At 45.8% G+C, this 127,865-nt stretch overlaps 1 protein-coding gene and 1 pseudogene across 4 annotated transcripts; one reads left to right on the top strand and one right to left on the bottom strand.

Annotated features, from left to right (window-relative positions):
- Positions 1-17,369: 17,369 nt before the first annotated feature.
- On the bottom strand, positions 17,370-105,688 carry LOC149858420 (H(+)/Cl(-) exchange transporter 5). 4 transcript variants are annotated; one of them, XM_090059912.1, is made up of 13 exons: positions 104,755-105,687; positions 61,720-61,869; positions 43,592-43,743; positions 41,643-41,742; positions 39,970-40,154; positions 39,218-39,340; positions 35,234-35,440; positions 34,138-34,218; positions 32,463-33,005; positions 25,674-25,860; positions 23,264-23,662; positions 20,744-20,960; positions 17,370-19,677 (listed from the first exon to the last, which is right to left on the bottom strand). In XM_090059912.1, exons 2-13 carry the CDS (start codon positions 61,850-61,852, stop codon positions 19,587-19,589), a joined length of 2,418 nt encoding a protein of 805 aa, XP_089916038.1. In that variant the 5' UTR covers positions 61,853-61,869; positions 104,755-105,687; the 3' UTR covers positions 17,370-19,586. The 4 variants fall into 4 exon arrangements, with proteins under 4 accessions (XP_089916038.1, XP_089916039.1, XP_089916041.1 ...); XM_090059913.1 differs by having other exon boundaries at positions 104,759-105,687; XM_090059915.1 differs by lacking the exon at positions 61,720-61,869 and having other exon boundaries at positions 104,755-105,688.
- Positions 105,689-124,499: 18,811 nt separating this feature from the next.
- Positions 124,500-127,865, top strand: part of LOC149858419 (uncharacterized) — a 7,502-nt pseudogene continuing 4,136 nt past the window's right edge.

Here is a 127,865-nt window from a genome sequence, read left to right as displayed (position 1 = left end):
TGAGGCTGCAGACATAGAGTAGGAACGCTGCATTGTGAAGGGTCGTGAGGGTCATGACTAAGTAAACACAGCTATGTATGACCAATAGGCCAGCTCTAGTTACACATATACTGATTCTTGGACTCGTTTGTGATGGTTTCCACAGCAAAAGACACAGGGAGCACCTCTAAAGGACTCTCAGACTTTTGAAGCAATGCTACCTTATTCCAAGCTACACTGATAGTTAAAGTTAAGTAATGTAATGCTCTTAGAAACGTTACCAAAATCCCTTGGGGCTAATATTCTTCTTAACAAATGCACTATCCTTTTAGGGTGCTGGGGCACTCAGCAGCCATGGACTGTGATCCTGGCAAGTTGCACGAGCTCAGGGCTGGTGCAGACCTCCAGCCACCTGAGTGCTGCAGGAAATTAAGTCGGTGATCCAGCGGGTGATGCTTTTCCCTTCTATACTTAGCAAAGCTTTCCCCGAACAGGGTGGGACTTTCTGACACAATTATTTGCAGTCTTCCTCCTTACAGCTCAGAGCAGAGCCTGGGGGATCCCCGGTTCATGACCATGCAGTCGGCTACCCGACTCAAGTCCAGTCTGGGTAGCAGGTAGCTAAAATTAACTGGCAACAAAATGATTTCTGTGCCTACTTAATGGCTCCTGTAGTATACATGGAAATGGAAGGCAAATTATCAAAATTGCAATAACAGCACTACAACTACGGCCTTGTGCAAGGCAACCCGTGCTGCACAGAGCGTAAACAGCACACTGTTTGCCAAGGAAAGAGCCAGACACATGCAGAATGAGGTCAAGGCCTCCTCAAGGGGCCGAGCCGCACCCCTACTCATTCCTCCTCCCTGAGCCTGTTAATGAATCGAGTCACATCAACATCAATGATCAGTCACTAGTTTTTAAACAGCCAAGTTTCCTGGTGTTCTGGGACTATGCTGCTTGGTGACGTATCTCAACAATGTCAGCTTGCAGTGTGCCAAGAGGACTGAGGACAGGGTTCTCTTAAGTAAATTAAAGCACCAGTACTTCAAAGAGGCATTTCCAGGCTCTTTATTCTCAGGTGCTGACATCCAGCTACAGCAGAGAGTCCTAACATCTTGGAAAGGAGAAATACTAGGTCAGCACAAGGCTGACTGAATGTTATTAGCTGCAGAAACAAAATGAACCCCAGATGAGAACCAGCTGGCGCTGTCAGAAATACAGGCAACTTGCTTGTCTCCAACCAAAACTCCACGGGGGGAGAAAAGAAAAACAAAAAGCTTGTAAGCACCAGCAGAAGAGAAGCCAGCAGGGGAAGAAGCACAGGAATGCAGCAGCCTCTGGGTGGAAGGAGGCAGCTGTTTAACCATGACTGCAACACTAAGCAATGCTCAAGGAGCAGAAAAAAGGCATGCTGTATCCAGTTAAGGCTGCAAAGGGCTTGGGAAAGCAGGACAACGTTACCCAGGCTGCTGAGACCCTCTACCCAGTCCTATCAAACATAGCAGGGGAGTCTCTTCATGACCATAAATAACACCTCTGGTTTATGTTTCTGTCAGTGGATGGCACCTTCGCAACACAACACTTCCCCTAGCACTGCACTTGGGGTATTTGTTGCATACAAACCCCAAGAACCCAGCTGCTCCTTACCTCTCAATAACACCTCCTGTGCCCTCCCCCCAAGGCCTCCTGTACCCATTCTGAGGAGACTTCATCTAAACAGGACATATAGGCTAAGGAGAAAAGTTATCATTTAAACCAATTTGTGCGTCGGAAACTCTTTTAAACCTGTAACAGAACAGAAGTTCAGTGCACATAAACCAGTTGCAAAATAGCTGAAACTGGTTTAAAATAAACATGGTAGAATGTTGTATCAGATTTAACTGATTTAGGTCAAACTGGTTTATGAAACTTCTCTCCTAGACCCCTTCCTGGTTCAAGTTACATTAGAGTCTCCCAGCATCCCAGAATTTTATAGCCCTGAGCTAGGCTGTCTCCAAGTGAGCAGAGCTGGCCCCACCCCTCTGGCTCACTACCCCTCCCCTCCCCCCCGGCAGACCTCAGCTGGGGTTTGGGACCAGGGAGGGGTTAAAAACCCCCCTTCCCCCAAGTACGGAGATGCCCTGTCCTGCTTGTTTAGTGCTGGACTGTGGACTACAAATCCCAGAGGCACCTAGAAGCAGGAAGAAGTAGTGATGAACAACCCTGCAGAGTCTTGCTATTGTCATTGTGGACTGCAAATCCTAGAGACCTCAGGAGCAACAGGAAAAGGAAACAAATACACAACCCATGCTCTAGTGCCCCCCCCCCAGCTACTGGTTTGAGCCGCTGCAGGCATGTGGCTGCATTTTCTGAATCAAAAGTGAATGTCTGTTTGTTTGCTTACTGGTTCAAGCTTTGCAGCTTAGACTAACCTGCAAAGACTGAATCAATTCAGGCTTGAGCTTTTTGACTGTCTTTACTTAGCCACAAACTACATTGCTATGGGAAGCCAGTCCTTATCCCTTGCTCTGGCTAAGTACAGACACTAGGAAAGGGGTCAATAGCATAAACATTCCTGATTGCCTTCCTCGGGCTGAATTGGGAGTAATAGGATGAAGACTCCTAATGATGTTTTAGGCCAGGGCTTGCCAACTGACAGGCCATAGGCCACAAGTAGCCCCCGAGGAGTTGAGCTTCAGCACTGGGCTCCCAGTGCTGATTCAAATTCCCCCACTTCTCCAGCTGCTCAGTGTCTGCATGTGGCATGAGCACAGTAGGAGAGAGGCACGCAGGAGGTGCCATGTGGTGGAATGTGAACGGGGCAGGCATGCTAGTGTGAGGTAGTAGAAGAGGATACATCACGCTACAGCAGGTGACCCATGCAGCGTGCTTCCTGTGCTAGTGGGAGGCCTGTCATCCTCAGCCACCCAGAAGTTGGCCAGGCACGTTCTCAGCTTTGCAGAGATGGCCATGTTACATGACTGGAAAGTAGATGGGTGTGTAAAAAGACAAAGTGACTGTGTTGAAGAGATGCTGGGAGCTCTGTCATGGGCACAGGAACACAGAACTGAAGGACCTTCCTGGGCCTTGAAGCCCGGGCCTATGCATAAATGATCTTCAAATGTAGCAAACCCCCTACTTTTTCTTTCTTTTTTTTATTTAAAAAACAATTCCCTCCCCTTCCCCAACCATTTCTGACTCTTTCTCTGCCCTCCCTATTCCTTATAAGTAGTTATAAGTAGTCATAGTTAAGCTAAGTTCTTGTAGTCCATTATTGTGACAAGCCCCTCTTTAACTGTAAATAGTATTCTGATATTTTTGTATTGATTGTTACTGTTTTACATTGATATTAGTTAACTTACAGGAAAAGGCCTAAATCATACAAAGTAATGTCAAACCTCCATTTTGTAATGTCAAGTTTCCATCTTGTAATGTCAAGTCTCCATTTCATGTCCCCTGCCCAGGCATACCCTTTTGTAATTGTGTTGTAACTGTGACTCATACCTAGCCCTCCTATGTAAATTGGTTCCTGAATGAATGAGAGTGAGTGAAGGTGCTTGAGAAAGAATGGTAGCAGGCCTGAAAATAGCTCTTGCTGAATGGCTGGACCATCCACTTAACAACCAGACTATCAACTTAACAACCAGACCACTGCCTTGCATGGACTCTCCCTGAAACCACAGACAAAACCCAGTATTTCATAGATAAAGATCCTCCAAGAAACCAGCAACACGGAAACAAAAAACAGAATAGACACCAGCAACTCCACCATTGTACTCCACCAGACAACGAAGACACCTGGAACTGCCTGACCTCATTGGACCAGGACTGGCCCTTGCCTGGGCATGCTCTTCCCATTGGAGTCACAGATAGCCCACTCCTATAAAAGGGATGGTAGACTGTGACCTCCTTGGGACGCCCTCTACATCTGGACCAGCACTACGCCACGCTGCCTGTCCACCCAGAGGCACTGCCAGCAACCCCTCTGGCCAACACCTTGCTGGAGAAGATCCCGTCTGGCCGTTGAGGATCCTCCAAGCAAGAGACCCGAGTTCCGTCTCTGCGCACCTTGACCTCAGTCCCTCTACTAAGCCTTTTTCCTCCTGCTAACATTATGAGAGACAGAGAACCAATAACTCTGTGGGCTGTATAGTGTGTTGCCTGTCTAATAAAGCTGTTATTTGGAGCCCCGAGTTCGGTTTAGTCTTACTGCGGTCCTGGCCCTACTCCAATCTCTCTCTCACCCCCACTGCCTCCAGGCTTCATATCCAGTTCTGCCCTTTACTTCCCAGCTCTCTCTCTAACCCTGACCTGCCTCCTGGCTCCAGCCCTGGTTCTGCCCTCTGCAACCCCGGCCTGCCTCCCAGCTTCAGCCCCAGTTCTGCACTCTGCCTCCCAGCTCTCTGCAACCGTGACCTGCCTCCGGGCTTCTCTCTCTGCCTCCCAGCTCCAACCCTCACCACCTCCCAGCTTCTCTCTCTCTCTGCCCCCTGCAGCCCCCAGCTTCTCCATCTCCTGGCTCACCAGCTGCTCCATCACCTCCACCTCTCCTGATCTCCTGGCTCTGCTCCATCACCTCAAACTCTCACGACCTCCCAGCTTCTCTGCCGGCTTCCTGCTCCCGCAGCTCACCACTGGTCCACCACCTCCACCTCCCACACTTCAGTTTTCTTTCCCCAGCTTTTATCTGCCTCCATCTCCTGGCTCTCTACCTTGGCTTTCCCCACCACCTCTCCAGCTTCTCTGCCAGCTCTGCCCCGCCCCCCTTCCCCATCTTCCTACCTCCACCTCTGCTCTCTCGACTCCACAGCTGGCTCTCCTGGTCCTGTCTCCACCGCCTCCTCTGCCCAGGGTCCCACGTGCCCTCTAGTCACCAAGCACCCCAATTACCCCCAGGTGCCCCCTAGTGTTAACACACACAGCCACTGAATTGCGTGTGTGTATATGTGGACCCATAGTGTCGTACGTGCAGTTTGTGTGTGTATAATTTTGTGACACGCCCTCCTGCCTGATAGCATGATACTGAGATCCCAAGCGTTGACCTGTCAACACTTGTGTTGTCAAGTCAACACAAGTAGTGACATTCAGGATTCTAGCATCAAACTTTGTAGTGCAAAGGCAAGCGTTGAAGCAGGAGAGGCCTCATTGCAGGGGGAGGCGGTTGGTTCTTGCTTCTGCTTTGTCCTTGAAATAGGTCCCCTTATAGTTTCATAGTTTCTAGGGTCGGAAGGGACCTGAGCAGATCATTTAGTCTGACCCCCTGCCATGGCAGGAAAGAGTACTGGGGTCAAACGACCCCAGCAAGATGTACATCTAGCCTCCTCTTAAAGACCCCCAGGGTGGGAGCCTGCACCACTTCTCTTGGAAGTTGGTTTCAGATCCTAGCCGCCCTGACTGTGAAGTAGTGCCTCCTGATATCTAACCTAAACCTACCCTCTGCCAGCTTGTGACCATTATTCCTGGTCACTCCTGGCGGTGTTGAGGGGAACAGTGACTCCCCCAATGCCTGCTGGTCCCCCCTGACTAGTTTATAACAGGCCACAAGATCCCCCCTCAGCCTTCTCTTTTGGAGGCTGAACAGGTTCAGGTCCCGCAGCCTCTCCTCATAGGGCCTGCCCTGTTGTCCCCTGATCATATGAGTGGCCCTCCTCTGGACCCTCTCCATGTTGTCCACATCCCTCTTGAAGTGTGGCGCCCAGAACTGGACGCAATACTCCAGCTGCGGCCTGACCAGTGCCGCATAGAGGGGGAGGATCACCTCCTTGCACCTGCTTGAGATGCATCTGTGGATGCATGACAAGGTACGGTTGGCCTTCCTGACTGCATCCCCACACTGCCGGCCCATGTTCATCTTGGAGTCAATGATGACCCCAAGATCCTTTTCCGCCTCCGTGCTGACAAGAGGGGAGTTCCCTAACCTGTAGGTATGGTGCCGGTTGTTCCTCCTGAGGTGCATCACCTTGCACTTGTCTGTGTTGAAACCCATCCTATTCTTGTCCGCCCACCCTTGTAACCTGTCGAGGTCTGATTGTAGCTTGTTGCATTCTTCCAGTGTGCCCACATCCCCCCACATCTTAGTGTCATCAGCAAATTTGAACAGGGTGCTTTTTACCCCCTCATCCAAATCGCTGATGAAGATGTTGAACAGTGCGGGCCCGAGGACCGAGCCCTGGGGGACCCCACTGCCCACATCCCTCCAGGCTGAGAAGGACCCATCCACCACCACCCTCTGGGTGCGGCCCTCCAGCCAGTTGGTGACCCATTTGACTGTGTGGGTGTCTACACCACAGCCCCCCAGTTTCTTAATGAGAACGGGGTGAGAGACGGTGTCAAAAGCCTTCCAGAAGTCCAGGAAGACTACGTCCACTGCTACCCCTGCATCTAATGATCTGGTGATCTGATTGTAAAAGGCCACCTGGTTGGTCTGACAGGACCTGCCACTGATGAACCCATGTTGGTTGCCCCTAAGCATACAGTCCCCTGCTGGCCCCTCCTGGATGTGTGCCAGCATAATTTTCTCAAACAGCTTGCCTAGGATTGAGGTGAGACTAACCGGCCTATAGTTTCCCGGGTCCTCCTTCCTGCCTTTTTTGAAGATGGGGACCACGTTGGCCCTCTTCCAGTCCTCCGGCATCTCACCAGAGCACCACGAGTGCTCGTAAAGCCGTGCCAGGGGACTTGCAATGACCTCGGCCAGTTCCTTTAGAACCCTAGGGTGGAGAGCAGAGCAGAGCAGAGCACTTGGGCTGCCATGGTAGCAGGGCTGGGTTGGCAGCGCGTGACTGGATTCAGCAGATCTATTAATATTTGTACTAGGCCAGTGTCTAAAGGCTCCAGTCCAGATCAGGACACCCCTGTGCGTGGGCATAACACAGTGAGAGACTGCCCTAGCCCCAGATAGGTCACAAGCCACGCAGCTATGCTTGTTAGATTCAAACCTAGATTTCTCTCTTCTGTGAACTGTTTGTCCCCCTCCACAATGCACCCCCCCCCTTGCTCCTGCATCACCGTGTTACAGCTTTGTCCTTCAGTTTGAAATACCTTCACAAGCAGACATGGCCTCAGCATGAGCTGGCTTGTTTCAACTCTCTGCTTCTGCCCTCCCTCATTTTCTTTCCCTCACCCCCACCCCGCGGTATCAAGGTCCCATCATGTGTACTGCACTCGCTGCCAAACTGCCTCCACTCCAGGCACAGAGTGCCCGCTCTGCATTTGTTTATCCTGGATTCTGGCTGCTTTGCTAGCCTTGGAGTATTACCACATTAAGCCCTTTTTCTTTGCTAGTGGCTGCCTCAGCTGAGTCATCCTTTCCTGAGAATCAGGCAGCTAGACTCCCTCCAGTATAAAAACGTCCCTTACCAGAGCACATAGATAATGCCTTGCTGGAGAGACGGGCCTTACAGATGCACAGAAGGAGGTAGCCTAAGTTGCTAAGGGGATTTGCACATAGAGCTGCAATTCAGCTTAATGAGAAGAGTTCTGGATTCCTTACAATGCTTTGAGAATCTTAACTATAACTTCCAAGTAAAAAATATATATATATTTCTCTAAGACAGTGGTTCTCAACCTTTTTAGACTCAAGGCCCCACTCATTCAACTCACTCAGAGCACCCCTCAAAAAATGCCAGATCTTAACTTATACCCATTTTTGGGGCATATAAAACATGACAGAGCCATTCTTCTGTTGCAAAGAACTCAGAAAGCCTAACAGGTCAGAACCATTCCCTATGGATTCCCATGTGAAGTCTCTGGGTTTATGTTGAGACTCATGTGGGTGGTGGCACACCTAACTAACACTGCTAATATTGTGCAGGACCCTTACAAGGATCTCACATACCCTAGGTGAGAATCTCTGCTCCAAAGCAAACTCCTGAAGTGACTGAAAATCCTCACACTTCAACATATGTTTAGCACTGGGTTGCACTTTGCTTTTGCATCCCTTTCCCTGTCAACACTGGAAAAGACTTAGCTTCACTGACTTTAGTTGCTTTCCCCATACTGAGGCTCTGGTGTCTGGCTGGAGACGCAGCATAGGAATGCTTCATTGTGAAAACATTTGTTTTATACAAAACTTGTTTTTACAAAACCTTAAGCATAGGTCAAATGTTACCCAGTAGTGTCACAGGGAATATTCCCAGTGGCTGAACTTTGTGTTTCTATAACATGTAACCTGAGGCAGGGGAAAAACATGACCATGCACGCATGTACACATACAGGTGCGCACACACACACTCGTACTCTCACACCCTTTGCAATTAGAACCTGGAGTCTTCCCTCCCACCATCTTGAAACGGGGGCAGGGAATTATTTTGGGTGGAGGGCCGCTAGCCGAGTTCTGGCAGGCTGTTGAGCGCTGCATGGGTAGCCACGGCCCGACAGGTTCCTTGCCCCCTGGTTGCCATCTTGTGACTGGAAGTCTTGCTCCCTAGCCTCTGACCTTTGCCACCAGACATCCCTCTGCTTGCTCCCAGGAATACTCTGCCATATATTTGCCATCTCAGAAAAATATCAAATTATATCCTAAAAATTGAACATTTACAACATCCATTAATTTGATTTCAAAAAATATTTGTGCCCCGATTTACATGCGTTTGTGTAGTGTACACAGAGATGATCACACAATAGCTTAAAATGAAGTCTTACTCTTGTATATTGTGGAGGGGTAGGAGGCTGTGGGGGAAGGTGTGGATGTCTGAGGAGGATTGTGGGGGGTGGATAGGTGCGGAGGATATGTGGGGTGTGGGGTTTGTGGGGGATTGTGTGGGTTGGAAGGTGGCTGGGGTGTGTGAAGGGGTGTAGGTACGGTGGTCTGTATGTATGGCAGTGCAAGGGGGGGTATGGGTGCATGTGTATGGTGGGGGGGTGGGACTCACCCTACGAACACACACACACCCTAGGATACCAGCTTGGGCCCCATGCTCATGCGGTCCAGCGAGGGGCAGGAAAGCGGCAGCTACAGGTAGGGGGAGTGGCAGTGAGTGGGCGTGCGGAGCCAGTGCTGGCAAGCCCCAGAGCAGGGCAGCAGGAGCATAGGGCTGTGCTGGAGGTGGGACAGGGGCCCCATGTTCCTGACGCCCCACCAGCTGTCACTGCACTCCCGCATGCCCACTCGCAGCCTCTCCCCCCCCCCGCCCCGTCTATAGCTGCCATTTCCCTGCTATCCTGCCCGCTGCTGGATGCTCTAGCACCACACAGCTCCCAGCTGCATGGCTGTGACTGCAGGACTCAGCAGAAGCCGGCCTGGCCCGGCCCCGAAGACTGGGGCGATCACCCACTCAGTCCTACCCTGTCTCCCCCCACCTGCTTTTACCTGAGTTTTCCTCTTGGGCAGAGAGAGGCCGGAACAGCCCCAGGGGCCCAGGCCAGAAGCCTCTGCTAAGCAGCATCTCTCTCTCCCTCATTTTTGCCATTTGTAAAATGGGAACAATGCTAATAACCTATTTGGCAATGTGCTTTGAGATCTATGGATGAAACTTGTTAAGAGCTGCAATTTACTTACAGATGTTTAGTGCTATAGTTTATAGATCACACTCATCCTGTGGGAAGTGTCCAAGCAGATTTGCATCAGAGCACCTGAAGGTGAGAATTACAGGCAATATTGATATTTTGGCTCCACTTTCAATGTGGAGATATCTTAGCTATTTGGTCTTCTCTGGATTGTCTTAGCAATGACCGAACTGTAGAATTATGGAACTGAGCTGGGAATTGTAGCAGAAGAGTCTCATCAGTGTGCGTGTTAGGACACTACATAGGAACCAGTCACGGACAGGACCCCACTGGGCTTGACACTGGTTATCTATACCCCAGAGAACAGAGCGACAAAAGTAGATGGCATGAGAGAAAAGACTGACAGGACAGAGCAGCACAGGGAAACAGTGGTGATCTGCACTTCCTCAGGCTGCATCAAGACTAAGAAAATTGGTTGCGTTTAAATATATGCAATGTGTGGGTTTTATTTAACATGACCTACTTTCTTTGTCTAGACAGGCATATTGAGCCGCTGGGCTAGAAACACTGCATCACAACCCTCTCTTGAGAGTTGCTTATACTGCTCCTAATCAGTGCTTCCCCTGAGCGTGCTGCTGCTGGCTTGATCACAGCTATTGTGCCTTGTTTCCGCATGTACTGCTTCTTGACAAGACACAGATGGCCTCAGCTTTAAGCAAAAAAGTTTCAGTCTTAAACTGCTTATTTTCTCTCACATAAGAAATTCCTGCCTCGCCCTTTGCTGGAGGAGTCAGCTAAATCTGGAAAGGAAAGGCCTATGCAGGTATAGCAGCCCAAATAGCAGCTCATCTTCAGGTCACATAGAAATGAAAGGCAGAAGCCATCACAAAGTGTTTCGTTGAATTCAAGGAAGCTCAGCCACATTAAATAGATTTCCAGTGTTTCCCATGTTATTTATTGCTGTCCTGGTCACAAGAACATGAATAGATTGGGTTAGGCAACTTCAAAAGGGTCTTCTTGCCTACAGCAGCGGGGGTGGGGGGTGTGTGAGGAGAGAGACCCAATTATCTGTGAGGTCCCTTCCAGCCCTAACAATCTTTGAAATAAGTGTTCATGAGATCCCTCTATTAAGAGATGATCCAGCCTATGGAAACTCTTGGAAACCCATTTCAGATTGCATAAAACTCAACATCCTTTCTTCAGTGTCCATTCACATATTACAAAGAGCAAGATAAATTCCTCCAGCAAAGAGGAAGAAGCAGGTGATATTTTTAATATTTAAACTTTTAAAAGCTATAAAAGTGAAATATTTGAGACTCCATCATGCTTGGCAGGTCTCCTTTAAGCTTTTTATTTCCTTTTATAGCATGGATTTTTCTTTTCTTTTTTAATTACCAGAAAAGCACAATTTCCTGGAAAGGCTACATGGACACTGTTCAAACAAAGCCTTGATTAAGTGTAATATACCCCATTAGACATGGTTCTGTAGCACAAACCTTTCTATATTCTGGTGTTTCACTAGCCTTACCCATTCTAAAAGAAAACTAAAGTAATCAACAGCATAGGTGATGCCACAAGTTGGACTGAAGGTTTTTATTTTAATTTGTCTCAGTCCTTTCACTAATGCAAGGCAAGAAAGTACTTCATAAACATTTTACAAGCCCAGCAGTATTCCCTAAAAATAAAAAAAATGAGACAAAGGTCTTGGGTGCACTGACTGGAACTTAATGTGTGCAAAACCAGGCATACTAGAGTGCAGCTGGAGTCCCAAGGGGCTATTATAGCATGCGTTAGTTAGCAATTGCAAAAAGTATATCCTCATGGGTCCTTTAATTCTAGAAGAGATTATAGTTCCATCTGAGACTGTTACAAAGAACCCTTCTTAACACTTTTCTAGACATTCAGTATTGATAAACCCATGTTAAAAACCATGAACAGAGTAGTTGGCTGTATTAACTTGAAGTCTAGCAGAAGCCAAGGTAGATGTGCATATACTCTTAAGCCAGAGATGTACGGCATATGCTTTTCTAAGCGGAGGGCTTTCATAAGCAAACAACTCAGCTACTCTTCAAATCACATAGAAGGGTTGACAGGATACCCTGTGCAATCTTGGTGCCTGAATATGCCTGTCATCTCTCTCAGTGTATCATCTCTGATACACTGATAGGATTAGGCTGCCCAGCCCGTCATGTAATGTCCTATACTTTATACTAAAAAATTCTAGCACCAGAACCTCTGGGTGTCTACTTGGATAGGTTAACTGCCTCTGGAAGTGGAGCATGTACACTTGGGTCAGTGTGCAAGAGCTAGTTGCACAATTACTCCAGACCACAAGGGCCATGAGTAACCCATGAATTTAAGAAGACAGGCCAGTGATAGATCTCAACCCTGCTGTTTCACTTACTGTCTTAGTTCTCTCAGACACAGGAAAGAGCTAGACATTTACTTTCCTGAGGTTGGCACAGACATCCAAAGAGTCTAACACAAAGCATTTTTGATCTCCGCCAGATCTAGAAAAAAAATGCTGCAGGCTTAGAATTTCATATTAGCCTAAATTCAACCCCTTCCTTGTCCTTCAAGTTACTCACAAGTGCAAAGAGCTCCCCGAGAACAACTGGACCACACACACCTGGAACGTCCGAGATGGGCAAGTCCAAACCTGTCGCCCCACCACTCTCAAAGGTTTCCAGAGGCACCTTTGCCCAAGCTCCTACCCTGCAGCAGCCAGACAGCAACCAAGTGAGACTTTTTTTTTTTTTTTTTTTAATTAAGTGGGTGAGGTTCAACTACTGTTTATGATGAAAAGTTCAGATTGATGACATTTTGGTGGCTCCACGATGTTTATTTGATCCACTCAGCAGCCTTTCCTTTTGATACTGGCAATACAGTATCTTCATTATTTTGGAACTCTGCTGACTTTAACTTTCCTGTATGTAGCGCAGATGCAGCTTAGACAAAATGTCATCTGGCAAGTTTCCAATGTGAACCTTATTGCCCTTTGCCTAGAAACAAATACTCCAACTAAAACCTTCCCCTTTTGTTATTCCTAACCAATTTATCTCAACATCCAGGTCCGTTGTTATGTTCTGTTCCATTTTAAGCTGATGTTTTATTTCAAGTCCCAAACACAGACCAGATAAGGAGGCAATCCACAAGGAAAGCATGTCAACACCTCAGGAAATTATTTCTTGGAAGCTGACTTTGTGGGAAGTCCTGCTTTAGGTAGTTGGGGTTGTGAATTTACAGAAGAAATCCCAGTTGAAAAAAATTGCACCAGAAGTAAACTCTCGTACAAGTCAAGTGCAATTCTACCCCTTGGAAAATGCATTTGATCCCAAATGGTCCGTTTCTTAGATGCATTCAATATCAGACTGTTTTCAATCCGTGACCTCTCACTGAAGATTATCAGATTTCCTTACAACTATGGAAGCTGACAGATGAGGAACTCCCCGCTGCAACTCATGACACTTCACATAAAGCACCATGAGTTAAAGTGACCCCCCCCCACCAAACACATTTGCTGTTTGGAGGGGGAGAAGGGAAAGGGGGTGGTAGGGAGGGGGGGGAAAAATAAAAATAATTGAGCTCCAGTTTGGAGCCGATCCAACGGAGGAAGGCTGCAGCCTCTCTCCCCTAGCCCCTACTTCCCTCTCCTAGCTCCGGTACTGTCGCTGGGCAAGTCCCAGAACAAAGTGACCTCCCCTGCCTCCCCCCCACCTCCTATCCTGATGACAGCACCAGGGGCATACTAATTAATGAAGTTAATGAAGGTGCTTCACTTTGGAGCACCTTCATCTGAACCCTCATTAAATGAGGATTAATTTGTCCCATGATTGGTCATTTTTAAAGCACTCTGCAGCCATGCGCTTTTGTCAGGGCAATTGTGGGACAAACTATCACTTCTGTCAGTGCCTTATGTTGCATCTCTCTCAATTTCTGCATCTGAAATTAAACCCAGTATTTCTTTGGCCAAGGAATCAATCATTAATGGCTGCCAGCAGCAGAAATGTAGCTATTATGCCATTTTCATCTCCAAGACTATTAACGTTTTGGCAATCCAAAGGCACCCAAGAGATGTGCGAGATCTTTTAGCATTACTGAATCCTGCCTGGGAAGTTTTGATTGTGATACTTTACTAAACTGTTGCTCTCAGGCAAACTTGTCTGAGAAGGTAGAGCTGGTTATAAACCCCTGCCATCAGTTGCTTATAACCACTTTCCTGTTGGGCATTACTTTTTATACATCTGCAGAGGACTCGGAACAATATATTTTGTGGGGGAGTTGTTCAGTAGTGAGTACATGTCTTATGGACAAGATTTTCAATACAGTGGCTCAGGATTTTGGATGCCAAGTCTATTTAGAGAGGCCCTGTGTTCAGAAAGTGCTGGACACCTGCCATCTGGAGAAAACAGCCCTTTCAAAAACATTCTCAAGTTGCACACCCCAAATTTGAGGCATCCATTATTGATATTTTTGGACCATACACACACACACACACATTTTGGCCAACGAATACATAATAAAATGCACTTCATCATGCACTTTGTGCAATCCCAGACATGCTTAGCATCCACCTTTTCTGAAGCTTATTTTAATATTTCAAAACTTTGAGCAGCTTCAAACAGGTGGTCTACACTACAACAGGCCCTCCAGAACTGTATAAAACAAGGTGTACGCTGTGACCCTCCAACCTTCCCTCCTCCATTGGTTGAGACTACAGAAAGGGGACGAACCTCTCTGCAAGTTTGGCAACGCTCAGCTTCAGGACACAACCCATAAAGCATCTGACGGTATGACCTCAAGTGGTCAATCTCTTCAATGGAAATGGAAAATAAGGATTGTATAATACCACATGTATTGGATTGGTAAAGGGTCAATGTGGTCTATGAATGACTAGTGCCTCCCAAGACTAGGGGGCACCATGGTGGCGAGCAGGGACTGCCCGCAGATGCCAGCAGTGTCAGCAAGTGGGGACTGCCCGCAGGTGATGGCGGCTGCATCAGCAGCAAAGGGAGAGGGGTGCATGTGGCGACCAGCAACCACCTTCAGAGGCCAGTGGCAGCCAATCTCGGGGGGGGGGCACATGCCCCCCCCCATACCCTCCCTACACGTCACCTGTGATGTGGTCCCTATTTTCAAGGAGGGGAGGAAGGAGGATCCAGGTAACTATAGACCAGTTAGCCTCCCCTCTATCTTTGGAAAAAACCTTTGAAAAAATTAAGGATCACATTTGTGGGAGTCCAGCAGGAAAAATAATGCTGAAGGGCAACCAGCATGGGTTCATACCAGGTAGATCCTGCCTGACTAACCTTGTTTCTTTTTATGATCAGGTCACAAAATGCTTAGATGCAGGGGACGAGGTAGATGTCATCTACCTGGATTTTAAGAAGGCCTTTGACATGGTATCTCATCCTGTTCTCAATAAACTGAGTAGCTGTGATATAGATGATTGCACAGTTAGGTGGGTCGCAAATTAGCTAATGGGATGCACCCAGAGAGTGGTAGTGGATGGGTCGTCATTGACCTGGAAAGATGGGGGCAGTGGAGTTCCCCAAGGCTCGATCCTTGGACCAGTACTGTTCAATGTCTTCATCAGTGACTTGAATGAGGGTATGGAGAGCACTGTGTCCAAATTTGCAGATTACACCTAATTATGAGGTAAAGTAAACACACTAGGGGGCAGGGAATGGATCCAGGTGGATCTGGACAGGTTAGAGAAGTGGGCAGAGCAGAATAGGATGCAATTCAACAGAGCCAAATGCAAAGTGCTGCACCTAGAGAGAGGAAATCACCAACACACTTACAGGCTACAGAATGACCCTCTCAGCAATACTGTAGCAGAAAGGCATCTCGGAGTCATTGTTGACACCAAGATGAACATGAGTTGTCAGTGTGATGAAGTGATCAGTAAAGCTAACCGAACTTTATCATGTATTAGCAGGTGCACTGCAAACAGGTCCAGGGAGGTGATACTTCCCCTCTATGTGGCACTGGTAAGGCCACAGCTGGAGTACTGCATCCGGTTTTGGGTGCTGCACTTCAAGAAGGATGTGGACAACCTTGAAAGGATCCAGAGAAAGGACACTCATATGGTTATGGGCCTGTAGGGTAAGGCTCTACAAGGAGAGATTGAGGGACCTGATTCTCTTCAGCCTCTGGAAGAGAAGGCTGAGAGGGGTTCTTGTGGCCGTCTACAAATTCATTGTGGTGGGGGGACAGCAGGGGATAGGAGAGGCTCTGTTTACAAGGGCACCCCTCAGAGTAACTAGAAATAACGGCCACAAACTAACAGAGACCAAATTCAGGTTAGACATCAGGAAGAACTTCTTTACGGTAAGGGTTGCCAAAATCTGGAATGGGCATCCAAGGGAGGTGGTGCGCTTCCCTACCTTGGGGGTCTTTAAAGAGGAGACTGAACAAGCACCTGGCTGGGGTCATCTGACCCTAGTGCTCTTTCTTGCCTGGGGCAGGGGGTCAGACTCGATGACCTACTGAGGTCTCTTCTAACCCTAATAGCTATAAATCTATATATACTCTAGGAAATTGCAAGTCACCACCTGGTTAGAGGTAGCAGTCCCTTTGCCCTTGTACCATAGGCAATCATTGGCATTCAGGACACTTGGCCTAAGAAAGACAATTTCAGACCTCTACTGATTTCTGACCTCTACTGAATCGTGAGACTTGGACCTGAAATTGCCCTTCTTATTTGCACCGGCTATCTACAAGCTTGTATCAGCCTCACAATCTCCCCAGTAAAGAGTTTCCTATGCCTATGGTTTACACATTTAAGAAGCAGCATTGCCACCTGGTGGCCATTGTTATATTTCATGTGGGCTCCTTTTTTGCTTTTCAAAACACTTTTTTCCCCAAGGCAACGACTCAAAGGTGTGTAGGCAGGAGAACCTAAGAGACCAGATGAAATCCTGCCTAATGCCATGCCCCAGAAAGGTGACAGAAACTGACATAGACAAGGTGCCTTCCTCTTCAGTTTCCAGAAAAGACAGGGTAAAAAGGGGCTGAGATGAACAAATGTATTCCACTTACCTGCTCATTGCACCACAGGTTCTGAGTTCTCTCTCCCCAGTATGAACAGGCTGGATAGCAATCTACAACACTGAAGATTCAATGTACCCTGGTGGCCCCTTTTTTCCTCTAGTTTTTTTCTCTTTCTGATCTGCAAGAAATCCCTTATCAGACAACACTCCTACCCTTTCCTAGAACTTGGTTCCACCCAGATGCATGCTGGTGCCATGCCTGCTACGTTATCCCACTTCAAACTGGAGTGTGCAACTGCTTCTACTTCTTCCAATGTTCAGTGATTCAAGGAGCCTATCATCTGGCCTACCATGTAACAGCTTCTTAGGAACAACCTGCTTCTGAGAGCTGGAGTCAACTATGCGTGGGTAAAAATTAGGAATTCCCAACTCACCTATTTGGTACTTCATCTGCGGCTCCAGCTGCAGGGGAGGGAAGGTGTCACATGATTATATGGGAGTTTTAACTGTCCTGTCTTAAAAATACTTCTATCATGATTAGCAAGAACAAGCTGTAAAGTGGGAGCTCTCAACCCTGGGACTAACTTCAACTAAATCTAAATCTCATGCATTTAAACTAGTCTCATGATTATCCAGCTCTTGGGGTTAGTTAGCAATGCTGATTCAGCAGTTAGGTTTTCTAGTGCAGTTGGCACTTATCCTATGACTGCCTTGACAAGGGACAGACTTTCAAGACATTTTAACCATTTCTAAACAGGGTGCACCATATAACATCAGCCAAAGAAATAACATTGGGACCACAGGGTGGGCGAGTGGGCTGTGCAACAGGCGTGTGCACATGCTTCCAAGGGAGGCAAGAGCTTGAATTGAGAACTTACAGCCATTTGTCCCTTCTTGGGCCCGCAGTACCAGAAGGGAAGAGACGCACTGCATGGGTTACACACAACACATTTGTTCTCTATATGATTATAATTTAACCAAAAATAGTGTTTTTAATAGCAGTTTTTGAAATCAGGCTTGCACAGCATTCATTTGTCATGAGACTGGGAACAGTTCTCTGAAAATGAGACAGAGCAAACACTCAATGATTAGCTTCGTGACAAACCCTGAATACAGCTCACTGAAGCATTCAAGGCTACAGATGGGACTAAAGAGCATTCTTTCTGTAATAAAAAAGGGAACGTAACTGTCTCCTGCTGAACAAGCAACATTAGAGACATTCAAGGCATTTATTTCCAAACACAAGATAATTATTCGTTGATAACATTTTGGTCGGCTGACTCAGCTTTACTAAACAATATGATCAGAGTAGCAGACATCATCATCTTGTTAGGATGCTAAAGCAATGGCAACTGCAAGTGGTTTTGAAGCTGATATAAGTGTTTTTTAACAGAAACCAGCTTATTTATGTTGAAGAAAAGTTCTAGCACTTGTGGAAGGTACCTGCCAGCTCTGAAGACATGAGTCCTATTTACCTACAGACCAGGTTTATCATGGGCAGCAATACTTTGTTGGATGGCAGGCACATCACCTCCTGTCAATACATCCGAGCCCCGGTCTAAAGGAACCATCTCTAAGGATAAAGGAAGTTTACTTCCTATGGCCCTTTCAGGAGAAGGTGCCAAGAGGGGCAAACTTGTCTCAAGGTAGTGGTTGTTTCAATGGTTCAAGGTTTGTTCATTGAAGAAACAGATTAAAAGTTCCCACTAAGTTTTTAGTGCCAGCCCAATTTTTGCCCATAGCTTCTGACAGTTCAGCTTTTGACTCACTTTACATGGACAATCACCTTTTGACCATTTCACTGAATTCCACTGTCAATGCCAACCTCACCTGACCTGGTCTGAAGTGGCTGCTAAAGTGAAGCAGACTGGTTACTGACTAAAACCTCAGTGAACGGTCAAGTGATCTCATCAGTAGCACTCTGACAGAGTTTGGGATGCAATGATTTTAGAAGGACATTTTGGGAAGGGATGTGAATTGTACTGCTGGAGTGGTCATTAAAGGGGTTTTTATTGCATAGTTGCTGGTAATAAGACCAAGACAGGAAGTGGTGACTGTACATAAAGTGGCAGTGTACTCAATCCTACAGACAGGATTCCATCCTGAGTTAGACTGCGACAGAGAGAAAGGAAGCTGGTAATATGGCGCAGGCATTCATGTAAACATTGTGGATACAGGGACTTCCCGTAGCCATATCCTCACAACATAAGATGCTGCTGATTAAGTAAGAGGTCAGTTGTTCAATAATCAAATGTGATTAAGGATTACTTGGAAGTGCAGTAAAAACTAGGGCAATAATTTAGGACTGTCAATCATTTCAATTAATCATTTTTATAGAAGTCATGGAGGAGAGATCCTTCAGTTTAAGAGAAAAGGGGAGTTACAAGAAAGCAACTGATAACACCTTCTGTTCTCTTTTGCATACTTTTAGGGAGTGAGCCACAGAGGGAAGTTAAATACATTCAGAGAAGACCAACCAAAATGAAGCAACATTCTGATTAGAAACAGAGTACAGCTTCAGCAGAAAACCTTTTTTTTTTTTTTTTTTGCTTGAAGCAGCAAAGTCAGTCCTCATTTAGCTAAACAGTGCATAAAGGAACTAGTAGATTTCCCCCGAATTCAAATGCAGAGGGGAGAAAGTCACCCTAACAATCAGCTCTCACTTTTTTTTTTTTTTTTAAAGCTTTTAAAAGCAAGCATCAGATTTGTTTTTATCAAGCAGCTATCTGGAAGCAATGGCCCTTATGACTACATCTTTCTCAGGCAGCCTCTGAGTGCTATGCGCAGTCATCCTCCTCCTCCAAGGCTTCTGTAGACTTAAGACTAATACTTTCTTTCCCTCCCCACATTAGCTATGAAAGCATTCAAATAAAATAAAAAAAGGAACAGATTTAATTCTGTAGCATTTTGCTTTTACTCCTTCATGGAATCTTTCCAATGCAACTTCACAAAAGCAATATAATAAAAGTCTTTTCTTCTAAAGAGAAGATTAAGTTTCCACAAATTATGTAGTGCAATTAGTTATCTTGTAAAAAAAAAAAACAAACATGATTATCTTCAGCTCCATATACGGAAACTCTGAAGATAGCTCCAGGTTCACAATAAAAATAGAAGAGAAAAATCCAGAGTCTTTTACAAAGTTCCTTTTGTTGCATCAAACACACAATTCCTATGGGTCTGTTTTTAATTGAAGAGTATAGAATCTGGGTCTTGGTTAGCCATTTGTGCAATGTGCTTTAATACATCCTTTTTGGTAATGATCCCAAGTAGTTTCCTGGAAAGTTAACAACAGATCGTTAGCATAGCAATTCCTTTCCCCAAATTCATCCTAGTCCAATGACAATTTTAAACCATGATAATCATAAAAAAGTTGCCATGGCTTGGAATGCTACAAGGCTACTCTAATGCCAAGTCTTTTCAGATGAAATGTTGAAACACCCCATTGTAGTATTTCTGAAATATTCAAAAGATTTTCTTTAAGAAACTGAAGCAAACACATTTTCCTCCGAAAAGTTTTTACGAGTCATCTTTTTTCCTCATAAAAGTCAAAGGATTCATGGACAACATTATTAATAGTATTCCTGGTTATGAGGGACAAGCAGTTTGAGTGATGCATCTTAACAAAGGTTATAGGTTGTAGCTGTGTTGGTCTAAGGACATTGGTAGACAAGGATCTTTGGGTAAATCCATATCTTGTATTAAACCAACTAAAATAGAAAAATTCTTCTTTGCAAGCTTTTGGGTAAACACCCTTTGTCGGGCTGAGGAAGTGTCTGCAGTTGGTCAGTGCTCTTCCTGGATGGAATAGAAAAAAGAGTTTTCCATTCAGGAAGAGCACAAACCAACTGCAGATCTTTCCTCAGCTGTGCAAAGGATGTTTGTAACCAAAAAGCTTGCAAAGAAGAATTTTACCAACTATTTCAGTTGGTCTAATAAAAGATATTGCATCTTAACAAACAGATCTATAAACTCATTATTAAATAAATTTCCCCAAACCCCTTCTTGGCAACTTTTAAAAAAATATTCTACTTTGTATTGGCTAAAAGCACCCTAACAGGAACTAGTATTAACATTATGCACATTGCTGGAGCTGAAGTAGAAAATATTATTTGAACTTGTCCCCCTGCTTTTCTTCAACACAGTGATATTTGATATTTTTACCACATGGTGCCATGCTTCATGGCTTCAATATCCCCACTCTTCGTTTATATTACTCCCTTTCCCAGAAAGATTTACTGTTTCAGAACAGCTTTCTGCCAAGCTGTGACTGCTCTTTAAATCATTCTGTGTTTTGCTGTTCCTAGTCAGCATCCCACTACTCACCCCTGCAGTGCTCTTACCCATTGTGCGTGACAAGGCACTGGCGTAGTCCTAGCTTGCGAAATATATCCACAACAATCTCCATGGGTGTTTGGTCTGTCACTGTGAAAGGACTCAGGTCCAGGATACTCCTGAGTTTGAGCATGGACGGAGAGCTTGGAGGCAGTGGTGGAGAGTGGTCAGTAAAATAAATAACTGAAGTGCTCACAATCCCATCCTGCTTCTTCCTGGCATTTTCTGGATGAAAGAAGTTGTCAATTATAAAAGATATCTGAAGCACAACCTTTAATCCCTCTGCCCTTGCTCACGTGGCAATCACCTCATTCAGTTACCCAAATAAGTAGTAGGTGCTCGTCTCAGGCCATACAGCCAACAACTTGCATAGGAAGACAGACTGACAGTAATTCTATATCATCAAATGATTATCACAGCCCTCATGGGAACCAGGGTTGATTGTGTAGTTTAAGAATAGGTCAGACAAGGACTTGTATGGGATGGCTTGGATAGGGATGATCCTGCTTTGAGCAGGGGGTAGACTGACTTGATTGACCACCTGAGGTCCCTTCCAGCTCCTCTCTCCTATGACTCTATGAACTCCCTTCTGCTGATAAGCTCTGCTTAACCACTGCACATTGTTTTAAGTTCTGTGGCAAACTTAAGAATTCTGCTTAAGTTTTTGGTGCTGCAAGACACAGTGTATCACTTTACTGCTGCTGTAGACACCAGGGGTAACTAGGGAGGAAATGAAAAGTACTTCTGGAGACAGAGATGCTAGTGCTAGGCTAATTACTTTTCAGGAGCAGTTACATGGGATAAGAGCTTACATTTCAAAAGCAATTTTAAAAGGATCTTTAATATGCCCATCTTAGAAGTTTTATGTAACAGGATAAAATGAAATCCAAGAATACCCACCCAGACTCTGTATTCCTATCCACTAATTACATATGATCCTTTCCATATTTATGGGGAAGGGAGGTTTAAATACACCTTACTTTATGGACCAATCAGAGTATGGGCACTTGATGAGAAAAACATTTTCTTTGCACAAAGAGTCCATGCATCCTGGTCAAGATTCTCTCCTTTATGAAGAGTTTATTTTAATGAGTATCAGATTTGTCTGCCAACAAAAACAGATCAATCTGACAGTAGCCATATCAGAGTCCTAATTCTTTTCCATTATTACCTACATAGTCCCTAGGCTAGAAGCTAACTTGACTTCCAAAAATCTGAATTTGTAACATTGTTTTAAATGTTTAGCATTTAGAGAAGGTTGACAACTGGGACTGAATCCTGTTCTCTGACACGCACAAAAGTGGACTATTGTGAATTTTTAGGGAAAACTAAACTGTTCATTTTGAGTTTCTAGACATTCATGATGAAATGAAAACAAGAAGTATCATGTTAAATCACAACCCAGCCCAAGGAAGGAAACAAAATCTTAGTAGTAGACCCTTCCTGTGTTTCTTCCCCTCTCATTGTCAATGGCTAAAGTACTTGGCAAGTCACAAAAGAAGAAGAAATCAAGAGCAGTAGTTCCCATACCGTGAAACAACAAGTCTATCACAGAGAGATGACCACTGAAATCAGCAGAGATTTGTACAAAACAGTCATACTATTCATGCTGAAAGCAGGACTGTGGACAAAACTGGTTAATGCTTAAGAGTTAGTGTGCCCCTCCTTGCCCCATGTGCTCAACTGTTCAGCTGAAAAGATCTCATCCCACAGAGTTCAGCAACCTATAGGTTGGAGCCCTGGGATCTGTCTGGCCTGTGGATGTAGTCCCTGGGCTGCAGGAAGGGCTGGTGCTTGCCTCTGTGGCAGCAGCGGCCCACCCCAGGTGACACCTACCCACTGACATCCAGCTTGGATGGTCTTGGGGGGGGGGGGGGGGGAATCACAGCCATGGAGGGAAGCACCAGGCCCCCACGTAGCTCAGGCAAGCAGGTTCATGGGGGGGGGGGGGGGGGAAATGATCAGGTTCACCAATTTTTTTTTTCCCCTTTGGGCAGAGCCTGCCTTCCTAGGCTGTTGCCAGGCCGCCTGCACAGGCTTCCTGCAGAGCCCCTGAGCTGCACGCAGCTTGGTGCTTCACTCTACAGCTGTAGGGCAGCAAACAAACTCCTCAGAGGACTTTTAGTTTGCTGTGCCCCAAGTCATCTAAGGCGCATTACACAGCCAAAGTTGCTACAGCGTCTGGAATTACTGCGCAATATGCCAACAATGTGTGCAAACACCATTAAAGTGGTGCAAAAGCATTTAACCTGCTTTAAAGTGTTGTGCACGCATGCCCCTTGTTTCGTCTACACACGGCCTAAGACTAGTTGCAGTGATTTAACTACACATGTCAAATGGTACCTTGCATACTAAGATTCAGAAAGCTATAAGGTACATGACCCTAGCACAGATGGTCTATAGTGGGACTGCTCACTGAATCTTAAAACCATGGTACTGTTAATTTAGAAAGTACATATGGAGGTGGCAGTCATAGGCTTCCAGATGCAACACTTAATCCATGTAGAACTTTGTCTTTCTGCTCTTACCTATTGAAATGATGAGGTCTCTTCTGAGGACAAAACCAACAAGCCTTTGTGACTCCCGTGACACAACAACTGGATAGCCACTGTATGTGGTTTCATTGATTATGACCTCCACATCCTCTACAGTCATGCTGTCCTGAGTGATGACAGTCAGAGGAGGGTCATTCCGTCGCGGCCTCATGACATCCATTGCAAGAGTCTTGTGTGAGAACTCCTCCTTGGCCTCCAGGAAGGGATAACCATTGAGGCGAATATGGGCATCATAGATTCCTTCCCGTCCAATTGCATCTGCCACCCACTTGCTGGTCATGGCTGCTGCCATTAGAGGAACAATATACTCCAGTCCACCAGTAAGTTCAAACATAATGACCACCAGTGACACAGTCATACGGGTTACTCCACCTGTAAAAACAGAACGAGGTTGAAAGCTTCTAGCACTTCAAAAAACTTGGAAAAAAGTATTAATATAAAATGCTGATTTATTAGGAAATGTCCATACTTTCAGGCCCAACTTATGTTTCTGTCTGGATTGTAGGTGACCTTCTCATTAAGCTGGTTTTAGAAAAAAAATGGTTCCCGTGTCACCATCTCTTAAAGCACTATTCTCAGCTGTTTTTTTCAACATTCAGAAGTAGCCAAAAGACACACATTTACTTGATAACAGAGCGTACTTTTGACGACAAGTGTGATCAGATTCTGTCTTACGTAGGATGGCAGATCCACTGACTTGCAAGATTCTCTCCAAAGAGCTGTCAGAACCTCTATAACACGCTTGATATTTATATCTGTTACAACTGTTTTGATAACATACAATTATTTTGACAGCATACTGCTGTTCCTCAGATTTGGTTTACTGGACAGCTGATAACTTTCACTGAATAATGGAAAAGTTTATTTCATCACAAAACTACTTAATTGCACAATAAATGTGTCAAGCCTTTCAAGCACTAAAACAAGTACATAACACTTTACTTTCAGAGGTCATTGTATCTCCACAACAGATGACATTCTGACCTGGTCAAAGGGGCCACTTTCACTTGCTTTGATTACAAGAGGAAATACAGGTAGCTCCACCTGTTTTTGTTTGGTATTGGTCAGCCATTTTTACCACTGTGAAATGCAAGTTTATGCATCTTAATAGTAAAATGTTTTCAATGGAGACAAGTAACAAGTAATCACATCATTTTCTGAACTAGCAATTTGAGTGCTGATTGAGTCCCCAAGGTTTTATTCTATGGCGCCCAAATTGAAATGATGGGTTTTAAATTGAAACCACACTTCCAAATTTTCCTTCCCATTACGGCTAGAAGCCCAATCCTTTTTCATTATTTATTGTCAGAACTGAAGCCTGCCTGCAGGCAGGGGCAAGCTGCCAGGGGCTGAGTGGCCCCTGAGCTGCAGGGGGCCCTGGTTCTTCCCTCCACAGTGGCGGCATCCCCAGCGCTGCCTGGATAGGCTGCTAGCAGGCTAAGGGTTCCCCAGCTCAGAAGCAGCACCTGGATGGATCCAAGCATTCTCCAAGTCCACCCAAGGAGCAGCCAGGCACCTGGCTGAAAGTAGAAGTAGCAAGGAGCCCAATACTTTTGTTTATTTATTTGCAGAGCCTGCCTCACCCAGAGATGCAGCAGGAAGGTGGTTGGGTGTGTTGATGGCTGGAGAACGTAGCGGGGATGGTGCGCAAGGCACTAGAAGCCTAGGCAGGCTCAGGGAAACATGGGCTTGGTGGGTTTCCAGGATCCCGTGCACCATGCCTGCCACTTTCTCCTGCTGCCACAACAACTACCCACCCTTCTGCTGCTTCCCCAAGCTGCCCCAGGGCGAACGAGCCCATTCCCACACTGTCCCAAGCAACAGGGACAGTACAGTGAGCACTGGAAGCCCTGGCGAGCTCGGGGAAGAGTTGGATCCGACCAGGTGCTTCCTCCAAGCTGGGGAAGTCCCTGGCCCACTAGCAGCCTGCCCAGGGAGCCCCAGGGGGTGCCACAGCCCTGGAAGGAAGGACCAGGGCCTCCCACAGCTCAGGAGCCGCTTGGCTCACTGGCAGCTTGCCCCCCAGGTGTGGGAGATGCAGGCAGGCTCTTCCGAATAAAAAAAAAAAAAAAGGATCAGGTGCCTGCTGAAGGCAAGTGGCAAGAGGCCCAATCCTTTTTGTAGTGGAGCCTGCCTGCCTCTCCCGCAGACAGAGGGCTAGCTGACAGCTGCATCATTACAAAACTGCATCCAGATGTAGTTTCATTTGCAACAGTGCAAAGTCATTTAAAACTCCCAAAACTGGCGCACATGTAACATGTGATACCATTAAGCCACACAAATTACGCTTTCATCACATGTACATCGTGATGACCATCACATGTACAAGCACCCTCAATGACTAACAGTACTACATCAGCTTAAGCAAACACATATTGCTTACCTAGACATGCAGCAGCCCCAACCATTGCATAAAGTCCAGGAGTAATGCAGTCAGCCCCTTGACTGCACCAACCACTGAAGATAGTCCAGTCATGATGATAATAAGCCAGCTGCTCCATTCCTACTCCTAGTAGTCTACCTACTATGGCACCAACAGCCATACTGGGGATGAACAGACCTGAAGGAACCTATCAATAAAAACACATCAGTGCATGGTAAAGGAGACACTGCTCAATAGAATAGAGTATATATTGAGGAGTAACAGAATTAGAAGATGAATACAGAATCACATTAGCAACAAGTTATGGCTATTACACAAGAATATCCCTTCGCCGCACCAAAAGGTTAGCGGTTGGTATGCATGCTTTTCCTGCCACTGTCCCCTATGTGAACTAGTGGGTATATTCACATTTTTCCCTAGCGGCTCCCTGGACAATACTTCCCCACTGCAGCCACATTCATTTTGAAGTTCTTACATACATTGGATTGACCTGCTGCTCACTCCCAGGAACAACGGAAGACTCGACAGAACCAAGGACTGACCATATAAGAAAATGTGACAAGCTAATTGGAGAGATACTGTGCCTTTCTCCCCAAATAAAGGAAAGGTAAGGCTCCACATCCCAGAGGAATATTTAGCTACCACACAATGTCATCTCTTACACTGGCACTTTTAATATTCATAACCCTAAAATTAAAACTCTAGTTTCTAGCACGCATAACAACTCTAGCTGTTGCTTTTAACATATTTTTTACACGTTGAAAGAGACATTTTGCTGGTGAGCTATGTAGACAAGATATTCTAGAGTCCAGCTTGATCCTTTTGTTCACTTCCTATTTGGTTTGTGTATGAAGTCATAATCAAGTACCTCTACATTCAGGATTTACTGATCTCAGGTTACTACCACTCTGCTGTCAGGAGTTTCTAATAAACCATTTTCCTACGACAATTAATGAAATAACTACACACACACACACACACACACACACACTACTGCTCCCCACTGCCTCACTAGCTTGACAAGAACTGTTTTGCTGCTTGTGAAATGACCCATTTGAAATTAAGTGACCTCAGAAAAGGTTCTTGCCAGAACTGGGCTTTGGTTTAGCTGGCGTTCTCATAGCTATATTCATAACTCCTATGTCATCCACTGCAATGTTTAGAATCATGTTTATTTGAAACATGAATACGAGTCACCAATGTGACGAAGTAATAAGTAAAGCTAACCGCACTCTGTCTTGCATTAGCAGGTGCATCATGAGCAGGTCTAGGAAGATGATTCTTCCCCTCCATGTGGCACTGGTGAGGCTGCAACTGGAGTACTGCGTCCGGTTTTGGGCGCTGCACTTCAAGAGAGATGTGGATAACCTGGAAAGGGTTCAGAGGGCTACTCATATGGTTGAGGGTCTGTAGGTAAGATCCTATGAAGACAGACTGAGGGACCTGAATCTCTTCAGCTTCCACAAGAGAAAGCTGAGGGGTGATCTTGTGGCTGTCTACAAACTCCTCAGGAGGGGTCAGCAGGAAATAGGGGATGCTCCGTTTACTAGGGCACCCCTCAGGATTACCAGAAACAATGGCCATAAACCGAAGGAGAGAAGATTTAGATCGGACGTCAGGAAATATGGAATGAATTTCCAAGGGAGGTGGTACTTTCCCCTACCTTGGAGATGTTCAAGAGGAGGTTAGACAAGCACCTGGCTGGAGTTGCTTGACCCCAGCACTCTTTCCTGCCCAGAGCAGGGGGTCAGACTCAATGATCTAACAGGTCCCTTCCAACCCTAGAAATCTATGAAGCCAATTCAGCATAATCCACAAGAACATTTATCTTATGAAACAGTAAGTGATTATAGTCAACCTGTCTACCTGGCTGCATAGCTCTAATACTTCAAACTCTGAATAAGCATTTTACCTTATACCTAGGGCATCAACTCATCTTGCACCCCAGGCTAAATCCAGACCATGTGGCTCCCCTTCAAGCTGGATCCAGCCTGAGGCACGGGGTGGTTCCAGAATGGGGCAGTTCCAGCAAGAGCTCCATGAGACACATGGCAGCAATAGCTCCAACTAGGGGCATGCAGCAGCAGCTGTGGCTCCAACACAGGGCATGAAGTGCAGCTTCAGCTCCTGCCATGTGCCCTGCACTGGACTCAGAGCTGGAACTGCTGCCAACACCACAACCTGTACAGCAATGGCAGCTATCTCTGGCAAGGGTCATGAAGTAGTGGTGGGGCTGGCAGTCAAAAAGATAGCACTGCAGCAGTGGAAATGGGTGAAGCAGCTGGAGGACAACAAGAGCTGCACTAGCCAATCACCATGTCCATCAAAGCCCAAAGGCCCTAGATTCTGCAGCAAATCAGTCCACCTGGCCACATCTGCCAATTTCCAGCAGTCCATCAACAGCCTAGCTGAATAGAAAAGGCACTGCAGGCCGTATGCTCAGCACCTCTGCTTTATCCATAAAGGTTGTCCACTATAATAATGAAATGGCCCATTATAACACAGTTAGTTAGTCTCACCTCAATCCTGGGCAAACTTTTTGAGAGAATTATTCTGGCACATGTCCACGAGGGGCCAGCAGGGGAGGTTATGTTTAGGGGCAACCAACACGGGTTCATTAGAGGCAGGTCCTGTCAGACCAACCTGGTGGCCTTCTAAGACCATGTCACCAAATCCTTAGATGCAGGGATCGCAGTAGAGTCTTCTTGTACTTTCAGAAGGCCTTCGACACTGTCTCTCACCCCGTTCTCATTAAGAAACTGGGGGACTGTGGTGTTGACACCTACACAGTCAAATGGGTCACCAACTGGCTGGAGGGCCACACCCAGAGAGTGGTAGTGGATGGGTCATTTTTAACCTGGAGGGATGTGGGTAGTGGGGTCCCCTAGGGCTCAGTCCTTGGGCCTGCACTGTTCAACTGATCTTCATCAGCAACTTGGATGAGAGGGTAAAAAGCACCCTTTTCAAATTTACTGATGACACTAAGATGTGGGGGGATGTGGGCACACTACAAGGGAGGAACAGGCTCCAATCAGACCTAGACAGGTTACAGAGGTGGGAGAACGAGAATAGGATGGGATTCAACACTGACAAGTGCAAGGTGCTGCTCCTGGGGAGGAACAACCAGCACCATACCTACAGGCTGGGGAACTCCCTTCCCGTCAGCGCAGAGGCAGAAAAGGATCTTGGAGTCATCACTGATGCCACAATGAACATGAGCCGGCAGTGTGCGGATGCAGTCAGGAAGGCCAACCGCACCTTGGCATGCATCCACAGACGCATCTCGAGCAGGTCCAAGGAGGTGATCCTCCCCCCTCTATGTGAAACTGGTCAGGCTGCAGTGGAAGTACTGCATCCAGTTCTGGGCGCTGCACTTCAAGAGGAATGTGGACAACATGGAGAGGGTCCAGAGGAGGGCCACTTGCATGATCAGGGGGCAGCAGGGCAGGCCCTAAGAGGAGAGGCTACAGGACCTGAACCTGTTCAGCCTCCACAAGAGAAGGCAGAGGGGGGACTTAGTGGCCCGTTACAAACTAGTCAGAGGGGACCAGCAGGCATTGGGGGGAGTCCCTGTTCCCCCGAGCACTGTCAGGAGTGACCAGGAATAATGGTCACAAGCTGGCAGAGGGTAGACTTAGGCTAGATATCAGGAGGCGCTACTTCATGGTCAGGGCAGCTAGGGTCTGGAACCAACTTCCAAGAGAAGTGGTGCTGGCTCCTACCCTGGAGGTCTTTAAGCGGAGGCTAGATGAACACCTTGCTGGGGTCATGTGACCCCAGTACTCTTTCCTGTCATGGCACGGGGTCCGAGTTGATGATCTGCTCAGGTCCCTTCTGACCCTAGAAACTACAAAGCTATGAAACACTAAGGGAGACACTCGTTTGCATAAATCTAAGGATTCTTCACTTACCCTACATTGGAAATATGGCAATACCCCAACTGCATTTCAGATACAGGGAAATTGATATTTAGCTTTAGTCACTGCCTCATTTCAACCTTAGTCTTTAGCTGGAAGAAACCTGAATCAGTTATGGGGGAGGGAGGGGTGTTGTAGCCATGTTGGTCTAAGGACAAATTTTTCCAACTATTTAAGTTGGTCTAATAAAAGATATCAGATTCACCCAAGGAACCTTGTCTGCCTGAAACAGTTACAACATTTATGGCTCAGTGGTAATTTTCTGAATAGGTATGGTATGAAATTGTGTCAGGGTATTTTAATTAATCTTAAGGAATGCCAATTCAAAAGAAAGCAAAGTGACCAGATTCCTGGAGACTGTTTTCAGAAATACACATATTTGCTGTATATGCAAAAAATGCAGCCTCATGGGAGGGTGGGGGCTACAAATTCATTCTTACCCTACCAGAAATTAAATTGCAATTGTTCATGCAATAAAAAGTTGCAATTGTAATTCTGTGGTTTGTACATGCTACTTCACTCTCAAGCTCTAGCTTGGCTTCAGGAGGATTACACAATTCACAGTTGCAGCCCTTGCTGCATTAAGAAGTTTCAAGAACAATTGTGAGGAATGTTGGTATAATTATCTAAGGATACTGCACTGTAGTTTCATGAACACTGTCACCTGGTTAAGGAAATCAAGTTATTGTATTATATGTTAAGACTTTCCTGCATGAATGCATAGATCTAACTTAATAGGGTGCTGCTGGGAAAAAAAACAAGCAGGAAAGCAACACAATGGATCTAGATAAGTAACCTCCCAGTAAACACTTCCAGGCTGCATGCTGAAAAGACAGCTCTTTTGCAAGAGATCAAACGCATTGAATCTGTGCTTTTGTTCTTTTAAAGGCTTCCCAAGAAGGGAAGGGGAGCCCTTAGGGGCTGAGAAGGGAAGATGTTGATGCAGGGAATGTGCCAAAAGGAGTCTGAAGGATTTGGGCCTTTCCCCAGATCCAGGCAATAAGCTAGGAAACCTGAACAGAAACCAGTTTACTGCTTTAGATCTTTTTCTTTTAAATGTTCTTTTACTCTCAAACCCTACAAGGAGGCTCTACAGCTGCTGGTTACAGCCATCATTGCTCCTCCTGAAGGGTGCAACAAAACCCCAGGGAACCAAAGATAAATCCAGGTCTGCTGAGATTCACAGCCATTTACACCTGGAAGGGACCTCATGAGACCATCGGGTCCAGCCCGCAATGATCCTAGGTGAATGAAACCCAGGTGCAGTTCAAGAGGGTGAAATTCTCCCACTAGACAAGGTGACAAAGGCTTGCTACCTAAAAGGGAGGTGGGCTCAAAAGGAAATGAAAAACAAAAAAAACCTACAGTAGAGGTCAAAAGTGCAATTAGTCCAGAAACTGTGGTAGTGGTAGTAAGAAAAACCAAACAAACTGCTAGCCACCACTTCCTAAGCATAATCAGATGTAGTAAGACCAGAGTAAAACCAAAAACCAGCTCAGTGAGATGTAGTTAACAATATTAGTTTGTAGTTAGGCAGAAGGCAGGCCAGGGTGGCAGCTTTGATTGGAAAAATGTACAAGGGTGCAGGCACATAACAAATGTACATCTCTGTAAAGGTAGACTGCACCAGGGTAAATGCAAAGCAAACACAAAGCTGTATACTCCACTCTGGAGTAAGAGTTACCTCCCAGGAAGACAGGAGTAATTACACACTAATGTATGTTAAATTAATGGATGGATCATGTTCATCCCAAGGTAACTGCAAGTGGCAAGGGATCTGCTGCAGGCAGTTACCTCAGGAGAACCGCTCATTGGAAAACGAAACGGCTGCTGAAATTTGCTAAGTGTTTCGGGCTGTTTTGGCACCTGAAACACCAAATCCGAATAGAAACAGAAGGCTCTGAAACAGCTCTGAAATTAATCAGAAAGCTCCGAAAGATTTTGGAGAATATCAGCGTTTTGGGGCTGGGCTTGCAGGGAAACAAAAACTAAGAGGGAGGTGAAAGGAGGGAGGGAAGGACTGCTCTGATATTGACATTTAGCCCCCTGTTCGATTACCCAGCTCTCTGACCGTTTCCCCAGCTCTTCCCTGGGGACACAGGCCCCTGATCTGCATGCAGGGTTTCAGCAGGCTGGGGCCAGCAGCAGCAGCTCAGCGCAGCCCACACCAAGAAGACTGCAGTGCTGCCACTGGCCTCAGCATGAGCAGTAGCCTGCTGAAACCCGATGCGCAGATCCGGGGGCCCACACCCCTCGGAAACAGGTGGGGAATTAAACCAGGGACTGGGAAATCCCTGCTGCACAACCTAGCTCTGCAGGGAGCAGCGACCTCCATCAGGGTCTACTCCCCACCACTGCCTGCCCTGGATCTCTGCTCCCTGTGGAGCCAGGTTGCACGGCAGTGACAAGTAACCCACTGCCCTGTCCTGCTCCCCACTAGGGCCCTGCAGCCCCACCCAGCAGGGTAGGGCTGTGCAAAACTTCCCTTGCAGCCTGCTCAAAACAGATTCAGCCAAAACTAAATAGGACAGTGATCCAAAACACTGAAACGAATCACTGTCCTCTGAAATGGCTGAATCCAAAAAGAATTTAAAAAACCCGTTTCACACAGTCCTACTGCTCATTTATCTACTCCAGAAATTGTTGCAATCTGTATCTGTATACAGAACAATGTTAGCAACACCACTGATAATGTGCCGCTTTTCTACATATTAATCTCCACTGAACCTGCATGGGATTTGGGCTCTTAAAATGACTAAGGCACTCTGAAAAATGTAACCCTTGACCCCTTACATTTAGAAAGTATTAGTATTACTTTCTAATAATCATCTGAAGAATCCTTGTACCTCAATCCTTCTAATGAAGATCTCACCTTCATGCCAAAGGTGAATATGGTGATGAAAACCTTCAGGATAAGTGCTAAAGCCAGCTGCCACATCGCTGTGTAGACTCCTGGGCCAGCAGCACGGTCTGGCAGATCATCTCCTTTGGTGCTGTTGAAGTTACTCACATACTCACAGAGCTTGGAGTAGTCTAGAATCCCACAGTCATTGAACAGTTCAGAAATGAGTTCACTGGTGCTCATACGAGTGTACTCATTGGGAAAGGCTAGGATGGCTGTGACAGCAGTCACAACCAAAACCTCCAGAACAGGATACCTGCCAAGTTTGGTTGTCTTTCGTCTCCTACACCAGGCAATGTTGCTGCGAATAAAGAAAGCTCCCCACAAACCACCAAATATTCCTAGGAGGATGAACGGCACAAGCTCCAGAAGATGCCAAGGTGTGTGGAACTCAACGTAAAACAGAACGAGGCGGCTGTTTCCAAAGGGGTTGATGGAGCGTAAAGTAAATGCTGCTACTAGTGCAGCAAAGAAAGATCTCCACAGCGTCTTCAGAGGAAAATAATAACTGACCTACAAAAAAAGAAAAGACAGATTCAGTTATTTATTTCAAGAGGTCCAATGAGAATCACATGGCATAAAAGCTGGAAAAATGAATTTCTTCAGTAAGCTGCAGAATCAAGACAGTGACATTTTTAAAAAAATCCTCTAAAGTAACTGAGAAATAGCAGTAGCTGTAAGGGCCGCTGCTTCACTGAAAAAACACTCTTTTCTAATGTTGAAGTATGATGAGAATCGCATAACCACAGAGAACTCCCAGGTGTCAGACTAATTCCACTGTTTTGAATCAAGTCAGATGACTTCCAAGTTGTATTTTTTTTTTTTTTAAATTTAAGCAGAGAGCACAGGGCATCTAGATAGCTTTGCTGGTTAATAATTCAATATAAGATCAAGTGTCCAGGCCTGAACTTGAGTTACATTTTTGGCCAACCACAAAGAAACTCATCTTCCACATGATCCAATCCTATCATCTGCTCCATTAAAAGGGACACCCTGAAGATAGACAGCATTATTTTGATAACACTGCATCTTACAAATTGCCAGTAGCCAAATCCAAATACCTGGTTATGCATCAACAATTAATTTTGTATGTTGTACAAGAGCTAAGCCTTCCCACAGCGATTACTGTGACAGTTACTCACTTGGAACAAGAATGAAATAATTGCCAATCTAAGATTAAAAGTAGAGAAGAGCAAATGATCCATATTTCTGTGGCCACAAAAAACTACTACAAAATTCAATGAAGTCAGAAGTCTACCAGAGCATGACTAGTACAGAGAATCTAGGTCAAGACTGAAGTATTGGGGAAGGGCTTTTTTATACTTGGAGGGATGTGGAAAACAAGGCTGCAGAAACAGAGAAGTCAGGAACAGAGTGCACTGGCAGAGCCCTGCATGGTTAGCTAGCAGTGTTGCTAAAAAGGGCAAGGCACTAACACATTCCCAGAAGTTAACTCTCCAACATTCATAGCATTCAGCTGAATTGCACAAGCTTTGCCAGCTACAGTAAATACTCCAAAGAATATTTAACTGGCTACCCCTCTACATCAAAACAGACACGGAGAAGACTGAAGTAATGCATCCAGCTTGCCAGAAGCCAATGTGCGCATGCAGCTTCCCAGAAGCCAATACAAAGTTTAGGTTACCTCTTCCAGACTAAACAACACCCCTCCAATAGGTGCGCCAAAAGCTACTGACACACCAGCGGCTGCAGCTGCAGATAAAACCTAGAAGAGAAAAGTTAGAAATCATACACAAGAATGCTCCTCTACTTAAGCAGATAGACTGAGTCTCTCAATTTACTCTTCTAGAACTTGCTTAATACATGAATTAAGAAATAAAGCAACTTAAGTAATTTGAAGACATGTAAAGTTCCAAAAGAAGCTAAAAACATTGCCATTAAAGATTTAAATTGCTTAGTTTCCCAAACCTGGCAATCCTGATGCAATTTACAACTGCATCCAATCATTTCCTTCCCAACATTAATGTTCATTATTTGTTTTGGAAAAAGTTTCAGAAAATACCTAAGTCACAGCTGCATCTTACCATACACACAACATTTTTGCCGCATTAATTTTATCCCCGAAAAGAAGTATATGGCCCATACACTCTGTTGGTTACAGTAATCAAGGAGTTAAATTGTAAACGAGAGACAGTATTGCAGTTACCATGATTCCATGTGACCAACCTATTCTTTATAGCGTGGCTTTTATGCTTAGTGGAAGACAATGCAACTAACATTAGACATCTCTCAGTAAATATTTGTCAATGAGTTGTCAGAAAATATATCAGGTAAAGAAGCAACACTTTTGATTAATATTGTCCTGTTAACTAGCTTCTCAGACCACATCTGTCACCACAGTATCCAAGTGTCAGAAGGCCCATTCCTTCAGCCACTATTCATACTGAGTTGATCTTACTGACCTAGTTGGGCCTGCTGGCATTAATAGACTTGTGTGAGTACATATACAGTGAAGAGCTGGCTCTCTAGCAAGTAACACTGCACACCACAATCAGGTTGCATCTGATGAATTCCTGTCCTCTGCAGGCTTTGGAAATGCCTTAGTCTCTTAGCAATATTTTGCCAATGGAAGCCAAAGCATAAATGCCTTTGCTCCAAACAAATATTGCATAGGAGTGCAATTAAGAACATGCAAAAACAGAAACCATTTTATATTCAGCATGTAGTACCAAACTCACAAAAAAAAAAATCTTTCCCCACAACGTAAACACTTGTTTTACCTCCCTGCGCTTGGCTTCATTCTTCCTGTATTTGACGAAAAGATGACACAAGATGTTTCCACAACAGCAGGCGACGTGCACCAGGGGGCCCTCTTTTCCCAAACTCAAGCCAGATGACACTGCCAACACCAAGGTAATGGTTTTGATGATCAGGGTCCACTTGCCCAAATAGCCTCTAATGATGAAACCGCTTAAGATTGTTTTGATCTGAAAGTCAAAACACAAACTTCAGTGCTCAAATGAAAGCCTGCAGATATGGGCACAAAGTAGCTGGATCTCTAATAGGGGCTGCTCCACTGTCAGGGGTGCTCTCCTTTACTGCTTTTCTTTGGGTAACACTCCAAGGACCATGTCACACCTTATATTTAGAGCATGTTAACTGCACTTAAATGCAAGCATTCAAGCAGGAAAACAAGTGCAATTATACTGTAGCAAAGTCAAAACTTTTTGCTGGAGGAGTATCTCCAGATCATACTAAGATGTACTCAGTTATCTCCACAGACCAGTCCAATGATAATACAAACACAGCTCACTGATTTTTGGTGATTTGAACAAGCCCTGGTGCATGTCTGCCACAGATCCAGTGGCAGGAGCAACACCCTGCTCTCCATGACTCCCTTCATCTGCCACCAATGGCACAGACCAAGCTTGCCAAGCATGCCAGGGGCAGGTCCTCCTGGGATGGGTAAAGCTGGGCACTGGGCAAAGACAGTTCAATCTCTGGGTCTGGGGGCTGCACATCCTAATGAGCAAGCATGCAAGCTGTGGCACCTACTGCTGGGCTTGGTGTACGGGACAGGGAAGGGAGGCAGGGGCCACAGCCAGCTCCAGCCCTGTTCAGAGCAGACTGAGATCATAGTAAGCATTACTGTTTCATAGTTGATATGGTTGGAAGGGACCTGAGCAGACCACCAAGTCTGACCCCCTGCCATGGCAGGAAAGAAAGCAAGCTGTGGTTAAATGACCCCAGCCAGGTGATTATCTAGCCTCCTTCTGAAGACCCCCCAGGGTAGGAGTGAACCCCACTTCTCTTGGAAGTTGGTTCCAGATACTAGCCACCCTGACTGTGAAGTAGCACCTCCTGATATCTAGCCTGAATCTACTCTCAATCAACTTAAGGCCGTTATTCCTCATTACTCCAGGTAGTGCTCGGGGGAAGAGGGACTCTCCCATTGCCTGCTGGTCCCCCTTGGCCAGTTTGTAGACTGCCACCAGATCCTCCCTCAGCCTTCTCTTGTGGAGGCTGAACAGGATCAGGTCCTGCTCGTAGCCTCTGCTCGTAGGGCCTGCCTTGCTGCCGCCTGATCATAAAAGTGGACCTCCTCTGGAGCCTCTCAATGCTGTCCAGATCCCTCCTGAAGTGCGACACCCAGAACTGGACGCAGTACTCCAACTGCAGCCTGACCAGTGTGCTGCATAGAGGGGGAGGATCACCTTCTTGGACCTGCTTGTGATGCATCTGTGGATGCACGACAAGGTGTGCTTAGCCTTCCTGATCACATCCCCACATTGGCAGCTCATGGTCATTTTGGAATCAGTAATGACACCAAGATCCTTTTCTGCCTCTGTACTGACTAGAAGGGGTTCCGCAGCCTGTAGATCAGCTGCTGGTTCTTCCTCCCCAGGTGCAGCACCTTGCACTTGTCAATATTGAATCCCATCCTGTTCTCATCCATCCACCCCTGTAACCTGTCTAGATCTAGTTGCAGCCCGTCCCTCTCCTCCAGCGTGCCCATTTCTACCTTTTAGAATGAGAATGCTTACTACATTTAATACAGCATGGGAATGATGCTTCAGATTAAACACATGGTAAACATGCCGTGTGACAAGACTCTAAGAAGAGTGCAAAACAAATAGTTTAATCCTTCAGTGCAACTAAAACCCAAACTTAACTGTGCTGTCACTACCTTCTTGATTCCTATCCCTGACATAAGCAAATTTCTGTTATTAGCTACGGTCAGTGAGACTGCACTTTAAGTACTATACAAAGAGTGTTTCTCTACTAGTTTTATCACTACATGTCTACGGGGATGTACTTGAAATGATTATTTGGGCTAAGTACAGTCAAAAAGCCCCAGGTTGAAATGGTTCAATCTTTGCAGGTTTCTCTAAACTCTGCTGATTGAACCAATAAGCAAGTGAACAGACATTCACTTTTGAAACCAGAAAGGCAGCCAGACCCCTGCAGTGGCCCATACCAGTAGCCAGGGTGCTATAAAGCACGCCTCCCAGCCACTGCCGAAGGCACCCAAATACAACCAAGCAAGGCTCATCCTTGATTGGCTGGCCAGTATACGTCTCCCAAAACCTTGCCCTTCCTCACCAGGGCAGGTAACAGCCCTCCAGCCTCAGAGGTGATTCTCTGCCCCTGGCAGGGTCTTCCCAAACCTTGCCCCGGTACATAGTCCTGCCTTGTTACAGGGCTTCATATTAGACTTTAGGGTTGGGGGGAGAAAACAACCCTCCTCCCCCCAGTCAGGTGCTACCTTGTGGAGGGGGTAGAGACAGGAAAAGCCTGAAGCTGGGTCTTTATTCCCCGCTCCTATCTGGAGCCAGGAGCTATTCCCCTAGCTCAGGGATGGGCAAAGTGGCCCATCCAGGTGGCAGGTGGATTGCATTTCCCAGCAGCCCCTGCCCACATGGCTGGGGCTGGTCTCCATGGAGACCACAACTGCAGCTGGGCTGTGAAAGCTTAAGGCTGCGGTTGCCATGGAGACCAGGCCCCAGATGCGCTGGCAGGGGGCTGCTTTGGAGCCACTGGGATCTTGCGATAGGAGCACCTTGCTCCAGGGCCAGGGCAGAGCCATGATCTGTAGCCTGCACGCTCTGTGCAGGGACACATAGGCAGGCGATCGCAGCTCTGCCCCTGCTCTAAACCAGGCTGTCACCGCTGCAAGGAGCCAGGGCAGAGCTGCAATCCCCTGCCTGTGTGCCCCTGCCTGGAACATGCAGGGTATGGATCATGGCTCTGCCCTGGCTCCAGAGCAAGCTGCTCCCATCATAAGATCCCAGCGGCTCTGGAGCAGCCCCTTGCCTTACTCTGCCATGCGCCCTGCCAGGATGCTGGGGCTGGTCTCCATGGCAACCCCAGCCCTGCGCTTTCACACGCAGCTGCAGTCTCCACAGAGACTAGCTCCAGCCATGCGTACAGGTGGCTGGGAAAAGGAGTCCACTGCCAATCAGATCCAGCCCGTGGGACAGACTTTGTCTGTCCCTACCCTAGCCCTATTCCCCCAGGCCAGCTGAGGAGAGGGATGGGGAGCCCAACCTGCCCCCCCCCCCAGCACTACACCCCCAGCCCCAACTGCCTGGTGGGGGGTGGGGGGAAAGCCCATGGAGGCTTCCCCCATACTGTCCTGCTCAAACTGGAAGCAAGCTGGGAGCCAGGGGTGCGGTCAGGTCAGCTGGAGGTGGGTTAGGGGGAACCCCGCTGGCCCTGCACCAACTTGCCTGCTTGGTGCAGGGTGGAAGCCCACAGAGACTCTCCCTATTTCCCCATGCCCAAGCTGGGTGCCAGCTGGGAGCCATGGATGGGATAGGGAGCCTACATGGCCCTCTCCCTATGCCAGGCAAACCCTGTCTGGGGGAACAGAGGGGCAAGGCAGACCCTTCTCCACTGCAGCAGACAGCACAGCCCAGGGATGCAAAGCAACCTGAGATGCTGGGGAACTGTGGGTTAACTTGAATTGGCAAGAGAACTGGAACAGAAATTCCTAAACCTGTTTGACCTAAATCAGTTAAGTCTAACATTATTTATATGCGACTTCTGTCCCTAGTTTTAAGACACTAGAAACTTCACTGTTTTAATGGTGAAATTTTAAGCATTAATTAGAACTTCCTATGAAATTTCTTCCCGAGTTTTATTTGCAAGAAAGTCTAGTTTTTCATGATTAATGCTCAACCCAAAGAATATACTTCAGCCAAACAAATCAAGTGTTTTTAAAACTCTTTCAGGAAAGAAAACAGATAAACAGTCTGACTCACCTCTGGGATTCCTGAGCCACAGGCATAAGGAGCAAACCCCTTGACAAGTGACACAGCCAGGAGGGAGAACAATAAGGCCCAGATAACATACATAAAGTAATTGAGAATGTACGCAAACGCACCCTGAAATGCACAGGAAAACAAACAGTGATTTAGACAGCAATCCCACATCAAAATCATGTCACCTATGAAACAAGCAGTAGCTTAAAAAGAAGCCCGTATTGTATAGTGTGGTCAACATTAAAATTAAAATTGCTTGGTAATGTGTGATGCACTAGCATCACACCTTAATCTGCGCTAGCTGATAGTGACATTCATGGGATCAGTGGAAGAATAAAGATATACACTATCACTTGTACAAGAATATCTTAGTGACTGGATGTGGTAGTGTTTTAAACAGAGAAATACCCTAACCCAAGTTTTTAATCCTGTTAAAAAACAAACAAACAAAGTTGCACATTACCTTAAACCAGGAAGAAAATGCTTTGTAAGACTATTCAAATGGCTATTAACACACTGATACCTTTTCACAATGTCATAAGTTTTTGCTACCCTCGTTAGATATAAATGAAAAAAAGGCAACTGAGTTTTCCATAATACTGAAAGAAACCAGCTGTCATCAAGTCTGAAAACTGCTCCCCAACCCCAGACATAATGTGTTTGTAGTATACAGTTGCAGTATGTCACAAAAAAATAAAAATAATCAGCAAGCAACAACTATGAGCAACAGAAAAATTCTTCCTGTACATCACCTCTTTTGTGCCAATAATAAGCTGAGACCAAATCCTCCATTCTGAACACGTGTCCCTATCTTCAAAGGATGTCTCAGCTTTCCAGCAGCAGTGCTCATGGTTAAGCCAAAATCCTTTTAGACACACCCCTTCTTTCAAGTCTGTCATCCAGTGGGCAGAAATATCTATCAGACCAGCTAAGGAACCTAATTTTAAAACAGAGAGAAATATTAGGGATGATCTCATACAGACTGGGTACACCTGAATGCACTGCCAAACACTCTGGCACACGTTAACTGTAATGACAAAGTATTTCTACATTATAGAACAAACATCAATTTAAAAGCTAAAAAGAAAAGCTTTATTTTTCAACATAATTAAGCAAAGTGAGATGTGTTATTTAAATTATGGGGGAAAAGGTGCTTCTAGATATGCCACTGGAGACAGAAACTGGCTTACCTTCACTATACTAGATTCAATGGGCTGCTTGGCCAAGAAGCCATCAGCTTTTGTGGCGACGATAACTCCCATGGTCTCCAACATCATTAAAGCAGAATGGATTTGTTTATGCAAGTTGTCTCCCAGTGCCAACCTTGAAAGAACTACTTATGTGCATTTAGTCCACTGAGGGGCAATTTTTTTGGCAGGCATGTCATAAATTAGCCCCACATCTTGCCTGAGTACCACTCTGATCTTCCTCTGCCTGATCTGTGGCTTCACTTTCTGCTCCCTTCCCTAGCTACTACTCTGGTACTCGTCCCCTCCCCAATCTGCAGCGTGCCAGACAGAGATTGCCCATTCCACTCATGGCATGCATGCTGAGGTTGGCCCCTCTGGTTTAATCAACCAGGTGGCAGCCATCAATGGTGTTCGCCTGGTGCTTTTATGAACAAGGTTCATTATAATATAGCATACCCTCTTGAATCTGAGTGTTTAGTAACACTTCTCCAAAGCATGTTAATGATAAACTGACTAAAACTAATTACAATTCCTGCTTATCAATAGGCAAATGTTTATGTAAATATTAAGAGAGTTCTTATCTGCATCATTTATTGCAGGTATCTAGCTGCTTCTCCCAAAGAACATTTGCAGTGTATTGATTTCCCTCTGTTGTGCTAGGTTGGACTTGGCTTCTGGTGCAATGTAAAGGTATCTGCAAATTTTTAAGTCCCTGAATGATCTGGAAAGCCCCCTATTGCCTTTATGCCAGCAGAGCTGCTAAAACCAAGAAGAAATGCTTCTGTTTTCAGCCCCTGAAGGCCATGGGACTGACAGCAGCTCTCTCAAATTGGGGGCCCAGTATCCAGAACTTTGATACGGAGTCACTGTATAACATTGTTTAGCGATTTGGAGGATCTCTCCTTTTGATTCACCAAATTTATTCATCAGTTTTATTTTTGCTGGGTTTTATATTTAAGGTTACAGTGGCCACAACACATTTGGGATGTCAATCAGAATAGCTTTTAGCTTAATTTTTGTATGATACCAATTATGCACTATGGTTGTCACTTCTCAAATGTAATTGCATGTTATATTACAAAGCCATGTAAATCAGACCTGTAAGTGTCAGTTGTGGCTATCTTAATCTCTGGGCCAGAGAATCACATGCTGTGGGCACGGACATGGGCACAGAACTAATGCTGACACTGCAGTGAAGAACTGTGAATTTGTTTTAAATTGACATTCGTTCTTACCTGCAGAAAGACCTATTAAGAGCATCAACAGCCAACCAGAAAATGCATCGCTCACACTATGAATCAGGGCCCATGTCGACTCTTTGCTTTTACTAGTAATCTGGAAGCATTTAAAAAAAAGACACAAACATTCTGGATCAGACATAAGATCCGTTTCAGAAGCAAGCATTTTTTTTTTTTAAATGATTTTATAAAAAAAATACTAAAAGCAAAATTACAGGACAGCTTATGAACAGTTAAGGATAGAACACTGTCACTCAATTGTATCTGGGAAATGCAAGGTTTCCAAATCCAAAAATAATGGATGCCCTTGCACCCAAAACTGCAAATATAGCATTAGCTAAAACAAATCCCAACAAATCCCATGCCAGACAAATGTGCATCAAAAAGAAGTCAGACCCTCATTCTAAAAGTCCACCTGCTTCCACAAATACAATGTATTCTTTGCCTCTTTCAAACTTGGTATCTTTACTATTAGGACTTGAACAACCCATGAAAACTGAAAAATTTTTGGAGCACTTTGCATCTACCAGGTGTCATATGATATGCTCACTATTAGCATAATATAAAGGCTTCGATATCAAGAATATGTAAATTTTCTTCAAATACTTGACATACTCCATCTACTCCCCCACTTAAGGAACAAAATACCTGACATGAGTACTGGGAATTAGTTTGAGGGTCCACATCCAAACCCAGAGTCTGCTCATAACTTCTTCACAGTCTTACAAATCAGACTCTAAAAACACGCAGGTTATTTAAATAGATTTTTCATGCTTGTAATCTTAGTCCACAACTATTCAGAAACAGCCTCTTACAACCTGTTCGGAATCCCATGAATGATAACTTTCTCCAAGGCTCTGCACTATATGACATTTACCTAAAGTTTGATAATATTTGACATTTATTAGTCTGAAAGCTCTTGGTGACTACGAAAGGATGATATAGTACGCTTTAACTCTGTTGCTGCAAGTCCCAGAATGGAAAAGTTCCAGTACATATTCCATTATTCTTGGATGAAATGCACATTGACCAAATGACAAATCCTCATTAACTGGAATAAATAAAGGCTAGCAGAATCATTTTTGCCTGAATGAAGGATTTCAATGACTGGGTTGTTCACGAGTATAACTGCTACTGAATTAGTGAAGGCAGGATAGGGACTGTTTGGAAAAGTGAAGTTCTGTTGCTGATTTCTTTTAACAGAAACAAAATCAAGGCCTTATTGACCACTTTTTAATTTTTGGGTTTACCCAGTTTGTGTTTCTCCAGCTGAAAGCAGAGATTGTCATTTTTATAGCAGCCTTTGGCCATTAACTATTCATGACAATGGACAGATGACGGGTGTGCATAAAACAGATTACTACTCAATTTGAATGATGGGACCAATCTATTGTGTTAACCTTCATTTTCTTTTTTGCACAGTCTTTTGGTTTAGTACCCACTGTGGACAGTAATAAAGGACCTGCTCGAGCAGGAGGAACTGTGCTTAGCACATTTATACACATCTTGGCAGAGCCTACAAGAATCTTCAGCACAATCCAGGCATTAAACAACATTGCTGTACATCCTGTTCTGATGGGCAAGCTTAGATTTTGTGCCTCTTTGCTTGCTAAAGCACCTATTGTTATACCAGCATCAACAGAACTTTTAAAAGAATATTTTGGCAAACAAACTGATCCAGCTTTTTATGTATTCTGCCCAATCACCAACTCAAAAACTCTCCCACTGTTTCTCATGATTCAGGAGCCCACTGGGAGCCTTGCTGGCTCCATTTAAGACATCCACTGCATTCCAAATAGATTCCTTTATTTTCGCACAAGGCAGCAGGAAAACTGGGAAGAAAGTGGTCTCAGGGATTTCACTCACTCTACTGCTTTCAAACAGGGACATTTGCAAACACTACAAGTATAACATTCACTGTGAGATCAAAGCAGTAAGAAACATACCTCTCTGTGTCTGTCCCGGTCCCTGGACTTCTCCCTCACCCAGTCTATGGTATTGAAATCTTCATAGGTTCCCACTCCAGGGAGAGGTTCCTCCAGAAAATCCATCATCTTGCTTGTGCCGTTCATCTCTCCTCCATTGTACGAGTAAAACTCTGGAAAGAACAGAGCAGATGATGAAAGAGCCACTTAATTTAATTCCAAAATCCCTCCTCTCTTCAAATGCTAAGGAAGTGAACGAATAGATTCATAGATTGTTAGGGGCTGGAAGGGACCTTGCCGATCATCAAGTCCAGAGGCCAAAGTAGAGTTGTGGATGGGAATAGGTAGTTATTAAGTCACTCCTCAAGCACAGAGATTTGTTGGATCAGTTAAATCTAATGAGGACTATTTGTACAAGGCCAGGTATAAGATACATTCACGGTCTCATCACAGTCCTAGTGGCACGAGTCCACACTGCATCACAGCATACGGTAGTTTTAATCCTGGAAGTATCTGCACCCCTCCCCACACCTCCCTGGGAATGATCAAAGAACAATGCAGTGTGTCAACTCTACACCTGAAGATCAGCCTACAATCTCTGCTCTTGAGGACTGTGTTTTAACATTACACCCCTAGAACATCCTTCTGATATGTGTCATAATATGAAAGCCTGGCCCAAAGAGCAGCACCAATTTTATACTGAGAGGGGAATCCTCTCACATACAAGGACTAGAAATTATAACAACGGTAGCAGCTGCCCAGGAAAGATTCCATGTCACTCCAGGTGAGAGGAGCTGGCAAGCACTGATGGCCTTCAGTGTGACCTGATCAGAGAAGCTTTTAAAGAACCAAGTGCTAAAAAATATCAAATGAGGCAAGTGGGAAAAGAGAAGTAGCCTATAACAAAGGTAACAGCAAGCAGAAGTAGAAACAGCATATTCACCATTTTGCCATATCACCTAGAGACCGTAACTGAATTCAGAGCCTTGTTATAGCAAGGGCATGTTGAGAGTTCTTACTCCAAAAAGCATACAGTCGAAACAGGTAAAGGACAAAAGGTAAAGCCTGCGGCAAAGTGAAATGCAATCCAGTGCCTGACTCCAGAGAAAAAAAAAGCCACCGACTTCAAGCCAAGAGAGAAACGCACGTCCCTTACTATTATTTCCAGTATGGAATCATGGTTTCATCATAAATGAAAAAAGCATTTAAAATGTTCTTACTTGCAATATATTTACGAATCTATTCCTGCATTAACTTTTAGTTTCAAGAGAAAGCATATAAGTCTGCTAGATTTGAAAAACAAACAAACTTTAAAACATTAACTGAATATTTCTCATTCCCTGTCCCTTTAATAGTGTGCTTTTCAAAACAGGATCCCAAAAGCCTGCAGAAAAGGACAATTTTCTTGCAATTTTCCAGTGGGTCTAATAAAAGGTACCATTTTAGAACCAAGAGTTCTAGTTTGTGTACATCTTAAAGATATAAAAGCATTAACGTGGGGGGGAGGGAGACATAAGAGATGGCCTTTTAAACCTTATTCAGCAAAATCAAGTTGCCTTCTTCACAAATTAATCCAGTGGGAAAAAAGCTCTTCTGTGGAATTCAGCCCAAATTTCCTTCTTTTGCATTTGTAAGCAGAGAGGCCACTGATCCAAGTCAATATCAACAGAACCTTTCACTAATTAATCTGTGCGTTTTTCTTTTAAAACCCAACAGACATTCAAGTGGCATGGACTCCCAGGGTTAGTACAAACAAGAATTATGCTACCACTCAAAAAAAGGAAAAAGATGCCCCATTTTCTAATATATAAATTATGACAGTGTCCTTAGGTGATGTCAAGGACTCCTAGTTTTACCCCATGAACAACAGTGTTGATTCCTTTTTTCCCCCTTTCTCCTTAAGAAAACTTCTCATGTTACATCCATTTCTTTTCATAAGCTTTTTCTACAACCCAATAATTCAAGACCTCCCAGAGCATCACATGACTTGATACAGACTTTTAAATCACTAGTGGAACGGTAAATCTAAATTCCACACTAAAGGCAAAAAGGCATAATAAAACATGCACTTGAAAGGGTTGATCAAAACTGACAGTTAAAGACTCCCCCTCTGTATGGCAGGCTTCAGCAAGCCATATCTGATGACACCATATTGACCACAGGGTCAAGTGCAGATATGGGTACAACATCTCTTCTGTTTCTGTCTGAAGCTCAGTGGCAAAGTTGATGTTTCCAAAGCAAACCAATTGCCTTGAGCACTGCTTTATAGTAATTACATTACAAACCATATTCTAAAGTACAAACTGTTACAGTTAGGGTGCCTTTGTTGCTTTACTGTCTTTACAGAGGTGTGTTAGATAGATATATCTATATATAAATACACACATATCTATATCAATATCTATCCATCTACCTATATCTTAACTGAGACTGGTTCAGTTTGTTTGCCAAAACATATTTACTAAAAGCACCTACAATGCTAACATAGGTTGTTTGGCAGAAGGGTCCAAAGAGTCCAATGCTTTTGCAAAAAGGAAATGTCTCTTCTTTTACCACACTGATCCTGACCCTGAACAGAATAGGACAAAACAGGATCCTAGAGCTTTAAAGACAGTTTGGGGCTGAATATCTATGCAACTCTTTTACTTTGCACTTCTGTGATCCGTCTCCCTGTGTTTTGGTCCAGATATGGAAGAACCTTTGGTGAGACATATTGCAGTCCAGGTGTGGAAACACTGAGAATGGGTTTCAGCTACATGTGTAAAGTTATAAAGTGGCAGGGAGCTTCTCCAAAATAGTCCCACAAACTGTCTCGGAAATACAAGGAACATGGAAATGCCTTAAAAGCTCCTGCCGAAGCCCATCATTCACTGGATTCCCCTAAACTCAAAATTTAACAAAAAGTCATTCTATGTAATGTTTAGATAGCGCCCTATGCTATGAAATCTGCATGGCCCCGGGCACATGTGCTGGTATAATACACCTGCATTAAAGAGCTTCCTAAACACAGTGCCATCTTATTTTTGGTACATGAAATTCATCAAAGACAGAAGTGGGGAAATCTTTCACTGAGCTGAAACCATGGTTTTGTCTGGTACCGAGAAGTTCGTTCAACTACTTTTCCTGGTCATTTAAAAACTAAGGGCAGGGAAAGCAAGGATGAGAATTAAAAGTCTACTGAATTAGCCCTAACTTAAGCTTTGGATTGCTCACTAGACTTAACAGGCTGCAGATAGACTGCAGTTTATATGAATAGGGAGATTAACAGCATGAAGCCTGAAGTATGGCAGTAAGTAGGCAAAACCCTACAGGTTATAAATGGAACACTTGAAGGAAAAATAACAAAACACATGATCTTTAAGTTGTGTCAGGGCCAGACTGCATTTCCTTCCAATTAGTCAGAGGACATCCTCAAAACTAGTGTCCTACCCCAGTAAAAGCCTCAATTAAACAATGGGCATTCCAGGTACATTCCTAACTACAACTGCAGAAAAACCTGTTACCAAACTCCCTTTTGCTTTGCTTCATTTGGGACACTGCAGACTAGGTTACAGCCACATTTTCCAGGACAGTTCACAGATCTTGTAGATCCAACACAAGACCTTTGTACCTAATCTGTAGAGGTGCTGAGCATACCCAGTTGCTTTTAGAAGCTTGCAGGCAGGAGGTCAAGCTATCTTTATCTTTGACATTGCTTTTACACCTGAAAGAACAGCAGCTTAAAAATCAAATAGGCTGGTTTCAATGCTGTGACAGATTTTCACAGTTAAACATGCTCTATAAAAGCCCCAAGCAAACCCAAAGAAAAAAAAAAAAAGGCTAATGTTTGGTGCACGTATAACAACTGGTACTGGAAACAAAGCTTTAGATAAAAAAATTCAGTCAGCATGCAGCCAACTGTAATCAGTATGATTTAACAAAAAGTTTGCAGCTCATTCCACAAAAGCCTTCTTTATGTATTTGTATATAAGAAAAGAGGAGATCTCTCTAATCTGTTTGACAGTAAATATGCCAGGGAGCAAACATTGTTCTGATACATTAATATGACTTTGGAGACTCCAGTCACAGTTTGAACAGCAGCTTTGAACAGCCATACTCACTCTAAAATAGTCTAGTTTGGTGCTTCTCTAGTTTTAGGATGCTGGGTCACAGGTCAATAGAAAAAAAAAAAAAAAAAAAAACTGGCTCAGGGATGCCTTGTCCCCCATATTTGGCTTCATAGCATCTGTGTAACAGCTATGGAACTATTCACCTGAAAAAAAAATAGTTTTTAACACCATTTCATAATTAGAAATAAGAGCAGATGGCATCATGTGAGCAGCTAGCATTTTGGGGACCACAGAACTGCTTAGTTCTGTCCCCAGGTATCTGAACAATGAACCATTATGCTCCACCGCAAATCACTGAACAAAAGCACAAAACAACTTCATCTCACTGTTAGAAAAGCACCAACAGTAGCATGGAATTTGAGACGAGATCATTATGAGTTTATTATGCACAGTAGAGCCCTGATGGTCATCCCTGGGAACACCAGAGGATCAGATTAATTAACATATCACAGAAACCGGTTGTTAAAACCTGAAAATGAGGTCCTGGGCTGAATTCTTACTTCCTGCTAACGACCGACAGCATTAAACAGTGTGCTTGGTGCCAAAGTCCTTGGAAAGTCTCAGATCATCATCATCATCTATTAAACCTCACCCCCATGACTTCACATTACAACCCTAACAATAATGCCAACTAAGAAGCATCAATAAAATGGTATTGTGCTGCCCAGATCAGAGATCTTTTGAGAAATACTTACTCCCCATGTCCTGGAAAATGTTACAGCCCAGCTGCTCTTAACTGCCAGCCCCTTAACTGCCACAGCTCAGCTGAGAATTACTATAATGCAGCAAATGAGCAGAAGCAAAAACAATCTACCAAATACTACAACACACGTAGCCTAGTCCACAGTGTGGTTTATGAACATAAGCTAAGACCCCTCAAATCTCAGAGCCTCTTATGCCTCAATTTCCACGTCGAGTCACCTGCTGTTTGAAGACCACCAATGATACCTAAACATAATGGAGAAGTTACAAAGAAGGAAGAAATGTCTCAGTCTGGGACCCAGAAAACACCAGGCCATATCCACTTACTACAACCATAGAAGCCATGCCCTTAACCCATATTGGCAGTGCCTGTGGTGAAGGCAGAAAAGGATCTTGGAGTCATTATTGACTCAAAGATGAACATGGACTGCCAATGTGGGGATGCAGTCAGAAAGGCTAACTGCACCTTGTCATGCATATACAGATGCATCATGAGCAGGTCCAAGGAGGTGATCCTCCCCCTCTATGCAACATTGGTCAGGCCCCAGTTGGAGTACTGCATCCAGTTCTGGGAGCTGCACTTCAGGAGGGATGTGGACAGCATGGAGAGGGTCCAGAGGAGGGCCACTCGCATGATCAGAGGGCAGCAGGGCAGGTCCTGTGAGGATAGGTTATGGGATCTGAACTTGTTTGGCCTCCACAAGAGGAGGCTGAGAGGGGATCTGGTGGCTGTCTGTAAACTGGCCAAGGGAGACCAGCAGGCAGTGGGAGAGTCCCTGTTCCCCCGATCACTATCAGGAGTAACAAGGAACAACGGCCATAAGCTGATAGAGAGAAGATTCAGGCTGGATATCAGGAGGCACTACTTCACAGTCAGGGCGGCTAGGATCTGGAACCAACTTCCAAGGGAAGTGGTCCCCCCACTCCTACCCTGGGGGTCTTTAAGTGAAGGCTAGATAGGCACCTTGCCGGGGTCGTCTGACCCCAGCATTCTTTCCTGCCTATGGCAGGGGGTCGGACTTGATGATCTGCTCAGGTCCCTTCTGACCCTACTAACTATGAAACTATAGTAGACATTACTGGAGGAGTACCAGTTAAGAGGGCAAAAGTGGAATGGACTCTAAAACTAAATTCCCTTTAGACCCTTGAATATAGCCTGGCCCGATTAAAGCAGCTGTGGGGCAGGAGTGGAAGTGCACATGCGTGTTGCTGCCGCATTTTAAGCATTGAGCAAGTAGTTTGGGGAGAGGATTCTATTCAAAACCTCAGCCTAGCACCTTTGACAGAACTACCAATTTTCATGTTATAATATGAAATCCACTTTGAGTGCTGACAGAATTCCTGATCAGACAAATATGAAAAATGTCTCTTTCCATCTTTAAATTTATCAATTTATCTTTCAACATAGTATGAGAGAAGCATCCTTTCATTTTTAAGAGAAATACTGAACTATAAAATGGCCGATGGCAGAAATATTTGCCAGTGTTGTGTTTCTTATCCCAGATCTAACTCCAAGATAATTATGGACAGGTTCAAATTTTAAAGGGGCCAGAGTAGAAGGGCACAATCCTGCCCTGTCTAGGTATGAACAAAATGACCAAAATGGGTCTTTCCAATCTGCACAAGCTTACAACTGATATTTAGCCCCCAAAAGGCTTAATACACCAACTGACATAGCACCAGTTTTCCTATGGACACACGGAGCACATTTTAAAGCAGACGTTCTAATCATTCTTACCACCTTTCCACTTTGGAAATATCCTAATACTCCATTTTTACATCTCAGGCAACCCGGCTGTTACAGACAGACAAAATGAACTAAAGCAGCAGATGCTTCTACATGCTGCATCATTCCTTTTCAGCACCTCTAGTTTAGCAATAAAAAGGTAAGAGTACCTGGGAGGGTGAATGCTCTCCACACTGCACCTGCTACAATGAATCCGAAAGCAGAAATGCTCTTGTGAAGGAAAGAATCACTTGTTTTCTGCTGGCTAATGATGTCATGTAAATCTCTGCAATCCAATAGGTCTGCCCCACCCTTAGCTACCAGCCTCCTTTAAGAAGAGCAAAGGAATCAAACAGCTTTGGAATAATGACCAGCAGTTTACTTATCACTGCCTAACAGCCCCTGCAATGTGTGGCTAGGATTAGTCTAAACATTCTCCCTTAGCTCACACCTTCTTACCCTCACTTGTGCTTTTTCCTTTCTCCAGTAGCACCATTTAGTCTCGTCTCATGGCCCTTTACCTCCAGGGAATTTGCCCGGCAGAACTTCCTTTACAGCAGCAGCACTTGCTGCACCCTCTCCCCTTGGCGCTGGGCTGAAGGGTAGTCTACAGCACTGCCAGGCTCTCCCTGCAGTCTGAGCATGTCGTCACCAGCTGACAGTCACATGACCCAACCCTCCAACCTGCTTGGAGAGAGGGAGGATTTCAGCTTAACAGAAGAAGTATAAAGATGCAGTATCCCCCGCCTTCCATATTGGCCAAACTAAATGACCCTGGGGAGGCTGGCATCCAGAGAATTTAACCCCCGGTCATTTAGAAGCAGAGCCTCAAAGATAAGGTTACAACTGGAGCCACAAAAATTTGTTCTGGGGCAAGCAGGGACAAGGAAAAAGCTTGCAGAGTTTCACTTTTCTTTCAAGCAACAGCTTCTCAACTATAAAACACTGGCTACACAATTCAGTACAAATCCTGTGTTATCCTAAACAACTGAAGAGACTGCTCTTTAGGTTTAAGCTGAGAACAATTCAGTGCTTAAGAGCCAGTAGCTGCAGCTCATAGCTGTGTACTACAGGTGACATGCTTCGGAAGGACTTCCAACAGTTCTCTGATCCACCACCTCAGAGTCTAAAATATCCACTATTCCAGTCCTAGGAACCTACATGGCTCTGCCAATTCACATTTATCATCCACTATCTATTTGGTCAAAGACAAGAGCATTCATTCAAGTACTGAAGGCTAAGGAGTTCAATTCCTGGTATGTTGCTGGACAGAGCAGTAGAGTTGCATTTCACTCCTGCAATTTCAACTTACAAAGAATTCTGTTCTCTTTCACTGTCATTGTTTGTTAAATTTTCTGCCAAATCTGATTTTGGCTCAAAAACAGGATTTGTTTGCTACTGGAGATCCCTATAAATTAGTACAGCACAGTGACAGATGTTCTTTTTGAGAACAATTCTTTTTTTTTTTTTTTAACCTGTTTATGTCTTGGTAAAACAATTCACTGTAATATTCCTTGCATGTTTGGCATCTCCCATGCTAAATGCGCTAAAAGCTGTTTTACGAGTTTGCTGCAGTGCTCTTTATACAGGCCCATTAGCCATTTTCTTTGCCATTTGATATACTTTACAGCCGATTTAAGTTTTTCTAGCTCCCATATGCTAGTGAAAACTTGTCATTTAAACCTTGTTCAATGGCTCTGAAACATTGTCATGGTGAATGTTGACAATGGTCTTGTGAGACCATGCTGCCTATACACTCACAAGTGCACTCCACTGTAATGCACAGCATTGTTTTTAAGACTGAGTCAGCACTGTGTGCTTGACAAAATGCTACGGGTGCACTGAGAGATTCTGGGGGACAATACTGACAGCTGATTTTTAAGGAGGCATTTTGGCAGATACCAATCTGATTTTCAATACAGCTGCATGCAGCTGGTAACTCTGTTGTGGTGAGGGGAGGTGTGTGTGCGTGCACGTGCGCGTGTGCGGGGGCGGGGCGGGAAAATCAAGGCCTCTGTGCTGAGGGAGGGAGCAGAGCTGGGGTAGGTGCTGCCCAGCTGGGGTGGGAAAGGTGTGAGACAGAGCCACAGCTCAGTGTGGGGTGGGAAGGGAGGGATGGCTCCGGCCACTCATATGGGAGGGCACCGGGGGGGTGGGGGGGGTGGAAATACCCCCAGGTAAGCACTGGGCAGGCTGATCATGCCACCCCAAATTTTGCCATAGCCCCCTCCCAGTGCCGCCCGTCCTGAGCGCAGCACAGCATGGCCTGCAGCTCACCCTGCGCAGATCCAAGGGCACCTGCCCCCTCCACGCGATTCCGTGCCGCGGCTCCATCCCATGCCTACCCTGCCCCAGCTGGGTGATGCCTATCCGAGCCCCAGCCACACACCCTCCCTCACTGCGGGGGGCATTGATCTGGCCCCCCACACCCCTCCTCTTTCACCACAACAGACTTACCAGCCGCACGCTGCCAGGCTCTGCTCCTCACTGCCTGTGTGCTATGCTGTGCGCACACTGGTATTTAATCAGCCAAATTATTGGCTACATCAGGCCGATTTCTGATACAGTCAATTCTCTTTATATCAGTGCCAATCCGATACCAGACTGATGTATTAGTGCACCTCTACAAAATGCAAGGTGACCAAAATCCACTGTCACTAAAACGCCAGGTTTTGGCTATGCTTCCCTAAAGGGGAATGGCAATTAGCCTCTGATCTGGAGACAGTTGAAGCATGGGGTTTTCAGCTGTCCTCAGCAAACTCAGAGCAATAAAGAACTTGTGTGGTCATCTGCACAAAGGTACACACCAGTTCCTCAGGTTTCTGCAGAGGATCCTGGGCTGCTCAAGTAAGAGCTACTAGGTCCATTTTCACACCCTGACAGTCTCGTGCTACTCATGCAGCCAATGGTATGTTATGACTCCCATATTAGTACATGCCCCCAGAAGATATTGCAAAGAAAGCTGTATTCTACCACCACAGAAGCAACCACTGCTAGCCAAAGGGTAACTGCTGTTACATTGTTCACAGGAATGCAGTGGAAAGCATTTAAGCATACAAGATTAACGAAGTGTTAGCGAGGAACATGTAGCTTCCCAAACTTAAACCTTCCTGCCAGTTTAGCACAGATGTTAAGGTGTGAACAGCAGCTTGGATTAATACTCAAGATTCACTCCCTAAATGGTGTGAGAAAAGCTGTTAGAATTAAGTGCAGGGATGATAATACCAACTAAAAGAATGCCCAGGGAGTCTACTGAAAAACAAGTTTAGAAAGTTATTGTTCTTGGGCATACGTTCATACAATCACTTGGTATGTAATCAAGGACAATCATGTTTGTTTACCATTAGTACTGAAATGCAAAGTCCAAACAGGAAGTCAGAGAAATCCACTGCCTTAAGTTATATGAAACAGGAGTAGATACATCCATATTTCTGCTTCCTAGAGATATATCTGACTAAAAATATTGTACTTTTCAAGCATTCCAAGCAATTCAAAGATTTTTTGGTCTTCAAGAAAACACCAAACTTGCCCAAGCTTGGCTAGATCTGTTGTTTTGATTCAGTATATTGGACGATAATGTATGGTGCCACTGCCATATCCTCCCCATAAATAATGCCAGTTGCAAGCATGGTTTATTTCAAACAGGATACATGGCAGCTTATAACCCAGGATCTGGCATGAGTGACACTAAGTTTTCTTCTTTAATCCCTCCAAGATAGGCGATAGAAAAAAAATGCACAAAGGTAAAATGCAATCCAGAGTTGCACGTATATCAATAAAATGGGTATGAATGCTAGAGACCAATTCATCCTCCCCACTTTGGGGGCAAGACTGACCCCTTTCATGACAAAGTTCCCTGGCAGAGGGAAGGACATCATTCTACCCCGCTTTCCCACCAGTTGACCATGATCCTGCCTGGCTTGCGCCTGCCGTGCTCTCTATGGCCGAGCTGTGCAGGGCTCTGTGGAAAGAATCCTGAGGGAGAGGGTCATACCTTTAAGTCAGCACCTCTTGCTCCGCTCTACTTTCGCTACTGTTGTTGCCTGCCAGAACCTGAGCCTGGACATCTTCCAGAAGTGCTTTAAGACCCTCTAGCAAGCAAAGCTAAGATGGGTTATCATTTAAGGAGTTTTTGCTTTAGATTTTATTTCAAAAACTTTATTTGCTTTCGTAAACTGTTTTCCTCTTATTGTAAGCCACCGCAACTTTTGTAGGGAAGGGAATCAACCAAGTATCACTAATTGCTAATATAATCTGCAATGGAAGAACTCCAAAAAATATGCATTAATATCAGAGGAAGAGGGCCAGCTAGACTAGGGACAGAAGTTACACATAAACTGGCTTAAGTGATCAGAAGCTGGTTTAAACCTGTAACAGAAGATAAGCTGAGTGCACATAAAACAGCTTCAAAATGGCCAAAACTGGTTTAAGATAAACCTGGTTGAATGTAGTATCATTCTTAACTGGTTTGGGTCAAACTGGTCTATGGAACTTCTGCCCCAGACTCCATCCTGGTTTAAGTTAAATCAGAGCCCCCCAGAATCCTAGCATGCTTTTCAACCCTGGGCTGTGCTGTGCTGCCTGCTCCAGAGAATAGGGCTGGCCCTGCCCCTCTGCTCTCTAGCCAGAACAGCAGTGGGGGCACAGCAACACGCAGGCTCAGCATGGCCCCCTAAAGAGAAGGAGCAGGGAGGGGATTTATTTCCCCTCCCTCTGGGGGACTGCAGCCCAGGCCAGGGCAGGGCAGCCTGTCAAGGTCCCCTCCCCCTCCACCACTACAACAGCAGGGGCGGGGGTGTGGCCAGAGCTGACCAGCATGGCTCTGCCCTGCGCCTGTGGCTGGGGATGAGCCAGTCGGGCCTGCAGGTGCTGCTGAGGGTGGGTATGAGCTGAGCCATGGGACAAGGCCCTTGCCAGCTGGCTGTCTGCAGGTTGAGCTGGGGCTTTGGAAGCTGTGTGCCTGGATTGGGCTCTCTGCAGCCAGACCAGGCCATTATGGAGCTGCAGCTCGCTGAGAAGGGCCCTGCCCCTCCAGCCTGGCCCCTCCTCACCCACTCACAGCAGCACCCACACCCAGCCTGGCTTAACCCCAGGCAGGTAGAGTAGGTGGAAGGCAACCAGGTGCCCAGGGCTGAGCTGGGCCAGCTGTGGGTGCTACTGAAGGCAGGTGTGGAAGGGCCACATGGAAGGTGCCCAGGAGCTAGAGCCAGAGCTCCATGTGCTGGACACGAGCCTCCTGATTGAAGCTTCCCACGTGTGCACCCAGAGGCTTGGCAGGAGCAACAGCAGCAGAGCTGAAGGTGAGGAAGGTAGTACAGCTCTACCAGCCCCAGCCAGTGCGCAGCTTCTGGTGCGGCTGCAGCTGGTCAGGTGCTGCACAGCGACGGATGGGGTGCAGCAGCAGCTGCAAGCACACAAGCCCCCAGCAGCACCTCCAAGCCAGCTCAGGCAGCCACGGGCACGATGAACTCATCCTGCATGGCCAGTCCGGTTGCCAAGGTGCCTGCCTGCAGTGTTGTTGACTCTGCACCACTGCCCATGAAAACCAGGCTGGGCTGTCATGGAGCCGCAGCCAGCTGGGAAGGGCCTTGTCCCCACGGCCCATCCTGGGCTGGTCCCACTATCTGCCCTCCTTGCGCAGGGACTGAAGGCAGGTGTGGAGGGGCCAGCCTGGCTTGCGCCATGCCAGGCTGTGGAGGCTGGGCCCTTCCCAGCTAGCTGCAGCTCCATGACAGCCTGGCCTCACCTGGGCACAGGGAGCTGGGAGCAAGGCCCTGCCCCTGTAGCCCAGCCCGAGCCGGCCCCTCTGCGCCTGCTTTTAGCAGTGTCCACCAGCCAGCCTAGCTCAGCCCTAGCAGAAAGCCGGGCACACCCCAGCTGGGGTTCCCATGCTGGTGGGACATTGGTAAGACAGGGGAGTTTAATCTGCCTCACCTTCACCTGAGGCACTGCCCAGGTGCCTCCGACCCACCCTCCCAACAAACCTGACAGCGGCCGCTTCCCCCTCCTCTTCCAGGCACATCCCAGGGGGTTTAAACCCCTCCCAAATCATGCTTTGTGGAAGCCTGGCTACACACCCCCTGGTTAGCTTCCCTCCAGCCTTGCACCTCCTCAGTTTCTAACCCAAGCCACTGCAAGCAGGTGGCTGCATTTCCAGAATCAAAAGTGAATCTCTGTCTATTCATTTGCAAATCAGTTCAATCTACACAGGTTAGACTAACCTACAAAGATTCAATCAATTCGGGCCGGGGCCCTACATAGGTTATCCCACCTACACAGGCTATAGTGCTACTAGGGAAATAAGTCTTTCAACAAGTATGCTATTCCCCTACAAGGGCTGAAAATACCCTCTATACTGTTTTCATGTTATATATACACACCCTTAAAACTAATATTAAAATATACCTGTGGAAATTTCTACATTTCACTGGAAGTAACTGCCTTAGCCTTCTCCACAGAAAGAGATGCTTTCTTTTCAGAAAACCAAACTGAGATGGAAACTTCATTTCCTAAATTATTTAAGACAGGAAAGTGACAATTGAGAACTGGCCCAGGCAAATAGCAAGTATTTGTATAAGACTAGATATTTGCCATGCTCTCTAACTCCAGAAGTAGAACTTCTTTGCAAGAAACAACAGTGTTCACTTACAAAACTTTTCTTTCCAGATTCATAACTCTTCTTCAGTAATAAAGGCCACTGGAATGGATGAGAATTATGCCAACTGGATACCCTGGTCAGCTGGGGTCTGTAGAGTCCCAAGGTCCCATTTGCAGCCTCTGCTAGGACAAGTAGCCAGGGATTCTAGAGAAAAGACTTCATTTCATAACCACCATATATCAGCTGAAACAGAATGAGAGCTGAAGCCTGAGGAAATTTTAAGGGACAAGAAAAAGAATTTCAAAATGCTCTTTCATCCAGTTATACAGAGAGAATAGCTATGAGAAAAGGCAACCAAGTTTTGATTGGGGAGCTGCTCGAGCAACCAGCAATGGCTGGTCCATGCCATAGTACAACAAAAATGCAAAAGGGTAAAAAGTTGAGGAAAGCACCAATGATACAAATACTAGATCTTCTCTAGTTTAGGACACACAAAAGTAGTAAAAGTGTCCGACTAAGAACAGCAGTTTGGAACATTAAAGGACATTTAAAAACACGAGTTTTTAAAATGATGAATCCAAGGACCTAAGCCAGGGATGGGAAATTGTTTTGGTTGGAGGACTGCTTAATGAGTTTTGGTGAGTTGTCGAAGGCAGCAAACGTAGCCCCACCTCTCAACAGGTGTCCCACCCCCGGTAGCCATCTTGGGACTGGAAATCCCACCCCCTAAACCCTGACCTTTGCCACCACAAGTCCCTCCCCTTGCCCCAGAAACTCCCCTTTTGGGAGGGAGGGTGCTGCCATTTTGAAACCAGGGGGGAGAGGGGGAAATCAAACATGTACTATAACTTATTTTAATTTTATTTTTTTAAAAATTGTCCTGATTCACATGTCTTTGTATAGTTTATCTAGAGGAAATTGCATAATAGCTCAGTCTTATTCTTGTATATTGGTGGGGGGGGGGTATGTGTGTGTGCAGTTTGGGTATGGTGGGTGGGGTATATGGTTGGAGTGGGGGCTGTGGGAAGGTGTGGATGTGAGTGGAGTTATAGTAGGGGGGTGAGTGTGTGAGGGTGTGTGTGTGGGTGGGGAGGGGGTCCTCAGAGTTCCTGGAGTGCACCAGGCCCTGGATCTACATGTGGTGGCAGCGATCAGGGCCAGCCCTGCACAGCCCCATACCTCACAGCTCCCCGGCCGCAGGTAGCAGCAGCACGCAGGGAGAGCCCAACCCAGCCCAATAGCTAGCACTCCCACAAGTCCCCGTCTGCATGTGGTGGCAGGGTGCAAGGCCAGCCTCACAACTAGCACCGTCTCTAGGGGGTGCGAATCGGGGTGACCACCATGGGCCCCGCAGACAATGATGTACAGGCCCCACCACAGCTGCCGCCACTGGCTCTGTGCTCCAGCCGCTCGCCCCCACCCCCACCAACTTTGGCCACTCAACAACCCTCCCACCCCTCCTCCCACATACACACACATTCCAGCTACTCGCCAACCCCAGCCCCGCACGAGCCGATATGCCCCAGGCCCCACACATCCCTAGCGATAGCTCTGCCTATAACATGCAGTTTCCACACTCTCACCCAAGTCCCTGGCTGTAGGTGGCAGCAGTGTGTGGGACCAGCCCAGCCCATAGTGCTCCCAGCCAAGTCCTCAGCCACACATGGTGGCAGGGTGCAAGGCCTGCCACACTCGGCCCCGTAGCCGCAGCTCCTGCACTCCTGCCCGAGTCTCTGGCTGACCCAGCCTCACAGCACGCAGCTCTCCGTGCTCCCTGCCCCTTTCCCCCAGCAGGAGGCCCTAGCCCGATTGGGCCCTTACATGAATTCCCAGGCTCAAAGGCAGGGAGGCTGAAAACAGTCACGAGGTTGCCAGCAAAAGCCACTGGTGAGCAGAGGCTTCTCCTCTCATGCACCCCTGGCTTGAGGCAGAGCGGGTGTGGGGCTTGGTTGCTTAGCAACTAGAGCCACACCTCCTGCAGGGACCTGCTGGCTTGCAGAGGGGCAGCCCAGGGCCAGGGTTTACCAGAGGCTTAGGGAGGGGCCCTGAGGGCTGGCTGGAATTGCCTGGGGAGCCAGATGTGGCATATGGGCCACATATTGTTCACCCCCTATCTAAGCCAATAAACAAAACAGTGATATTCGCTTTAAAGAAGTGTTTCTATTAACCAAGTATAGAGCTCTATTTTTTTTCCTATCCATTTGTGGAATCTACAAGTCAATACTTTTGAATGGAAAGAACAGTTGTTTCTGGTGATCCCCTGTCACAGTGCAGGAAAGGGAAGGGAAAGAAAAAGCGCTGCTTAGAGTAGTAATGAATTTCATGCATTATACTATTTTCATTTCCCCCCCTCCATGCAGTTTATTTTAAACTGGACTCTACCCGAGTAAAAACACATTTAGTCCTCTAAGAGTAGTTAGATATGCAGGGGTAACTTAAAGACTAAATAATTTGACAAGTCTTCCTGAAGTACCAAAAAACAGCTACATAAGCAGCAGCACTTATATACACATTCATATACACACACACACACACACACACACACACACGAGGTCTCTTCAGTAAAGACATAAATACATACTGGTTGCTGGTTTCTCATCACAATCTGATGATTGTGTTATCAATATGTAATCTATATAGACAAAAAAAATTACATATTGACAACACAACCGTCAAATTCTGACGAGACCTCCCCTTTTCTCCATGTTTACTTACAAAAAATGTTAATAGCTTTTACTGTTGAAGAGAGAATTTTGAAAACATTACAATAAATCAGTGCAATGACACCTCACTATATCTGCATCTACCCTCTAGCTTGAACCAATAAGACTAAGGTGCAATCTGCTCTAGCAAGTCTAAAAATACTGGGAAATTCTTTCAAGTGTGAAATGCTAAAAATGGAAAGAGATGGAACACCTCTTGCCATCATTAGGTATACAGAACTGGACTGCTCTGTGAATGCTTATTGTATCATCTCATAATTCGTAAGTGTATGTGCACATGAAATGCTGTGTAGTACTGGTCATCCAATCAGAGATGCTGGAGAAAAATTCACAGAACTAATAAGATTTTTTTTACAAAAGGTAATCTGCTAATCTTTGTAAGCAGATGAGAGAGGACTTGATAAATGTAAATCAAATGAAAGGCTGACAGAAAATACGTTGGATATTTGTTCTCCTTCTCTTTTAACATAAAAAGGAACAACCAATTAATTAAGCCTTTACAAGGAGTGGGAGACAAATTGTGCCATATCTATTTAGCCATCGGTTTTTGGCACCTTCCTCTGAACTACCAGAAAACTACTATCAAAAGACAAAAAAAAAAAAAAAAGAAATGGTGGCATAAACGAAAAAGTCACAGCTAAAACATGTTTGGAAGTCATGGACAGACCAACCCCCATGGCCAGCATCAGCTGAGTTCCCTTTCAGGGGTACTGATCACTTTAATTCATTCAGGTTGGAAGACGCAATCAAGAGGAATGTACCGTCTAATTAAACATGTTCTGATGTATTTAATATTTTCCTTTGCTCGACATGATTGCTTGTCCTTACGCACCTGTCCACTACCCTGAACGAGTCCTATCCTTCCTTACTGTTTAAATCTTTCAAATGCACATCCATTCTCTTTACTCAATTAACCTAGCTATTCATAATTAATTCTTACAGTCTTGCCTCGTAATAAAAACAGGTAAAGGACTGTTTTTGTTTGTGCCTCTTTAAAGTGCTCCTCAATGTGTCCACATTTTCTGTCATTACAGAGGTCACAAAAATGTTCTAAGTGTCTCTCTCTTTCTAAGCAAGTCCCCCCCAATCCATCCTTTTCTTGTTCTTTATCAGCAATCTACAGGTTTTCTAGAATACAAACAAGACATTTACACATACTAAAAACTAGAACTCTTGGTTCCAAATTTATACCTTTTATTAGACCAACTGGGAAATCACACGAAAATCGTCTTTTTCTGAAGTTTTTTGTATGTCTTCTTGTCTCAGACCAACACAGCTACCAAGTACACCCCTGAAACAAGACACTTATCTATTCCCATATGTAAAAGTGGCCAGCACTGTTGCAATGCAGACTGCAAGTGAGCTAGGTCTCAACGAATCACTTGATGCTAAGTTAAAATGTGCATTACATTAATCAGTTCAATAGACTGGGCTGCAATTTCTCAGTCTTCAAAATCTTAAAAACTCAGCGAGTCAGACAGAAAGCAAAGCCAAGATTAAAGTGTCTAAAAATAATTTCTATCATTTCGAAAAGGGGCAGCCAACATTTCTGGCATGGGGGCTGAATGCTTGAGAATAATTGAACTTCTGGGAAAAAGCTGTCCCAAGGTTGCAGTTTGTTTATACTAATATAATAGGCTGTTTCAGGCCAGATGCACTGCTCATCTGTTGCGATTTGAGAAATTCTTAGAAAGCATTGTTGGCAAAACTTGAAAACAAAAGAAAGTTTTGGGAGGCAATTTAGCACATGTATTAAATGATCATACAAACAAAGATATATAGAGAAAATAGTTTCCCTCCTGGACAAGTTATTTTGTGCGTATAGCCAGGTAATCTATTTGTAGGAAGGAAGTCATAAGCACTTCCCTATGGCACAGAGGTCCCTACACTAAACTACTGTAGTTCCTGCCTTTCATTCTGTTTTAAAGAAAGACTCCACAGTTTCTACTTTGTGCCCAGCCAACATCTCGTTCCGATCATGATTAAGCTTTGTTAACAGAAATCAATGGAAGCAAATGACTGACTAATTGGTTGCTACACAGAAATGAAACTGGTGTATACAAAAAGCTACCTTTGAAACCACTGGTACCGAAAGCATTGTCTCATGGTCATATTAGGAGTGCAACAGGTTAGCTAATGGCCTGTACTCCAGCCTAGCCACCTCAGCCAGAAACTAGAACAGTTTGCTCTTCAACCATAAGTTTATAGTCAAAGAAAAAAAAATAATATCAAATTTACAGGAAAGGCTTTAGTGAAAAGGAACTAGAAGAGGAGGAAAGCATAAGCATTACCTCCCATCTCCCTGTCCAGTGGGGGAACATCATCCGCCATTGAGAAGTCCAGGGTAACCCCTTCTATCTCCACCAAATCTTCATCGCTAGTGCTGCTTTGGAAGCTTCCTCGTCGATATCCTTTTTTATCCATGCTTTGAGCTTCTGAACCTGAAGTGAAAGGGAGAATAGTTACTAAAGGATTAGGGTGATGGCACCATTGTGCACACCTCCATTCTAAGGTAGTCAGCAGAGGTCTATCAGTTTAGTCTAGCTGAATGGAATAGACTAGGAGTTCCCAAACTGTGGTAGGCATACCCCTGTGGGGTAGATAAGACATTTCTGGGGGGTACATGGGAGAAATGGTGTAACGGCAGATTTAATTTTCAGAATAATTTAAGGGGTTAAGATATAAAATGTATCCTGATGGGTACATGGGCAGCTGGTATATCTGGAAGGGGCTTTGCAGTAAGAAAAGTCTGGGAACCTCTAGAACAGAACAACAGATCCAGTACTCGGCAGAGGGAGGGAATGGTGCATTGCGTACGGTGAGCCCAAGTGATGTTCCTAAACAGAACAGCGGAACACACATCAAAAATGGATTTTGAAAACGCACACTAACATTCCCAACTGGCAAAGCAAGCCAGCAGCAGTAACAAAGATTAATATATTACATATATAAAATCTCACTAAGGAAACTTCAGCCCACTGTTCCTCTAATACAGTGGTTCTCCACTGTGTACCAGGACCCATTTTTAAACATCAATGGCCAGTCTCACCACAGTGCCCCTCACTCCCAAGCTGCTGGCCCCCCCCCCCCAGCCCCCGCCCCGCAGTGTGTGGGGTTTTTCATAGATTTCATAGACATTAGGGCTGGAAGGGACCTCGGGAGATCATTGAGTCCAGCCCCCTGCCCAAAGGGCAAGAAGTCAGCTGGGGTCATAGGATCCCAGCAAGATAAGCATCCAATTTGCTCTTGAAGGTGTTCAATGTAGGTGCTTGAACCACCTCCGCTGGCAGGCTGTTCCAGACCTTGGGGGCTCGGACAGTAAAGAAATTCTTCCTTATGTCCAGCCTGAAACAGTCTTGCAGGAGTTTGTGACCGTTCGACCTCGTCATCCCTTGGGGCGCTCTGGTGAACAGACGTTCCCCCAGATCCTGGTGGTCACCCCTGATAAACTGACAGGTGGCCATCAGATCACCCCTGAGCCTGCGCTCTTCCAGGCTAAAGAGTCCCATGGCTGTCAGCCTGTCATCGTAAGATCTGTTTTCCTGACCTCTGATCATGCGCGTGGCTCTCCTCTGGACTCTCTCAAGCTTCTCCACATCCTTTTTGAATTGTGGAGCCCAAAACTGGACGCAGTACTCCAGCTGCAGCCTCACCAAGGCCGAGTACAAGGGGAGAATGACGTCCTGGGATTTGCTCAAGAAGCATCTATGGATGCACGCCAGCATTTTGGTCGCTTTACTAGCCGCAGCATCGCATTGCAGGCTCATGTTCATCTTGTGGTCAATGATGACCCCCAAGTCTCTTTCTTCTGTAGTGCTAACCAACATAGCACTGCCGAGCCTATAAGGGTGCTGCAGGTTTTTCCTCCCAAGGTGGAGAACCTTGCATTTTTCGGTGTTAAACACCATGAGGTTCTCGTCTGCCCATTTGCTGAGCTTGTCCAGGTCAGCCTGGATCACCCGCCTATCTTCTGGCGTGGATGCTTTGCCCCAAAGTTTGGTGTCATCGGCAAACTTGGCCAGTCCACTCCTGACTCCAATGTCCACGTCGTTAATGAAGATGTTGAACCTTATGGGTCCCAGGACAGAGCCTTGAGGGACCCCACTGGTCACAGGGCACCATGATGAGTGACTGCCATCAATCACAACCCTCTGGGTCCGACCACGCAGCCAATTTCCCAGCCAGCGGATCGTGGTGGAGCCAAGGCCACAACTGGGCAGTTTGGCCAAGAGGTGATCATGGGATACCAGATCAAAAGCTTTTCTGAAGTCAAGATATATGACATCAATCTCTTCTCCCTTGTCCAGGTGATAGGTCACCTGGTCATAGAAGGAAATGAGATTGGTCAAACAAGACCTACCCACAACAAACCCGTGCTGGCTGTCCCTTAGAATGTTAGCCTGGGCCAGTCCCTCAAGGATGGCCTCCTTAATAAACTTTTCTAAGATCTTCCCCAGGATAGAAGTCAGGCTAATGGGCCTGTAGTTAGCCAGATCCACTCTCCTCCCTTTCTTGAAGATCGGCACCACATTGGCCTTCTTCCAGTCTTCGGGCACTACACCAGAGCGCCAGGGGTATGGGGGGAGGAGGGGAAAGCAGCCCCTAGCAGGCTGGAACTCTGCCAGTCTGCAAGGGAAAAGCCATGGTTTCCCATGTTTTCTCCTTTAAAGGAGAACCCATTTTTAAAGTTTGTTCACAACACTTTAATATATTCTTGTGACCCACAGGTTGAGCAACACTGCTCTAGAAGACATAACATTCAATAATACCAAGCTCGTCTAAGGTCAGGAATTCAAATTCTACAAATATATAAGATTAATAACCACACACAGGCAGGCATCTAGGAAGATTTAAAGAGTAATTTATGAAGTACAGAGAGCAGGTGATTATGAACTGCACCTGGCCTACAGCCAACATGGGAAAGGTTTAATCAAGGCTACACCATGGCTGGGATACTTTAAAAAAAAACAAAAACACACCACACACACACACACAACCCACTGCTGAGACAGCTAAATGTCTTTCAACTAGAACTACCTTTTCTGTACTCCCTATAATCATTTACTGAATGCCTGCACTGCATGTGAATGAGGAAGCTCAACAGCAGAAGCTAATACTTAGCTCACTTGATTTTTCAAGTTCCTGTCAAAACAGGCAGAACACCAGCATTGCACCATTGTGCATTACTGAAGGAGTTAACACAGACTCTCTTTTCAAATGCTCTCCAGCAGAACATTAGGTGGGATGCATAGTGCGTTTATTTTTCCAAAGAGAAGAAGGTTTAGGTTTTTTTAATTGCTGGATTGAGGCTCTTCTCTGACCACTTCCTTCTCTCTCAGCCACCCCATATTATGTTTGTGTTTCCTGCTGAAACTCCAAAGATGTATATTTGTCTGGTTCTGCTCAGAATACTGATATCATTTAAAAAAAAGAATGCTATCAACAGATGAAAGACAGTGACCCAGCAATAGAACTTTTCATAAAATCTGCATTCAGTTATCTCACTTGCAGTATTTTTAAGAAGGGGAATCATGCAACATATTTTTCATTTCCTGCTCTGAACTAAGAGTACACTGGGCCTCTTCCCTTTTCCTCCTCCTCCCTCCACATGTTGGTCTATATAAACTGGATCTGATCTTCCACTGTCAATCTTCCAATGCTGCCCCGCCAGCATGAAGGCGCTGTGAATTCAATGGATACAGCTCCCAGGGAATACATGCTATGTAAGGAGATTCTCCAGATGGCCCAACTGCCCTTCCACACCTATGCTGAGCTCACCTATCTCCTGGGGCTTGTCTGCTCTGAGATGCATGTCCTTACATACCTGAGAACAAACCTTCAAAATACTGTCTAATCTTATTGAGAGCTCTCTCATCTTTCACATACACACTTTTCAAAGCAAATGATAAAGGAACCATCCAATGTAATACTGCTGGAAAGAACAGTGACCCTTTCATATATTCTTGTGACCCAAATATGAATTATAGCTCACAAAAATCATTTCCTACTGTTAAAGAAAACAACCTGGGAATTGCACAACAGGATGACAGTGAAATTACCCCTTGGGAACACTGTTGGTTAGTCTTTAAATCCAGTTTAATCATTAACATCACAAAGAAAGCAAAAGAAAATGCTAAGTTTATATTTGTACCAGCTGAACTCAATGTTCAGCACACAGTACAGCACTTTGCTTCCCGCCCTAATCTAAGGCAGAGTGCCTTTATATTTATAGCCCTCTGAAAGCCCAAGTATGAAACAAACTTCAGTATTTTGCATTATATGCAGAGAGAATGTTTTACGTTTTATTTCATCCATAACTTAGTTACTTGTTGACTGTTTATTCATGCACGGTAAGTCTGTCAGTGAATATTAAATGCGATAGTGCAACAAATTAGGACTTCCTAGGCCTCTGGGCTGGAAGTTCTAAGGGATGAGGGCTCTAGATCAGGGGTGAGCAAAATAAGGGACTTGGCCAATGACTGGACTCCATTTCCCAGCAGCCCCTGCCCAGGTTGCTTCAGCCAGTTTCCATGAAGAAGGAGCAGCAGCACCAAGATAGCAGAGGGCCAGGGTTTCCAACTGCAACAATGCAAACAACCTGGGCTGCTGGGAAATGAAGTCCACCCCGGCCTAGATGGACCCTTCATTTATATAGTTTCTCCTTTAATATCCACTCTGCCACCGAGAGATGCATGCTACTGGGCTAGATGGACCTCTGGCCTGATGCAACATGGCATTTATGTTCTTATGACCTACTAGCAAGTTGCCTGTCAAGAATGACTTGGGGGGAGGGGGAAGGGAGGGAGGAAGTTTGCTAACCCTAACCCTCCCCACCTCTACCTCCCAGAAGCAGGGCAGGTGTCCCGCTGTCCCTCTCCACTCCACTGCCTCCAGGGAGCAGGGCCAGGGAGGAAGTGGGGGCCAGGCCAACAGTGCTGGCTTCACCCCACTCTGTCCCCATTATGGCAGTGCTCCTCCACACCTCCTGTCCATAATGCTCTTGGAGCACTCTGGTTGTTTCAGTAACCAGTGTGACAGTTGAAAATTATGTCTGTGTGATAAAGGTGCTTGCTGAAGGCTTTATGAAGATTAGACCAAATGTTTTTCTGCCATTTATTCAGATATTAAGCTATATGTTGTTGCTATATGTTGTTGAGCCTAATTAAAGTCTAAGATGTAGTATGTTGTATGAAGTAAGGCCTAGTAAATTTAGCAAAGCCTTATAGAAGTAACAGTAGGCCCTGCGGTGTAGTTAATTTCAACTTTATCAGAAGAACGCAAGGCTTATACTGCTATTGGTCAGTCTAAGGACAGTTGAAGTAAAAAGAATCTAAATGGCTGAAATAACTCCCTGGTAACCCATGCGTAAAGGCAGAAGTTATAAATTGGCTGGCACATCCAGAAGTCATTTAGAAGGAAGAGGCAGCACTTGATTTAAGATTAGCTGCTAGCCTGGATCAGTGGACCCAAGGACCTCAAGGAGCCCAAGGACTGAATACCAGGGTCCTTCCCAGTACCCCTTGGACAACGCTGATTGGGGATGCCTGACTTCACTGAGCTCTGCAGAAGAGAAACTTGTCGTACATCAGGCATCAGAGGGGACTGCCAATAAGTTGCCAACCCAAACTATTATGGTCTGTCCTTGTTTTGTTATCTATGTGTAGTCGTGTTTTTGTTAAGTAAATAAACCTCTCTTACCTTTCTACCCCGACCATGCTCTCAATGCCAAACCCTCCACAGACAACCAGAGTGCTCCAAGAGCCTTACGGACAGACAGACAGACAAAGCCCTTTATTATATGAGAATCGTGCTTTCTAACTGAACACCTGCAGAATCCAACTTTAATAAAAAGGATGCTCTTATGGCATGATGCTTACTTCAGAAACGCTTTCTGGATATATCCATTCTATCAGATGAGAATATTCTCTACTTCCTGACTTAAATGATGTTTAGCTGTATAAAGAAGCTGTCAAGTTTCACTCTGTGAATGCTGTGTATGATTGATGGGTAAAATATTCTCCAATCTATTTCACAGTTTGCTACATGGCTTAAGCTGGGACACGATGCCCTTAGGTATGTTCTAGTAAGATTATATATAGATCCCTTTAAAAAAAAAAAAAAAAAGATGTTTCAGGGCACTCCTACTACTCAAAGAGAAAGTACAGCATGTTAGCTTCCCCTCCTCACCAATCTCCAATTCAGAAACTCCACCTCTGTGGTGGAGAAAAAGTTACCAAGTGTAAGCCCACGCTGCCCCCTCACCTTCACCAGAATGTTTGCTCCTACCTACTGAAAGGTACTGAACTCATGCTAAAAGTAACTGAGGTCTGAATTATGCAGTTTCTGTATTTATACATACAACATCAGTTTGCTCCTGTTGGTAACAAAGAAGTTTTCTTAGATGAATTCCACCAAATGCTTTGGCAACAGCCATTATGTACTTGCAATGATTTTATATGGAAACAAGCAACTGAAATGGCATTTGCTGTAAAATACAATGGTACTCTTTCAGTGGAGAATCCTGAAGCCCCCAGTTAGAGATCAGCTTCAATAACACCCCCTCCCCACCCCTAACCCATGCAGGCAATCTCCTTATCTTGAGAGAGCACTCCCTCTACAGGTGAAACAATGAATTTCCAAACTAAGCCTTATCCTTTCACACTAAAGGCTCATCTGCTCACATGTGCTTATCTATACAGATTTCCCTTGATTTATGAGGCTTCTTTATATGCTGATTTGCTTTTATGCAATGAGCATATTTAGACCCATAATAAGTTATATGCAAGGTAAATTTACTCTTATGCAATCAGCATAGATGCCCCCCCCACCCAAGCAGGCAAGTCTCTGGGGGAAGGGGAAAGAGCCATGGCCCCACTCACCCCAGCTGCAGTGGCCCAGGAGCAGCCAACATCAGCTGCCTGCACAACCCAGGAGCAGAGGCGAGTGAGGACAGGCAGAGCATGGTGCAGCCCAGCAGCTGCAGGCAGGTGGCGCTGGCTGCTCCCGGGGTCGCTGCAGCCTGGGCTGGGGTGAGTGCCGCTCTGTTCCTCCTGCTTTGCTGTCCTGCGCAGCCTTGGGAGTGGCACCCCTCCCCCCGGCCCACCCCTCCCTTAGTCCTAGCCTCCCTCCCTCCCCACCATGGGAACCTATCCCTATTTGTTACACCATGGGAACCTATCCCTATTTGTTACATTGTAAAGTGCATTCACTTTATGTGAATTTGATTTATGTGCTGTTCTCGGGGAACACATGTATCACTTAAATGGAGGGAAACCTGTATAACAAACATGTGACCATACATGAAAGCTGGCAGATTTCATAAACACTCCCCTTAGCCTCACTCTCCCTCCTTTTGTCTGTTCCCCCCACCCCATTCAAACTTGCAAGAGAACCACAGTGTCTCAGTTAAGGCACAGATACAAAAGAAACTGAGAAATACACTTCTTCACCAGTTATTACTCAGGCCCTGAAGTCAGTGTACATACCCTGCCACCATCTATGCGAATAGGATGCCATCTTCCCAAAGACATTCCAGTCAGAACAGCTTCTCCCAGCAAATCAACTGCACTACTAGGAAGCACGGAAGTAAAACATGAACAGGTCAGTCCTCATGACAGCTGGAAGTGACTCAGAAGACAGCAACCACAGGATGAGCGCTAGAGCACCTAAATGGTATTTGTGCTCCCAGGAAGACATTCTGGGCCTTTTATGTCTATCACAATGTTAACTCTTGTCCTTTGACTACCTTTAAGTCAGTGTCAAACTCCAAAGGTTTCCAGTCTTTCTTCTCTCCATTTCATACTTTGCCGCTTGCCAAACCCTGTGTTAAATTTTTTTCCCCTGTGCTCCCTCAAGTGTTTTAATCCTATTGCTGCCTTGGCTTACAAGTGATGCTCCTCCTTTTCTTTCCATATCATCATCTCTCAGGCAGGGGCGTGTATGGCAACTTGCTTTACAAGTTCATACTTCTTAACCCACTTGCGTAAAGGCAGCCTTAAAGAGCTGCTGGTACACTAAAAGAAAGAGGAACCCGAAACAGCTCTCTTATGGATCTACATTTGAGACTTTCAATGTCAGAGTGAGCTAGAAGTTTCCAAAACATTTTCCTCCATCTGATACAGGGCTTGGCTCTGGTACTAGCATTAGTACATAGAAGTTATGCCAGAGAAGAGAAATAAATCTCTAAAGAGAACTGTACAGTTTTGATCAGCTGCCTTCATGAGTCATTCCTCCTGTGAGGAAGAAGTAAGCTCACCATCTAGTGGCTTTCTTTACTTGAAAACCCAGTATGTGTGGAGGTGATCTTTTTCTTACGTGCTGGGGGGTGGGGAAATCAAACGTAGATTTTGAAACTAATCAACCATAAAAGTGCCCAAATACCCAAATCCTGATGTCCCCCCACCCAGTGTTCTTCTTGATGTCCCGATTCAAAACTCCCAATGTCTCTTCAAATAAATTGACACACTGTGTTACAAAACACTGGAGAGAGTTATTTTAGCATACTTTGTAAATAAGAAAATAAATTTGAACAGCAAACACCTATAAAAGGTGAAGTGCAATCACTGGATTGTTGCATCAATACTTGTAGCACCTGGTTTGAAGCTGGTAGAGAAAGGTTTTACAGAACACAATCCTCCCACATGCCTGTGTTCTGCAGTTTTGAACAAGCTTATTGCTGTTGAAAATCACCACCACCACAGATGCACACACTTGAAGTCTCAGCCCTTTACATACAGATTTTATTTAGATCAGTGATGCTTAACCTACCCGCTCTGTGGGCCAGATGGGTAGTGTGGAACCAGCGCACAGGCCAGATCCGGCATGGGGTGAGTATGCAGTCAGTCCTCAAATGCAGTCTGTTGGATCCAACAGCGGAACAAAACTACACGCTAGTGCAAACTGGCACGAGGCAGTGTCACCCTGCCGACTGGGTTCCTCCCTAGACCAGAAATTTGGGGAGGGGAAGAGGGGGGCTGTGGCAGTGTTAATTACCACAGGTCTGGAAGCCAAAATTTCTGGACCAGGAGACAGTGAGGCAAGGAATCCAACGAACCAGATAATGTGGCCCTGAAGGGAGGATTCAGCTCGTCAGCCAGAGGCTAAACACTGATGTAGATGATTTTTGTCAAATTTTGGTTTGCTTGTTTTTTAATTGCAAACTGATCCCTCCCCAAGAGCTGAATGCAAAAACACCTATGTTTTAAAACAAGCTGTGCTTCTCCCTGATGCTAGCAGCATCCCAAGTCTATTTGGTTGTTATTTATGCCATGGGTTGCAGTTTGCTGAATTTAGAACAAGGACTGGCAACATTTTTGGGAAGAGTGGCAAAAGCAACCCAACCTCAACTTGTAAGATGTTGGCATGACGGGCAGATGGTGGGGGAGCCATAAGGGGCCCAATCCTTGTTACAGCAGCACAGCCTTGGCCCCTTCCCCATCGTCCACCCTGAGGTGCACACACACCTGCCACCAGCAACTAGCCAAGCTGGGGCTCCACAGACCCCAGCACAGTGGTTTGCAGCCTCCCTGCCACATGCTGCAAGCAGCCCAGGTCCATGGCAGGGGCCTGACCAGGCCAGCTGTGGCAGGCAGCCAGGAGGCTGCAAGCCCTTGTACTTGGGTCTGCAAAGCCCCAGCTCAGCTCATTGCTGGTGGCAGGTGCACATGAACCTCAGAGCCTGGGCTGTTCGCAGCAGGTGGGGAGGCTGCAAACCACTGCACGGGGGTCTGTGGAGCCCCGGCCTGGTTTCCCGATAGCAGTGGGTGCATGTACACCTCCAGGCGGACAGCCAGGGAGTTGTGAAAGGCCCAATCCCTGTCGTGGCAGCACAGCCCTGGCCCCCTTCCCTGCTGTCTGCCCTGAGGCACATATGCCAAACAAAATGCCTTCACATGCCATGCTCTAGCACCCACACTGAGGGCTGCCGACCCCGGTCTAGACATTGAAACAAAGGATTTTTCCTCCTGCTTACTAGCCATTGAGCCAGGCCATTTCTGCTTATACTCAAATTTGTTTCCTAGTTCTCAACATAACAGGGGAACAGAGAGAGAGAAAAAGTTAAGTTCCTCTTTGAGTTTAATGAATGTTTTATTCTTTTAACCTTATACTAAGTGTTGCACTTAACTACTATTATCTCTACTTCATATATAAACTTCTTTCAATTTACCAAATAATTGAAAAATCAAACACTGCATATACATGCTGTAATAATCTGTCCTATCCTAATAATGCCTCACTGTAAAACAATCAGTATCACCTAAAATAAAGGATTTTGTTGGGGGAGGAAGAGGAAGAGAGAAATAACAAACCCTAGAGATGCTGATAAGAGCTAAGAGCTTTTTGATAGATAATGAAGGCTGCACTTGGCACATAGCCAAGCTAGTTTTATAACAAGAGTCAAACTAAAGGACTTTTTGTACTGCATCACTACCAAGGCAAATGTTCCTGGGGCAGGAACAAGCACTCTCTTTTCTGCATAACTGTGATAGTTAAAAAAGCAGTTTAACTGCAATAGCAAGTTTATGTAATGGGACAAATTCCAGTTTCCCAGGAATAAAAATACTTTTGACGCTAATCTATTGCCCTCACTCATACCCAGGAAAGAATTATAATGCCATTTTCATTTGGTGTAGGCCTTGTGTGCTGAAGTAACTTGCCTCTAGAAGCAAGGTAAATTTGCAAAGAAAATCTTACAGAAATCCAACCTGAACTTTTAGCCTGTTTCAAAAGGAGTTAAAAATAATTTTGGTTAATAGATCTACCCCACCCTGAAAGACCCCTCAGGATACTATATTTATAAAAAGCATGAGTTATTTTGTAGGATTGTTTGTTCCCTCACCCCCATTACTGGGTGAAACATAGACAAACTATGCAAGGGGAGGGGACAGGGAGGTGAGATGGGAGGGACCAGGAAGTTGGCTGAACCTAGAGCCAATCCAAAGCAGAAAGTTTTAATAGTTGCACTAACCTTAAGTATTGTGTTCAATCATAACACAGATTTTTAAGATCACAGGCTCTTTAAAACCTAAAATGTATTGGTACAAATAGTGATTCAGTTTCTTAAGCCAAAAGTAAACCTACTTTACCATGGAAATTAAACGGACTTACTCAAAAACATCTGCATGCTTCCCTACTGAATTTTAAATGTGTTATGTACCTTCCAGCTATCCCTGGCTAGCTTTTCCTGTTCTGGAGAGAAGAGCCACCCTTTATTCTCTAGCATAACAAGTCTGCCTATCTCATTGCTCCCTTCTTTCCATAATAAATGTTTTCAAACTTTTCTTTCAGATTTAGAAATGATGGAATGTTGTAGTACAGCTGAATTGCGAAAGGCCAACAGGAAAGCAGAAAACACCCATCCTGGGCTCAAATGCCATGAAAATCTGAAGGGGCTTGAGGATACGATAACTGTGCTCAAAGAAGCAGGTGGGTAAAAGCTTGACTTACCTAAAATGAAAATCCACCAATGTCTCATTGAGTGGCTTCAAGGCAAGCCCCTTCCAAAAAAATGGTTGGTCTAATATCCCCAAGTACTTCCCAGAGGGCCAGCAAATCCCGGGACATCATTCTCCCCTTGTACTCGGCCCTGGTGAGGTCGCAGCTGGAGTACTGTGTACAGTTTTGGGCTCCACAATTCAAAAAGGATGTGGAGAAGCCTGAGAGAGTGCAGAGAAGAGCCACGTGCATGACCAGAGGTCAAGAAAACAGACCCTACGACAACAGGCTGAGAGCCATGGGGCTCTTTAGCCTGGATAAGCGCAGGCTCACGGCTAATCAGATGGCCACCTATAAGTTTATCAGGGGCGACCACCAGTATCTAGGGGAACGTTTGTTCACCAGAGTGCCCCAAGGGATGATGAGGTAAAACGGTTATAAACTCCTGCAAGACCGTTTCAGGCTGGACATAAGGAAGAATTTCTTTACTGTCCGAGCCCCCAAGGTCTGGAACAGTCTGCCAGCAGAGGTGGTTCAAGCACCTACTTTAAACACCTTCAAGAGAAAATTGGATGCTTATCTTTCTGGAATCCTATGACCCCTGCTGACTTCCTGCCCTTTGGGCATCGATTATCTTCCAAGGTCCCTTCCAGCCCTAATGTCTATGAAATCTATGAATAATTGGACCATGGGTCCATGGTTTCAAGTGTCACTATGGCTATGTGACTCTTTTAAAACAACAGATTCACTTTACTAAAACTGAAAAACTGCTCATTATAAAAGTTGTTTAATATATTTGCATAGGTCCATGTTGCACTGAACAATTACTGTACTGCACACTGGGCTGGCAAAGTGCAGTGTTGTTCCATCAAAGCCATATCCCAATTTTCATCTCCTGATCACTGCTACAATGTGATGTACATGTAATGCAAATCCCTTAGGTTTTCCCAAGAGGCAACTTTATTTTCTTCTACAAAGAGTATGAAATTAATAAATTCCTGCATAAATAAATAAATTATCTAATACTTGGACAGGCATTATCTCCGAGACATTCGTAAGTAGAAAGAAACCTATTGCACAGATAAAGTTGTTTTCTCCTTTATTTGAAAACAGGTCATAGCTCTTCTTGAATAATTTATCACATTACACTGCCTCATGCCATTCAGCCCTAGTACAGTAGAAAACACAACCCTAGCCAAAGCTGCTTTCCAAACCACTGCCTTATACATCACAATACCTGGCTTCCACCTCTGGTTTGCCTTACTGCGTAACTCCCCTTAGATGACTATAATTTAATGCACAGCAAGTGTGTCATAAAAGTTTATTTTGAATAAGACAAAGAGCATAATTTATTTTAAAAAGCTCAAAAAGGAGTTCTCAAAACATTGTTCAGAATAAAGATACTCAGAAATAAAAAATAACCACTCAAACTGTCTTACCAGGTATTTTCCCAACTCACATTAATCAAGTTGTCTGCAGTGTATAAAAAAAAATTCCAAGATGAACAGTGATAATAGAGGATTAAAAGCCACCAGGAAAAGCAGCACCCTGAAACAGAGTTCTTCCTCGAGAGTTGTGAGGAGGGCACAGGGAGTAAGTGGAGAGCAATGGCCCAAAACCACTTCCCAGTACTTTCATAAGGGTACAGCCACTCAGTTGATCTAGCTAAATTCAGTGTCAGTGCATCAACAAGCCTCCTGGTCAGCAGCATCAACAGCTTTTGATTGTTTTTAAGGTCGGAATGGGAAGCTGTCTATTTCTAGGAAATCTAGCCTCAATGCAACCGAAACAATTTCCTTCTTGTATGCAGGCCAAAAACCTCACCACTCTTCATGGCGTCAAGAAAATTCAAGGTCTCCAAGAACTGCCATAGTAGCCCCACTACAGCTTTTGTAATAACCATCTCCTAAGAAGTTACCAAAATATAGCCCACTGTAAACATGGAAAAAATAAACTTACAACCAGTTTTCCTGCATGGCACCTGAATGGCAAGCTGAAGTCTACTTCAATAATAGAACAATCAAGTTAGCAAGTAACACAATGCCTTTAAGAAAAGTTCTGGCAGTTTTCCCAACCGCAAGTAGTTTTATGTAGGAGGCCTTTAATCCCTGGGTCTTGAGCACATTTAAACAAAAGTCAGGTGGGAATTAATCTTTCAAGTACTTAAAGAAAACAAGCAACAGCAGAAAAAACAGGCAGGACAGGGACTGCAGATGCAACTGTTTTTCAGACAGAAAAATGGTGGTGGGCAGGGAGGACAAATATCAAAGCCTTGTAATTCCACTGCAAAAACTTCAAGAAGGGGCTTTCATTAGGAGATCCATTCCCTTACCCCCTGACCACGGTTAATGCAGCTCAAGACGCATTCCAATTCTAGCAAAAGCAAAAGATGGGAAAGACTGCTAAATACAAAAGCTCAGAATTTTTAGGGAAAAAAAAAAAATCAAGTAGTTTTTTCTACAAAAGCAACACTGCAAGAAAATGTGTCATTATTCGCTCACACATACTCCTTCATTAAAAGGAATAACAAAAGCAAAGTGAAGATGCATGCAACTGTGTGAGGTGTACCATCACATCCACTGGCACCTACAACAGAAGAGACAATGAGAAAGCAAAACCAGTGCAGTTCTAGCAGAAGGACCTGGGCTAGATACAGACATTCAAAAGGCCAAGGCAGAATAATTCGAAATTACCTGGTTTTCTGCAAAAAGCGTAATTTAGATCAGCAGCAAAAAGAACACACATTTGCCTTTTGGCAGTAGTGGGGCGGGTGGAGGAGGGTGCGTGCAAATCTTAGTCTGGGTTCTGCCATTTTTAAACCAGTCTGTGCCAAACTTCTGTTCTATTATGGTTGTAAATCAGCTTTGCATGATTAACTTTTGTTCTGTTACAGGTAGAGAATGGTTTCTGACCACTAATACTGCGAAAAGTATAATGCCTGTCTGTACCCAGCACTTGGGATTAGGAAATACGAGTTTATTCCTAACTGAAACGGATTTCCTCTGTGGCTTTGGACAAAACAGAACATCTGTTTCAATTTCCCCATTTAAGTGAGGAATAAGGCTTGGTAACTTCTACCAGAAGTGCCCAAAGTTAATTTGTTTTTAAATTAAGCATTAGCATTAAAATATCATTCTGTCCATACTAGCACTAGGTTAACCTACACAGAGAACTATTTGACTGGTTGTCCATATTAAGTGAAATTGCTTTCAGAACCAGCTTACTGTATCTAAACTATTCTTGCAGGAACTGTGTGGGTGATATTTTATACTGTAATACATACAGACCTCAGGCAGAGTCCTCACAGGGTGACCATTGTGACAAAGAATGTAGTTTGACAGCACTAACAAGAAACTTCTATGCAGAGAGATAAGGAGAAATACAAACCATCTCAGTCTGTGTCTAAACTTATGGGGGCCAACACTTCACTTTCCATGACTTTTCCAAGGACTGAGATTGAAATGCACTCGGTTAGAAATGCACTTGGTTAGGAATCCAGCATCTCTACCAAATCAATACAAAGACTTTGCACAAGAGGCTACTCTGGATTAGTTCCAAGGACATGCATGAGCCTGAGCAGAGTCACTGAAGTTTAAAACAGGCATGTACTGGATTTAACCTCACAATTAATTTTTTTTAGGGTGCTAGCACCAAAATAGTCTGAACAACTTCTTAGGACTTAGGTGTCCAATTTCCACTGAAGCCAGCTAAATCTGGCCCAAAGTGTTATAATCCATTTATAATATAACCTAGTTCAACATTTGACACTGCTTATCTGAAGATGAGTTGCTAAAAGAAACATCTAACTCTGTCACATTTCATCTGAAAACAAACTTACTACTGTTACAATTAAATCAGAAGACTGTTTTTACTGAAGGCCCCACTACATCTCTTTGCATAGTTAGTTACATCACCTATCCTATATAAAGTTTCCCCTTTCCTGCACTTGCCTCTACTTAAAAAGAAAAGTCATGTTAGAATATGACTTTAAGGAATTATATTTAGATAGTCTAAATATGACTATGACTGAAGCCAGTGAAGACAGGGACAGTCACTTTAACAATCCCTTATGACCATGGGTAAACCTTAGTGAAACAAGGGTCTTAGCTATGACCAGTTGACAAAGTTAAACAATAGTTCTTTGTCTTCACCAGCTGTAAAATCATGTTTGTAAACAGGACCCTTTATTATGTTCTACTGTAATAGACACTAAAGCAGGGAGACCTAAACAATTACAATAGACAAGAGGGAAATTAAAAAGCAAATGTAATCCTAAAATTACTAGAACATTTTTTTGCTCAATGTATCTAGCGCTATTTCTTAGAAGTTACACAACAGTTCTGTCCACCCACTTACAAAACCCCTACGAACATCAAATCCACAGCAGTGAACTATATTCATTTATTGCAAGTGCCTTGTGCTGAGCCTATTAATAATACATAACCTAATTTCTTTCACAAACTGAACCTGCATGCAAATTATGACTGCTGAACATTCAGTTCAAAGCAATCAACAAACTCTGAAGCAAGCTAGACATCTAAATAAAGTGTCCTATTTTTACAGGAGGCTAAGCACCCACTGAGGGGTTGGGTACTGAGCATCTTTAAACAAACATAAACTACTTTTAAAATACCTGGTTTTAACTGCCCTCATTTTGGGCTCCATCTCTGTGTTTGAAGAACCAAACACGTACACAAGTAATTTTAACCAAAGCTAGATGTTACAGGCTCTAATCTACATTTTATCACTTCTCCCAAGCCACTTGAGTCCAAAAAGAGCAATCATTCTGTATAATTCTGTAGTAGGAAGTGATTCAGAACATGAGCTACAACAAACCTAGGTTGCATACTCCCACCTGTTATTTGTGCTTTCAAAATACTATTCTGGTTCTCCTCTGTTTATGGTGATATGATACATCCACCTGACTTGACTACCTCTTATCCGGTGTCTAATTGTAATCTCCTCCCCATTGCCTACTTAGTCATCTGCTAAACCCTGCAATAGGTTTGTTTGCTCATCCTTGCTCAGTTGCTCTACTGCTAGTGCTTTTCCATGCAATGTTTGGCTACTTGATTCATTATCTTGAAGGCCACTGGACAAGTTGCAACTTTTATCTTCTAAAATATTACTTGGGAAGGTGAACATGATGAGTAAGTTTTATTCTGAATTACTAACATGCCTATAAAAATGGACTGCAGGAATAATAATTGATTTGCGCTGGTAGGACATTTTTACTTTGCTGTACAATATTTCACAATGCTTTAAAATTTAAATGCTTAAAAAAATTCTCCCTCATAAACAATCTTTGGAAAATAATTTAAGGATTTTGTAAAAGATGCTTAGGGATTCCTGCTTTTTTGACAGATTTTTACAGTTTACACCCTTTTCTTCAGCTAACCAAGAAAAGAAACCCAATTTTTTCTTATTCCACTAACTGCAAAAAAGTTCTGGAGTTCAGTTGTCACCCAACTGAAACGTAGACAACATACTGAAATGAATCTTTTGGATCAAATATTTGATCATATTGCACTTTGTATGCAGATAAACTGCTGGCTAAGAGCAAAAGCAAAATTTGCTTCCTGACTTGATCAGAACAAGGGTCAAATTATAGCAGTTTGGGATGACTTTCGCTATCTAACAATAAGCACAAGTCAACAGAGTGTCATTCTTATGGAAATGCTCAACTATCTTTTTGCTCATGTTGCACCTCACATTTCAAATTTCAATCAACTTGAGTTATAAAACAGCTAAGAACTATACATTGCATAAGTCTAAAGATGTGAAAATAACCTCAAACTGAGAACAGACTAGTGTCCGAGCCCATAGAGAACCTTTATGGGAACCATAGAGCCCATAAAATCATAAGCAGATGGAAAACTACCCCTGTTGATTTCAATGACTAATTAATTCTGAAAATTATTTACTATCCAGAATGGTTAACCATTCTGTTACTAACCAAAACACACGTATCGGCAATATAATGTGCTAATGCACACAAGTACATGCCAGAAAAGACAAAGGAGCATAACACAGACGGTGTGAAAGGTCTCCTGTGATTGACATCAAGTAGCTCAGGCTTGGTAAATTACAGAGGTTTATCAAATCCCAGTTTGAATTAAGCCACTTAAACTCTACAATGAGCTAACTATGATGTGCTAGTATGCATATATTAAATTTCAAGTTGAAGTAGACACTCTGTATAATGCAAAAAGTCTTTTCCTATATTTAACTGTTCTTTGGAACTTTGCATCCTGCCAGGATGAATTTTGAACAATAGACATTTTGTTAGTAAGAACTGTGCAAATAAGCAAGTCTCACTGGACATACAGTAACACAGAACAATGCTGTGGATAATTAATGATTATTACATCAAACATTCCCCTCCCAGCACTGCTGCTACCCACCCCACCTTGAGTGCAGCCCCAGCTAGGAAAAAGGCAGGTGCAGCCCCCAGCCTGCCTTCACCCTGTACCCAAATCTGGGAGCACATGTCTCCATTCCTCCCCCAGGGGTGCGTGCAGTGGCAGGGAGCTGCCCCCCTCCCAGATGAGCTGCCCGGGGCTCTGTCCCCATCTCTGGATGGGGGCCCTGCCCTGGCCCTACTCCATCCTCTCCTTCACCAAGGGGGTCCTCAATCTGCACCCCCCCATGCCCCTTCCCCCCCAGAGACTTACCATCCAGACACTGCTCTCCACACTGCCAGGCTGCATACTGGCTATTGGATTGGTATCAGCTGATATGGCTGGTTAATAAATGGCCATCAGTATCAGCCAAAAAGTCTTTATTGATGCACCTCTACAACTAAGATGCCCAACCACCACATACTGAACAGGTATGGCAGCTCATGACGAATATGTACATGTATATGTACAAATCAGACCTCCTGAAATACCTAACTAAGGCCAAGGGGCCAGTGGAGGGGGGGAGGGGGAAGAGGAAGGGGGAGAAAGCTATAAGTTTTAGTTTTCATTATGAAACTCCCCCAGTTAATTCAAGTCAGTCTGTGAATATGAAACACTAGCCAATTGCCCATCAAGAATGGGGGGTGGGGGGAGGGAAATGCAGGTGGGGATGGAGCCCTGGGTCCCCCCCAGCCTGGCCCGCACCCCCTTCCCTCCTGCTGTTTGGGGTCTGGGCCCACTCCCCTCCTCCCCGCTGCAGCGGGAAAGGAGGAGTGGGCCCAGGCCCAATGCAGGGGAGGACCAGGCCTGAGGGTGGGGAGAAGCCAAGCCGTCGTGGCAGGGGGACAGGAGGAGCAGGCCCAGGCTAACAGGGGTGAGGAGGAAGCTCAGTCCTTCCCTCCCCCCACAGCTGCTGGGTTGGGTTGGGCTGGGCTGGGCCCACTCCCCCCAGCTCAGGCTCCCTCCCCCACCCACAACGGTCTCCAGCCCAGTCCTCCCCTGGCCCCACCATCACTGCCAAAGCCACGGCACACCAGCTTCTCCCCCCTGCATCGGGCCCACTTGGGGACAGGAGAAGCAGGGGAGGGGCCGCCGTGGAGGCCCCTCCTTCCCTCCCCCAGCAACTGCCATGGCTGCATCGGCCCAGGCCCATTGTCGTCCTCTACCCCACTCCAAGGCAGGCTAGGGCCCCGACCAGGGGCCCCCCATGGTGGGCCCAGACCCGCTCCCCTCCCCCCGCATTGGGCCCAGACCCACTCTGCCCCCTGTGTCCCCATCATTGTGGTGGCGGGCTGCCTTCTGTCAGAATGCTTGTTCCCACTCTGATCAGCCATTTGTCAGCCAATCAGAGCACAAATAAAGCATTATAGGCAGGCAGGTAGGCAGGCTTAGGCTTTTACAATATTAGATCAATCAACAGGGATCCAGGTTTTCTGTTTCCTGTGGGGAAAACAGAGAAAGCCACGGATTTTACCCTTTACCAGAGGAAAACACGGATTTCTCATTTTACTGGAGAAACCCAAGGATTTTGCACTTTCGTAATGAGCTCTTTGCAGGCTGACAGAATTTCCACCTGCAGGGGACTCGGGGGGGGGGGGGGCAGGATGAGGGCAGTTAAGCAGGGGACACCATGTGCATGTGTATGCACATGGGCGCCAGGCAGCCTGGAGAGCAGGTCCTGCAGGTAAGTGGTGGGGGAGAGGATTGAGGCCCCATAGGGAGGGAGGGAGGGAGCTGGGCAGGGCTGGGGCTGCTACCCAGCTGGATGGGCTCACAGCCCAGGGCTGTAATGTGTGACTGCAGGCGGCTTGTCCAGGGCGGGGTGGAATGGCCAGCTCCCCACCACTGTGCACTCCTGGGAGGCCATGGAGGGCACATGCCCCTTGCACCTGTGCATGGGGTGGGGGCAGGCACAGGCCTCCCACTGTGGGCTTGGGCTCCCCACCCTGCTGCCCTCCCCGTGGGCCTCTGCAGCCCAGCAGGTGCAACCCAGTGCTGTAGGGAACAGTGGAGCCACGCAGGGATTTCCTTGCAAACTGGAAGCTCCATGCTGCCCTAGCAGTATGTTCCCTGCGCTCGCAGCAGCAGGGGCAGTGGCGTGGGGTCACCAGCAAAGATCCCCACATGGCCCTGCTGTTCCCTGCAGTGCCGGGTCACACCTGCTGGGCTGTGGAGGCCCCAAGAGAGGGCAGCAGGGCAGGGAGCCCAAGGCCACAGCAGGCACCATGCACAGACCTGGGGGGCAAAGGCCTTCCTGCCCCCCCCAGGAGTGTGCTCAGTGGCAGGGAGACAGCCCCCACCACACCCCAGCCCACAGCAGGCAGCCAGGGGGGGGACTGCCTCCTTCCAGGGGCAGGGAGCTGCAGACCTAGATCCCTAGAGCCATAGCCTGGCAGGGTCAGGGGGTCTGTGCGGAAAGCAAGGGGACTTTCATTTTAATCAAGGATTTGTGGGGTTTAAAAAAAATTCACAGAATTTGCCTTTTTTTTCAGAGAAAACCAGGGTTCCTGATCACCACCACCGAGAGCTGACTCCACTGAATATTATTAGCCTTCTTTGCCACAATGTTTAACAATTTAGAGATTCACTTGTGCACATTTTTAATTGTATTTTCAGACCACAATTTCCTGATAAGTTGCCAAAGAGCCCGCTAATCATTCTTGTTGCTTTTGGACTCTTCTAATCTGTCCACAACCATCTTCAAATGTGGGACCCAAAACTGGGCACATCAGGTGAGGCCTCATCAGTGCTGGAGAGAGAGAAATAATCACTTCTGATGATTTGCAAGTGACACTCCTGTTAATACAACCCAGTATACCAGTGGCCTTTTTAGCAATAAGAATGCACTGTTGGCTCAAATTCAGCTTCTGATCTACTGTAATCCCACGTCTTTCTTTGCAGTACTGCAGCCTAACCACTCGTCCCATAGTCTGTATTTGTGCAAGCAATCATTCCATCCTGGGTGCAAGATGTTGCAATTGTTCTTCTTGAATCTCATCTGATTGATTGCAGATTATTTCTCCAGTCTATTCACATCAGTCCTAGCCTTGCCCTCTGAAGCACCTGCCATTTCACCCAACTTAGCATCACCCACAGATTTGCTGAGCATGCACACAATTCCACTGTCGAAACCATTTGAAGATATTAAACAATACCAGGCCCAGGGAAAACCCCTGGGGAACTGTATTTGATACCTCCTCCTAACTAGACATTGTACCTTTAATGACTATTTACTAAGTGTGATGATCCAAACAATTATATATTCACCTTACAGCACTTTCATCCAGTCTGTATTTCCTTACAAAATGAGAGTGTTATGGGATACAATATAAAGAGCTTTGCTACAGTCAAGGTAAATCATATCCACTGCTCTCACTCTGTCCACAGAGCCTGTTATCTTATCATAGAAGGAAGCAAGTTGGTTAGGCATCACTTCTTGTGGGCAAATCCATGCTGGCTGTTCCCAATCATCTTGCTCTCCTCAAGGTACTTCACAATAAATTCCTTGAGGACCTACTCTATGATCTTTCCACATATTGAGATCAGACTGATTGGTCTCTAGGTCCCTGGATCTTCTTTCTTCCATTTCTTACATGGGCACTATATTTGTCCTTTTCTAATCATCTGGGGCTGTGCCCAATCGCCACAAGTTCTCAAAAAGGCTAGCCAATGACAACCCAGAGTGCATCCCATTTGGCACTGATGATTGAAAGCACCTAGCTTCTCTAAATAATCCTTAATCAAGTCTGATACTACTCTACGCTAATTGACTCTTTCCTCATCTTTATTGCCAACTATGTTCATCATCTGGTAGCTGTCTCCATTTGTGAAAATTTAAGCAAAAAAGGCATTAAATACTTCATGTTTGCCTGCAGCATCATCCATAAGTAGATTGTTCTCCACATTTCATAAAGAACTTATAGTTTCCTTGGTCTTCCTCTTACTCTTATAGAATTGTTTTTTATTGCCATATGTCCCTTTCCAGCAACATCTCGAATCCTACCTTGGCCTTCCTAATTTTCTCCATGCATGCTCATGAAATACACTTATACTCTTCCCTAGTATTATGACCAAGAATCCTGGTTTTCCCTGATAAAAGAATTGCAAATTCTCTGATAAAAACCTCAAAACCCGTGACTAAAATTAAAGGGCACAGGTTGTACCACCGCCCCATGCTGCCTGTGGGGGGGAGCTGTTGTGGGGGGAGTGAAGGGCACCAGCAGGGCCAGAGGGGAAGTCATTTAGTTAAAGCAGGGGCTTCAATTTTAATCATGGGGGGGGTGTTAATCAGAGAATTTGCAATTTTTTAAATCAGGGAAAACCAGAATCCCTGTTCATCAGTAATCTGGAAGATGGGACAGAGTGCACCCTCAGCAAGTTTGCAGATGACACCAAACTAGGGGTAGTAGTAAATATGCTGGAGGGTACGGCTAGGTCTCAGAGAGACCTCAACAAATTGGAGGATTGGACCAAAATGGGGGTTACAGATAGGATGGATCTAGACTGTTCTCAGTAGTGGCAGATGACAAAATAAAGAGCAATGGTCTCAAATTGCAGCACGAGAAGTTTAGGTTAGATACCAGGAAAAACTTCCCAACTAGGAGGTTAGTAAAGCACTGAAACAGGTTACCCAGAGAGGTTGTGGAATCTCCATCTTCAGGCATTTTCAAAACCTGGCAAGATAAAGCCTTGGCTGGCTTTAAGGGTGGCCCTGCCTTGAGCAGGGGGTTGGACTAGATGACCTCCTGAAGTCTCATTCAACCCTAATTTTCTATTATTATAAGTTGAGAAGACATTCCCTCCCCTCACAGGTGGCTGGCTGGCGAATTGGCTCCGTGGTTGGACCCAGGGGGTGGCAATATACAGAAGTCAGTCATCATGGTGTCCTGTGACCAGTGGGATCCCCCAAAGATCTGTCCTTGGACCAATACTGTTTGACATCTTCATTAAGGATTTGGACACTGGAGTCAGAAGTGGACTGGCCAAGATCACTGATGACACCAAAAACTCTGGGGCAAAGCATCCACACCAGAAGACAGGAGGGCGATCCAGGCTGACTTGGACAGGCTCAGCAAGTGGGCAGATGAGAACCTGATGGTGTTTAACACTGAAAAATGCAAGGGTCTCCACCTTGGGAGGAAAAACCTGCAGCAACCTTATAGGCTCAGCAGTGCTACGCTGGCTAACACTACAGAAGAAAGAGACTTGGGGGTCATCATTGACCACAAGATGAACATGAGCCTGCAATGCGATGCTGCGGCTAGTAAAGCGAGCAAAACGCTGGCTGGCATCCATAGATGCTTCTCAAGCAGATCCCAGGATGTCATTCTTCCCTTGGACTCGGCCTTGGTGAGGCCGCAGCTGGAGTACTGCATCCAGTTTTGGGCTCCACACTTCAAAAAGGATGCGGAGAAGCTTGAGAGAGTCCAGAGAAGAGCCACGCGCATGACCAGAGGTCAGGAAAACAGACTTACTATGACAGGCTGAGAGCCATGGGGCTCTTTAGCCTGGAAAAGTGCAGGCTCAGGGGTGATCTGATGGCCACCTATAAGTTTATCAGGGGAGACCACCAGGATCTGGGGGAAAGTTTGTTCAGAGCGCCCCAAGGGATGACGAGGTCAAACAGTCATAAACTACTGCGAAACCATTTCAGGCTGGACATAAGGAAGAATTTCTTTACTGTCCGAGCCCCCAAGGTCTGGAACAGCCTGCCAGCGGAGGTGGTTCAAGCACCTACATTGAACACCTTCAAGAGAAAATTGGATGCTTACCTTGGATCCTATGACCCCAGTGGACTTCCTGCCCTTCAGTCGGGGGGGGCTGGACTCAATCTTCCAAGGTCCCTTACAGCCCTAATGTTTATGAAATCTATGAAGCCCAACTAACAACAACTTACAAAAGTTTTCAAAACATAAACCTACAGCTCTAAGTACTCTGAATCCCGAAGTGGTTCATATTTGGTGTTAAGCAGATGTTTGTTACAAAAAGACAAGGGAGGGGAGGAAATGATAATCAGAGCCTTCTCTGCTAAGCAGAGGTATAAAGCTAAGGAGGAGAGGAGACTCTTGCAAGTCTTCTGTCAGGAGTTTCCTGTACAGGGAGTAGGTGGAAATAAACAATGTAAGGTCACACTGATGATACGCTTTGAAACCAACAAGTTGTAACTTTCAGCTATTCAGTCAAAGAAAATGGAAACCAGTAACATTTCTTAATTTTTTTTTCAACTTTGCAGACTATTAATGAAAGGACCTACAGACCAGTTACTCATATTGCCACACAATTTGAAGATGGCAGCTTTTTATCTTCACTGAAGAGTGGGTTCGATATTGCTTGATCTGGTTCACTAAAGAATTAAAATATTAACTTTCCATGAACTAGATGCAGTATTGCTCACCACATCAAAAATCATGAGAATCTGTTTAAAAAAAAAACAACCAAGAGATTTGGAATGCAGATTTGAAATGAGCAGCAAGACGCAGCAAGACACAGTAGCGTTGCACAGCTCCATGGGCAAAGGCAGAACTGAGCAGGGTGTAGAGAGCTCCAGCCTGCCACTGCACCATGCATAAATCTGGGGGGCACATGCCTCCCCTGGGGATGCACACTGCAGCAAGGAGCCATGCCCCTGCCCCCCTTTCCCCCCAGACAAGGCACACGTAAGGCACGGAGCCCTGGGGCCCCATTCACTGCAGCCCCTGCCTCTGCCCCTGGGAGCCGCACACTAGTTGCATGGCACATCCCCTGCCTGCCCAGCAGGCAGCAGGAAGCACATACGGCATTATGTTACTCCCAGGGCAAAGGCAGCAGGGCGCAGAGTACCAGCCCACAGCACGGGCAACCTGCCTCTGCCGTGCACACCAATCCAGGGAGGCACATACCCCCCATGTCTCCCCCAGGGGCATGACCCCACACCAGCCCTGAACCTGGGGCTCCATTCAGCCCAGGCTCTGCCCCACTCCCTCCTTCACCATGGGGGCCTCAATCTGCCCCCCACTCGCCCCTTCCCTCTCCTCTTCCCCTCCACAGACTAACCACCTGTGCGCTCTCTACATGCACCAGAAGGAAAAATCCTGAGATTTGAGGGTTGTATCCTGAGATCGTGAATTAAAGTTAATTTGATTTGGAAATTAGGAGTCTTGTGATTGTTTTGTGAGAGTCAGCATTACTGTAGATGTCACCAATATAGACTAACGGGACCTGAGTAGCATGCCTCATCAGGCTGAAAAACTCACTTAAAACAAACATAAATAGTTGTACAGTACAGCACTGAGACTACACGGAAGTCTACTGTTTCAGGACTAACCAGTGGCAGATCCTCCCACATGGTTTCTTTCCCACATCCTTCATTTCCACTGACAGTCTGTCCTGAAAGTGCATGTTGTATAAAAGAAAACTTAAGTGCCATAAGAGACCTTGAAGTCTCTTATGCTACCCTAGACTTGCAGAAGTGTGTGGAGGGGAAAGCACTAAAAACAGCCAGAAGCTATGTCTTTGGAGTTTAAAAAAAAAATTGAAACACTGCAATCTACCAAATATATTTAAAACGTGCAACCTGGTGACAGCGTCCAACCCAGACAGCTCTGTACCAGCTCTACAACATCACTGATACATTTGTAATACTCATCTCCCATATTAAGTGCTTTTACTTAGAAGTCAAATTTATTTTCTAGGCCACGATTTAAAAAAAAAAAATTAAATTTGCCATGTCAATTCCAAAAATGTTACTAATTAAATAAATGAGAGCATTTGACACTCAGTATATAAAGACATGCCTGAAAGTCTCATTAGTAGAGGTGCACAGGTACATAAGTCCAATATTGGATTGGCACCAATATAAAGAAAAGAGACTGTATCGGAAATCAGCCTGATGTGGCCCATACTTTGGCTAATAAATGCCCATGCATGCATGCAGCCACAGCACACCACGTAGGTCAGGGGTAGGCAAATGCAGCCTGCCAGGTCATTCTACCCAGCCTATGGAGCCCCTAAAAAGTTTTAAAAATTAATATTATCTGCCCCTGGCTGCCCATCGTATGGCCCTCGATGGCTTGCCAAAACTCAGTAAGCAACCCTCTGCCCAAAACAATTCCCCTGCCCTGATGTAGGTAGTGGGGAGCACAGCCTGGCAGCTTGGAGAGCTGCATGCAGCAGGTAAGTCTGTTGGGGCGGGGGGGATGACAACACTGATCAAGGCCCCACACAGGATGGGGAGAGGGGGCAGAGCCATGGCTCATTGGGGGGGTTGGTGGAGGGCATGGGGAGGAAGGGATGATTCCCACCACTGTGCACACTTTGGGAGGGGGGGAGCATGCCCCCAGATATGCACAGGGCACAGGCAGACTGCAGCTGAGGGCTGGGGCTGAGGTGGCACTGGGTGCTTCCCAGCACATGGGAGGGCTGAGAATGCGCTTGGGGCAGGAGGCAGCGGCTCTGGGAGGGGAGGCTATGGTGGGACTACGGCAAATTTTGGGGTAGCTGCAGCCTTCCTCCCTGTCCCCCCCCACCTCCGGAGCTCCCTCCCAGTGCCACTGCCGCCTGCCCCAATCATAGCCCAGCCCAGCCCCTGCTAAAAAGAACTTAGTGCAGCCCTGGCCCCAGCCTACAGCTGCAGCTTACCCCACACAGATCTGGGGGCCCACCTCCCCCCCATGCCTTTCCACAGTGCGCACAGCAGCAGAAGATGCCCCCACCTCCCCATAGCCCCCTGATGAGCTTTTTTTGGTATATTAAGGTTTGATATCAAATACATGCTTGACTACAATAATGTCTACGGCAGGATATCAAAGTAAAAAATAAGCTTATAACTATTCGGCTGCAAGACTGAGTAGGAAGCATAAGGGATGCAAAAGAAAGTTCTTGATGCTGAAAAGCCTTCAAGACAGCAAAATGAAAGAAAAAAAATGTTGAAAAAAACACTTTCCATTCAAGAGATCTTTTCCAGATTTGCCACTGCCCAAAAAAAGGCTCACATAGCATGTTATTGGCTATGCTAAATCCAAGCAAGTTTCAAAGCTTACTTAACTGTTTGTGTTTAAATGCAAAAACATGACCAAAAAAACCCTAGAAATGATTCTAGTTAGAAGCTGCTCTTCTTTCCCATTCTCAGAATGAAGCATCACAATGAAAATTGACATGATGCTGCTTTGTGAATCAGAGAAAGCTCGACTCCAGGCCTGAAACAGCAGCTGTAAGTGTTGGAGCTTACTACTTAATGGTTTTATAGCAGCAGCCATGGACTCCAAGCAGGACTGACACCAAAGCACATGAAGATACAATCCCAAAACATGAAAGTCTTAATTTACAAGACAAACTGACCTAAATGCAGGTCTTTTCCTGCCTCCTCCACTATTCACATAGTCAAACCAAGGGCATTAAATGTAAATGAAATTACATTTAAAAATGTGAAGCCGAGAAAGAAAAGCAGCAGTTGAGTCACTATTACTCATATTAGCTTTTATGGGTTGTGCATGTATGTTCCCGTATCTGTGAATAAACCTGTACCTTACTGAATTACTGCTAGTAAAGATGTCTACCATTAAGGACTAGAAATACAACAGAGCCAAGTTAAGTGATATAGGAAGCTTAATAAGTGCAATAAACTTAAGACTGAAAAGAAAACCGCATCAGCTCAATTAAAGAAAAACAGCCTGATGTTGCTACATTGTTTGTTAGTGTTTGACATGCTGAAGCTGAGACTGTCATGACATTTCCAGAAGTCTATGATTGTGACATTGTCCAAAACTCAAACCAGGTACAATTGCACAAAGTCAAAGTCTACAGAAAAGGCTTTTCTGCATTTACCTAGGTCTATAAAGTGCATCTATTCCAATTCAGGTGATTATCTTTTATGATGAAATCTAAATACAACCACTAAGATCAGCCTGCTCCAAAAGGCAAACAGCACATGAAGTAAGCTCAGTGAGGTTTATTAACCCGTGGAAGGTTGTAGATCTGTCCATAGATGGAAATGCCAGATCTTGTAACTGAAGCGTGGCATGACTTGGGAAAACCAAGATGACAATTTCAAATGCCCATGGGGAATTTAGACAGAAACTGTGCACAGGAGTTAGATGACTAAGTTCTATTTGCTCCTTTGCAACTGGAAACATGACTCTAAGATTCAGAGCACTGGCAAGAACCAAGCACATATTAATGGGGTTTCCCTCAGATGCCAGAGGCTATTAACTAAATAAAGTCAAGCTGCCAAGATGCAGTGAAAATAAAATACAGAGTTATACTGAATACTGTTTATCTACCAGACTGGGAATTTTCTGCACAATTAGCTTAAGAAGCTTCTCATACTGTGAAATTCTTGATTTGCTAGAGACATCCCAAATGCATGAAATCAACTCTCTCTTTGGGAAACCAATGGATTTCACGGTAGAATACAGAGGATTTCTTCTCTCACCAAGTTCAAACATTGTTGTTGTAAATACACTCTCAAATTCAGATTGAAACGTCACTAGTTTCCCAGAATATTCATACTTTTTTTTTCTTGCAGCTAGATATTTTCTTCTTTGCATCTGGTGCCCCCACATCCTACCACAGTAAGCTGTATGGAAAACGTCTTAAGAATATACATGTGTTGCAGACAAATGAGTGAGAAAATTAATTAAAGCAAAATATTCTGCATGGTGAATAGTCAAACTCTGCAAGTAGTTAAGCAAGAGCTCATGCTTCTGAAGAATGTATTCCTCTTTATCATAACCCCAGTATTTTTTCCCAGCCAATGTGTTTGAGATTTGCCTGTTATATTTTCATATACAGGTGTCATTCTCTCTTCATTGATGAACACCAGTTCTTAATACTTCTCAGGTTACTTTAATGCATTTGCCTTGTTCTTTTACCAACTATTTTCTTGTAGTCCCATTGCTACTACAACAAGGGCTGCCAACCAGAGAAAATATATATTTTTTTTTTACTGACAGTCTGCAAACTTTTTACTGATAACCAAAAACTTTCCCCAACATATTTTAATTAAACGTAAGCCTTCTGCCAGGCACTGAATTGCAGCAACAAGGACAGGGTTCCAATTTAGGGGTTTAATACCAATTTTCTATATCTGGCTCAAGTCCTGACCCAAAAACATGGGAAAACAAATTTTGACTGGGTGTTCTAATGTGAATAAACTTCCCTATTTGCAAGCAATGTTCAACAAAAGCAGGGTTCATTACAGGGGTGGAAAAGGATAAACACAACTTTAGAGAAAACTTGAACCATTAAACATGAAGTGAAACCCAAATCATTAATCGTTTGTTTTATTTTACTGCACAGTGGTTTTACACTGTGCTGCTCTCACCCCCATACTCTGATACCTGTGACCACACCGAGCTCCATGCCACCTCTCCCCACTTCCAGCCCTGAAGCTCCAATCCTGACCACTCCTATGCTCACCCTATCCCACCTGGTGCCTCAGACTGCCCAGGGCCATGTCATCCTGCATGCCTTCAAGGAGAACAGCTGCTAGTCAGAAGTAACAGCACTCCATGGTGAGGTCTGGGGCGGAGGCTACAGAGGTTCCTGTAGGCCACAAAGTCCTGAGAGAACTTTCTGCAGGGTGTCAAGCTGCACTCCTGTTCAGGCCCTTTTCTGCTCCATCTGTCCAGCAACACCTATACTCAGCACGTTCTGCCTCATTTTAATGACTGATCTTCAATCAAACTCACAGCTCAATTTCTGTTTTGTTTTGGGTTTTTTAGGATGTTAAGAACAAGCATTTTTAGCTCCCTCTCCCTCTTTCTAAAGCATCTGTAATTTAAACACAGTTTGCAACCCTGACCACCACAGAAAACATATGCACTCAGATGTGTTAATAAAAAGGGCTACCGTAACCCGGCAGTTTGTCTACTCTCAAACTGTCCATTCGCAAACTGTTCCTTTACTTTAAACACATCTAGCCTCCTTTTTCTGTATAGGAGGAGAGCTTTAAGAGCAATTTGAAGTGAAAGAAGGTAAGAACTTAGCAAATCAAAATTCAGAGGGCAGGCAAAGAAAAAGAAAGAAAGGATGGAGGGATAGGGTGTAACATAGTAAGAGATTAGGCAAATATTTAGGACCAGATTCTTCAATAGAAGAAGTGTGATTCTATTTCACTTGGCTCTCAAAACCTGTTAATACAAAAGTTGGGTGGATCTTTCTCCTTCGATCTGAACAGAGTGAAAGAGAACTATACTTTGATACCTACATCCATTTGAAACCCAACAGATGGAACAGAATTCCCATTCCTTTGAGGCCCCATAGAGCCTTGAAATAGTTGTGTATGTTTTGAAATAGCTTAGCTTAATACATATATGATGCAAAACAAGCCAGCATTCCTACTGGAGTTAACCCTCAAATGCTTTATAAGTGTTCCTATGGCACTTACAAAGCCAATACTTTTAGAGACTGTCAATATGTAGTGAATCACCAACCAAGACCCCTTGACCTCTTACAGAAAAAGTGTACTCCTGGATCGGTTTGTTTTTTTTTCCTTCACTGATCGCTGGCTTTATTTATTCCTGTTAAACAGTACAACGTTGCAATACTTCCGTGTACAACTGTACTGAGGCTATGCAGAATTTGGGCTTGCTCAGCATTCAAAAAAGCGTTTTGAGAGCCTACAAGCATGTCCTGAAAGAGGAGATAACAAGTTCCTTGGAAAAGGATGTACAGTCAACAGAACTGCCAGATTTGGTGACCTAAATTTGTTTCACTTCCTGAACTGTTTGCTGGAAACTGTGACTCTTTTACCCTTTCTGATGATTTCACTGTTTATGTTTCAAAATATGTTTTAGTGATTTACCCTTCTTTAGAATTAGATGCAGCACTTAGAAAGTTATCGCTATGCGCAAGCCAATGTGAAACAGGAACCTAAAGAATGCATAGTTAGCACTAAGCATATTTTAGGATTTTTCACTGCTGTACTAATGTCATCACCCTTATTTAAAATATAAATCCACCAGAAGCTCCCCATTCCCAAACAAGGTGGATGTCTTGGTACTTAAAGGGACCCTACCACTCCAGTAGCTGAGCACTGTGTGGTACATCCTTCTGATAAAAATGGAAATATTTAGTCATATAAATAGGTGAACTGGATCTAGTCAATAAACTGCTAATGCTGGAATTCTAAGGGGATTTTTTTTTCAGTCCCAGAGACACAGAAGTGCTGTGAAAGCAGTTTTATTATTTGGGAAGGGGAAGGGGCAGGGGGTTGCTCTGTAGTACATCTGCTTCCACCCCCAGGCAACACTGCCTAATCTTCCATGAAGTCCTTGGCCAGAACCAGTGACAGCTGCATACAGCTGAGGGTTTAAACATAATTCTGCCTCAGCCCCACAAAAGTCCACATCACTTTAGAGGCCTTAAAATCTCTTCCCAGCAAAACATACACTAACTTCACAAATAACCAGATGCTCAAAAGCAAGCCATGTATTCTAAAAAAAAACTCTGAGATCCCTTACAGCAATTTCTGAGTGTTCAAGCCTGTCTGCAAGCATTGTTGAACAGTGTCCAAAATGTTAATCTCTTGTTTGTAAAAAAATTCACCTATTTCATCTGTTTTAATTTCTCTACAAGCTCCTGCACCATGACTGGTGTCATGTGTAACTAAACAAAGGATTATGAGATTTCTAATTTGCCAAATTTACTATACACATTATATGTCCTAGTTTTTACCTTTACTGAAAGCACTGGGACTAGCTTGTATCACACAACAGGCTCCTGGGGCTCTTTAGAAGCAGTCTTGCCCATTTAGTCTTTGATTACTTTCTGAATTGACACACAGAATAATTTCCACATAGTGCCCTACTCAAGAGACTGAAAATCCAATGTTCCAAAACCAGGACATATAATACTTCAGCCGGAGGCACAGCTGTAAGAGGTGTTCACATAAATCCACTTTTAAAAATGTTTTTCAAACATAAGTAACAGCATGATGCAATCAATTCACAAAGTCTGAGCAATAGGTAGCCCATGCCACGATTCCAGAAGATTATGGAATTTTACTTCAATCCATTGATAAAATTTGTGCAAAACACAAGCTTCTGCCCTACTTGGCTGTCAGCTCATCCTCATCCCATTCATTGCCCTTCTGACATCAGAGATGTGGATCTCTGTAAAAAAGAAATGAAATAACAGAAAAAGCACATTTCCTAAACATAGCTAAATGCAAGAGAGCATCACAAAACAGTAAAATGAAAGTGGGTGGCTTGAGACATGCTGCGTAGGAACAAGTAAGCCTCTTTTTAACTGCAGCCAAAAGTTTGGCTTCAATTATGATCTGGCCCCTAGTTGACTGAAGGTGTTACAAGAAAGGGAAACCAGGTGGATTAGTTAAAAATCAGCCTATTGACAACCTCAGCTGCTGTAAACCTCTTTCTGCATGCATTTAGTCTGAACTGCAGCCTGCAAGCACAGCTTAAGAGAATAAAGTCTCCTGCTTAACAGACAGAGGTTGGTACAAGATAGAACATAGTTACTAACTGTTCCTTCAGTTTTCTTTCAAGACACCTATAAGCAGTTCCCCATTTAGTATTGGATAAGCAGAGGGGCAGTTGGTCATGTTGGATATGCATTGCATCATGCCTATTTATCAGACCCCTATTCTGTAGTCTTCATATCTGATGCATCTTCACCTATAAAGTCTTGGGTACAGAAAAATTAATTGTCAAGCATTTGTGTGTAGTAAATTCAGTCAGGAGCCAGGGTCAGGACAGCTGCCCTGTGTCTGAACAAAGAAATCGTTCAGGTATTCTATGGTGAGGGAGCATTAACAAAGGGTGGCAAATGAACACCTAACCTTGGATTGGAAAAGAGCAAGACAGAATCCTCCACTAAGGGAATGTGAAGAAATCTGAAGGAGACAGAGAAGCTGTGTATTTGGGTGTGTGGTGGGTAAAGGGGAGGAGCAGGGGAAAGGGGAGGGGAGAGGAGAGGCGAGGCATGAGAGAAAGCCATAGGAGTCTTAGCAGGCAAGACAGAAAAAATAACAAAATAGGTAATGTCTTTGCAAGTAGTTAGTGGTTACAAAAAGTTGGTTTAAGGTTACCCTAGACAAGCTACTAAGCACCATCACAATTTCCCTAGTAAAATTTTCAAAGACAACCTACCACGTGACAGTTCAGTAAGTCAACACGATTTGAAGATAAATTAGCTACATTAGCTAGAGGAACCATTTTGCAAATGCATTGTTTTCATTCCAATTACTGCACATCAAGGTGGCCAGACACTGGGATCTGACGGCAAGCTGCTGGAGTTCTGCATTCCTGGCCTAGACCAGTGGTCTTCAAAGTGGGGTGTGCACACCCCCATTGAGGTGCAGGAAGAAAATATTAGAATTTATATTTATATAAATGTACATATATTGGGGGTGCATGCTCAAACATTTTTTACTGATAGGGGTGCACGAATATAAATACACATATATTGGGGATGCATGCTCAAACATTTTTACTGATAGGGGTGCGTGATCAAAAAAGTTTGGAGACCACTGGCCTAGACTATCCCAGTGCCATACATGAAAGGCTGAGTAACAGATTCCTTAGACATTCTTTTCCATTATGCAGTTGAAATGGTTCAGGTGCACTTTCTGCCCTTATCTTCAAAGCTTGCAAATACTGTAACTGCATTCCCCACACTGTGTTTAAACTGGTTGTACATGAGTAGCAACTGTTTATCCAGAAAATGAGACATTCCATTTTCTAATGGTATGTTGTAATGCCACAATTACAAGGTACCTCAGTGTTGAAAGTGGTAGTGAAGGCCTAAGCCAATGAATTCAGGAATAGTTGTTCTGCCAGAAAGCACTTCTGAAATACTGGGATGGAAACTACACCCTTTAGTTATAAGCTATCTTATTTTTCTCCACAAATCAATAACTTGTTCAAACCTAAGCAAAGCTAAAGAACACCCCAAGAAATAAAGGTGATGTCTCTGGTTTTGAAAGAAATTAAGATACCAAAATCAGTTGTGATGGAAAAAGTAAGTGATGCTGTAATACAGTTTACCAAACTTTTGATACCTGGGGCACACTTTTTTCTGTATTAAAACTGGCAGCACACTTCACTTACATACAGAAAGGAGAGCACGGGAAAGCAACAGTGCATGTGCAGTTTGTAGAGGCCCACATCTCCCAGGCTGTGGCATATGCAACTTTCAGCTGCTGCGGAGCGGCAGCAGCACCAGACACCTGAGAGCTGCAGCTCCTGCTCCCTGCCTGCATCCCAGACATGCAGCTGCTCCATGTTCTGTTCTGTACACACTCTGTGCCCCCCGGTTTATAGTTGCCATCTCCATTATGATAGGTGCCCTGTGCTTGCAGGTACTGTCTGCTGTTGGCAAGTACAAAATTGTCTTGTAAAAGTGGTAGAAATGGGTCCCTTTATGTAAATTTGAGTTATGCACTGTTTTCCAGGAACGCATATACAGCATAAAGCAAGGGAAACCTGTAATTGTTATTTCCTACACTTCACACTAGAAGCAAGGCTTGGTATAGGAGAATAAGTGGTGACTTTCTAGCTTCCACTAACTTTTTTTTAAGAACATCCAGGCATGCACCACTCCTTAGTTCAATAAAGCAACCATTTTGTCAGACAGGCCAAATTAACCCATACCGTTCCTAAACACCATTCTGGTTCCCTTCCCTTGCCCAACCTGCTTGCTGCTCTTCTTCCTGTCCTGTCTGCCACTGTGCTGCCTGTCCCGCCCCCCCCGCATCTGCCACATGTCACTGACAGAGAATGCCCTTGCCACAACCATCCCTGCCCAAATACAAGACAGACAGATACTGAACAGCAGTGGACAAAGAACAGCTCTCTATGGAACCCTACTGGACTGGCTCCAAAGGGTTTCATTAGTTGACATCATTATAAACAAGTATCCAGCAAATATTTTGGAAATAAAAACATTTTTCCTCTATGATTAATCCAATATCAAGTACAATGTGTTACACATATGCAAGAGACATTATTGTTGTATGCAGCCAGTGCTGACGAAGTCTGCTCTAGGGAACTGTATAACTGACAATCACGACTGTTTGATAAACTAGGCTTTTCTGACTACCGTGTACATGTCCCTAGCCCTATTCATTCATAAGTGGGAGTGTATGGCAGGGACTGGATTGCTTTACACAGTCTGTTCCTCATAATCTTCTTATAAAGTAACTGCTGCTTGCAACTGTTGAAGATACTAGGCTAGTTTGACCTTTGCTCTGACCCACTACAACAGTTGTTATATGCTTTAATATAACAAATGTAAGGCACATCTAGAAATAAAAAATGCAGGTCTCGCATATAGAAAGGGAGATGATGCATCAGAAAGCAGCACTCCAAATGAGTTTGTAGTTCTTCTGAATGGGACATGTTGCTAAGTGACAAAATCATCTTTTGCCCAACGCATCAGGCACTTACAGGGCAATATGCCTGTGTGAATAGGGAAGTATTCAATTCAGATTCGGATTTGGCGATTCGGAGGACAGCGATTCAATTAGGATCACTGTCCTGAATCAATCTGGCTGAATCAGCTTTGGAAGATTTGGCGCTGAATCAGAGAAATTCAGATCTGCCAGGGAGAGACAGGAACAGCTGGGCAGCTGCAGGTTCTGTGGCTCCTCCAGCTGTGCCTGCCCTTCCCTGGACAGAGGGAGCCACGGGAAAAGCCTCCATGGCTGCCGCAAACAAAACATAAAAAAGTCCGGGCTCTGGGGCCTCCTGGCAGCCTCTCACAAGCCCCAGCCCTGATGGCTCCTCCACCCAGCCCCAGCAGTCTGGGAATGAAAAATAAACAACACAATAAACCACACTCGCTGGCAGTAGCAGTGGCTGTGGGGGTTTTGGGGCCACATGGCAGAGCCCCCCCACACAGCCCCCACACCCCGATTGCTCCCCCACAGCCCTGATCAGCCCCAGTCCCAGCATCCCGGCAATTAAAAATAAAATAAAATTAAAAATAAAAAGCTCCACACTCACCAGCTCTGGCAGTGGCAACTGGGGCCTCTGGGCACTAATGGCAGAGCCCCCCCACCAGCGGAGGGCAGTGAGGAACAGCAGGGATAGCTCCCCTCCCCGGACTGGCACCCACACAGTAGCTGCCCCGGCATGGGTACAGCGTGGCTCGGCAGGGGGCAGTGCAGCCGGCTGACTGCTGGGGCTTTTTTTTTTTTTTAGTGCAGGAGGCTGGGCCAGGCAAGGGATGGGGCCAGGCAGGGCAGCCATGGGGGTTTCTGCCATGGTTCCTCTGGTTGTGACTGCCTCTGCCTCACTGCCACTTGCCCAGCTGAGGCAGGGAAGCCGGGGCCAGGGCCCTGTGTGGGGGCAGCAGGGCACAGCCAGCACTCTCACGCCTGCATTGGTACTGGGAGCTGGAGCTCTGATCTGCTGCCGTTTGTCCAGCCAGGGCACAGGGGGGATGGCGGCACATATGACACAGCATGGTAGCACTGGGAGTGGGAGCTCTGCCTTGCTGCTACCTTCAACCTGAAGCAAGCCACGCCTGCATCCCACCCCAGCTGGACAAGTGGCAGCAGGGCAAAGCCCCCGCTCCTAGCACTGCTGCGCTCACATCCCATACTCCCCTGCCACACTCCCCAAGTAACATGCCCCCACCACCCTGGCTAGACCACTTGTCCCAGCCCCAATCCCTCCCTCCCCCATGCCCCTTCCCTCTCCTAATCCCAACAGATATGCCAGCTGCCTGTTTAGTCTTTGGCTGAATCTCTGAAGCAGCCGAATCTCTTCTGAAGCAATTCGGATGCTTCAAATCAATTTGGAGGTTTTACTTGGTCTCCCAATTCAATATGGAGATTCAGTCCCCAAATCAGGCCAAATCTCCTCCAAATCAAATCAGCTACCAAAGCTTTGCACAGCCCTATAGGACATTATAACCAAGGCTTGAAATTTTACTTGCTGCTTTACTGACTTCTGCCATAGCTAAAGGCAGAAGCGCTGGGGAAAAGACACATCAGTCAGATATGGATGCTCTGTCATCAGCTGCCAGGAATACTGTTCTATCAGGGAGACAGATACCCACAAGACCTCCTTTAGGAGACTCTACATCTGTGACACTAGCAGGAGTATGTAATAGGACTTTTATCAAACTGAAGCCTGACCTTTCTCTTCCACACCTAAAAGAGAAGGAGCTATCTGGCTCTTCCACCAGAGCAGAGTCCCCTGGCTGATTGAGGTGATGGGCCCAGGCAGGTGTTCATACTAAAATCACTCAAGGCAACTACAGGTTCTGGAAGTAAAAGGATCAGTCTGACAGGTTCCTTACACATTAGTTAGTCTTGATACAATAAACAGTTTAGGTTATACAGTGTTTGTATTTCAGAGATAGTAAGATCTGCAAAGGTTCTAGGATCTTCCATACAAGACAGGATAGCCAAGAAGAATACCATTTCATGCTCAGAGAATAGGCTCTTCATTATTGGAGCCCTAGTTGTTGCAGGGAGGAGGAGATTTCTGCCAATCTATTCCATTCCCAGTCTCTGGTTTTGGGTGTTCCTCTTTCTGTGAAGACCAGCAGCTGCCTCTGTCACTTAAGTTTTTCAACCTCCATCAGCCCAAAGTTTCGCTGCTGACGGTATGTTTCTCTGCTGTCTTTCTGAACCCTATCAGTCTTATTAAATTCACAGTAGGCACCTCTACATGCTCATTAATGCACCATAATCACGACGCATTAAGTTTAGTACTTGTAATGACAGGTACTAACTTAATATACTAACTCAATGTGCTGTAACTGGCACTAAAGTGTATTGTCACGACTTTTTGTGACGTTAATGAGCAGGTCGACAATCTACTGTGCATGAACCCTGGTTTTACCCGCCACACTAATTCACACTGTAGTAGAATTAGCCTACAGTGCTCAAAGCACCTTGTGTACACACGGCCTCTACCTGTGAAATCTATGACTACCAGGAACAGCAACGGAACTATTTACAGAAGCAGAAAAGTTCTGCACAAGCAAGCATTTCTCCCATGTGCAATAAGGACACAATACTGTTTCAGTTAACAAAATTATGTACAGATATATGCAACGCATATGCAAAGAAAAAAACCCAAAAAAAACAGGAACATCCCATGTCATTCAAGACTTGCCTTGTCACTACAAATGTGTAAATTTCTTTGGGACACCTAAAAGATAGTTTTCCAGATCCAAAACAGTGCATCAACATTTGGAGTTACAAGAGAATAGTAAATGCCCACAGAAAAGCCAGGAGTAAACAGCAATGCAAAATCCTGCAGCACAACGGAATGGTCCTACCTGCATTTTTCATTAACCTGCTGAACCGATTTTGCATATAAAACAAAGCATAGGAGCCGAAAGACAAGCTGTATTAGTATGAATGGCAACTGCCCTGATCAAATCCAAAACCTCCACCAGCCTGTCTCAGATAGTAAACAACAACTGTAATTTACTATTTACTGAAAGGGATTATCAGACTAATGAAACTCCAGTATGCTGCAACAATAATTATTTAAAGATCAACATCACATTAAAGATTAATTTAAAAATAGGAAATTCAGCAGCCCAACATACTTCGTGTAAGCATCAGTTTCACTTCCTTTTATTTGGACCCCGCCCCAGATACATAAGCATACAAATCTGAGCTGCTCTGTTTCCCCACGTAATCAGAGGCTATCCTAGATTTTGTGGCTCTCTACAATGGAAGTTTGATAGTTCTTAGAGGTCAACAGCCCAAGCTTGACAGGTGCACTATATTCACAGATTTCCCAATTATTATTGGAAAAGACCTCTTTCCCCCAGAGCAACCATTCATAGGCTCCCTTTTCAGAGGGCATTTTCCTATAGGTACCCAGCCAAGCTTACAAGGCCAGAGAAGTGTCTTTATTTGCATATACAATAGGCTCAGAGAAATGGAAAACAGTGTTCTTTACTGGTGAGCTGTATTCTGATGCTATACTACAAATCACAGTAAGTTGTAAATATTTGCTAGAAATGTTCATCATAGGGAACTGCTGAAACAGGCAGTTTTCTACCCTGACAGCCAGTGTACACCTGCAGCATTTATACTACAGAAGTTAAGTCAAATTGAAGGCACATTTAAAACACAGCTCATTTGTTTCCAGTTTCCACCCCTGTGTCCAATTAATCCTTTAATTATTCTTGTGCTTTCTATAACCAGACTGGAAATAAAGAAATAACTTGCTTAAGAGAGGGCAAAGGGAAAGGAAACTGGTAATGGGTTGCAAGCCTTTCACCTTCAGGTGACCAGCCAAAAATGAATTAGGTCAGTGCTAAGTGGCAATACTAACCTTTTAGGGATGCCAGGTAGCTTTCATGAAAGAACTGATGTCCTTTAAGATCTGTACTGAGGCCAAGAAACTACATCAACACATTTACTACCTTGCTGGCAAGCGCACCCTAGGACTGGGAGCGGGGGCAGAGGGAGGCAGCAAGCAGCAGCAGATGAGAAATCACCAAACTTCCAGCCCAATTGTAATAACTGATTTAGATTTCTATTTTGAAAGCTATCTTAGTATGCAGAGGTTAAACACTTAAAATCTGAGATTAAATGGAGCAGAGACAGCAACATTTGCTGACCACCTCACTGAAATGTGCCTGACTAAGGAAAGTCAGCTTGTAAAGAAATAACGCTCTCGTATTCCAACTCAGTGAAAAATAATCTCATGTTTCAGCCCTCCTTGTGTAGAAGTTCATTAAACAGGCTTGGACCATGCATTGAGAAATTTAGAAGTGGACAAGGGTTTGATTTTTAAAGGGTGCAAGACGCACATTTATTCAAGAACCCAAAACAGACTCCTCATCTGATTGATGATACTAACATCTCCTTTGGGAAAAGACTAAACATGAGATGCTGTCTCACTCCAGAAGAAAGATGTGCATATAAAAGTCCCATAAGGGAAGCTAGCTGTCTCATAACCATGGATCCAAGTTTCCCTGTTCTGCAATCATATTCATCCTCAGTGGGGTTTCATTTGCTGTGGAAAAACACAAATTTTCTCATTTAAAGGAGAAAAACACAGACTTCCTCTTTAAAGGAGAAAACCACAGGAAACTGCAGGTTTCCCCTTGCAAGCTGGCAGCTTTCTAACCTTTAAGGAGCTGCTTGGAGCTGTAGGGAGCAGAAGGGTGATTGCATACATGTGTGCACACATGTGGCTGCATACAGCCAGACAGGGTGGTGGGAACAGCCCCAGCAGCTGCATGCAGGTACATCTATGGGGGACAGGAGTTGGAGGACCAGAGCTTGTAGACTGTTGGGGGCAGAGGGAGGGGAGGTGGCCTGCTGGCGCTGGGAGAAGGTGTCCAGGCACTGAGGATGTGGCAGGGCAGGGGTCTGAGGCAGTGCTCAGTGCCACCTGCGAGCCAACCTCCGCACTGTTGCCAGCTGGGCCCACCCAGAGGCACCTCCCCCTCCAGCAGGTGAAGGGGGAGACCTCTGGGGGCAGCGTGAAGCTGTGTGGCTGGGCCAGTGATACCACGGGCCAATCCCTCTGCTCCCAGAGGCAGAGGCGAGGCAACCCAAAGATGCTGCAGAGGGTGCAGGCTGTGGACAGGCTGCCTGGCACAGTGTGGGAGCCCCAGCCCTGGGCAGAGGGTGCCACAGGTGTCCCCTCCTCCCTCTAGCCCACATCAGGATTAGACTTGTTCTACCAGCACCCATGCGAGTCAGAGCCATTGCAGCCACCACACTCTGGCCCAGGTGGGACAGGGTATGGAGCTCCTCAATGCCCACAGCATGGCTGGGCCAGGGCCATGCTCCACTTCACGCTGCTTCTGTGTAGCAGAGCACTGGTCCTCCCCACCACACTGCAGGCCCATCCCCAGCCCTAGCCAATGGCACAGATCAGTGTGTGGTATCCCAGGTGCTGCCTGTGATTCCACAAGTTGCGCTGCATGCACCTCATGCTGGAGGCTATCCCCACTGTGTCTCCACAGACAACCATCCTGTGAGTCTACATGGGTCCAGGCAGTATGTGGGCAGCTGGGGGCCCCCTCCAGAAAGGCTGGAGAGGCAGGGGGGCTGCAAGTCAGGCATGAGGGGCACCAGCAGAGCCCGGGGCCTGCAGGTTGGGGGTGAGGGGCACTGGCATAAGCAAGGCACCAGCATATCAGGGTTGCTCAGCACCACAAAACAGTGGAGTGGGACAGCTGCACCTGGATCCATGTCCTGGTGACTGAGGGGGCAGGGCGAGCTCTGATTTTCTAGGATTAAAAGAAACCCAAACTCAAATGACAAAATACATAGGTATTTAGAATTTGTTTTATTTTAATGACTGAGGCACTAGTAGGCTTCCAAATTGCTTTAATGTTTTATTGATATATTTACAAATTTATGTTCGACTGATACCTATATAAATAGTGGTGTTTCATTTTAATTGCAGAAAAATGCAGATTTTGGTATTTTTAATTACAGACTTTGGGGGTTAATAAGAGAACTTGCAATTTTTAAACTGAGAAAACCAGGATGCATACTCATAAGCTTAACTTAAGGGTCACCATTATAATAATTTGCTTCATTTAGGATAAAGTCTTTAACTCTTCCTACACAAAGTTTTGCTAAGGAAAGCTGTGGCATCTACAGTTCTATAACAACTTTAAATATTTCAAAGGTGTGGAGGGAGGAAAGTATTCAATGTTCATGCCACCCACTGAGAATTATGTGGCTATCTAGACAAGAAGAGCTAGGAAGGGAAAGTTTCTAACCTATCCTTGCTACAACTTCCTCTGGCATCATACAGCCTAGAAAAGAATGATGAAAATGTTAACAACAGAAGGGGGAAAAATACAACTAGAAGCCAACTTGCAGACCTACAAAGAAAACGGTAACAGCCCAAACTGCATTTTCAAGACACAAGGAATAGAATTCTTCAAAAAAAAGGACCCAAATACAAAAGAAACTATCAACTCTCTCAAAGTTGCAGTGATTTCCACTGCCACTGGCACCTCCACAGAGGGTTTAACATGCTCTCAAGGGTGCAGAAAGACCAGAAATTCAGCTTCTTCAAAAAGATACCCTGAAGTCATAAAAACCTTAAGTCCATCCAGAACAGATGCTAACAATTCCCTTGCTTCATCACCATTGGACAAGTTACTAGGAACATGGTCATCTTGTCAGTTACTACTTTTCTTAACAATTTTCATTAAAACAAAATAACCCAGTCATTTACCTGTTTTAAAAGCTGCATAAATACAGGCAGCATGTACACATAACCTACTGACTAGGTGCATGTTACAGAAAATATTGTACTGCTTTTAGAGAGAAATGTTGTTAAACAAGCATGTGTTTAACACCGTATGCTGTTTACTCACAGTGGCAGTGGTAAAACTAATTATCCACACAAACAAAATCTACCTTGTCAAAACAAAACCACACATATGGCTACATAGTTAGCTCTGAACATGTTCTTAATCAATCTGCAAACACTGGTTCAAATTAACCTGATAACAATCACAGTGCTGACCCAAGAAAACCTTCCTGGAAGATTTAGCAGAGGATAAAGATCAGGTCCTTGGAGGGTCTGTATTAGTAAACCAGCACAAGTTCATGGAGTACCATCACTGCAACCTGCAGGTACTCACCAGTTCACAGCACTTCCATGAAAGCATCACTGCTGAGGTTTCAATGAACTGCTGCACCTCATTCAAGTCCACAGTTATTTTTAAAGAATGTTGCTTTTCTTGAAGTTGGCACTGGTGCCTAAAAGTCTTGCCCTGTCTGGTAAGAAGCTCTGCTCTTTTCTGGGTGAGGATGGGGTCACAGCAGTCCACATACTTGCCATCTCCAGATGGCATTACTCTAATTCACGATCTCTGAGCTCAATTACAAAAACTATGCTAAGGCCTCAACCAGTGCCAACAACAGCTGTCGGCCTTCTCCTGAGTTTAAGTCACAGGGTACAAACACATCGGGGTTGTGCTCTAGCTCCTCCACCAGCCCCCAGGCTGCTTCAGAGGCCAGTTTAAGGTCACCGTGATAGTCGCCAGAGAAATGAAAGGACGGCACTGCACTGCCGCCGAGACCACATCCCCCCGGCACAAACCACTAGACTCCAGGGGCCCGCGAGATGGGAATAAGGCACTCGGCTGAAAGCAGCGTCTAGAAGAGAGGAACTGGACCCAGAGGCTCAGCACGGTCAAGGAGCCCTACTTGCGCTGCGCCACAACCAGGGGTGCTCACAGCAGCCTCCCCCCCCGACCCCACAGGGGCGCCGCTGTCCTGTCCCCGGAGCGAAGGCGCCGCAGGCTCCCTGGAGCCGCCCGGCCTCCGCACCGGCCCCCTGCGGGCAGCAGCGCGCACCCGCACACGTGCTCTGGGAGCCCCTTCCCGCTCACCCCAGGCGCCGCCCCGCTCACGCGTCGGACCGCAGCCGCGCCGCGCACAGCCGCCCTCGCGCGGGCTCCCGGGCCGCGAGTCCTGCCCGCCGCCGCCGCCTCCCGCAGGGAGCTCGGGACGGCCCTGCCGAGCAGCGCTACAAAGCACAGGGCAGGGCGGGCCGGGACCCACCCACGCACCCCAGCCGCAGCCGTTACCTGCCTCCCCGAGCTGGGGCCCGGCCGGGGCCGGGGCCGGCGGGGAGCGCCCCCCTGGCGGCTGGCGGCGGCCGCCCCGCGATGCTCCCCCTGTGGCCGGGCGACACCTCCCGCGCCGGGGACGGGGCGGCTCATGTGACCGACGCGTCCGCCTCCATCGGCAGCGCTACCACCGCCCCGGTGGAGATTCTGCGCCTGCGCACCTCCCTGTTCCCTCTGGCAGGGCCTGGCGCAGGCGCGGGGCGCGCTCCGAAGCCGCCGCTCCGCCATCTTGGGCGCGGGCAGCCTGCTCCGACCGCCAAGCCCAGCCCAGCTCGCGGCGCTGCCCTGCCCCTTTCAGGTGGAGCGAGGCGCGAGCGCCGCCGCCTTGGAAGGGGACGGAGGCGTCGGCGGGGCGGCTCTTCTGCGGGGCGAGGGGCGGCCTGGCTGTGGCGCACCCAGGCCCTTGGCAAGAAGGGGTGGGGGCGGCTCCGCCTGGGTAGCGAGGGGATGAGAAAGGCCCGGGGAGGTGATCAGGAGCCTGGAAGCCGAGTGACTCCCTCGGCGCGGTTTGACTACAAACGCATAACGTGAAAAAGAAAGAAGCCAGACGTAACAGCAACATGCGTCTTCTACACAAGAAACACAACATCATTCCCAGAGGCTAAACATCTACGATCCTCTGACCGCTACACGCGCTTCAGATACGCTTCACAGCTTTGCAGGAGAACGCCGGAGAAACTTAGAAATCACCTGCTGACCACCTCGACTTGCATTTCCACTGACTGGCTTTCTTACGTACTTTCTGGCCTCCGTCTGCTTTGCTGTGCCATCCAGGAGGAGCACAGACTATCTGTCTGCTCACACTTCCTCAGCCCCACGAAGGGTGTTTGTACCCAACAGCTTGCAAAGAAGATTTTTTCCAACCATTTGAGTTGGTCTAATAAAAGATATCAGGTTTACCCAAAGAACCTTGTCTGACTACAAATGCTGCTGTTGGTTTTAAAATGGAGGAATCGAGGGTGAATCCACCCTCACCCAGAGTCTCCAAATAGAAATCCAGACTTAAACTGTCCCAAGCTGCTGGGGGCTTCCTGAGTTCTTCACAACAGAAGAATTATCCTAGTATTCCATAGTGGGAAAAAAAAGCAAAAGCTCAGAGCTGGCATTTTCTGAAGGGGACCTCAAATATAAAAGAAAGGTTGGGGCGCACTGCCCTACATGAAAACACACGCAGGGGACAGGAATTCTCTCAGCAATGACGTTTAAGCCACAATCAATCCATTAGAATCTTAAGTGGGGCCTGATCATCCCTATCCAAACTTGTTAGTCTCCTTGGGAGCCCCACTGATCTCAGGAGTCTTTCAGGATGGAAGGAGAGGGATTCTGCACGGACCTGCTGTTTCAGCAGCAGCTCCATCCCAGACTACTAACAGCCTGTATGTGGGATATCAGGTCACTCACTCCCAAATGCAGCAGCTTTGGGGTAGGACTCAGTAGCAGTTTAATAGCAAACATCAATACTGATGTGGAGAAGTGCATTGGCGATACATAAGGGGTGCATGTGGATCCACGCACACCCGCTGAGACTGGCCGTGCACTCTGAGATTGGCTGCTGCCAACACTGCTGGGAGTGCCTCTGGGCAGTTGCCACTCACCACTCCTCACCCCACCCCCCTTGCTGCCAACACCACCAGCAGTGTCTGCGGGTGGTCACTGATTGCTGCAGCTAGCAGCATCTGCGAGTGGTCAGTGGTCACTCACCCCCCCCTTGCCACCAACACTGCTGTGACTGCCTGCAGAAGCTCCCCCCTCGCTGCTGACACTGCCACTGCCTACAGGTGGTCGCCGTGCCCCCCCAGCCTTGCAAAGCATGTGATGTTCATGGAGCAGTGAATGAAAAAGGATACCAGAGCCAACTGAAACAGCAAGGGGATCTGAAGCAGGTATAACTGAATTACCAGAATGGGAACTCAGCCCAGACAGCAAAGTGAGTAACTCCAGTCTCACATAAAGCCTCAGGGGAGGAGCAGTTTTGACTAGACTTTCAGAATATTACACTAAAATCTGCCAGCACCTGAGGAAGTGGATCATTTAGGCAAGTACATGTGAGAGCCTGTATGATCTTGTGTTTGAAACAAAAGGTGGAAGTCATGAGATCTGGGGTTTATCCCCAGCTGTGCCTCTGGCTTGTTAGGAGAATTTGGCTAAGTCACTTAAGTAACTGCTCTGTGCCTCATTTCCCAAATAGAGACTACAATACCCAATGGAGGAGAAGAGCCTGTAATGTGTCCTAAGAGGTTTGGAAGTAAAATGCTAAAGCAGAACAAAGTATTGATGTATAAACTGAAACATGCATCTTGAACCAATAGAAGACCTTATGTGATCTTACTAACCTCAGAGAGTAGAATACAATACCATTAACATGAAAGGTAATTCTAAAATGATCTCTGCTGGGAACAAAGGGATTACCCTGTATGTTCCCGACATTAAGTATTGCCTTTTTGAGGATTCGTACAAGGAGACAGACACAACATGGAAAGGGGATGGCACAAGTCAAAATGAAGATGCTTCAGCAGAGTTGTTTGTAGCGTGGTTTCAGGACTGAAGTAACAGGGAAGCTGCAGGCCAGCATGGAGGAGCATTGACAGAACTGTGTATGATGGCTTACAAGGATCCTAAATGTGGGATTCTTATTGCTTCCTAATCCTTTGAATTCTCCATTTTATAAGAAGCTTGGCTCCTCTGTTCAGGCTTATGCTCCTATCTCCTAAAGACAAAAATATTTAGGGGAAAATATAATCTTCTGTGCCTGGTTTATAGAACTCTGATGTCACCACCTTGTGGTTTGGGTTAGAATTACTGTGCTCTCTAGAATAAGCAGGCGAATCATTCAACTAGATGCTCTACAGTAAATCAAAAGTATACAATGACTCCCTGTTCAGTGCTTCAAATTACTGCATGTTCTTTGCTATAGCCTGCTGTTAGTAGCTATTGAGGTGCCTTGGGGGGGTCCTTAGAATGAGAATTCGGCTTAGAACAGCAAGGCACCTCATGATATATGATACCATCTGATGGTTGAGAGATACCCCTGTCAAGCACATCCCAGCCCCCCCTCCCCACACACACAAAGACAACTGCTCAAAACCACTGGCCAGAAGCAAAACCAAGAGGATGGAGTGAAATCCTCCCACACGTGCCATTAAAAGATAAAAACTTATAAAGTCTGTGACTTTTTCCCATCTCAGCAACTGTACACTGCATACTAAAACCACTGTCTCAGAAAGTCTTGCCACCTTACAGCTTTGCACTGATGCAGTTACCATGTGCAAGGTGTTACCTCTCTTCCCATCATACCATGACGTTAGAACATCTTAACCACCTATGCCAACATAGGATGCATGACCGATTGCATGTCTTAGACTGTGTCAACATATACCAACCATTTATCTGTAGCTATTATAGGGGGTAGAGGTATCGGATCAGTATCAATATAAAGAAAATTGTATGAGAAAGTAGCCCACTGGGAATAATAATTTGGCTGATAAATGCCTGTGCATGCACACAGCCACAGCGCAGCACTCAGGCAGTGAGGGGCAAAGCCCAGCAGCATGGAGAGCTGCCTCCAACTGGTAGGTCTGCCATGTGGGGAGAGAAAGGAGGAGGGAAGGGGGGGGGCAGATCAACATCCCCTCCCATGAGGGAGGGAGGGGGCAGGCACTGCCCAGCCAGGGCGGGGTGGGACAGAGCCACAGTTCGTGGGAGGGGCCTGGGGGGGCTCTGTCCACTGCTTGCACCCCTGGAGGGCATGAAGGAGGGTGTGTGCTCCCAGATCTGTGTGAAATGGGGCAGGCAGGCTGCAGCTGCGAGCTGGAGCTGGAGCTGTGCAGGGCTCTTCTTGCCAGGGGCTGGGCTTGGGGCAGGGGCTACGAAGGGAGCAGCAGCCACCCCAGATTTTGCTGCGGTTCCACTCCCAGTACTGCTGCCACCAGCCGCCCTTTATTCACTAATAAAGTTGTAAATAGCATTGCTCTATATTTTACTGGTTTTCTCTTTAACAGGTAAGGGTGTCAAAGTATAGTCAGCTAAAGGATCTGTGGCATCAGACTATCTGAAAATAGTAAACTGTATTGGATATGCAATCCTGGAAATAAGTAGGGCTCAGGCAATTGTTTTCTGATAATATTTCTACCTGACAAGCTACCGGTTGGGAAATGCTTACACTATCCTCTGTGGATACTAGCTCACTGGAGAGTAATGTTATCTCATACAGAAGCTTGAACCATTGCATCCAGCACTTGAATACTCTTGGACAGTAAGTTGCTCAGGGCTGTGCGAAACGGCTATGTTTTGACTCGGTTTCAGATTCAGCCATTTTGGAGGGACAGTGATTTGTTTCAGTGTTTCGGATCACTGTTCCATTTTGATTCAACCAAATCTGCTTCAGAGTGTTGACATTGTTTTGGTGATTCGGTCATAGGCTATAATGAGGAATCACTAAAATGACTATAACTTTATCCTTTCTTTCCTGATTCGGATGAAAATTGTCGAGATGATAGCCCCTTCTGAGGGCATAAAGTGTGCCAAGCTTCAAGGAGATAGGTGTAGGGATTTTTGTGAAACTGCACCTCAAACTGTTCAAAGCATAACTCATGCCGTGTGTGTTAAGGCAGAGCGGATTGAAAACAGCAAGAATGGTAGCCCCTTCTAAGGGCATGAAGCCCGCCAGGTTTCGAGGAGATAGGTGCAGGGGTTTCTGGGAAACTGCACCTCAAGCTTCTGAAAGCAAAACTCACATCACGTGTGTGTGTAGGCAGAGTGGGATGAAACCAGCAGGGATGATAGCCTGTACCAGAGCACTGGGATTGGAAGGGACCTCAGGGACACATTGCAGACACTGTCCAGCTACAGATGTCAATCTCAGAGCTGTCTTTCCACCCCCCCACCCCACTTCCCCTACCCTCTTCTGAGTTTCTGTTTCCCTGCAAGCCCAGCTCTGAAACATTCTGCAACATTTTGGATAGTTTCGATATTTTGGAGCCTTCTGTTCCAATTCCGATTCGAAGTTTCAGGCGTTGAAACGGGCCAAAACACCTCCAGAATGAAACGGCTGCCAAAGTTTTGCACAGCCCTGCTTAGTATCATTTAGTCACTAATGGGTGGCAAAGCTATACATTGGAAAACCTCTGATGTGAGAGGAGCATAAAACTAGATGCTCTGCAGTAAGTCCAGTGCCCTGATAACACAGGCAGTAAAGTCACATAATCTCTTTCAGAAACTGATCAAGCCCCCATTGAAAAATTAGTCATTTTTTTTACCTTGGCTACTTCTATGGGAAGTCTATTTCAGAGCTGCACGTCTCTGACAGTTGTGAGCCTTCTTCTGACTTCCAGGCCAAACTTATGCATGGCCTATTTCAGGGGTGGGCAAAATACAGCCTGCAGGCCAGATCCAGCCCATGGCTGCCCTGGCTCTTCTAAAGAAAAATTGTATCCAGCCTGTGGCTGCCCAGGCTTTCCGTGCCTCTTGCCCTGCTCCCTTCTCCATGCTAGTTAGCAGCAGCAGCAGCCACTCCCCTCCCCGGCCCAGCCTGCCTTGTCCTGCCCCCCAGCCCCCAGCGTACCTCCGAAGCAGGGGGCACTGACTGCCTGGCCTGGCTTCTATCCAGCAAGGCTCGCTGTGCACCACTCTGACCCTGCAGCTGACTGCAGTCCAGACAGCCTGGCCCTCAGTGAGTCGAAGCTTAGGTAAGGTTATTCATGCTCTGCCAGGCCAGGGCCTGGTAGGGGCACAGGCAGAGCTAATGCAGTGTCACCCTGTGTTCCCATGTGCCACTTCAGGCTGCACCTTGTGGGTACAGCTGGGGCAGCTGATGCAGCTGCCTGACTGGTGCAGCTTCTGCACAATCCCAGATCCCCAGCATGCAGTCAGGCTGGTGCCATGTTGTATTCCTGTGCACCACCTCAGGCCATGTGGGTGTTAGAAATGGAATATTGTTAGAAATGCACAGCTTGCATCTTGCACCTGATAAGAAAAAAATACTGCCAAGGACTTTTTTTCTTTCCTAGCCTTGCCACAGCCTTTCTTATGCTAAATTGCAGACTCTCCCCCAGCTTCTCCCTAGCCTTTCTCATACAGATTACAGAAGCTGGAATTCAACTGACTGTGTCCTTGAAAGGGGGGAGGATTTGAACTCTTGGCGACCTGCTGTAGTTTCTGAGCATGCTTAATTAGCTGATGCATATTTACCTCTCCGCCCTGCATACTTAAGTAGTTAATTATACTATACATGCAATGTATGTAGTGATGTAACCACATGTATGCTTGTATGAAACGGAAGTGAGCTGTAAGAGTTCCTGTTTCTGCACATGTACCCAGGAGGGAGAAGATAAATATTCCCTGCAAAATTCCTTTGTTGGTTCGGAGTAATCTGAGTTCTTGACTCTGCTCTGACCCTATTTGCAAATACACCTTTTGTGCCATCTAATGAGTGTGTGTCTGTGATTTTTGTGGCCTCCAGAGAAACGAACCGCCTTTGTGCAACATGGGTATAGTTGGAGCATCCCCTGCTTGACCTGGCTACATGCTGGGTATTCGGGGCAGGGGTGGGGGTGCACAGAGAAGGGGGCCAGGAACCACAGGTCATCCAGTCCCAGCCAGGCCAGTACCCCATTCTGTTTTCCCCTTTTTCCCTGAAACCCTTCCCTAGCCTCAAGTCCCCGGCATGTGGCTGGGTCAGATAGAAGGTGCTCCAGCTGTGCCCACGTGGCCTGAGCTGGCATGTAGGAATACAGCACAGCACCAGCCCAACCACATGCTGGAGAATCAGGGAGGGGTGCAGGGAGAAGGGAGTAAACAAAGGTTGGGTTCCTCTAACTTTTGCTCTCTCCGCCCTTAGAGCCGTGTTGAGCAATTATTTGGGCCACTTACAAAGTTTGGGTGAGCTGTTGCGGGGGGTGGGGGTGGTACTGACCTGGCCCACAACAGCTCGCTCAAGCTCCCCAAGTGGCCCTCCAGCCCAAATAATTGCCCACCCATGGCATATTACATTCATTGGTTCCTGTGTTAACATTGGCCATTAGTTTAAATGCCAGTAGTTCCTTTACCTTCCTGGTGTTCATTTTCCTGATAGATTTCTAAGGAACAATCGTATCTCCTCTCAGCCTTTCCTTTGTCAGACTAGGCAAGACAAGCTCTTTTAGCCTCCTGTTATACGTCAGGCTCTAAGCTCCCCGGTCTTTCTACTAGCTCTCATCTGCATTGTTACAGTTTGAATTTGAGTCCTCTTCTGCCACCACCATCACTCAGCTTTGCATTCCCCTCTCTGTGTCTCAGTTTCGTCTCCTTACCAGTCTCCTGTGCACTAGTAAGCTCTCTGCAGCAGGTACCATCTCTCTAGTTTACAAGTTTCCCTTGCCAGCCCTGGTTTTGAGTATCCATGCTTCAGAGAAGGGGGAAGTATAGTCTGAAAATATCTGCCATGGCCCCCCTGACCCTGCTCATGCCTCTCATTCCCTGCTCCCCCAGCCTTGCTGGTGCCCCTCACCCCCCACCCACAGCCCCTGCTCCCCCAGTCCTGCCAGTTTTGCCAGCCACGGGAACTTTAAGGAGCCTAACCCCCGCGATTGGTGAGGGACACCTGTATGCAGCACAATTGAACCTTTAGACGTAGTTATAGTACAAGTAACGTACACAGTGTCATTTTCCACTGGAATTTGCTCCTAAGCCACTTCTCCCATTAGCCTTTCAATGTATTAGCCTATCAAGGACCTGTTAGCTCTTTGGAGCAGTGATTGTCATTCATTACATAATATGATTACAGTGCCTGGCACGATGGGGCTCTGCTTCCTGACCTAAAGCCTCTAGGCTGCAGTGGAATACAAAAATTAAATAATCATCCTTATAATGCAGTTCACATGCCTTTAGCCATCAAGCTTCATGCCCCAGATGACTTTTATGATGGCTGAAACGCTAAGCCCCTAGCAGAGGTAGCCCAGGCTTCCAAACCTCAGAGCGAAAGAACGCAGCACAAATGCAAGTACATGCTCTGTGCACTAGAGGGAAGCACTAAACCCAAACACAGGCCCCCATCTGTGGCTCTCTGTTTAGCAACACTTCTGTAAATACATACTTTGGCTTGTTGCCATCCAGATTTGGATGGTTTCCCTTGTAAACTACAAAGCACCTTGCTTGAACTCACTGCTTGTCCCCCAAGAGAGACTGGCTGGGAAGAACCTTTTACCTTTGGCTGCCTGCCAATTGCAGAGGTCACCGCACTTACAAAATGAAGCTGCAGTGGCAAGAAGCCCTCAGAAAACTGACCCTATGGCTGTCATCCAGGGACTTTCTACCCTTAGCAATTCCAGAGGAACTCAGCTCTGATGACAAATCAGCTGATAATCTCTGCAACTTCCAAGGGCCCAAAAAATCAAAGTGGGCTCCTCCTTTTACAGTCATACTCAGGAATTACAACTCAGTGGGCTAATGATACACAAGATCAGATAAAATTCAGTTTTCTTCTACAGCTGTGTCAGTCTGTGAAAGGATAACTTGTGTGTAAAGTAGGGTACTCACATGTGAAGAACTGGGCCACCTTGTGTTTATCTTGTGCTTTCTTTCCGCCTGGAAAAATAGGTTGTTGCCTATGAAAGTTTATGCCTCTCTGAGCCACTTAGTTTCTAAGGGTATACATGTGCTCCAGGAGCGTGCATGTGTGTGTGGGGGGGGCACTTTAATTAGAGCGGCTCTGAGAAACGTTCTAATTAAAGCGCCCAGAGCATCTCGTATCTCAGTGTCCCAGCACTTAAAAATGGAGGCAGGATCTCTTTAACTAAAGCTCGTTCAATGTTTTAATGCCACATGTCTCTAAGTGGCCTTGTGGTTCTGCATCAAAGGGTTTCATCTTGCTGCCTATCATTATAGCATCTGAAGGACATCCTCATAAAATCAATAACAGCGAAATCCCTAGCTGATTTCACAGACTCTCTGGCAAAGCTCCTCTTCTGGGGTTAGAACTCTTCTCGGGGTGCTGTTTGCTCAGTTTTTGCTAGTTAGCAGAGGTGTCATGGGGTGATCTTGTGTGGTAGCAGAGGAAGAATTTGCAGTATTTCCTAAAGATGGTCAGATTTGGGACCTACCTGAGTTCCTTGGGAAGTTTATTCCAGAGCCCAATCCCCACAGAAGATGGGTGAATAGTGAGTGTCAGGAAGTAGCCATTTGTGCTCAGGAACATCCTGCCTGGAAACAGCCATTCTGGTGCCAGTTCATCAGTTCACATCAGTCATGTCATCCTTCCCTCTGGCCTATACTTCCCAAAAGGAGATTTCATAGACATTAGGGGCTGGAAGGTACCTCAAGAGATCATTGGGTCCAGCCCCCCACCATAGGCCAGAAGTCAGCTGGGATCAAGTGACTCCAGCAAGAAATAAATCCAGGTTTTTTTTAAGGAATCCAGAGTAGGTGCTTGCACCACTTCTGGGGGCAGTTTGTTCCAGACCCTGGACACAAACTGTAAAGAACCTTTTTCTAATATCCAGTCTAAATCAGCCTTCCTGGAGTTTATGGCCATTAGACCTTTTTGTCCCTTGGAGAGCTCTGGTGAACACATGTTCTCCCAGGTTCTGGTGTACCCCTCATGAAGTTGTAGGCTGCCACCAAATCCGTGCTGACGCACTTACTCCTGCCCATTTTATCTATCAACAACAGATCTGTGCTCTTAATAGGTACTGAACTGGCAGTGCCTGTGGACTCACAGCTTCTGTGCATCTCTACAACAGGCCACACATGGACCACCAGAAAGCATACTTCCCTGAAGGACTAGGCCTGCTGGCTATGCCAAACAGCAGCCCATTCAGCTGATGGCCTCTCTGCTGAGACTCCCAAGAGCAGTATGTGTAATATGCACACCTGTTCACAAGGAAGTAGGCTGAGACCTTACCAAGCTACCTCCTCAGCTGCTAAATCCATGCATCCAAAGTGGTTTGACTGGTACCTTGGAAGTAACAGGCTCATATGCAAGCTGCCTGCACCACAGGTTTCTGTGCCATAGATTTAGTAAGAAACTAAGACTCCAACTACTACAGCATTCCCAATTCTGTGTTTAGGAACAACTCACTCTTGTGTTGGGCAAACCCAAAAATGGAGACCTGGGTGGCCCAGGATTGACGAACAAGGCAGGCAAGCACTGACTATAGTTTATCCCTGTAACCCCATAGGGCCACAAAAGGCCATTCATCTTCACAAGAAATTATTTTGTCTTCAGCTAGAATCTTGTGAGCATATATTATCTAACTACTTTCCTGTCATTGCAGTGGGCAGACACTGGCAGTGCCTTCACCTCCCTGCTTCTGCCTATGGCATGTTATTGTGTGTTCTTGGTGTGTTTTTGGCATGTGAGGGCCTGACATGGTGATTCTGGGGATTTCCTGGGTTACTAATTACCTGCAAACACTGGGAACCAGACTTGATGATCTAGCTAGGCGGCCCCTCCCAGTCCTACAATTCTAACTCATGAAAGTTGGCTCCTAATATATTGGAACCCTGATGTGCTCTCCCTGCCCCAGCCATTGCACAGGGGGTTGACTCGAAATCCAAACACAGACAGCTGAAATAGCAATCTTAGCTAATAGGCTGTTAATTATTTTAGCAGAAAATTCAAGGTATTCTGGGATTTGTTAGCAGAGCTCTAAGTTGAGTCACACTTTTTCAAACAGCATACAATTAAGACCATAGGATGCATTGCCACAAGGATTTGTCAGGGCCAAAAGCTTAGCAAAAAACCCTAATGTGTTGTTTTGGGAAATATATGATTATCCAAAATTATTAGAGTTATTGCCAACAAAATTTTTCGAGGGGAGGTTAAATCTTAAATTTCCAGTTTTAAACTAATCTCTAATTATCAGAGATTAGGAGGAGATCTAACATTAGGGAAGATTATTCCATATCTTTCACTGTGACATCCTTTCACCTTCTTCTGAAGCATCTGGCACTGACCAGTCCCAGAGAAAGAAAACATGCTGTAGCCCTCAGGTGTGAGGCATTATTAAATAATTCTTATATTCTAATTTTTTCTTTCCCCACCTGCACTGCAGGTAAACTCCCTTATTTCCCATCTGCCATTGTAGCTCTACAGCTACTTTCCTTTTCTTTTTGACAGGCAGGAATGAATTAACTTGGAAGAGTTGTACCAGGGATAGCTGATCCACAGGTGCTGCAGATTACATGCCATGTGTTACATCACACATACAAAATTTTAACCAGTCCAGGGCTGATCAGACAAATACACTACAATCAATAAAGATATCCAGGATCTGAGAGTGATGCTATGAGCTACCTTGCCTATATTTTCCCATGTGTTCACTCTGCTACCAGTCACAACCATGAAAGCTGTGACAGAGAGGTTCCCTGGTGTTTTCTTTTCATTGTTTGACCTTGACCTCTTCTGTCAGATAGCAGAAGAATCTGCACTTTTCCTATACTGCAGCTTCTACCTCTCTGATTACCAGGTGAAGAACTACAATTGCTATTTTTCCCTCTTGTAGCCAAGGCCCTTTTACACCTTTCCAGTTGCTGAATGGAGTCTTAAAATAGGCCCTTTCATTCTCCTGCTCCCTACAAACAGAAAGCATAACCACAGTTTCTCAGGACAGTACTTCCCAATCACCATGGTGGCTACTCAGGCTATTGGCACGAATCAGAGTAGACCTTGGGCAGGTTAATTTATCCTGAAGGACTGTTCCAGTTCACAGCAGCCAAGGAACAGGCTTTCAGCTGCTTAATATCTGGTGAGTGCTGGTTGATTTCAGCAGACACTCCTGCCCTGGTTTTCAGAAGAGGAACATAACTTACATCCAGGAAAATTTCGCCCAAAGGATGAGGAAGAATAAAGGGGATCTTCTCCCATGGTTTCCAATTCATAAGGAAGTGGTCTGCATGCCCATGCAGTTTCTTTATTAGCCCTTACTGCTGCTCTTCCCCCTGCCTTGACAAGCGGAAATTCCAAGCTCTTTTTTGGCAGAATATGACAGGTCATTTCTCTGCACAAGCGCCTCTGCTGAGATCCTGTTTTGTAACTTCCTGCAGTCAGGGCTGTCACTCTGACCAATGGCACAGATAGACCTTCCATATAATCATGTGACTTCAAGTCACCATACCAGGCATTGTAACAAATTACACAGGGTCTGAAAAGACAGCCTGATTGTTCAGAGCCTGAATGTCATCACAGAACCCATCCAAAGGTCCAGAAACTTGGTGACAGCAAGGTCTCACTGTAGTCTTCACTTTCTCTGCAAGGAACAGGACATGTGCTTTCATATAGACAAGCCATATGGGTAGCAGTGGGATATTTTTGCAAGTCTATTCGTATTAATAGACATTCTTGTTAACTAGCATCTTCCCCCAAACCCCTGACATTTAGTAAGTGTGATGTCACAGAGTGGATTAGCCCTTTAAGGAGGACTGGGCCTAGCCTAGTTAGCTGCTCCTAAAACAATAATTTGGAGACCAGGATCGAGTCATCTCTGCATAGATAAAAGGCTCCAGAAGCAGCTCAGTAAAGAGAGAAGCTTGCAGGAGATGCTGTTTCAGGAATTTGGTTTGGGAGATAAGCCTGCCCCAAAAAAGGGATGGATGTGGTACTACCACAGGCAGTGCTATGTGAGCAAAAATTTCCCATATGAACCGCCTACTTTTGCTACAAAATGCCTGATTTTATATTACTGGCAATCCAAAATCATTCCTGGGCTGAATCCCTTCCATAGCCAAAAAGCTAGCTGTGTGTTCATCTAAGCAACATATCAATAAGTAGTGCCACAATAAGGCATATATCACTCCAGCTGCCTCTGCTTCTCCCACTAATGCAAAAGATAATATGACAACTGGTTCAGTTATTATTTTTCCCTTCTGAGAACTGGTTAACAAAACCATTTAACTCAGTAACATCTCCTGCTTTCTGCACTACATTCATCAGTCCATTACATCCTTCACAGGTTCCCAGTGCTTTTCCAAGGGTTCTACTCCTGCCCTTGGAAACTTTCTATCTGGTTGATAAGAAAATATCTTTTTCCCTGGTTTCCCCTGAACCAACACCTTCTTCGAGGCCCCTGATAGCTTTCTACCCTCCTCTATGCCCTTAAATCAAGCACTACTCCGCAGAGCCCTCTAGGAAAAGCTCCTCTACCACATACATTCCCAGTACAAGATCACTTCTCTCCTAACAGCCAAGAATCTCTCTTAGAGCAAGCTGGATCTGCCAGGCAGGCTACTGCTTGCTATTTTTGTAAGCACAAGAGATACCTGAAGGGACAGGTGGCAACATAAAAGATGGCTTATGTTAACACTGGTCATGAAATTGCTCGTCTGGTTTACAGTTGCTTGTCTGGTTTACAGCAGAGAGTAAAGCTGGCTGGGAATTTTCTGGTTTTTTTTTTTTATAGAAACTTGGGTTTTCAATTATATAACCTCTTTTTTCAGAAAAGCGTTTTCTCTCCTATTTTTTTCCATTGGAAAACCAAAAATTCAGCAACTCAAACTTTTCATTTGCTAGGCAGCGTTCGAATGAATCACTGAGAACATTGACAATAAGGCAAAATGTTTAATTTTTGTCAAAAGCTTTTTTGAATGGAAAAATAAACTTTCCCAAACAAGTCCAGGAATTAGGGTATTGCATAGCCCTATCCTTTCACTTCTGCCAGGACAGAGTTCACCAAAGGTGACTATATAGCTATACATAGGAATTTTGTAATAGAAACCTTGGACCTTCTTGCCCATCTCTGTAGTCTGCAGAGAGACAAAAAGGTAGTGTCTGGAGTCAAATGCTGCCTCTTTCAACACATTTCCTGCCCAGATACATGGTATTGTTTTCTAGGACATTCACAGATGATGTCTATTAGAAAAATTCCCGTCTCAGTGTCAAAGACAGAACTGAATCATGTGCCAGCAGCCTTTGACCCACTGCTGCTCCCTCCAGCATACTGGGAAGTTACTTATTATAAAACGGAAGGACCGAAATAGCAGTAGACTGGAAACGTGTAGCTAGACACTGGCAGACAGAAAGGCAGGAGTTGATCTGTAGTGGGTGCTGCAGTATGGTAGAGTTCAGCCTAGTGATCACAGAATCAGAATCATGTGGACTTGGCAAGCACTTTGGCCAATGCCACTAGTGTCACTGGTTTCTGAACCTATCAGAAAAACTTTCAACCCTCAGCCCCTTCCATTGTTAAATTTTCCAGCTCAGATGTGTAACCAGATCTGGATCCAAGCTCAAATCCAAGCTTATCTCCAAGCTCTTATATCTATCCAATGCTGGTGGCTCTGGGGCTGACCCCTGTGCTCTGAGATAGCCTTGATTCAAGACACTAGTCACTTATATCTGCTAGCACAGGTTTGTATTGCTGTGGAAAAAGCACCTAAAGCCAGAAAGGACAGAGTGCCTTGTACTGTGGCTGAGATAGGTTTAGCACTGCCATACTTCCCAAGGGAGAATTCAGTCTGACCCTGTTTAACCAAAATTCCCTATGACTGAAGACCTTTGTGGGAAAATTTAAGTGTGGGAGGTAAGAAGTAGATATTCTCCACTGAGGACCCTGGAAAAGCAAATCGCCCTTTTGGCCATGTCCCGATAAGCGGGGCTGTGCACTTGCAGTGGCACAAGTAGTAGTGCACAAATTTATGGTGTTACTTTGAGCTGCAGTGCATGCCCCTGCACATGCCCTTTGTTACAGGCCATGCCCAGCTCCTTCCGGCTCCCAGCTGGGCTCCTCATGCTGCAGGGAGAAGGCTAGGGGCACAGGGTGCCTCAGCACAGGGATATCCAGCAGGCAGCCCCCAAGCTGAGGCACCCTGTGCCACAGCCAGCCAGGGAGCAGCACATGGAGATGAGCAGCACATGGAGATGGGGAGGCAGGCAGCCCTGTGAGTTGTGGAGCTCCCACAGTGAGGCATACTGCACCCCAGCCAGCCACAGAGCAAAGTGGCTTGCTAGGGTGCGCTGTGCCTCAAGATGAGGGAACAGGCAGCCCTGGACTGTCTGCTCCCCCATCTCTACATGCCACAGCACGGGGGCTCTGCAGCTGACTGACCTTTCATGCTATTGTCCAATACCCTCGTGCACTCCAGGTCTGATTTAAATACCATCAGACTGCAAGGCATGTTTTTCATGTTCATCACCAATCCCCAGGGTGAACTTGCAACATTTGAGCCTTACAGAATCAAAGCAAAACAATCCATGGAAATGACCCAGGGATGTGAGCGGACAGGATACCGTGCAGGAATGGCCACAGGCTGCATTGTGTCTCTGAATGCTTTGTGGATGAAGTCAGCCTGCAGCCTTTCAATTCAAGGGAAGCTTGCAGACTCAGAAGGAAGGGACATGAAGAGGGGAAGGCTGGAAGGACACAGGTCCTCGGCTTCCCACCCCACAGGAATATCACAGGAAATCAACTACATACCACCTGCACCTCACAGATGATCCCTGATTACTGCTCCAAAAGTGATCTCCTCCCCACTAAACACAATCCCTTCTATACATCCCAGGGGACCATGCATTCACCTACCCCCTCAAACCTGCTCATTAGTTTCATGGTGGGGTTGTGGTGATCTCTAATCATGTATACCCTGAATGGGAAGTTGATTGGGAGTGGGAGAGAGGATGCAAATCACCAAGCTTCTCTTGTGTCTTTTCAGAGGGGTGGGGTGGGAGTAAGGGACACACCCAGAAAAAAACAGGAAAAACGCAGCCCCAACCAGAAGCTCAGGAAAGAAGGGATGAAATGTGGATCCTCCTGGCCTGGTAGAATTGATGTGTATTGAACCCAATGCATGCAGAGACACCTGCATTCATCACCTCCTGTAGCGCATGGCAACATATTATAGGGGACCACTGCAGAAACCATGGGGCCTTGTGTCTGCAATGAAAAGGTTAGGAATATAAACCAGCAGCAAAGCCTAGCTAGAAAGAGGTAGTTTTGTGACAATGGTGACAGCGCAGAGGTGGCTTTTGGGACACCAGGTCAACGCCGGCAATGCCTGTGGCGATGCCCCTGCCCTGGGGTTTCCATGTCATTTAAGCCATAGGTTTTGTCTACATCGTTAACTTTGAAACTGGGTGACAGTTGTGAGGTATCAAAGCAGACTTGTTAAATGACTGGAGGGATGGGCAGCAAGGAAGTGATCCTGCAAGGCATGGGTTGAGAGCACGAAATGTGATGCAACCCCTTCCTCTGTCCCAACTCCTCCTCTGCTATGCTATGGAATAAGCTCTGGGACTAGGAGACCAGCTGTGAACACACTCAGATCCCAGTGCCTTCCTCCTCCCTACTTCAAAAACTGAAACAGCAAAGCCAAGAGACAGCTGTGGCTGGACTGGCCAAGCCATGTGACTTCTAAATAGGGCCCTGCCAATCACCAGCATGGCAGAGAGAGAAAAAGCAGTTCCTAATCTACCAGCTGAGGAATGCGCCAGGAAGGAGGCTGTGTCACATGAATCAGTGACAGCAATAATCATAACAGGGTCATCTGACTGATGAGGACAGAGAAAAACCTTAGGGAGAGTGTGGTATGAAATTTATAGCAGATGAGGCTTCAGTGAAAGAGATCTCAGTGTGGATGGCCTGTCCATGAGCATGTCTGCACCCAGAGGAGGCTGTATGCAGCTCATTCTTTCCAATGCTCTCAGTCATTCTGGATGCTGTCCTTCCTGTCTTGGCTCTGCAATCCCAGCCACTCCCATGCACTGTTGAATTACTGCAGCCATCAGAAGCATTATTGTAGTGTCTTGCCAGTAGCCCCTGCAGGGCTCACACCAAAGGGGAAAGATCTGCCCAGCACCCACTCTGTTAGGAGATGGAGGTGGCACTTGACAGTCCTCAGAAGGGAAGAGGGATCATGATGTCCCTGCTCCTCAGAGGTAGTCACTGAGCTACAGGCCAAAGCAGGAGGAAGGTGATGGGAGATAGTTGTTCCTGAGAAGGAGTGAAGACCTTATACCGAATAAGAGGAAACACCGCTTAGGTCTGAGTGGCTGGGAGATGAGCACTGCGATCTGCTAGCCTCTGGCTGCCCTGCAGAGCCATATATTTAAACTGGCCCTAGCCTTCTCTCTCTGAAGTGACAAGGCCCTGGGCACCAGAGAGACAGAGGGAAGGCAGTGTGTCACAAGCACTGTGACAGCTGTGAAGTGACAGGTTCTGAAAGACCAGCTCTGAAGGACAATCTCATCCAGTGTACATTACATGGGGGAGGTGGTGACTGCAACTGTGAGCCCAGTAAGGCCTTCTCCTGACCCCGGACAACCTAGGAAGAACAAGTGCATCTTACAACATGTCCTGAAGGCCGTCAGCACAGAGCTTTGGAGAATCTGACAGAAAATCCTGGACCCTTCCTTGCAAGTCATTGCTGCCAGCCCTTCCTGATTACAGCAGGATGGCTGTCTTGAGTGCATCACCTGATCACAGCTCCCATAGGGTCCTATGAAGAAACCCCAGAGCTTCTTCAGGATTGGTCCCTTCAGTGTATCTGGGCTAGCAGGAGGGCTGCCACCATTTCCATCAGCAGACAGTTCTGTAAGAGTTTCCTGATTTTCTTCCTCTGCCAGTTTTGCTTCATTGTTCCCAGAAACCTGTCCCACAGCCAGCCTAGAGGTGCTCACCCCCTTCAGGTGTTTATGAAGTATTAACACATCCCCAACTAGACACAGTTCTGTCTTGGTGCATGTATCTGGGGCCTGCCTCGCCACTGCAGTGTTGAAGTAGCGCCCCCAGTCCTACCTCAGGATGTTCCTGCCCTTTCGTGACTTGAGTTCTTCTTTGAACCGCGCTGGCTTTTGTGACATCTTCCTGGGATGCAGAACTGCGCCGGGTTCCAGAGCTCAGAGCTGTAGAGGGAAGGACTGTCACCTCCCAGACAGCCAGATCTTTGCTGCACATTTAGCCCTAAAACCTCGTTGTCTTTTCCTCCTGCCATGGCATATGGCAGACTCTTATCTCATTTGCTTATTCGGCTGTGATCATTTCACATCCACACGATTCCTCTTCCCCTCTGGCTAAAGCAGCCTTCCCTATTGCCCCAGCAGTACCTACTAGAAAGTCTCCCAAAGAGCTGCACCAATCACAACTGGTCCTGGAGACCTACCCCCACTCCCTCCAGTGGCCTAATTCCTGCACAGCCCAGCTGCAGTCTGTGACAAGCCAGTTTCCAGGGTGCTGGCCTCCTGATTCATGGGCCTCATTTCCACCATGTGAATTCCAAGATCTGTGTGGTTAACATGGCAAATCATGCAGTGTACTTTTTTCCAGCTGGAATCCCACACTCCTGCGTGTTCAGTCATCACTGTGCCCTAAAAGCTGCTGAGTGCTGCCATACCAACTAGAGAAAGTTACGGTGGTGGAGTAGCATGGTAAAGTCGGAGAGCTGGAAGTCCTGGAGTCACATCCACCATAATTTTTATTTTTTTCCTGTTCGGCAAAGGAAATTATTCATGCTCAGTAGCTGCAGAATGAAATAGCCACTACGGCTCTATTTACAGCAGGGTCTCAGTTCTCTCACTGCATGCTCAGTGGGGTTCCCCTTGGAGACAGCAAAGCAAAGCTCCTTCAGTATCCAGTCTAAGAGGTTTTTAGTGACAGCTTTTAGTAAAAAGATGCCAGATTAATGCCACTGGAAACTGAAGTCCCTGAGCAAGTGCTGTACTGAGATCTGCAGCACAAGGGTCCCTTACCCTGCTGTGCCAATGGGAGACCCACCTCTAAGAGTGAGACAGCTGTTTGGTCTCCACAGAACTGTTAGTCAATGGCCTCAGTTCTGGGAAAGTCGGCAGTGGGGGCAGGTCATGACTGAGGGGCGGTGTTTGTAATATGGACACCAATGTCTGTAAAACTAGCATGACTCACCCACATATTTCACAAAGACCCCAGACCGACAGCATTCGCTCACTCTTCCTACCCACTTGCAATAGATTTGCAAATCAAAGTTCCTGTATCCTCCTTCCTGTTTTTTTCAGGTTCTGTTACCTGTGAGGAGAAAGTTGAAGTGGTTGCATATGCCCTGGAGCACCAACTGTTACTAGAGCTTTCCATAACACTTTGAATTAAATTCTCCAGTTTATCAAGGTGTAAAGTATTTCCATCTCCAAAGTACCATTTTGGTTCACTATAAGCCATTAGTTCCCAAACAACTGGTCATTTGCAAGGCTGTAAGAAGTGGTCCTCAAGTGGTCTTGCCTTCTCCTCTCCTCCCTTCCTTCTCAACCCTTTTCAATTAAAAACTGAATGCTAAAATTGTGTGGTAGTCCATGAGCAATTTGGAGAGTTCACAATAATCTGATGGTCCACAAAATCTTATACAATCTAATAATATATTGTATTTGGAAGGAATCTGTAGAGAATCTCCATGGAAAATCTATGCTATTTGTAATGCAGCCGGTCAGACTAGATGTCTCATAATGATACTTTCTTGCTTAAAAATCTAGGGTCCCCTTTTACATGTTACATGTATTATGCAGTTAACTTGTTAACTGCATAATTTAGACTAGCTATATGTGCAAAGTAACTATCATGCCATAAAAGGTCCATCCAGCTATAAAGTCAGAGCTGGAAAATGTGTAATAACTTTATATCTGGTTTCTATCCAGCTATAATATGCAAGGTATGCCCCTGTGGCTGGGAGCCCCATCAGCTGATGAGATTCTCAGCCATGGCAATCTCCCACGTGTTGCCGTGTCTGGGAGTCCTGCAGTTCACGGGACTCGCAGTCACAGCAGTATCCCAGGAAGGATGCTGCCACAGCTAAGAGAAGCATTCTGCTTTAGGGAATGCCCTGAAGCAGATGCTAGTGAGTGGAGGATGGTCACCTCCAGGGCCAGACCTCTCACCATAGAAACAGCACCTCCAGTGCAGTTGGGGAACAAATATGAGGCTCTGGCTGCACTGGAGGGGTGTGCGGTGGAGTAAAGTGCATCAGAGGTGCCTGCTGCCATCACTGAACGAGCTGAGGGCCACCCAGGTAAGCAGAAGAAGAGACGCTGTGTCATCGTTGTGGGCAACTCCCTGCTGAGAGAAACAGAGGGACTCATCTATTGTCCAGATCCAATGGTACGTGAGGTTTGCTGCCTGACCAGAGCTTGGATTTGGGACATCACAGCAATGATCCTGGACCTTATCCGGCCCTCTTATCACTGCTCCTTGGTCCTCATCCACGTGGGCACTAATGACGTGGCCGGGAGTAGTCCAGGCTGTGTCATGAGAGACTTCAAGCCTCTGGGTCTAAGTTGAGGAAGACGGGAGCACAGGTGGTTTTCTCATCTGTTCTTCTGGTGAGCAGATAGGGACGGCGCCACAAGGCCTGCATTGGAAAGGTCAACCGGTGGCTTCAGAGCTGGTGTTACTGGGCGAGCTTCGAATTCTTCAACCACAACCCACACTTCCACGCAGGAGACATGCTAGGAGGGGATGGGCTACATCTCTCCCTGAAAGGTAAGCGTGTTTTCTCTTCCAGGTTGGCTGATCTCGTATGGCAAGCTTTAAACTAAGTTCATTGCAGGATGGGGATGCAGAGGTGCAGGAGGACACTTTGACATCAAGCCAGGTGACACGAGCAGGAACAACCCAGGTAAGTGACAAGGGCTCAGGCAAGCTTGGGAACAAAAAGGTAGCACGAACACCCATAGGAGGTCTCAATTGCCTCTACACAAATGCTCAAAGCATGAGGAATAAGCAGGAGGAACTCACCCTCCTGCTAGCTAGCAAAAACCCAGACCTGGTTGGGCTTACAGAAACCTAATGGGACTCTACCCACAACTGGGCAGTAAATATCGAGGGCTATAGGTTGCATAAACAGGATAGAGTAGGGAAAAAAGATGGGAGGTTTAGTGCTCTATGTTAAAGAGCAATATACGTCCTCGATGATCAGGATGGGTTCAGAAGAGGGGCAAACCGAGGCGCTCTGGGTTAAAATGCAAAGGGGTCGTGGGGAAAGAGACTTGATACAGACCGCCTCACCAGGGGGACAGTCGGGACTGGGAATTCTCAGGTCAGCTCACAGAGGCTGAAAGGACAAGGGATATGGTTGTCATGGTTGACCTAAACTACCCAGACATCTGCTGGGAGGATCAGTCAGATGGGTCTGAACGCTGATGTAGGTTTTTAGCTGGCATACAGGACCTCCACCTAACCCAGGTGGCATACAATCCCACCAGAGGAAATGCCTTGCTGTACTTGGTCCTTGCTACAGGCGATAACCTGGTGAGGGATCTATGGGTGTTCAACTACCTAGGCATTGGTGACCATCATCTGCTGGAATTTACTATCTGGCACAGGGTGGTGAAAGCAAGTAGTAAGGCAAAAGTCCTAGACTTCAGGAGGGCTGACTTCAATGAGCTAAGGAGATTAGTAAGAGAGACATTGAGGACTCAGAGCATCAATGAGGTGGGAGTCCAGGACAGGTGGTTGTTCCTTAGGGACCATGATCCTCAGAGCTCAGAGGGAGTCAGTCCCAACACAAACCAAAGGGCACAGGAGTGCTAAAAAGCCCCCGTGGCTCAGTAAAGGCAGCCAGGTGGGCCTGAGGACAAAACACATCAGTGGAGGCAAGGGGCTATCACCAAGGAGTATTACACCTCTGCTGCTCGTGATTGCAGGGAGACTGTTAGGAAGGCCAAGGTAGAGACAGAACTAGGGCAGGTGACCAGAATTAAGGATAACAAAAAGTGCTTTTTCAAATACATAGGGAGTAAGAAAAAGGCACTGAGTAACGTGGGGCCCCTACAAGACAGACTTGGCATTTTGGTGATTGCCTCAAAGGAAAAAGCTGATCTCTTCAACGAGTTCTTTGCCTTCATATTTCTGAGCAGGGACCAGGACAACTCCCCCACTAGGATTATGGACAGGCTCAGGGGACACAATGCCATGCCTAAGGTCAGGGACAACCAAGTTAGGGAACTACTGAAGGGACGGACATGTATAAATCAGCAGGTTCGGATGTTCCTCACCTGAGGGTACTGCGGGAATTGGTGGAGGTCATGGCAAGGCCCCTGGCACGGCTGTATGAGCACTTATGGTGCTCTGGCCAGGTACCAGAGGACTGGAAAAGGGCCAGCATGGTCCCCATTTGCAAGAAGGAGAGAAAGGAGGACCTGGGTAACTATAGGGCAGTTAGTCTCACCTCAGTCTTTAGGAAGACCTTTGAGAAAATTATCAAGGAGCGCATCCGCGGGGGCCCAGCATGGGAGGTAATGCTTAGGGGCAACCAATATGGGTTCATTGCAGGCAGATCCTGCCTGACTAACCTTGTTTCCTTTTATGACTAGGTCATAAAGTCCTTGGATGCAGGTGTTGAGGTGGATGTTGTCTACCTGGACTTCAAGAAGGCCTTTTACACTGTTTCTCACCCCATGCTCATAAAAAAACTAGGCAACTGCAGCATTGATGCCTACACAGTTGGATGAGTGGTAAATTGGCTCAATGGTCGCACCCAGAGAGTGGTGGTGGACAGGTTATTTTCAACCTGGAGGGATGTAGGTAGTGGAGTTCCCCAGGGCTCCGTCCTCGGGCCTGTGCTATTCAACATCTTTATCAGCGACTTGGAGGTGGGCGTGGAAATCACGCTGTCCAAATTCGCTGATGACACAAAGATGTGTGGCAAGGTGGGCACGCTGGAGGGGAGGGACAGAATCCAGCTAGATCTAGACAGGTTACAAGGGTGGCAAATGAGAATAGGATGGGATTCAATGCAGACAAGTGCAAGGTGCTGCATCGAGGGAGGAGGAACCAGCAAAACACCTGTTGGGTGGGGAACACCCTTCTCAACAACACAGTGGCTGAAAGGGATCTTGGAGTCATTGTTGACTCCAGGAGAGATATGAGCCACCAATGCGAGGAAGCAGTCAGTAAAACTAACCGCACATTGTCGTGCACCCACAGATGCATCACAAGCAGGTCCAGGGAGGTGATCCTTCCCCTCTGTGCGGCATTGGTCAAGCCACAGCTGGAGTACTGCATACAGTTCTAGGCACCGCACTTCAAGAGGGATGTGGCTAACCTTGAGAGGGTCCAGAGGAAGGCCAGTCACATGGTCGGGGGAAGCAGGCCAGGCCCTATGAAGATAGACTAAAGGGCCTGAATCTATTCAGCCTCCACAAGACA

This window comes from Crocodylus siamensis, chromosome 8, assembly GCF_052110815.1.
Source record: "Crocodylus siamensis isolate JL-2025a chromosome 8, ASM5211081v1, whole genome shotgun sequence".
NCBI classification, from domain to species: Eukaryota; Metazoa; Chordata; order Crocodylia; family Crocodylidae; genus Crocodylus; species Crocodylus siamensis.
This window is presented reverse-complemented; position numbering and strand designations above follow the sequence as displayed.

Coding starts and splice junctions, on each gene's coding strand:
- LOC149858420 (XM_090059912.1), bottom strand. CDS start 61,852: ATGGATAAAAAAGGATATCGACGAGGAAGCTTCCAAAGCAGCACTAGC. Junction 34,219..35,233: donor ATGAAGCCAAGCGCAGGGAG/GTAAAACAAGTG, acceptor TTTCTCTTCTAG/GTTTTATCTGCAGCTGCAGC. Junction 19,678..20,743: donor TGCCTTGTCACGCACAATGG/GTAAGAGCACTG, acceptor TTAACTTTCCAG/GAAACTACTTGGGATCATTA.